We start from the raw sequence: 144,179 nt of genomic DNA, 5'->3' as shown, positions 1-144,179 counted from the left end.
TTTTGGGCTAGACTTTTTTGAGAATGCTTATTTTTCAATCTCGAAATTTTTAGTTGATTCAGATGTTTTGGAGTTGGACGTCAGTGATGGATCCTTATTTTGTTACTGGATGACTTTGATTGAGACTGAGATGTTTTGGAGCTTTTTTGAGAATGCTTATTATCTTCAATCTCGAACAAATTTTTATGTAATTCAGATGTATTGGAGTTGGAGGTCAGTGATGGTTCCTTATTTTTGTTACTGGATGACTTTGAATCAGACTCAAATGATCTGGATTTAGATGTTTGAGAGCGGGCCTTCTCTTTGGAAATGGTTGAATTGGAATGATACTCAGATATTGTAGAGCTTGTTTTTTGAGAACGCGTATACTCTTCAACTCCGACTAACTTTGAATGAGAGCCACATGTTTTGGAGGTAGATTTTAGTGATCGCTCCTTATCCTTTTTATTGGATGACTTTGATTGAGACTGAGATATTTTGGAGCTAGATTTTTGAGAATACTTATTATCTTCAATCTCGAACAAATTTTTATGTAATTCAGATGTTTTGGAGTTGGACGTCAGTGATGGTTCCTTATCCTTGTTAGTGGATGACTTTGAATCAGACTCAAATGATGTGGATTTACATTTTTGAGAGCGCTCCTTCTCTTTGGTAATGGTTGAATTGGAATGAGACTCAGATGGTGTAGATCTTGATTTTTGAGAGCATTCTATATCCTTGGTTCTGGATGACTTAGTCTCATATATTTTGGAACTAGACTTTTGAGAACGGTCATAATCTTCAATCTTGACTAACTTTGAATGAGATGTGATTTTTGTGGAGCCACATTTTTGTATCTGATCCTTAGCTTTGGGATTGGATGACTTGGAATGAGACCCAGATGTTGTGGAGCTCAATTTTTCAGATCGCTCATTATCTTCAATCTCGAATAACTTTGAATGAGTTGTAGATGTTTTGGAGCTAGATTTGTGGAATTGCACGTTATCTTTGGTACTGGATGACTTTGAATGAGACTCAGATGGTATGGCCTTAGATTTGTGTGAGTGATCTTTTTCTTTGGTACTTGAGGACTTTGAATGTGAGTCGGATTTTATTGCATTATTTTTACTAACGTTATTCCTAGCATCACAAACTGAGTTAGATGATGGTTTTTTAGAGGATTTTAACTTCTTAAATGTGGTATTTTGATTCTATATATATTCAAAATACAATTAATTAGAGAGAAAATAATCATTTTAACTAATATTATGATTATTCAAGACTTACCAAAATATCACCTAAAAAGTTAGAGTCTTCGATAATCTTCCTTTTTAGAAACTGAGATGAATTCTATAAAATAAAAATAAAAACAGATATTATAATATATTAATGAGTTTTAAATTAGAACCACAAATGAAATAATTCAATTCAACATACCTTTGCAACCTTAGACATATTTATTTATGTGTGAGTGAGTAGATATGATAATTTTATTATCAGATAATAATATGTAATCAATTTTCTTGAACGAGGTCCAGTTGTGAACTTTTCACTTCCAATGATGGAAATATAATAAATTATAGGTGTCAAAAAGGAAAAAGGTCACCTTCCTTTTAATTTATATATCGCTTCAAATTTGCGCGTACGTAGGTCAAGCGCGCCAAAAACAAGTGCACTCCTTTCCCTAATAAATCCCCCTATGTTATATTTTATCTTATTTTATTCGAAAGTCTTGGAATTTTATTGGTTATTGTAAATTCAATAGGACGCTGATTATAAAGGGAGGGCCTCCACGTATGAAATCATTGCAATTTGTCAAGAATACCTAAGAATCAATCACAATGGAGTGTTAAATACATTACTATTAATTAAAAGATTAATAATAAGGTTGCTTTTTTCCAAAATTTTCACTCGATTAATTTAACAAACTAATCGATATGTTAGAAATTTTTTCAATTTATATAATTATATAGGTCATTACAACAGATATTTGCACGATGAAGCGGATTTTACTCAAAATTACTTTGTGGTAATGTTGATAGTCGACCAGCTCATAAGGATAATTCTGGATCCGAAACTCAATACAACTCTGAGTATAAGGATGTAGGAATTGGCATTTTGATGAATGTTTGATGAATGATATATCGTTAACAAAAGTAATAATAGGCTCTATCTTCAAAAACGTCTGCATGGGACCCATTTATAATTCAGGTGCTGGAAATGCTTGTGCTCCGGAAGATCCCAACCAAAAATGCCAAATACCTCAAGGTGAATAGGAGAGTCGTGAGCAAGGGTGCATAAGAATAGCAAAGTAATAACAAAGACTATGATTATGTGAGTCTACACCCCTTGTAAGAAATCTATTGAGCACGATTCGCATGTGAGCTGGATTACTTGGTTACAAAATCAAAAGTAGAAAAGTGATAAACATCTTTTTACGACAGCAACAAAGGATAAGAGTTTGTCTTGAGTTAAGCTTCTTTTAAATGTGTACAAGATAATGAGGCCTCCCAGCTTTACCCATCTGAATCCTACGGATTATTGTGTCTAGAAACAGATCAAGGGAGCTGCCTGCAACAAACCTCACGGTCTATGAGATATATGGAGTTTGCATCAAGGCTGCATTGGCTGACTTGTCAAAAAACTGCATCTGTAAGGTTTATGCAGCCTTAAAAAAAGGGGAAAGGACGTCATTGAAGCTCAGGGAGGCCATATTGAATAAGAAATATCAATATCAGTTGCAATTCACTGGAAATAAACTTAATTTTATTCTCAATGTCTTCCAGAACGAGTTTTTAATCGAGTTTGAAAAACAATCATTAGTGTAGACTTAAATATGACGCATGGAGTATATTATAGGGGCAGCCCCCAACAGAATAAATCATTTAGTCAAGGGTTTTTTAGCTAGTTTTAATATTCTTTGATTGTAGCGTTTTTGTAGATCTAAATTTGTCCAAATGTTTAACGCTTTTGTTGAAATAAAATTGATTTCATCTTGGTAAGTACCAATGTAGGTACTTGCCCCTGAAATCCATTTTGTATTAATATATATCAATAAATGAGGGTTATACGCGGTTCTTGTTTTTTTTTTGGTTAAAATTGATGTTTCCTTTCAATTTATAAATCAAGATATGTAATGCGTATTATTATAAAACGCATTAAATGGCTTTTTTCTGTTGGAATAATGATGGAACTTTGCTCTTGCCTCAAATCAGGCTTGTTTGTCAATCCCATAGTATTGTCCAATATGAATAATCCATCATGTCTGATCATAACTAATCCTAGGGTGGGCTTCGGAGTTGGTACATAAAATTCCCGATTCCGACTTCAGTATTTTGAATGTCCCCAACTGTGACTACAATACACATTATTATTTTTAAATAAAATGTTTTATAGGCAATTATAATTTATCAATTGTTCATACATTCATAAGTTTCGGGAAATTACTTATGTTTGCGTAACCAAAGAAGGACAATAGACACAACTTCTATCTGATGACTATTCACAAGGCTAAGTATTGGACTAGCATGGCTAGAGGCTATGCTCTACCCAATATAATAATTTAGAGTCTAGAAGTGGTGGGGAACTGTGATTGCAATGGCTATAGAGCACGTTTGAAAATTGTAAAGTAAACTTATAAATTAGTTCACCTAAAAAGTTCCATAAATTAATAGTACTTAGTACCTATAATTTATAACCATTCAGAAAATAACTTTACGAATACTCAATAAGAGCCTTAGATCATAAATAAGTATTTTTCCTAGGATAGGCCGTTATCTGTCTTTTATATTATCTACAACAGCTGAATGGATGCAGTTACTAAGTCTTTTCTGCTGCTCATCATAACATTTTTCACAGAGACAATAAGTCTAAAGGAGGATTTGTGTGGCTAGAATTTATTATTATAGGCTCTAGCTATCATTTATTATTTTCTTCGTTTTTATATTATTCAATCGTAGCTCAGAGCGTTACCTCGCTAACACAAAAATACCATAGCAGACAGTCAGTTCTTATCTAACAGTCGTTTGATTAAATTGATGTGAGCGCTTTTGTAAAATGGATAACATTGAGTATCGCTCTGTTGGCATAGCTTAGGTGCAATAAATATTAGTTGTGGCCCGATTAATTACTATAGATGAAACTTTGATCCACCATTATATGCCCGAAACAAAAATAAAGTCCAAACATTAGACCGCAAAGATTTTTGTTAAATGAAGAGGCAATCAACTTCGTGAACTATTATTTTGCAGAAAAAACAGAGAGTACTATTTGGACAGGTTGGTGAGATGGAAGAATCCCTGGGAGAAGTGTGTAGAGTTACAGGGAAACCTTAGAAAGAATGTCTTTGAAAGGTCGGAAACTTTTATCTTTGAAAGGTCAGAAACAGTTGAATATTTGACTTTCAGACTACCCTCGTACATAACATGTGTAATTCATTTTAAAAAAAAGAGATGATAATCAGTGACGAGTACGAGTGTAGGTATATTTAACCTTTAGTTGTTCTAATTTAAAAGTAATTGACTTTTTAGAAGGAATTTACCAACGCTTGTCATTGTATAAAACCGTCTAATATATTAATGAGGGAACATCGATGTATAAAGTTGTTGCTAGTTTATCAAAAACAGAGAGTATCACTCATAATTTGTGTGTGAGTTACAAATGTAAGTACTCAGAGTAGAATTAAGGATCGATACTGTACTTTTAATGATAATTAGTAGGGTATTAATCAAATATAAAAGTCAATTATGGGTCTTCAGAATGCTCTTAAAGGGTCGGAAAATAATGACACTATAACTCTTGAAAAGCTGGAGGTTTTTGAGTTCAAAAGCTACTTGTATTTTTTAAAATCAATAAAAAAGGAACAAAGTTTTATGGCGCATCGAATTTAAAAAAATCGCCATTACAAACATAACAACGCAAACTTAATACGAAATAAGGTGTATGCATCTACAGCTAATTGTTTATAAAATAGTTGTTAATTTTGTTTATTTTAGTATCTTTGTTAACTAATTCAGTTTAAAATTTAATTTGGAAAACTGAATATAAATTTAAAAAGAACCGAATTTACTTCTTTTTAAATATTAAATACTTGATTGAATTTTACACTATAAACTCAAGTAACATCATAAAGAAATAATAATACATTTAAATCCTTAGTTATAATTAAGTGTGACCAACACATGTGTGGCTCAATTTTTTGCATACTTGTAGTTTTTATTTTTTTGGACATATCTGTAGTAATTGTTCTTACACGTATACCAATTTTGGAAGCTCTTATCACGACTTTCTTTGTAACTTTCCCCTCTACAGACTCATTGACTGAATCTGAGCAAATCTGAAATAACTAACAACTTGCTTCCATCAACTTGTATTTCCAGCAAGTATATTGATAAGAATATGTCTCGCATATTCACCTGTGTGCTCAGGAAGAGTAACCTGCCACATTAGACAGTCTAGCCGTTGATAGACTTTTTGATGACCATTTCATCCATCAATAGTACACATTTTTTGTATTTTTTACTCAAGGTCGTTAATTTAAACGTCAAAAAACACCATTCCAAATACAGCTTTCAAATTAAATACTTTCATTTTTCCTTCGTAGTGTCTATGGTCAAGCAGAGATTCAAACTTTGACTAACCACAAGTAAATCTGAAAGGTGTAACTAATCATTACAAATTCATAAGAAACTAATTCTTATGTCATATAATTCTTTCTTTCTATTTGTCGTTAACATTCATTTTGGTGTTTCTTTAACTGTTGGACTGGACAAAGTAATTCTAGAGTTCTTTCCTTTTTTGGACAAACATCTTAATTGATGTTCATTGAAGAACTCTTCAATTTATGATTAGCGACAAAACTGCCCCTAAATAATGAATATCTTCAAAGTAAATATCATTCAGATATACCACCTTTTATGCTATCTTTCTTTGTTTATTTTTTTAGTTGACATTTTTGAAGCCTTGTTTTTGGCAAGTTTCGCTTGAAAATGCTGTATTTCTGCAGATAAAGATTTATATCCCGCTACTAAAGTAATCTAATTAGAGCGTGGTAGGTTTGTTAAAACTTTAATCTCAAGGGTTTTTAGATAAAAATGTCTGATGAGAGTAGGGTTTGAACTTTGTGATCAAATTAATCTTTTTTATTTGATGTCACATGAGTTTTAGCGTACAAATGTTCTAATATTAGAATTCTTAGCTTCCTTTGAAGTCCATCTGCATCATTCGTTTATCGGGAGCAATGTTTTTTAAATCTTAGAATGTTCAAATAAAGTAGAAATCACATTTTGTATCAAACACCACTATCCTTCAGGAAACTGCCTTTGAAACATTGATTTCTCAAAGTGATCCTAAAGGTAATAATTGAATTATGAATAATTAGAATATAGAGCCCATTGACATCCTTATAAAACAAAAGCCCATTTATTTAAATTGCACATCTCTCACATTATAAAAAATAGTTGATTTTATTAATTGCCAAAATCTTGAGTCTTTCTCACGTTTCATGGCATTGATCCACAACTTCCTTCGATTGATGTCTTTTGTAAAATTAAATATTTTCATGAACGATTACTTGTTACTCGAAGTTGACCTATTATTGCGATACACTGCACTACAAGTTACCATTATGAAAAATATATTGGAATCCATAAGTATTGCCTAATTAGGATAAATAATCAAATCAAGCCAACAAAGTATGCAGTACATAAATGACTATGTTCTAATAGGAATAAAAGTGGGTTCTTTTTGGTTAAGGAATCAGTAAAAATGTAACCGTAATCTGGATTCTATTTTATTAAGGACCGAACTTTGGGTAAAATGAGTACCCGTCTAATTTTGGGTTTCGAAAGTTCATATACTCGAATAGTTGCATTAAAAGATCCGAACCAACTCAGTACCATTGCGTTCCGTTCTCAACCATTCCGTATGTAGATCCCTCCAAATTAACACTACAAAAGGATAATCATTATATCATGAGTAAGTTATCTATGGTGAAGAGTATCATTACCGATGGGCTTGCCATAAGACTCATTGCTCTAACAATGGGAGGAGAAAATAACTTTAGAGTGGAGGCATGATGCACCTGTCCAACCATCGAAATTCCCAAGTTCCGAGTAATACTTGTATTTCTTGGAGAAATGTCTCGAAACCTGATTGGAATTTTGGGCTACCAGTTGACTGGCATGAGTAGAAATTTTAATTTCTTTACTCTTGAAACTTTTTGTTAAACAAAAACTCAAATTTTAATATTTCTTTTAGGAAAACAATTTATGAAAGATTTATATTATTAATAAACTCTTCGCACTTCAGAAAGTCATAAATTTAAAAGGTACATCCAAAAACTTGATTATTATCGCTATTTGCCTCCAGGGGAAACGAATGTACCATGAATTAATTTTGGTTACTTCCTTCTTTTTGTTTGATAGCTAGCATATCAAACTATATTTCATTTGCATATTAATTGTATAATGACTCATCAGTTTTGAATATTTTGTAAGCTACTAAATTCTTCTACATTTGAAAAAAACCAACACTTTAATCCTTGATAGCTTCTTTTTTTAAGAAAAAATGATCTGTTAATCAAACATATGTTGGTGTATACTTATATTGAAACATCTGGAGCGTGTCTCAGTCCATCATGAAACGTGTTGTTATACGTCAAGGAGACGGTAAGTTTTTCACCAGTTGAAGGCCAACTACCCAAAAGGCAATTACGTTAACATCATTTCCTGATTCAAAGGTCTCATTATCATTATTAAAAATCTAAAGGACGACAAAAAAGAGCCTTAAGAGGAAACCTAAAAGCCGAACGGTAAATAACACCCTCAAAAGTGATGTGATGACAAGTTGGCGAAATTCTTGGTCTGCACAGGATTTTGAAATTTTTTGAAAAAAATTCATATATATTATATTTCAAATGTCATTTTTTTTGGATACAAATTTCAAAAATCTATAGCTAAATAGATAGGAAAATTGAGTACTGTTAAAGTTTGAAACTACTTCATAACCCACATTCTGAACAATGGGGTTGTTATATTTTATGGGGTTCAAAATTACATTTATTTGCGTATAATGAGTTCAAAAATAATTATAAAAAGGTAAAAAATACAATAATTTTAATGTCATTTATAAAAGTGTACAACAAAAACACGCACGTAAATTTATATTCATGCAAAAATACATATTATGATTTATTATGATTTATAGGTAATGTAATTATTTGGCTATTTGAAAAAAGGTACAATTTTTGTTGGTAGACAAAAGCGGAAACATCAGATAAAGTGCCTCGTTTTAGTGTTTCCCTACTCTTCGAATAATATCCCACTTTGAGCTTCAAATGCTGAGTTAGGGATCCTTTTCTGTTACTTCTCCCTGCCCCTTGTCAACAATTGCATTTGCAAATTCACGCAATAATAAACTGAAAATGTTAATAAAAAGTCCATACCACCTGTGTTCGTCTTTCCTGAAAAAATTTAGAGGTCATAACCCTTGTTCTCACTCAGTCACTATCTGAACATGAGGAGGATTCAGATGAGGAAGAAGAGGACGATGAGTCGTCGTCATCTGATGACGAATCGTCATCCGAACTGTCTGATAAAGAAGGTTCATGCTTTGGGCTTGGTGGAAGCTCGGTTATCATTTCAGGAAGGGATTGAATCCGTGGAACAATCACTTCTTCATATTCTATCATTTCATCTTCAGAGTCACTCAGAGTTTCCAATTGCGAACATACTATAGCATTTTGTTCGTCGCACCTTTCTTTGAGAGGACCTTTAGAGGAGGATTTGTTTGAAGGAATTTGAATTGTGAAGAAATACTCGGGCTTCAACAATTTCAGCTCTTCCTTTTTTATAGGTGGAAGGATCTTAGCAAGGACTTCTGGAGTTTTTTGGGGCTTTTGAGAGGGAACAAAAGAAGAGCTCAAGGGCTTATATTTGTTCTTCCCAGAGGGTCGAATGGTATTGTGAGATTCCATGAACGGGATCAATTTCTTCGGTATTGATGATGAAAAAGGATAGCTTGCTCGCTTTGATACAGACTCAGGGTTTACTGGAGCTTCTATTTTTGGCTCTTGATTAAAATTAATGTTTTCTTTAACATTTGGTTTTGTAATGGATTCAGGAACAAAAGGCTTAGAGAATGAAGATGATGACTTTTTGGCCTGAGATGGTCTATCCCCACAATTTGAAATGCTATGAGAAGTATTCTTCAACTGATGAGATGAGCTGGAACGATGTAAGACTTGAGGTTGATGGGCAGGCTCTTGATTTGCTTGCTGTTTGAAAGAAGCTTGAGGTAGTACGAATGAAGAATGCCTATTCAACTGATGTGATGACGCAGAGGGATTCAGGGGCTGTGATTTAGGACCCAACTCTTGTTCCACAAGGTCATTAGATGAACGTTGCACTGCAGGAGGTATATTATTGCTTTTTAATTGATTTGAGGAAAAGGGTCGGCAAGGATATGGTCCAAGATGTTGTGTTGATGAATTCTCTAACTGATGTGAAGAAACAGATCGAGTCAATTTGTGTGACGATGATTGGGAATGGACTAATGTGTATGATTCAGTATTAAAACCATAATTCAATGATTTTTCTGGTTCAGTTATATTTTTTATTTGATGAGATGATCCCATGCAAGAAAATGGGGTTTTGATGAAGGTTCCATAGTTTTAGTTATATCTGTTGTCTTGTTTAAAGTTGATGAAGAATAATTCATTGCATTCATGTTGCTAATGTGTTTCTTATATTCCGCATCACTTCTATCAACTGGAAATTGAGTCACGGAAGATAATTTTTCTTCACTTAAGGATGGCTTAACTACAGTTTTTATTTGAGACGTGTTCAATTTTAACTTAAGAGGAGTTACTTTAGGTTCATTCGCTTTGGACAACTCTGTTTTATCTGTAATGGAAGAAACTGCACTTTCCACAATTTTAGGTTCCAAATCTTCCGATAAGTAGTTTGGAGTATTGGATCGGGTAGAACCCTTACCAGAATCAGTACTGGAATAATTTGGAGACTTCTTGGATCTATATAAAAGCAAAAGTGCTTCTTCCCTCTGAAGATTTTCGTATTTTTTGGTGACTTCATCAAGTTTAGCCTTATGTTCTTTGGTCATCTCAGTATGAATAGCATCATTAGATTCATCTACAACTTTAAAATAATCTTCTCCTGTTGAAATTCTTCTGATTTTGTTTGGAGGATCAACAAATTTTGAGGTATGATTGACTTCAGAATTGACTAACTCGTGGGTGTTACACTTGGGATATATTCGACTGTGTTCCTTTCTTGAGGAAGTGTCTCTTTTAGACTCAAAATCCTCACTTTCCTTTGAATGAGAATCAATACTCAAACGACGACGTTTTTCATTTCTAATATTAGAATCTGATGAGGGTCTTGACTGAGGGTCCCTTTTCCGATCTGATCCACAATAATTATTTTTGATTTTGTCCTTGGAGGGTGAACACCTTCCGGAGCTTGATTTACGAAGGGACTTGTCAAAGGACTGAGAATGCTGCTTCAACTCAGTCTCTGATTTAAAAACTTCGGAATTATGTTTTTGAGAACAAACCTTATCCTTGGTTTTGGATGACTTGGAACGAGACCCATATGTTGTAAAGCTAGATTTTTGGGAGCAGTCATGATCTTCAATCTCGAATAACTTTAAATGAGATTCTGATGTTTTGGATCTAGATTTTTGTGATATATCCTTATCTTTGTTACTGGATAAACTGGATTGAGACTCAGATGTTGTGGAGTAATGTTTTTGAGAAAGCTCTATTTCCTTGGTTCGGAATGATTTTGACGTATTTTTTTTTGTACTAGACTTTTGAAAGAGCTCATTATCTTCAATCTCAAACAAATAGGAATGAGATTCAGATTTTTTTGTTTTATATTTTAGTGACAGCTCCTTATCCTTTTTAATGGATGACTTTGAATAAGATTCAGTTTTTTTGGAGCTAGATTTTTGAGAGTGTTCCTTTTCTTCGCTAATTGACGATATTGAATTATACTCAGATTTTGCAGAGTTATCATTGGATGATTTAGACTCATAAGTCTTCCAGCTAGACTTTTCAAAAGGCACTTCATCTTCCATCTCAATCAACTTTATACGAGATTCCAATGTTTTGGAGCTAGATTTTTGTGATTGCTCCTTATACTTGTTACTGGATGACTTGGAATTAGACTCAGATATTGTAGAGCTGCACTTTAGGGGACGCTCATTAGCATCAATCTCGAACAACTTTGTATGTAATTCAGATGTTTTGGAGCTATATTTAAGAGATGTCCCCTTACCCTTGTTACTGGATGACTTTGAATAGGATTCAGATGATGTTGAATTAGATTTCTGAGAGCGTTGTATATCTTTGGTTCGGGATGAAATAGACTCATATGTCCTCGAGCTAGACTTTTCAATGTGTACATTATCTTTTATCTCAAACAACTTTGAATGAGATGTAGATGTTTTAGAGGTAGATTTTAGTGATCGCTCCTGATCTTTGTTACGGGATGACTTTGAAAGAGACTGAGATGTTGTGGAGCTAGATGTTTGAAAACTCTTGTTATCTTCAATGTCAAATAACTCTCTTTGTAATTTAGATGATTTGGAGTTAGATTTTAGTAATCGTTCCTTATCTTTTTTACTAGAAGACTTTGATTGAGACTGAGATATTTTGGGGCTATATTTTGAGAATGCTTATTATCTTCAATCTCGAACAAATTTTTAGTTGATTCAGATGTTTTGGAGTTGGACGTCAGTGATGGATCCTTATATTTGTTACTGGATGACTTTGATTGAGACTGAGATGTTTTGGAGCTAGATTTTTGTGAATGCTTATTATCTTCAATCTCGAACAAATTTTTATGTAATTCAGATGTATTGGAGTTGGAGGTCAGTGATGGTTCCTTATTTTTGTTACTGGATGACTTTGAATCAGACTCAAATGATCTGGATTTAGATGTTTGAGAGCGGGCCTTCTCTTTGGAAATGGTTGAATTGGAATGATACTCAGATATTGTAGAGCTTGTTTTTTGAGAAGGCTTATACTCTTCAACTCCGACTAACTTTGAATGAGAGCCACATGTTTTGGAGGTAGATTTTAGTGATCGCTTCTTATCCTTTTTATTGGATGACTTTGATTGAGACTGAGATATTTTGGAGCTAGATTTTTGAGAATACTTATTATCTTCAATCTCGAACAAATTTGTATGTAATTCAGATGTTTTGGAGTTGGACGTCAGTGATGGTTCCTTATCCTTGTTAGTGGATGACTTTGAATCAGACTCAAATGATGTGGATTTACATTTTTGAGAGCGCTCCTTCTCTTTGGTAATGGCTGAATTGGAATGAGACTCAGATGGTGTATATCTTGATTTTTGAGAGCATTCTATATCCTTGGTTCTGGATGACTTAGTCCCATATATTTTGGAACTAGACTTTTGAGAACGGTCATAATCTTCAATCTTGACTAACTTTGAATGAGATGTAATTTTTGTGGAGCCAGATTTTTGTATCTGATCCTTAGCTTTGAGATTGGATGACTTGGAATGAGACCCAGATGTTGTGGAGCTCAATTTTTCAGATCGCTCATTATCTTCAATCTCGAATAACTTTGAATTAGTTGTAGATGTTTTGGAGCTAGATTTGTGGAATTGCACCATATCTTTGGTACTGGATGACTTTGAATGAGACTCAGATGGTATGGCCTTAGATTTGTGTGAGTGCTCTTTTTCTTTGGTACTTGAGGACTTTGAATGTGAGTCGGATTTTATTGCATTATTTTTACTAACGTTATTCTTAGGATCACAAACTGAGTTAGATGATGGTTTTTTAGAGGATTTTAACTTCTTAAATGTGGTATTTTGATTCTATATATATTCAAAATACAATTAATTAGAGAGAAAATAATCATTTTAACTAATATTATGATTATTCAAGACTTACCAAAATATCACCTAAAAAGTTAGAGTCTTCGATAATCTTCCTTTTTAGAGACTGAGATGAATTCTATAAAATAAAAATAAAAACAGATATTATATTATATTAATGAGCTTTAAATTAGAACTACAAATGAAATAATTCAATTCAACATACCTTTGCAACCTTAGACATATTTATTTATGTGTGAGTGAGTAGATATGATAATTTTATTATCAGATAATAATATGAAATCAATTTTCTTGAACGAGGTCCAGTTGTGAACTTTTCACTTCCAATGATGGAAATATAATAAATTATAGGTGTCAAAAAGGAAAAAGGTCACCTTCCTTTTAATTTATATATCGCTTCAAATTTGCGCGTACGTAGGTCAAGCGCGCCAAAAACAAGTGCACTCCTTTCCCTCATAAATCCCCCTATGTTATATTTTATCTTATTTTATTCGAAAGTCTTGGAATTTTATTGGTTATTGTAAATTCAATAGGACGCTGATTATGAAAGGAGGGCCTCTACGTATGAAATCATTGCAATTTGTCAAGAATACCTAATAATAAATCACAATGGAGTGTTACATACATTACTATTAATTAAAAGATTAATAATAAGGCTGCTTTTTTTTACAAAATTTTCACCCGATTAATTTAACAAACAAATCGATACGTTAGAATTTTTTTCTATTTATATAATTATATAGGTCATTACAACAGATATTTGCACGATGAAACGGATTTTACCTCCATGTATATGATAAAATTTATTTAACTTACTAAAAGCTTTTGAATTATGTATTATACTTGCCCTATCATTGCTTTGGCGGGATATACTGTTTATTTAAGATTCATTTAATTACTTAAAACTCGTAACTTAAATCTACTGTCAATAATATTACATACCTAAATTTTAGTAAAATCCATTTTCTCATGAGAGTTTCTCATGTACACTGGCAACAAAAAGTTTGGAAAAAAAAAAATTCAAGTTTTACTTTTTTTTCTAAGTACTTATGACTTTATCATCAGGTAATACAGGAGTTAGGCTATTAAAATGAAGAAAATTAAGGTTCAAAATTGGTAAAAACATACATTTATTTGTAAAAAATCAAAGTATTTTTGTTTAAATTTTAGCTTCATCAAGAAATCTTCCCTTTGCCCTATAACTTCTTAACTGCTTTTGTTGTTAGTTTTTCAGGATACGTACATAGGTGTTATATAATTCCAAGAATTCTTCAAAATGTTCCACTAAATTGAGGGGCACTTTTGTGGAACTTTTCTGTCATAGTGTTCCCGCAATAGCTCTATCGGGTTCAATTGAGAAGCTTGAGCTGGTCATTGTATAAGATGTGAGAGGCTTCTTTCTTTTCCAATAAGTTTTTAAAGAGCTTAAATCTATGTTTTGGGTCATTGCCTTGTTGAAAAACAAACACCCCCTCCAATTAATCTCTGATCTCAATTATGAAATTATGGCATTTTGTATTAATTCATAAGAAATAAATATTGTTTCTTATTATAAGGAATTCGAACCGTTTTTTTACCGGTGTACTTTAGCTGAGGGAAAAGAGGAAGAAGGAACGCAAATTTGAATGAACATAGGAAGTGTTGCATTTGGGACGACTTTAATTTTAAATGTTCTTAGTCTTTTATTCAAGAAGTTGTTACACTTTTGAACATATACCGTGATTATTTGTAATAATTTATTTCTTGTTAATAACTTTTTGGCTTAAAATGTTTAAATGAAATAGGATGCGACTTGGAACGATCATCATCAGAATTCCTTTGACTTATCTCTGGTAAGAAATATAAAATATTCCAGTTCTAATATTTTGCAGCTAAGTCAACGTACCTTTTTTCAGCTTTTTTATTTATCATATCTCAAGACGGATTAAGATCAGGTCCGACCGTAGGCCTAAGCTTCTAGTGGCCATTGGATAACGTAACAGAGACGTTTTGGAGTATACTGCAAGAGATTTTATATATTAATATATGGGTCGTGATTGGAAAAAACTCTATAAGCCTATCAAAGAGAGGAAGGCAAGGGCTTTTACGATATCAACCTGAATTATTCATTCATTCACGACTAATACTAAGATTTTGAAATATATTCCACAGGATAGTTATTGGTTTCAACTAGATTGAGCACCTCATTTCTTTTACAATCGTGGAAGTACCCACCTACTATGAGTAAACATTGATTTTTATATTATATAGGGATGTAATTAATATGATGGAGATACAATAGTCAAGTTCGAACCAATAATATAAAAACATACGAAGGCAGTAAATATGTCTTCTGGTAAAATCTACTCGGGACAAAATGACCATTCACAGAAAACTTTGTTCTGTTCTTAATTATTTCAAAATAGACAAATAGCTTAGGCAATCAAAAACCTCCAACTTTTCAAGAGTTATAGTGTCATTATTTTCCGACCCTCTATGAGCATTCAGAAAATCCATAGTTGACTTTAATATTTGATTAGTACCCTACTAATTATCATTAAAAGTACAATATCGATCCTTAATTCTACTCTGAGTACTTACATTTGTAACTCACACACAAATTATCATTGCTACTCTCTGTTTTTGACAAACTAGCAACAACTTTATACATCCATGTTCTCTCAACAATATACATATTAAATGGTTTTATACAATGACAAGCGTAGGTAAATTCCTTGTATAAAGTCGAGTACTTTGGAATAATAACAACTAAAGGTTCCACGTAAAATGTACCTACACTCGTAGTTGTGTGAACAAATTAATAAATGTATTAATTTATTGTATATGTTTGGTTAAAATGGATGTTCCCTATAAATGTTTGGATCAAAATACGTAATGCGCATTACTATAAAAAATATTAAATGGTCGTTTTCTGTTGGTATAAGCATATCCCAAAAAATCAATGCATACGTTCCATCAAAATATTGCAATCTAAGACTGATTTCTTAATCACCCTCAGTCTTTTTTTGCCAAAGGACAGATACGTCGGTCCTACAGTGCTAGCTATCTTTTTATTTTCTTGACTCCTACCTCACGTCCTTACCTTTATTGTATCACCCAACCTTATATGCAAAAAGAAACAGAAAAAAGTCCTGATATCATCTGCTAGTTAGACAAATAAGTCAATCATTCCAACTGATATTTATCTCTTAGGTATTCGCAGGTAATGTTTCTTAATGTAAAAAAAAATATTAAATGGTCGTTTTCTTTTGAATTAATGATGTAATTATGGCTTAAAATGCAAAGGGGTGGTCATCAAGGCGTCATGGGTTTACTTGTTAAAAGACTACATCTGTGTGAGGTTTTATGGCCTCTCTCAATTACCTCAAAATTGAATATGCCAATCATCTCCTCTGTTACCCCATTTGTCCTAATGCCTTCAGCTTAGAGTTCTCCCCTTGTATTAGCCAGTCTCCATTAAATTTGTCTTCCTTGATCCTGTCAAATTATACTCAAATAATTCATTTATGTGAGCATTTGCTTTTTTAAAATTTGAGGTATTGCCAGAATAAAATTTAAGTAGTTTTCTGCAATGTCCTACAAACCGTCTAAAGGCTTCTAAGAAGTCAAATGCTGAAGAAGATCTAGCAATTTCTACATGAATTGCTCTAGTATCGAAACATGTAAACAAAACAAGCCAATTTTTTCTTGAAACTTTGTGTGTACGTTTTTTGATTAATTTAGTCTTTTTAAATTACTCTTTTTCTGATATCTCGTTAATACAGTTGTGAAAACAAATTAGAGGACTTATGTAGTCGACTCCCACATTAGAACATGGAATTTGATTATTTATTCTAATAGTTTGGGAGTGGAGCCATTTTAGGTGATTTGTATATGAGATATCTACATCGCAGTGTTTAGCACGACCTCACGACTGACTTAACATAGGCTAAATTAATGATAAATATTGAAAAAAGGAGATTTTAAAAATTAAGACAAAGTACTTACATATTGCACATTAATAAAAATTGTAGGTGCTAATATCGTGTTAAAATTTATGTACTTTGCATAAACAAATTTAATAAAAATCTTTCATCATACTAGATAACTAAATGCATTACCGTCCATTATACCTTTTATTTGATCCATTACAATTTATTTGTGATTTTGAAGGCTATACTGACATAAATTTTTTCTAGTGAATGGTGCAATTAAACGAAGTAACGGACTGAAAAAAAAATTTAAAGTAAATAAACGATATTTTAGCAACCATCAAAGATAATAATTATATTTATACCTATAATCGAGAAAAAAAGATTTAGTAATCTGTGGAATAAATAGCCAAAAAGCTACCTTTTATAGACAATAAGAAAATGAATACCGTTCATATTTTTTCCAGTTGATAGTTCATTTTTTCCCCATTTCGTCGTTCAAACAATGAACGGAAAGAGTGACCGCTGTTCGTTTTTCCATTCAATGTCCAAGCTTACTATTCTAGCAATATACTTATGTAGTCTTGATTGGAGTATTAACTCAGTGATTAGAGGTAGCATGTTACGTCCTCATAATTAAAGTTTATTTAGGGTGCTTCTTTTATTTTTCTGATCTGGCATTGATACGTTGATTACAATTATGTATTTTTTTTTTTAGCTCTATCAGGTTTAAGCATAAAAGGCTACTAAGTACATAGGTTGAGTGATTTGTATTTTGCCGAAGTTCCGTAGGAATTTTCTCTACATTTCCATTTATAATGAAATCTTTATAAGCTTAATCTACTATGAGAAGATTATCTTTTTTATGGGATATCCTCTATTGAAGTTATCCGTCATTTATCTACCTTTTGTATCTTTGTTTTTCCATGGCAGTTCGACATACAAACACTTTTGAATTTCGTTATGTATAGCCCATTATAGCTGTGTCGTACATTTGTTCCTCTGTTTGGAAATTCATTGCTGTTTTGATTCGTGAGAATACTTAGAATTTATTTTTGATATTGAACCCCCCTACCTGTTGTTCTTCTCATTACCCACCCTAATTGTGTTTTGTTTGCTGATGGAATCAATATCTCCGGAGAAACTCCTTGATCCGTTTGCATCAATTTTGAAATATGAGGGTTCTCACACAAGGATATGCAACGATCTTTCTACTTTTATAGGATATCCTTCTGTAAATGTGATTCCTTTTAAGAGATTATGGCAATTTGGGTTGATAAGCATAGGTTGCAATGGATCACCATTATCTTTAATAGTTGTTCTAGTTATTTCTTTTGACACAAACCTATGATCAATACTCATTAAATAGAATACTACTCCTGATTCCTCTAAAGTAATGTTTGGACCACTCGCTAAATTCATTTTTAAAATAAGAATTTTTTTGTTGATCCCTCGTCGTTTATAAAATATATATATTGGCCATTTTATTATTTATATGAATTTTTTTTGGCTATCATATCGTAATACAAACTAATAGCTACGCTTTTAATAGAATATTACGAAGTAATACTATAATAATCTAACGAATAAAATAAAATGTAGATTTAGATCTTACAAAATAGATTTTAAAAATAGTGAAGAAATAATATATGACAATGAAAGTTTGGAAATACATAAGAGATAAATAGTTATTGGTGTAATTGACTTATTTGCTTAACTACCAGATCATTTCAGGCCTTTTTTCGGTTTCTTTTCAGAAGAAAGGTTGCGTGATACAATAAAGGGAACTATTTGTTTACGTTATGAAAAGAATAAAAGTCTGTATTATTTAATATTGTTTTTGTATGCAATACAATGAGGACAATTTGTCGTACAGTAATATAATTAGTAATAATTATTAAATATTTCATCCATATTATAAATTATAAATCCAAATAATAATTTCTTGTTCTGCCATGAATTCAGTTAAGCACAGGATAGATATATCTCTACCGATGAGATCTAAATAATTATTAATAATAAAGTAAATGTCAAAATCATAAAATTAGACAAGAAATCTACTAATAAAAAAAATGTTGGAATTAAATCCATCGTAAAGATTTAGAACAAAAGCTAATTATGTAGTTATGTCTGGCGATATTACTCCTTATTAAGGGCATCAAAAAAGATTTCTCCCCGTTATTTATGCTTGTATAACAACATACTATTATCATGAAGGATACACATAATTGCTAATTATAATACTACACCCAATGCAACTATCCCTGTTGTTGTGACCATTTAAGCAGTTGTTTTTTCCTTTTATGAGTTTTCTAAACACCATTTCTTGGGGCTTATCAACTATAGCTAATCCTTAAATGATAAAAAAGTAATACTTATTCACTATGTAATATTGGAAAACCTAAAGATCATACCCAAGTCTTTAAGTGAAGAAAATAATGCCAGCCAAACTAGTTGTGAACCACCCAAAGCTACTTTTCCCGTTGTAGTGATAATTTAAGCCCTTGTTTTTGCTATTTAATGAGTTGTGTATCATAATTCTTCATAATTTTAGCTAAAATATAATCATATTTTATGATTCAATTTAAAAAAAAAATGAATACTTACTTTTAGATGGTACAAAATTCAGAGTTCCATTTCGTAACTTGGTGTGGATGACTCTAAACAGGCTGAAAATTATCTTAACTTCAAAATTTACAATGGAAGTATTTCTATAAATGACATCATTACCAACATCCTCCATTAATTAATGATGGTTCCTCGGGAAGGGAAGAATATACCCGTGTATTTCTCCATAAATCTTTTGAACGTAGGATGACTAGCAATGGATAAGGTTATATTAAATGCAATAAACATCTTTATGAGATCAAAGTTAAACTCTGACTTGATGTATTCATCTTTAACTTGACTTTATAGATGAATATCCATACTCTTGTTATGAAATGAGAATAATGAGTGGCGTGTAATTCTAGACAGGGGACTAAAGGCACATTTATATCGATAAATCTGACAAGCCATCTGTTTCTCATCCGGTAAGTATTTTCCACATTCCTGGGCCTCCATTTTCAGAAATCCAGACAGAAGGCGACGTTATTTTAGACATTTTATTCAGTTCTCTATCTACTATCAGCATCTAATATTATATTAATATTGAATAATAAAGGCGGGAATGATAACGTTCTTGATTGATAGAAGAAGATGTATATTTTTTAATTAATGATACCATAACTATTTCTTCTCTTCTCCTCGTACGCTTTTGTATTCTTACCAAAATTATCACCCTTAGACGTAATATAAAGGGAAGAGGGAAGGTTTTGTTGATGTAAATATGATCCACTCTAGGCGTGTATGTAATAATTAATACGTATTATTAGATATGTGTACTTTTAATTAAATTGTTTATGCTGCTTTATTATTTTGGGGATTGAAAATTTAAATTTAATTTCTAGAGTATGATGCAAATAGTTTCTTGAAGTTGGATTTATAATATTTAGAGATACCGGCTCCGAATCTGCAGGTATTTTAAAATTTGCTACTCTAAATCATAGATAAATATACATATTCTCTCTGTTCCAAACCGACTCCGTGAGAAAAAAGAGAATTAGCAGCACGAGTAATGGAAGTTACCCCTGCGTAACGAATCCAGTTTGCAATCTTTCCTGATTTTTTTTAAACTCCCCATGTTCTTTATAGTACTGATCGACAGTTCTAAGGCGTTACATCTTTCCACTTAATTGTGCTTTGTATATTCATATAATCAAAGTACCACATTTAAGAAGTTAAAATCCTCTAAAAACCATTATTTACCTCAGTTTGTGATGCTAAGAATAAAGTTACTAAAAATAACGCAATAAAATCCGACTCACATTCAAAGTCCTCAAGTACCAAAGAAAAAGAGCACTCACACAAATCTAAGGCCATACCATCTGAGTCTCATTCAAAGTCAACCAGTACCAAAGATAAGGTTCAATTCCAAAAATCTAGCCCCAAAACATCTACAACTTATTCAAATTAATTCGAGATTGAAGATAAGGGATCTCTGAAATCTAGCTATACAACATCTGGGTCTCCTTCAATGTCATCCAGTAACCAAGTTAAGAGGAAATATCTGCAATCTAGCTCCAAAAAGTCTGAATTAAATTCAAATTTGTTTGAAATTGAAGATAATGTGCAATTTGAAAAGTCTGGGTCAAAGACTTATGAGTTTAAGTCATCATGCACCAAAGATAGTTCTACAACATCTGAGTCTCATTCCAAGTCATCCATTTACAAAGATAAGAAGAGTTCTTAGAAATATAACTCCACATTATATGAGTTTTCTCACTTAAAGTCATCCAGTAACAAGTATACGACCAATTAATGAAATCTAACTCCAAAACATCTAAATTACATTCAAATTTGTTCCAGATTGAAGATAATGAGTGCCCTCAAAAGGCTAGCTCTACATGATCTGAGTTTCATTCCGTCTCATCCAGTAACAAGAATAAGGAACGATCCCAAACACATAACTCGAAAACATCTGAATTTCATTCAAAATTATTCGAGTTTGAAGATAATGAGCTCTCTCAAAAATCAAGCTCCATAACATCAGCGTCTCAATACAATTAATCCAGTAACAAGGGTAAGAAGAAATCACCAAAATCTAGCTCCAAAACATATGAGTCTGATTCTAAGGCGTTTACCCTCCAAGGACAAAATCAAAAACAGTTATCGTAAATCAGATTGGAGGAAGAATCTAGATTCATATAAGTGTAGTATTAAAAGTAAAAATGACTCCTGTAATTTTTCTAATGAACTAGTTAAGTAAGAGCCTCTTCAGATTCTAATAATATATATGAAAGACGTCGTCGTTCAAGCATTGATTCTTATTCAAAGGAAAGTAAAAAATTAGGATCTGAAGGAGACAATACCTCAGGAAAGGAAAACAATGGTATACATACCTAATGTAGCACCCAAGAGTTAGTTAATTGTGAATACAAGGATACCTCAAAAAATTGTTTATTCTCCAAATATAATTATAAAATTCAACGGAGAAAGATTATTTTAAATATATTGATAAGTTTGCTAGTGATTCATACAATGATGCATTTCATACTGAGATGAACATAGAACCAAAGGCTAAACTGGATGAAGTTTCCAAAAATACGAAAATCTTCAAAGGGAAGAAACACTTTTGCTTTTATATCAATCCAAAACGTTTCCAAATTATTCCAGTACTGATTCTGGTAAGGGTTCTACCCGATCCAATACTCTAAACTACTTATAGGAAGATTTGGAATCGAAAATTGTGGATAGTTCAGTTTCTTCAATTCAAGATAAAACAGAGTTGTCCAAAGTGATTGAACTTAAAGTGACTCCACTTAATTTAAAATTGAACACATCTCAAATAAAAACTGTAATCAAGTCATCCTTAAGTGAAGCAAAATTACCACTAACGACTCAATTTTCAGTTGATAGAAGTGATGTGGAATATAAGAAACACATTAGCAAATTGAACGAAATGAATCATTTACTTTAAACAAGACCACATATATTCCTAAAAAAAACAATGTTCATCCAAACACCGATTTTCTTGCTGTAGACCATTTCATCAAATCAAAAAAATAACGGCACCAGTACCTCAAAGTTCATCAAATTATGGTGTAAATCATGAATCAAGCCATTCCCAGTCATTGTTAAACAAATTGACTCGACCCGTTCCTTCAAATCAGTTTAAGAGTTCATCAACTCAACACCTTGGACCATATCCGAACACATTGAGACGATCTCTATCATTGAATCAATTAAAGAACAATAATATACCACCTACAGTACAACGTTAACCTAATTACGACATGGAACGAGAATTGGGTCCTAACCCACAATTCCTGAATTGCACTACATCATCACAGGAGTTGAAAAGGGGCTCCATCTTCTTTCAACCAACAATCAAATCGTGAGTCTGCTTAGCGAAATCTTCTGTTCCTGCAACAGATATAAAAATAAATGCTAAAGAAATCATTAAAATGAATCAACAGCCAAAACCGGAAGCTATAGAGAAGCCTGAGGTCGTATCAAAGCTAGCGAACTATCCTGTTTCATCATCAATACCGAAGAAGCTAATCCCGTTCATCGAACCTAACCATACCACTGTACCCTCTGGAAAGAACAAATATAAGCCTTTGAGCTCATCTTTTGTTCCCTCTCAAAAGCCCCAAAAAATCTCCAGAAGTCCTGGCTAAGATCCTTCCAACTATAAAAAATGAAGAACTAAAATTGTTGAAGCCCGAGTATTTCTTCACAATTCAAATCCCTTCCAACAAATCCTCCTGTGGAGTTCCTCTCAAAGAAAGAATCAACGGACAAAACGCTATTGTATTTTCGCGAGTGGAAACTCTGAGTGACTCTGAAGATGAAATGATAGAATATGAAAAAGTGATTGTTCCGCGGATTGAACCCCTTCCTGAAATGATAACAGAGCTTCCACCAAGCCCAAAGCATGAATCTTCTTAATCTGAGAGTTCGGATGACGATTCGTCATCAAATGATGACTCAAGTATAATTTATTTCTTCACGCAAAAATGAAGTTGGATAGTTTTGAGGAGTAGGGAAACATGTGTATCTTATTTATAGACAGCTTCTCCGATATTTCTGTTGATGTATAGGGACAAAAATCTTCACTTTGCAACTTTTAATAGTAAAATAATTACATTACCTATAAATTTTAATATGTACTCGTGCATAAATATTAATTTACGTGTGTATTTTAGTTGTAAACTATTATGAATTGCTTTAAAATTATTGTATCTTTTACCGTTTTTTTCTTATTAATTTTTTTAATTTGTATTGATGTTATTTTTGTTTTTATACTTATTAAATACAAATCAACTTTTTAAAAGGTAAACTTGCTTGAATGGTCATTCTCTTTATTTTTCAACTCATTTTACATAATAAAGAACAAGAATTTTGATTAACACAAAATATAACAACACTATTCCCCACAATTGGGATTATGAAATCATTTCAAAATTTGAGGAAAAGGACGCATCTGAAAAAGACTTTTAAATTGAGAGTAAATAATTAATTAAATAGATACTAAAATAAAATACTTTTAATGTGACTCACATGAAATCATTTTTTCTTAACTGCAACTTAATTAAAACTGACTGCCTTCTAATTTATTGTGCTAATTATCCCTTTAATATCCCATCAGATAACTACGTTATTGTTTGTTAAAACGTTGATTTTTTAGGTCGGTAGGATTATACTAAAATTATTCAAAAAAAGGATTAGGTATAATAATTTACTCGAATTAATAATACAAAATCTACCTCTAAATTAAGAAATATATCGCCTTTCATTTTGTCCTCATTGAAGATACATCCAATATTTATAAATGAAAACAATTTCAAATGATTATTAGAGTAGAACGCAACCTCCCGGGTTTAAAAAAAAATTCCTACTAAAACACCTACTAAAACTCTAGCTCCAAAACATATGAGTCAAGCTATAAGCATTTCTTTAAGTGTAGTCTTAAGTATGACGCTTGGGGTACGTTGCTTTTCTTTTAAAGGTGTGAGATGTTAACGGCGTGATTCAAAATAATCAACGGTATTAGGCCCTTTAAACACTGAATACTTCGGCTATAATATAATATGATGCTGCATGTTCGTCACGTGGATAAACAAGTTTGTTTTTTTCCAAATATGTATATAAAACGTGTACATCCTATCTACGATAATATACTGTTATAGTACGTATATGTAGTTGTAGGAGGATTCGCCTTGAACATGTTTGCCTGCTACGTATTCGTATTGTGACGGGGTCACCTTGAGCCGTTTTCGCCTTGAGGTATTTTCGCCTTGCGACTTTTTTGCCTTGGATAATAATAGAGGTAATACCACTTCTTCTTAGTTATATATTTGTTTTGAATTTTTACCGTTGTATTCTAGCTTTGAGAAATTAAAAACAAAAAGGTTAACAAGCTAGACTATCACAATTCTTCAAACCTTAATTATATATTATGATCAGTTATCACTCTATTGACCTTCAAAACATATAAAATGAGTAATTGTGATGTTGTAGAAGGTATTAAGATAGGGAGTCAGAAACCCCTTTCCATTGTATAATACAATAAATTGTGATATATTTAACCTTTATTTCTATACAAAAATAAAGCCGTATTGATTCATTTTAAGTAAATCAATCAATATTAACAATTTATAAAATAAAAAACTTGGGGCATGATTCAGAATAATTTATTGGTTCCATTTTATTTATATTCAACTCTCAATTTATAGGAGAAAGATGGTATAAAAAGCAGTTGTCAACTTCATGAGAGTTTTCTTAACATAAACATTAAGGGCCTTTGAAATTGTATTTCATGATGATTTGTCTAAGGAGTCATTTAACACATTTATGGACTTATTTTGGTTAAATATAGTTTGCTATTCACATCAAATCTTCAGACATATACAACATGTCAAAAAATCCTTCTGTTAGTTCAATAATACTCGGAGCAAGGACTTTTCACAATTCTGTATGAATTGATTGGAAAGTTGGCTAAGAAGTATCTAGAAGTAGATCTCTAGGATTTATTGCGCAATGGAGGATCTTGTTCCATAATTATTGACTAAAAAGTTGACTCTGATAAGTAATTATCCTCTTTGAAGACTAATCCTTGGATCCCCTTACGAAAGATTATCAATTGTCTTTTTCAAGTATTCATGACTATAACAATCCTAAGTTAAATTATTTAAGATATAATTTAAATTAAAAAAAAATGAATGGAACTTTAAAAAAAAAATGAATGGAACTTTAAAAAAAAACAAAGCAGAGAGTATATTTGTTAATCCACTCAATAAATACTTCTATTTCGGCCATTGTCCCACTCAGTTTTCGTTACCATACATAATCTAAAAGAACATGTACCAAAATGAAAAAGTTTATCAAACCCTTGATTTAATACTTATGTTATGACAAAAAAAAACATTGGCATGAAGAAGTTTATATGAAATACCGTGTCCTTACCTAAGAAAACTTTTGTTGATATTTTAAAGATGCTCATAAATATAATTCAGTAGAGCCCACAAAAATATACTTCTATACTTAAAAAAAGCCAAGTAGTTTTATAAAAAAATTGTCTGTTTGTTAGCGTTTTAATAACTTTATATAGTTGAGTAATTGCAATTGTTGCACAAAATAGCAAATACAGAAGGGAAAAAGCTCACTAATGATACATATAACAATGATATTATGAAAAATAATAATTTGGAATAATTATAAATATAGAGACTGGATTCGAGTACTTTAACTCAATAAAACATCTAACTTAATACAATAATAATTAAAAAGGATTTGGATGCTGTATCTGCAATCCATCTAAAAATATAAAATACTAGAAATCAAAGGAGATATCTTATAGTGAGATAATTAATATTATACGTAATTACTAAAAATCCCCAGTTTTGGTCTTTCGTTTAGTGGAACGCCTTTTTTTTCTTATTTCTCCAAGCTGGAATACAACGATACAAATTCAATACAAATATTTAACGAAAAAGAAATAGTTATGACCTCTATTATTATCCGAGGCAAAAAAGTCTCAAGGCGAAAGCGTCGCAAGGCAAAAAAGTCTCAAGGCAAAAGCGTCGCAAGGTAAAACAGTACATGGCGAAAATACCTTAAGGCGAAAGCGTCTCAAGGCAAATACATACAAGGCAAAAACGTAAAAGGGTAAAAATGTTTAAGGGGAATCTTCCTGACATGCGTGTATGTATTTTTGTTAGCTAATTAGCAAATATTCTGAGTCTGTGCATAATAAAATAATGCGGGGCCATCCTAGTATACAATAAATATAATTTATTCTTCAAGAAAAAGTTATAAAATAAATATTCTCTATGCAGTAGAATGGCTTGAAATTTTATTAATTCTTAATTTTTGACAAGCTGCCTTTAATTAAAATCTGTTCCCATGTATAAAAACATGATCTGTGAAGTTTCAGTCCCATAGAAAAATATTACCAGTTTCAAAAACAATTGAAATCATGAACTTTCATATCGATATTCCCCTTAAAAATATGATTTGGAAGCATAAAAATTCAAATATGACCCTTGACCATGGATAATCATAAAAAATTTAGTATGTTGTATCAAATTATATGAAACACAGATTTTAAATATCTCGTATATGTAAAATAATTATATGAATATTTAGAAAAGTGGAGCCTCTCAAAATACACTTTTAGCTTTGAAGCATGTTTCGAGTAATTTTTTAATATAATATATTCAGCTTTGTTGATAATCGTTTAAAAATAACTTATGAACAATAAAGAATGAAAGAATTCAAAAAAGTGAATGATAAGCTATGAACGACAAAAAATACTTTTAAGTGACAAGACACACGTGACGTACTCTTGCCTTTGTTTCTAGTCTGCTACTATAATATTAGTGAAACCCGGCTTGTGAACAGAAAGCAAAATTGAACGGCGTTCCATGAACGGAACGATTTTTTTTTTTTTTTTTGAACGTTGAACGCTAAAAGTAAGATTTTAGTGTTCCGTTCCAATAGTAGTTAAAAAAATACAAACAGCAAAGTTGATGTTTTTTACTTTTTTAAATATGATTTATGATTTGAAGCGCTGATAAAGCCAAGACGAACGCTTGTAAGACATAATTTGTGGAAGTGGCTCAGGAGGGGGAGGGAGCTGAGGGGACTCTTTTTGAAGGCTCTTAAAGAAAGCTAAAACCAAGCAAAAACAGTTTTTGTTGATTAAACAAAACGATGTATCTTGGATGGAAAATCCTTGCATCGTTAAAGTGTTGCCATGCCGTCTCTAAACCAGCGCGGGAAGTATTGTTTTGATGATGACTTGGGAGTTGTTGAGTAAAGTAATTCGAAATTATTATAGAGGTTTTGAAGGGATGTCATTTTTATGCTGTAAATCGTTGGTTAAACGGATTAAGCAGGCCTGACCTAGAATGCTTTTAATCAAACATAATATTAAACTTTCAATTAACATACGCCTATAACGTATTAATGATATCATTATTTTCTACAACCTTAGCCGAAACATCTCAAAAATAATATCTACAAAGAAATAGTGAATACTTCAAATCAAGACACATAATTTATTAAAAAATTGATGGATGGTCAAATCTGCGCATTTCTCTGATAGTCCGTCACTAAGGGCTATAATCGACTATAACAACGCACCTTAGCAAGTTAAAGAGATAATAATTACATCAATGCATTGCTGAGCTTTCAACTTATAGATTTTTGTTCTGTAACCCAAAATGTTTTCTGAATATCCTGTCACTGATTATGGATGTGCCCAAATGTTACAAATTAAAATTTGAATAAATACAGTTGTGCACGTCTAAAACTGAACACTCCTTTAAATTTTAGACCATGCAAATATTCGTGATTTTATTGAGTTGAAACGGATTTATACTTCGAGGCAAGGGTCTTGACTAGTTATAAACAAAAATCCAGCAAAATCTAAATAGCAACAGATAAACAACAGCCGATAATATGGAGAGACGTCGAGTCCCCATTTCGGAACTTTCCGCGCGGAGAAAAACTCCCACTGAAATTGCCGAGGTTCTGAACTGCAGCCACACCACCGTTTACAGCGTGGAAGCCAAAGGAACTCCTGAGGCGACCACAAGATGTAAGTCAAGGCCTCGAAGGTCGGGCAAAATGGTTGCTGCCGAGAAAAAGTCTGCCGTGGACAAGAGAGGCAAGATCACCGTTAGCGGCCTCTCCAGGGAGTTCAACGTCAGCAGAAGGACCATGGACCGGCTAGTTAAGAAAGATCTTGGCCTTAAAGCATTTAAAAAAAACACAGACACTATGACGTCACTAAAAAAAGCCTGATGGAAGTCAGTCGTACACGCGTTATAGTATAACCTTGTATTTCTATTAACCTTGAACGACACAATGAATAAACGAAAAACCGACAGATCCATAGATCTGATAATTAATAAGATCAAGAACGATTTAAGAGTTGAGGTTCATAAGTAGGTTTTGAATCTGCTTGTAGTTTGAAAGAAGATTGAGGTGGTACAGATGTTGAATTCCTATTCAGCTGATGTGGTGACATAGGGGGATTCAGAAATCGTGGTTTAAGGCTAATTCTCGTTCCATTTGGCGATAAGAGGAACATAGGATAGAGAGGGTATATTATTGTTCATTAATTGACTCAGTGATACAAATCGGCTCAATGCATTTGTATTTGATACACAGTGTTATGTTGATGTGAATTAAGTCTTTGACTGATATGATGAAAATGATCGAGTCAATGAGGGATGATTTGTAGGAGCTTGTTATTATCAATTTAATTATTGGAGAACTGGTAGTTTAGTCAATGGTAGATAGAGAAATTTTCTTTGTTTCTGTCTGTCTGTTCATGACATGAGACTCGCGTTTCAGTTGATGGAAGGTGGAGGCAAAGAGGATCTTCTATGTAAAGCGTTAAACCCAGTAGCGCATCGAGCACCGTTAGTCGGAGGAAAAAGTATGGTTAATATTTATGTAAAAATAGAACTGAGTCAAATTTCCAAAAGTTTCAAGGAAAGGTTCGCTTTCTTTTAATTTCCCATTCCCAAAAATCAGTACAGCACTTGACTCATTTACGAGATAACAGGAAATGATTCTCCAAAATGCTTGAAATAATCAAACCTCTAGCGGAGAAAAAAAGTAAATTTTGACCAGTTTATTTTTTTCGCTAATAATGACGTTAGCCTTCGATGAGCTACTTGGTTTAATACTTTACTTCTTTGTAACGATGACTGGAATGCCTTTTTCAAGCACCAATTGTTTATTACATTTACAATAAGATACATTTTCACTTCTATCAACTGAAGATTGTGTCGTTTTTCAAGCAATCTTTTTTTTAGAAGAGAGGTTTAATTTTAGGTGCGTGACATTTTAAATTTAAAAGAGGCCACTCTAGGTTCAATAACTCTGCTATAAACTTGAAGTAAAGAAACTAAAGAATCCAGAATTTTCGATTCTAAATCTTAGGATATGTCGTTTGGAGTGTTGGATCGGGTAGAATCCTTACCAGAATCAGTACTTGAATTAGGAACATATTTATTAGGAACTTTGAAATTATCTTTTTCTGTTAAACTTCTTCTGATTTTGTTTGAAGGATTTTCAATTCTGGAGGTATTATTGAATTCACAACTAACTAATTCCTGGGTGTTACACTTGGCAATTACACATTTGTCCTCCTTTCCTGTGGCAGTGTTTCTTTTGGATCCTAATTTTTTATCTTCCTTGGAATGATAATCTATGCTTGAACGACGACGTTTTTCATTTCTGTTATTAGAATATGAAGAGAGTCTTGACTTGACCAGTTCATTTGTACTTTTAGAACTACACTTATAAGGAATCTAGATCTCTCTTCCGATTTGCTTCACAATAGTTATATCTGATTTTGTCCTGGGAGTGTGAACACCTTCTGAAGCTTGATCTATTACTGGAACTCAGTACCTGCTTGTCAAAGTACTGAAAATATTGCTTGAGCGCAGTCCCTGGTTTAATAACTTTGGAGCTATATTTTTGTGATCCCTCTTTATCCTTATTACTGTTTACCTAATAATGAGACTCATATGTTGTGGAACTAAATTTTTGAAAATGCTCATTATCTTCAATCTCAAACAACTTTGAATGCAGTTCAGATTTTTTTTTGGAGCTAGATTTCAGTGAAGGCTTATAACCTTTCTTATATCTCCTTATCCCTGTTACTGGATGACTTGGAACGAGACTCGTATGTTGTGGTATTAGATTTTTGTGATGGTTCATTACTTTCAATCTTGAATAACATTGAATGGGTGTCAGATGTTTTAGAGCTAGCATTTTGTGATTGTACCTTATCCTTGTGACTGGATGACTTAGAATGTGACTCAGATAATGTGGAATTAGATTTCTAGAAGCGCTCCATCTCCTTGGTAATGGATGACTTGGAACGAGACTCAGATGTTGTAGAGCTGAGTTATTATCATGAGCCTTTGTCGTCCAGAACCAAGGATTCTGGACGACAAAGGCTCATGAGTCTTCGAGCTAGATTTTTGAAAGTACACATTATCTTCAATTTCAAACAATTCTAAAATAAGATTAAGATGTTTTGGAGCTAAATTTGTGTGATTGCTCATTATCTTCAGTCTCGAATAATTTTAAATGGGGTGCAGACATTTTGGACATTGATTTTTGTGATTGATCCTTCTCTTTGTTACTGGATCCCCTGGAATGAGACTCATATGTTTTCCAGCTAGATTTATGGAAGCCTTCCTTATTTTTAATCTCAAATAACTTTGAATGAGAATAAGATGTTTTAGAGCTAAATTTTTGAATTCGCTCCATATCCTTGATAATGGTTGACTTGGAATGAGTCTCAGATATTTTGGATATAGATTTTTGTGATAACTTCTTATCCTTGTAACTAGATTACTTCCAATAAGGCTCAGATGCTGGGGCATAGATTTTTGAGATCGTTTGATATAATTGGTTTGGGATGACTTGGAATAAGACTCATTTAATATTGAGTTAGATTTCTGAGAGTGCTCCTTCTTTTCGACTTGGAATTAGACTCGGATGTTGTGGAGCTATATACTTGAGAGCGTTCTATATCCTTGGTTCTGAATGACTTGGATTGAGACTCAGATGTTATTGAGATTGATTTTTGAGAGAGCTCATTACTTTCAATGTTGAATAACTTTGAACAAGATTAAGATATTTTGGAGTTAAATTTCACTATATTTTTGAAGAGCTCATTATCTTGAATCTCCAATAAATTTGAATGAGATGTGGTAGTTTTGGAGCTAGATTAGAGTGATTGTTCCTTGTCCTTGGTACTGGATGAGTTGGAATTACACTCAGATGATTTGGAATTCGTTTTTTGGGAGCACTCAATATCTTCAATCTCGAACAACTTTGATTGATGTTCTGATATTTTGGAGTTAAATCTTAGTGATCACTCCTTATTCTTGTTACTGGATGGGTTGGAATGACACCCAGATGTTGTGGAGCTATATTTATGTGAGCTCTCTTTACCTTCTATCTCGAACATCTTTGAATGGGATTCAGATGTTTTGGAGCTTTATTTTTGGTATAGCTCCGAATCCTTGGTTCTGGATGACTTAGAAATAGATTTATATATTTTAGAGCCAGATTTTTGAGAACGGTTCTTGTTGACTTAGACTCATATATTTTAGATCTAGGTTTTTGAGAGATCTCATTATCTTCCATGTCGAATATATTTGAATTGGATTCAGATATCTTGTATGTTTATTTTTGTGATTGCTTCTTATCCTTTTGTCACTGGATGACTTGGAATGAAACTCATTACCAGGCCGTGCAAAATTATTTACCGATGATGTAAATATACTTTTTAAAGAGGTTTTGTGGCAACCAATCTGATTGTTTCGTATTTTCACTGTTAAAATAAACAAAAATCCTTCCTGTGAGAGCGTAACAACTTCCCCACGTGAGACCATGTCCAATCAGGAAACAAAGAGGATAGAAATTGCAGCCCTCCTCCGAGCGGGAGTGCCTCATAACAACATTAAGGAACAGGTTGGGGCCTCCTTGAAGACAAGCGCTTGGAGGCTGGGGGTGATCTCAAGCATTCCCCTGGGGCTGGCAGGAAGGCCACTGTCTCAACAAGGCAAGTAAAGGCAGTTTTCAAGAGGACTCCCAACAGGTCCATTGCCGACATGGCCAGAAAGATGGGAACGTCGAGATCAACTGTTTCAAGGGCATTGAAAAGGGCTGGAGGAAAGTCCCTGAGGCGTACTGAACGCCCTCTGCTAACTGAACGTCAGGGAGAAGTCAGACTTGAGCGTGCCAAGAAAATCTTGAATTATATCAAGAGCTCATCTGCACGCATCATCATTTTTTCAGATGAGAAAACTTTTACAGTCGATCCTGTTTTCAACAGACAAAATGACCGTGTTGTGAGCTTTGGAGATGTGCAAGATAAGCACCGCTATGTGGCAGCAACAAAGCACCCTGGTTCGGTAATGATGTTGTGTCTCGTGGCCTCCAACGGGAGGGCCATGAAGCCGGTATGGTTCCCCACTGGCTACTGATTAACAGCAGAGGATTATGTGAAGATTCTGACGTCCAAGGTCCTTCCGCGAATCAAATCCATAGTCAGCAACTCTCCTTGGGGTTTTCAACAAGATGGAGCACCCGTCCACACTTTTACAAGAAAGCTCAGGAGTGGCTCAAGGACAACATGAACTTTTGGCCCAAGTACTACTGGCCCCCTCAGAGCCCAGATCTGAACCCACTAGACTTCTCTATCTAGGCGCACGTGGAGACCAAGGCCTGCGCCTGACCAGTGTCATTGAGTCAAATGGTGGCTACATTGATTAAATTTGATCACAAACTATTTTATTATTCTAAAAATGTATGAATAAATTGTTTCTCAAGTCATTCGAAATTTCATTATTGTCCGCGATATGTTCTGAACAAAAATCGGTAAATAATTCTGCACGGCCCGGTATATTATGTTGCTTAATTTTTTATAGCGTTCTATATCCTTTGTTCCGAACAACTTAGAATCATATGCTGTGGAGCTAGAATTTTGAGAGATCTTCTTCTCTTTGGTACATGAGGATTTTATGGTGTTGATTTTATCAATGCTATTCTTAACGTCAGTAACTAAGATAAATGATGGTTTGTCAGAGGATTTTACCTTCTTAAATGCTGTACATTGGTTCTATAAATATACAAAGTTCACTTAATTTGAAATACTTGGACTATTTTAAATAATATTATGAACAATTATTCAAACTTACCAAAATGTCATCAAATAAAGTATCATCTTCGAGAATCTTCCTTTTTAGAGATTGATACGGATTCTTAAAATATAGAAATACCGATTTATGATATCATATTAATTAATGACCAAAGGAACCATTTGAATGTAATGAATTTTCCATTCTACATTTTTTTTTTATTATAAGGGTTTTTCTTCGATATACCTAAAATTAAAAAGATAAAAATAATATAATTATACCTTTAAAAATTTACTTGGTGATGTTTTACTTTGTTTTTTTATAACAAAAATGAAAGCAAAAATACTGTTTAGCTAACTAATAGATTTTTAATAATGTATAATACTTACTTATCATTGCATTGATTTACGGTATATTGCTAATCAAATACAGGAGGCCCCCAAATAACGCAGTTATAAACACGACAGATTTGGCATCAACCGGTGTTTGGAAATATTTCACCTTCCCCGTATAATACGTTTAGTTTGCTTGGAAGAGGTATAATAGTTAGAAGTATTTTGTGTGCTGTGGGATTTTTTTGCTATTAAAAAAAACTGGATCAAAGAATTTGCATGAAATTTTGTGTAAAAATGAAATTAAGTGCTCCAAAGTAGTTGGGATGTTGACAGTGACTACGAGTGAAACTGTTCTTAGTGAAAAAAATGTTTATAAGTGATACAAACTCTTCCAAGATGGCCGGGAAGATGCCAATCATGAGCCTACTTCTGGACACCCAGGCAAGGATTGAAGAAAGTTGTTTTTTGAAAATAGTCGAATGACTATGAACGAAGTTGCTGAGGATATTGACATATTGGTTGGCTCCTGCGATGGAATATTTTCGAATATTTTTTGGGGATTAGACGAGTGTTAGATAATTTTATTCCGAAACTACTTAATTTTAACAGAAAGAATCGTTGACATCGCTAATGAGCTGTTGAAAAACGTCAATGATGATCCTAATTTTCTCAAAAGGCCCATAACTGGTGACGAATAGGTTAACAAATCTTTAAAATTCATTTATATGTTCTTTTTTTAATGTACTAACATTAAAAAAATCAAAAAATTTAGCATACCAAATATAAATTGTCTGGGAAATTTGAAAAGTAACTTTACTTTTTTAACACACCTCGTGTACTGAGGTAAACATTAATTTTTGTTGTTGATGAGTAGTTTGTTCAGATTATACCTATATATGCATATAATATAATGGTATAATTTTGCATTTAGTGGAGAGACCTGTTAGTATATTATTTGATACATAGAATTATTTTAGAAGTATCTTGTTTGGCATGCATTATTTAAAATAATTTAAGAGGAATAAAATGTTTTTATTGCCTAACCAGTGTTATAAAAAAAAGGATAATAGTAAAAAGTGGATTTTGGAAAATAATTTCTCCCATTTTACCGATTTTAGTATTAAAAAAGTCCCCGTTTTTGTTAATTTTTCTTGTCCCCAAAAACTGCCATAAGCAGAAAATTTATTCATGTTTAAGGCCTCAAAACTTTGATTTGGATTTAGTTACAGATCCAAAATTTTACTTATAAGCTGGTCCACTGTCATAAATATCATATACTAAATTATAGTCAAATCCGTTTCCTCGTGACATATATTCTCATTCCCCATCTAAATTGAAATCAAAAACCTCCAACTTTTGAAGAGTTATAGTGTCATTATTTTCCGATCCTCTTAGAGCATTTAGAAGACCCATAGATGACTTTAATATTTGATTAGTACCCTACTAATTATGATTAAAAGTACAGTGTTGATCCTTAATTCTACTTTGAGTACTTATAGTTGTAACTCACTTACAAATTATCATTGCTACTCTCTGTTTTTCATAAACTAACAGCTACTTTATACATCGAAGTTATCTCAACAATAAATAAAACGGTTTTATACAATGACAAGCGTAGGTAAATTCCTACTATAAAGTCGAGTACTTTTAAATTAGAACAACTAAGGGTCCAACGTAAAATGTACCTACACTCGTAGTTGTGTGAACAACCCCTTTAACCCTTTTTACTTTTGTTGCACACCCTTTGTCTTTGTATGGATTTTTGAAATTTTTTTCAAAAAAATTTCATTTTTTGAGATGCTTTCTAGATTTTGAATTTTTTTCAAAAAATTAATATTGGAAATTTTTTTTATTTTTGGGGAACAGCTGTAGATTTTTGACAAAAAAATGGTGCATGGATTTTGAAATTATTTTCCCAAAAATCAATTCCATACAGGAACAAGAGGACAACAGTTCCGAAAAAGTACGGTAAATTGGTATTGATTTCATTCAAAGACTTTTGAAAGGCCAGAATATTCTATTTGTTCAGGAGATTAATCAAAAAGGACTCTTTTCAAGAAAAACTTAATGACATAATACATCGTAGAATTGAAAAGATGGAAGATAAAGGCCAAACCTGAGTAAATGACATTTCATTCCAAATAAGCCCCTCTAGGAAGATGAAATCAGATATACACTGGGAATTGACAATGAAAACGCTACTAATAATGGAATGGCAAGAACCGGCAGATGATAATGGAAAGTGTACGTGCCTAACTAAAACGTCAAATAAAATAGGCTTTGTGGAGTAAATTTTTAATGACTTATCAAATTTTAAAATAAGTGAAAGTTAAGGGCTGTATTCCTTGACATAATTTTCTCAAGATACAATTTCAACAATTTGGGTTCTTATCAAGGATATCTAATATATCCTTTAGTTAATTTTGAATTAATTCTTTCACAAATGTAATCTTATGTATGTTGATTATGAATCCAATATGTAACTTGAATAAACTTCTTAGTCATATATTTTCTTATGACCAAAAATATGTGCTTATTTTTTGTCCAAAATTTAATTTAATTATAAATTATTTGGCTTTAGACTAATGATGAGCATGTATGTATTTGTACGTTTTATATATTTTGATAGCTCTTAATCTATTGGTTCTTTAATTACAATCTTATTATTTTGGCTCTATGTCTGCATAAAATGGTCGTATTTATTCCAAATGATTATAATTATCAATTCTCTGGTTCTAGGAGTAATGACCTATTTTTTATTGATATATCCTATTGCATATTTTAAATTAATTTAAAATAATAGTTAGGTCAATTGGTGTAATTCATTTATTATGTCATATAAGTAAATTAGTTAGTGTTTTTGTTTTGTTTTTAGTCATTAAGTACGTACGAGGGGGGTCTGGTATTTTTTGGTCATCAACGATAAGATGGCAGGACTCGTAAATAAAAGCTAGTAAATAAGTGTAAATAAAAGCAATCTAACAATTTTTTAACAGTGATTCTCTAAAGATTCATCCGTTTTGGACATTTAGTTGTTATGTAACAGTCGTTTGAGTGAGTTAAGGGAGTGTTTGCGTGAAAATGGACAAAATCGAGTCTCGAGCTGTAATTAAATATTTGTTTTTGAAAGTTAATACCTCTACGCTAATCAAAGATGAGTTGAATTTTATGTACTGGTACTTTGCACTATCATTTATTGCAGTGGCATTTTGGTGGAGCTAAATTGTACCTTCGTGAACAATTATTTAGCAAGAAAAAAACGCCCAGTACTATTTGGACGGGTTGCAGAGATAGAAAGTATCGCGGGGAGAAGTATATACAAATTACTAGGAGAAAAATAAGATTAAAAAAATTGAGAAATGTCTTTTATCTTTGTTAGCTTGGAAAATGTACGCTTTTTTATTTTTTTAAATCCGATTTGAATAAAATTTAGTAAATCAAATTAACTTTTATTTGAAATTTCAGATCTGTAACTCAATCCAGCTCTGAGTTCAGTACTTTTTTTAATGATGAATTAGATCAAAAATTGTCTGGAAGACCTTTACGTTTTGGACTGTAGTTCGTAAACAACTCATTTGATGGATTCATGAAATATATCATTTGATAGCTATTGAGTTATAAAAAAAAAGTATTACAACCATTTTAGTTATTCAATCATAAAAAAGTATGTCCATGGCCATATTTTTTTACCTTATAGTTAAATGTCTCAAACATCATATCCTCTGATATTAAAGTTGTAGCTCTATGCTCTTGAGAGATATGAGAGGACCTTTCTATTCCTATTTTTAGATTGGTTCAACTGTACTGAGCTTCATAGTTTTCCTCACTTAGGTCTCTCATTCCTTCCTCCTTACCTACGACCCAATATTTGAGTGCTTCCCCGAATCCCTCTCAGTGGTTTGACACACCACAGACAAGTGCCTATTCTTTTGACACATCCAAGATGGTTCTTCAAATATTTTTATTTTTATAATGCTTATTGTAATTAAAATTATATGAATTTAGAGATGTCAAGTATTTTTGAACAGATTATTTCATGAAGTATATTAAATTTAATTCCAATTTTAAAATGTAAAATATAAACTGCACTGGAGAAAATTGACCGTATTTTGTTCAAACTTCATGATGAAAAGTAACACAATATAATTTCGCGTAGTATTATTTATGACAAATATCTAAACATTTTGGGTTATTTCATCCCCCAGGGAGTACCTGCAAGTGTGAGTATTATTATTACAATATAGGAGAGGAGGGGGGGATAAATAGATCAGGGGCTCTTAAAATTTGGTGGAATACAGGGTAAATATTGGATGTATTGGTGGTTGTTTTTAAGGATCCAGGAGTACCCCCTAGTACCCCGTGTAACCCGAGGACTCGAAAATATAAATATTTTTTTGTAATAGGGGGTTCCTTAGATGTATAGGTGGTGGTTTTTTAGAAATCCCACATACCCCCGAGCCAATCCAAGGGTGGAGGGTATTCTACCCTATTTTAAGAGGCCCTAATTTATTTTCCCCCTCCTTACCAAGGAAATGGCATTACAATAATGTTACGCACACTTGAAACTATTTCTTTGGGGATGGAACAAACAAATATGTTTAGATATTCGTCATAAACAATTTTCTCCCGCGTAATTTTCTCTAGGGGAATCTTCCCGGGGCAATTTTCCTAGTAACATTTTGTGTCTATGTTAAAAACACACAAATGAGCATAGTTTAAAAAAACAAAAAACAACAGCATTATATTGATAAATTAATTAGTTGTAGATAATACAAAAACAATTAGCAAAAACTTCTGACCCTTATTAGGAGCTAGGACTATGCAACAGGTTGATAATTTAGTTTATCCGTATACAAAACAAGGGGTCCCTTTTCCCCAAACTTCTCCCAAAGATGAAGTCATTTTCTGATTACCTTATTGAGGGCTGTAGGAACCATTAGTGTGTCTGCAGGATTTTATTTTGGAGTGGGCTTTTATTTTTAGAAGAAACAAAATAATTGTTTGAAATATTTTTAGAGGTAAAATTTTTTGGAAGAGGATAAATTTGACCGAATGACACTTTTGAAATTAAAAAAAAATTGCGAGGCTTTTTACATTGAATTTTTTTTCTGAAAAGCAATAATTTATTTAGTTTTGACGCTACAACATTTAATTTTAAAGGGCCCTCAATCCCTCCAGCCCACGTTATTTAAACGTGCAGAGTAGAGAATATATAGGACTTCTAAATTGGTTAGTTCGATTTTTGTATTTTGAAGGAAATCACATCCCCAACCAATTACCCTTGGAGATCGATGTTTTAAACAAAGCCCTAGTTTGACGATATTTAGTTAATTATTAACGCCAAATGTATTTTTCAGATGCATCCTTTTCCTCAAATCTTGAAATGATTTCATAATCCCAATTGTGGGGAATAGTGTTGTTATATTTTGTGGGAATCAAAATTCTTGTTCTTTATTGTATAATGAGTTGAAAAATAAAGAGAATGACCATTCAAGCAAGTTTACCTTTTAAAAAGTTGATTTGTATTTAATAAGTATAAAAACAAAAATAACATTAATACAAATTAAAAAAATTAGTTAGAATAAAACGGTAAAAGATACAATAGTTTTAAAGCAATTCATAAAAGTTTACAACTAAAATACACACGTAAATTAATATTTATACAAGAGTACATATTATCATTTATAGTTCATGTAATTATTTGGCTATTTGAAAAAAGGTACAATTGTCAAAAGGAACAATTACTGTCCTGCACTACAACAGAAACATTCTTAAGATAAGGTGCCTCTATTTATGGGTTCCACATTATTCCCTACTCCTCAAAAAATATCCAACTTAAAGCATCAAATGATGCATTAGGAATCCTTTTCTGTTACTACTCGACGACAATTACATTTGCAAATCCACGCAAAAATGAACGAGAACAATTTAATAAAAATCCATACCACCTGTGTTTGTCTTTCCTGAAAATTAAAAAAGGATAGAGGTCAGAATCCTTGCTCTCACTCAGTCACTATCTGAACTTGAGGACGAGTCCGATGAGGAGCAACTAGATGATGATGAAGAAGAAGATGAGTCGTCATCTGAAGATGAATCATCATCCGAACTGTCTGATAAAGAGGGTTCATGCTTTGGGCTTGGTGGAAGCTCAGTTATCATTTCAGGAAGGGGTTCAATCCGCGGAACAATCACTTTTTCATATTCTATGATTTCATCTTCAGAGTCACTCAGAGTTTCCACTCGCGAAAATACTATAGAGTTTTGTTCGTTGCTTCTTTCTTTGAGAGGAACTCCAGAGGAGGATTTGTTGGAAGGGATTTGAATTGTGAAGAAATATTTGGGCTTCATCAATTTTATCTCTTCATTTTTCATAGGTGGAATGATCTTAGCAAGAACTTCTGGAGTTTTTTGGGGCTTTTGAGAGGGAACAAAAGAAGAGCTCAAGGGCTTATATTTGTTCTTTCCCGAGGGACGAATGGTATTGTGAGATTCCATGAACGGGATCAATTTCTTCGGTATTGATGATGAAAAAGGATAGCTTGCTCGCTTTGATACAACATAAGGATTTACTGGAGCTTCTATTTTTGACTCTTGATTAAAATTAATGTTTTCTTTAACATTTGGCCTTGTAATGGGTGCAAGAACAGATGGTTTAGAGAATGAAGATGCTGGATGTTTAGCCTGAGATGGTAAAGTTCCACTTTTTGAAATACTATTAGAAGTGTTCTTGAACTGATGGAATGAGTTTGCACGATTTAAGGGTTGAGGTTGAATAGCAGGGTCATGGTTTGCTTGCTGTTTGAAAGTAGATTGAAGTGGTATGGATGATGAGGAATGCCTATTCAACTGATGTGATGATGAAGAACGTTTTAGGGACTGTGGCTTAGGGGCCAATTCCCGTTCCAGGTGGTTATTAGATGTACGTTTAACTGCAGGAGGTATATTACTGCTTTTTAATTGATTTGATGATAAAGATCGATTCAATGTATTTAGATTTGGTCCGCGTTGGAGTGTTGATTTGGACACACTTTTTAACTGATGTGATGAAACGGATCGAGTCAATGATGGAAAATTTCCAGGGCCTTTGTTATTATCCATTTTACTATTCCAAGAACTTGTATTTAATGGCCCTTGGAGGAGTTCCTTTTTTCTGACAAAGGTCTTGCTAACTGATTCTTAACATGAGACACGCGTTTCATTTGATGGGAAGGTGGAGGCATAGATGATGAACTTCTATCAAACGGTGACTGGGAATTGTTCAATGGGCATGGTTCACGGTTTACACCATAATTTGATGTTCTTTGAGAAGCTGGTGCAATTATTTTTTTGATTTCAATGGATGGATTGGAGGGAGTCCATTGGAGTTTTGATGAAGATTCTCTATTCCTAGCAATATCAGCTGTCTTGGTAGATATTAATGAAGAATGTTTTTGAATCACTTGAGCTGATTGTATTTGGACAACCTCATTGGTGGTACGTTTTGGCAATGAACTTACTTTCTTTTCCAAGTAATTCACTTTTCCTAAAGGATTTTCATATTTTTCGAGAGTGGACCTGTCTAACGATCGATGAATCATTTGCTCCAACTCATAGGAATGGTACGGAACTTCATACCAAGGGGTTATTTGTTCTTTTAAATTAGAAGGGCCACCAGATGTAGGATGACGATTTTTCTTTAAACTCTTCAAGCACTTTTCTCCCAAGCTTAGGAGGGAAGCAAAGGATTTGCTAATGTGTTTCTTATATTCATTACAAGATTCATCATCAATTTTATTGATTGAAGATTGAGTTGTTATAGTAGGTTCATTCCCTTTAGATGAATTGATCATAGTTTTAATCTTAGGTGTATTCAATTTTAACTTAATAGGAGTCACTTTAGGTTCAATTACTTTTGAACACTCTGTTTTATCTTGAAGTAAAGAAACTGAAGAATCCACAATTTTAGGTTCCAAATCTTCCGATAAGTAGTTTGGAGTATTAGATCGGGTAGATCCCTTACCAGAATCAGTGCTTGAATTATTAGGAGACTTCTTGGATTTATACAGAAGCATAAGTGCCTCTTCCATTTTAAGTTTTTCGTATTTTTTGGTGACTTCATCAAGTTTAAACTTTTGTTCTTTACTCATATGAGTATCAAATGCATCAATGCATGAATCACCAGTAGATTTATCAGCAACAAAATAATCTTCCACTGATGAAATTCTTCTGATTTTTTTTGGAGGATTTACAATTCTGGAGATGTTATTGAATTCACAACTAACTAATTCTTGGGTGTTACACTTGGTATATACACGATTGTCTTCCTTTCCTGAGGCAGTATCTCTTTTAGATACTAATTTTTCACCTTCTTTTGAATTAGAATCAATGCTTGAACGACGACGCTTTAAATTTTTATTATTAGAATCTGAAGAGGGCCTTGACTTGACCGGTTCATTGGAAGAATTGCTTATGTGATCTGTACTTTTAAGACTACGCTTAGAGGACTCTGGATCCCTCTTCTGATCTGATCCAGGATAGTTATTTTTGATTTTTTCCTTGGAGAGTGAACGACTTCTAGAGCTTGATCGATGACGAGACCTCAATTCATGTTTATCTAATGACTGAGAATGCTGCTTCAACTCAGTCCCTGATTTAAAAACTTCGGCGGTAGATTTCTGACAATGTTCCTTATTCTTGGTTCTGGATGTCCGAGAATCAGACTCATATGATTTGGATTTTTGATTACCCTCTTTCTCTTCAATGTCGATAAACATCGTATTAGGTTCAGATATTGTAGGACTAGATTCTAGAGGACGTTTTCTATCCTTATTTCTGGATGACTTAGAATCAGAATCATATACTTTTGAGCTAGATTTTGTAGATTCTTCCTTAAATTGAGATACAGGTTTTGTGGAGCTAGATTTTCGAGAACTCTTCTTATCTTTGTTACTGGAGGACTTGGAATAGGATTCCGGTGTTGTGGAGCTAACTCTTTGAGAGAGCTTCTCATCTTCAATCTCGAATAAATTTGAATGAGATTCAGATGCTTTAGAGCTAGATTTTCGAGAACGATCTTTATCTTTGACAACAGATGACTTAGAAGGTAACTCGGATGTTATCGAGCTAGATTTTTGAGATTGTTCTATATCCTTGGTTCTGGAAGACTTCGACTCATATGTTTTTGAGCTAGATTTTTGAAAGTGAGCATTATCTTCAATTTCGAATAACTTTAAATGAGATTGAGATGTTGATGAGGTAGATTTTTGTGACCGTTCCCTATCTTTGATACTGGATGACTTGGTATGAGATTCAGATTGTATGGGTTTAGAATTGAGAGAGTGCTCTTTTTCTTTGGTACTTGAAGGCTTCGAATGAGATTCGAATATCATGGTTCTTGTTTTGTCAGCATTATTCTTTGCGTGACCAACTGAGGTAGATGATGGTTTCTTCGAGGACTTTACCTTCTTAAAAGTTGTACATTGATTCTATAAGCATAAAAAGCACAATTAACCAAAAATGAATACTTCATTTAAATAACTTTATGATTAATTGTTTAAGACTTACCAAAATATCACCCAAAAAGTTTGAATCTTCATGAATCTTCCTTTTTAGGGATTGAGATGAATTCTACAAGGATAAAAAGACAGAAATTATAGTAAATTAATGAATAAAAAATGCAAACATCAATGAAATAGATTAGTTCAACTTACATTTGCAACCTTAGACATGTTAATGGCTGAGTAAGTTAATATGATAATTTTATTGTCAGAGAATAAAATGAAATCAATTATTCTTGAATGAGGTCCAATTATGATCTTTTCACTTCCAATGATGGAAATATAATAAATTATAGGTGTCAAATAGGAAAGAGGTCACCTTCCTTTTAATTAAATTATCGCTTAAAATTTGCGCGCACATAGGTCAAGCGTCCCAAAAACAAGTGCACTCCTTCCTTTCAAAAAATTAATGCGCTTATTCTAATTTTATTTAAGTATTATTTTTTATTTATTCAAAAGCTTTTGAATTTTATTGGGTAAAAATAAGTGAATACGACGCTTATTACAAAGGGTGGCCCCCGCGTATGAAAGTTCTTCAATTTCTCAGGTCAATATCTGAGAAATTATTTAATCGATTAATTTCATAAACTATTCGAAACAATCAAATTTATATATACATTTATGTAATTCCAAGAGAAATTTTAATGATGAAACAGATTTGTTTTAATTTTGGTATGTGACGTTTTTGACAGTAGAAAAACTTAAAAAAAGAATTTGGAGACTCTAGCTCAATCCAACTCAGAGTTCTGGGTTTTTCAAAACTAAGAAATTAGCTTGTTCATGAATATTTGTTTAGTGATGCATCTTAAATCAAAACAATCAAAATGGAACGAAGTAGCTCACTGGACAACGTAGTCCAGAGAAATCATTCTCTTGAACTCCATGGTGTTGGATTTATGTCTGTGTTGTTCCTAGAGTAAAAAATATACTTAGTTTACGAGTATATGACCTTCAAAAACAACTCCTAGGTCAAATGGAACATTTGTAATAGTATAATATTTCATATACTTAATTACTACAACTCTATCTAACCAATTAAAGGAAGATAATATATATAAAAAAATCAATCATATGCATGTAATGTGGCGTTGCTATTTCCCCTTTTTCGGGAGTGGGCTTGAGTCCCCATAAAAGTTTCTTAAGTCCCCCCCCCCCAAAAAAAAAAAAAAAAAATTATCAAATCTTTTATGTGTTAATTTATAAGTCTGTTTTTGGTGCTATCACACATGGAATCCAAAATTGTGAAACAGATCAGTCTGAAATTTAGCTAGTAAGCATATAAAATCACAAAACCTATTCCTACGATATTTTTTATGGGGATCTACAAAGTCATTAAGAGCTTGTTGTTCACCGAAATAAAACCTTTTTTCCCCTCCTGTCAGTCTCTATATATATCCTTCTCTCTGTCTCTTCACTCTTCTCTTCTCTCCCTGTATCTTTCTAAATCCCTGTCTCTGTCTTTTTTCTTATACGCTCATTCTTTGTTTCTATTCCCCTCTATTCAATTCTAAAATGCGGGCACCCACTGTTAGTATATACATTAAATAAACTTATTTTATATATAAATAGTTATATAGCGGTTTTTATAATTTTTGGGCTAAGTCCCTCTCCCAATTAATGAAGGATTACAACAACAATTAATACATTAATAAAAACGCTATCCGTTACTTTAACAAAATATATGTTAAATTTTTTTATAATGAAAAGAAGCTTGATGGTCTTTCATTTTTTTATTTTTAGAATTTTAACCATCTAAACACCTCTGGGAGGGGAATTGCTAATGAATTAGAAGTAATGGTGTGATTTATAAAATCATAACTTGATTTAAATAGTTGGTTGGAAAATAAAGTTAATCAAACATAGTCTTTTATAGGTAAATGTTCGACCAAAACCTTTTCTTATTCAAAATAAATGAAATGCCGATATTAATAAATCATACAATTACTCATAATTATAGGGTGGACTAGGTCAATCCGGAATTTCTTTAAGGGCTAATCATGATACTTTTATAAGTATCATAAACGATTACTTCTGTTGCATTTGAAAGCCACACTAAATGTAAAATGATTATTCATAATGAAAGCCTTTGTTCTTAATCACGATCTGTACACGGCGCCTGAAAGCCTTGCATGCTCTTGATACCTCGTGCAGATTCAGGTCCTTCATTATATTGACGATGGAAGCCTTTAAGGCCTCAATTGAGGTATGATTATTCTTGCTGGCGATCGTCTCCACCCTGCTCCACAGGTCAAAATCACAGAGATTGATGTTCTGGCTGTTGGCTGGCCAATAGAATGGTGACCAAAAATCGGGCATATTTTGTCCTAATAACTTTTGGAAAATCTTGGCCTTATGATCAGGTGCTGAGTCTTACTGGAATGTATATAGCTTTTCATCAGTGACCTCATTCATCCATGGGAGGACCACGTCCTTGAAAACGTCCTTGTAGACCTCATTGGTCACATTCTGGCCCTTTTGGAAGAAGTGGGGGGTGCATAACTTGTCCCTCTGTGCTGATGACCGCCAGGACCATAACCAGATTCTTTGTTTTTATGACTGTTTGGATCTCATCAGGTTTCCATACAGGTCCATTTATCGGTTCTACGGTTATGCTTGCTGTCAATAGTAAATATTTTCTCGTCACAAAAAAACTGCACGTAATCACTTTTGCTCTTCATTTGGTTAATAAGAATCTTGCCTTTCCTCATTCTGTCTACCTTATTTTGCTCTGTTAGCAGATGCCTTGGGGCTTTGACCCTAGACAAGTAACCCAGGTCAATCCTGATGTCATTTTTGAGTTTCCCTTTGCTCATGTTGCAGTCCTAGCAATTGGCGTGTATGGATAAGTGCCAATTGATCGTTTCAAGCCTGCTATGAACCTTTTAGTCTGGATGTTGTATATTTGAAGAAGGAAATTGTCTCCTGTACAGCGAGCTTCGATGATGGAAATACTTCTTACTTTTTCCATGCTTGAACGACGAGATACTAAAAAAACATATTATTAAATTCGACAGCTAACATATTTGCCTTGTTGCAAGTATTAATTTTATAAAGTTATTCCGGATATAACTTGTCTACCCTGTACATTGCCTTTCCACACTTCAGTCGTTTTTTTTATAAATTTATATGTGTTTTGTTTATGTGGTTTAATATTTTTTAAACTGAAAGACCATTAACGTTGGAAAATTTCAGGTTGTGTCTTTTTTAGTAACAAAAATATGACTAGTTAACAATATAAGTTTTTTATGCCAACTGACGGCTTTTTATTTATGCATTATACTTGCCTGTCATTGCTTTGGTTTACAATATATTGATAATTAAATATTCATCAAGTTGTTAATTTATTCATTTTTAAGGCCTCAGAACTTGGACTGAGCTACAAATCCAAAATTCAATTTCAAAACTGTTTTACTCTCAAAAATATCACATACTAGCTTTCTATCTTTAAATGGTTAAAATTATAAAAAAACAACAACATCAATCTTAGAATATTTTAAGTGAAAAACTAAGGTGACATTTAGATTTTTAATAACATTTGATAGTTTTTTTTAATATTGATTTATACCAATAATCAAAAATTCATCAAAATCCTAATTTCTTCATATTTAAGTACTCAAACTTGGATTAAATTACAGATTCAAAATTTTATTTCTGATTAGGACAATAACATCAATGATACCAAATACCCATTTTAAGTAAAATCCTTTTCCTGGCCAATTGACAAATATATAGACATTCAGGCTCGTGAGCAGAACACAAAATTGATAGGCATTCCAGGAATGTACGTTCAATGAATGGAACGGATTCCTATTTTGAAAGCTGAATGTTGAACACTAAAGATCAGATTTTAGCGTTCCATTCCAATAGTGCTTAAAAAATTTAAGAAATCAAAGTTTATATTTTTTGTTAGTTTTTTAAATATGATTTCAAGGCAAATGAAGCAAAAACAACTTGGCAGACCTATTTTATGGCCGTGGCACAGATGGGCTGTTGAGTGGGGACTTTTTGAAGCCTTTTATCTTATATCAAAGTTTCTAGGACTCTACCTTAACTTTAACATATGAACTTGACCAGTTCAATAATTCTGAATCTTGGAGCCAAGGCTCATCATTTGGCCGTGAATGTAAGCATATGGGGTGCTTGAAAGAATAACTTATGATCTTGTGTGCTGTAAGGGCCGCAGTATAGTCTTGTTGGAACACATGGATTCCGTCTGAGTAGTTGGAATTCACCCAGGGTAAGACCACCTGGCGAACCAATACGAGGCCTTTCCCTTCCCCTATAATGCCACCCACGACTCCCAAACTCATCGCTGAGGCTGGTAACTTAGTTTGATTGACACGCAGAACTTCATCGACCGCGTAGGCTAGGTAATGGTCGTTCCTGGAGTTTCTCAACTTGACCAAAGTCCAGTTTTTCTTGTCTTGTTGCAGTGCTGGGAGTGAATCAAATGGCAATACTTACCCTTTTGGCCTCCATCTAGACAATGAAAGAACCGAGTTTAGTCAGTTGTACCTCATTTGATTGCTAATATTCACCAAATTATTTTGTTAAAAAATCTTGGAACCCAGTTCTCAAATTAGGCCTCCCTAACACCATCAAAGTGGAAGTCGCGATTTGCAACCGTAGAGTGTATATATGATTTACCTTATGATTTGAATGTGGAACAGAACACAGAATGGAAATAATGGCTGATCGATTAACGCTGAACGAAGATTTTTTATTTTTTTTTTTTTTTGCAATGAGTGTTAAAATAATGGAACGCATACGAGCATATATATATTGAAGTCAGGAATTGGCTTAAAAATATCAATCCTTGACTAATATTCTCATTCCTCTTCTAAATGATAGCTTTGTTTTCTTTTTATTCATTAAAACAAAACAAGTAGCTATTGAAATCAAAACCTCCAACTTTTGGAGGGTCATAACATGAAATATTTTCAAACCCTCCTAGAACATTCAGAAGAGACCCATAAATGTATTTGATAAGTACCCTACTAATTAATAATAACAGTACAATGTCGATCCTTAATTCCACTCTGAGTCATACAAAGACTTACACTTAAAATACACATAAGAGCTACTCTCTTTTTTTTACCAACTAGCAACTACTTTATACATGGATGTTCTCGAACAATAAATAAGACTGTTTCATACAATGAGTACCGCAGTTCAATTCCTTCAATAAAGACGAGTACTTTTAAATCACAACAACTAAAGGCTCAAAGTAAAATGTACCTACACTTGTAGTGAACAACCCCTTTAACCCTCTTATGGTCTTTACCTTTTTACGCATACCCGTTATCTTAAGAATCTAATTACATGTTTTCAAAAATATTTTATAAACTAACATGTATCTTTGAAGTTTGAGATAAATTATTATAAACATAATTAATTAACGAAATACAACCTAACTTTTCATCAAAAAGTTATAGTTAAAAATATGTTTATTTTATATCCAAAGTATTCGAATGTAAGACATAGAGCTCACTCAAGGGTTTAAAAATTATAAATACAATATTTTCTTTACTTACTTCATTCATCAATGTTTTTATGATGGACTACTAAGTGTTGTTTTTTGTTCTTATTTAAAGAAAAAGGAGAGCTTACGAGGTTTTGTTGACTCTTAAAATTTCCGCTTATCCGTCTCTCTAGAAAATCATGGCCTATAACATAATTCTATTGCTGTTGTTGGGCAGTAAAATACCAGATTTTAGTGGAGAAAACACTACAATTGGTTAATGTGAGTTGCATGGGTTTTATAATACACTCTGTTGAATCACATCTATCACAATTACCAAAGATAGTTTTACCCAAGCTTTGGAGTAAATGTCAAGAGTTCCGTGGTTGGTTTCCAACTTTTAAGGCAATTGTTGTTGTATACTAAACTAATTCAAAAACTAAATTGCCTTACCTTTCATCGTGTTTAAAGGTTCCTGCATTAAAAAGAATTATGGGTCTCTCCATGAAGGAAGACAATTATGAGGAATCAATTTCAATTCTAAAAAATACTAATGCAAGAGGACGGTTTGTGGTATTAAACTTAGTTATAAAGCTTGCTAAGCTTCTTTTTGCAAAGAATGATGGTAGTGAGTTGCATGGGATATATGATACTATTTATCAAGTTAAGGGACCTCTTGAAAGTAATGATGTACTTGTAGACGAAGAAAATGATCAAAGATTTGTTTTACCCATTTTAGAGGATAAGATTTCTGGGTCTTTAAGAGAAAATTCGGACAGATATGTTAACACTTTATCAATAGAGAATATTACTCTAGAGGACTTCCTAAAACATATTCCGTTATCCGCTAGAATTACAGAATCTAGGCCAATCAAAATAAACACATTGCAGGATTGTAGAAAAAGAAGGATGAACATCAAGATTATGTAAAAACAATTTCCTGTATGCATAAACTATCCAGGACAAATTCACAATTTTTCAAAGTGTAGTGTTTTCCGCACTAAAGGTTATATTGAAAGAATCAACTTAGTTAAAAGTTGCAGATTATGTTACAATTGCCTTACAATCGGAAATAGAATATTAAACTGTCATTCAAAAGAAAGATGTAGTGTAATAAATAAACAATGGTAAGTTATTCAATCTATTAAACATGCATCTCTGGGTGGGAGATCCACACTTATGTTTACTGCAAGTATTAATATAAGTTTTTAAAATGTTGAATATTCCTGTCTGTATTATCTTTGATGAAGGTTTCCAGATTAGTCTGATTTCTTCTCACTTAGTTCGTACATTGGGTGTAAGAGGAACCAGGACTAATCTCAATATATCAGGGGCTGCTAATAACGGCGTGCGTGTCTAAAACTGAACACTCTGAAATTTTTTAAAAATACTTAAATAATTCAGTAATTTTTAAAGTGGTCGACGAATTAATTTATTTAACATGAAAGATGAAAGTTTTAGACACATGTCTATTCAATATGGCCGCCCATGTTCTCCACTACCAACTCCAGCCTGGACCGGAACTTGCTGCATGACTTGTCGATGAAGCTCTGGTAGAGGTTGGATCAGACATTCTTGAGGGCAGACTTCAGCTGGTCCATGGACTTGTATTGGACTCCCGACAGCATCCCCTTTAAACACCCAAACATTGCGAAGTCAAGCAGTGAATAATCAGGCGAGTGAGGCGGCCAAGAATTCCGATCAAAGAAGGCTGGAGTCTCGATCTGAAGGTACTCTAGGATAAAGTTGCTAGTGTCGCAGCTGGCACCGTCTGCTGCCACCCCACCTGTCCCCGTTAGGAGCCCTGGCCCAAGGGAACACTTTGTCCTTCAAGTATTGGCAGTACGTCTCAGAGTTAAGCCTATCGTGGTCCTCCAAGAAGATGAGATCACATTTCTGGCCGTCGGACGCAAAAACAGCAAGGACCTGGAGGTTGGTGAAGTCCCGTTCCTTACCCACATGTACCACGTCATCATCCCTGGCACCGAGAGACTTTGCCACATAAAATCTGGTGTCGTTGGTCAATATCTCGCCTAGGCTGAAAGGCGTCTCATCACTGAACAAAACGACGACATTGGCTGGCTTTTTCTTAAGCTTGTTGAGAAGAATCTTTGACCTTGCGATGCGTTTTTCCCTGTCTACAGGTTTGAGGGAATTGAAGAAGGGTTCTCTTGTACAATTTCGTCCGACCTTCGAAGCCTTGACTTAGATCTTGTGGTCGCCTCAGGAGTCCCTTTGAGTACTACGCTGTAAACAGTGGTGCGGCTGCAGTTCAGAACCTTGGCTATTTCAGTGGGAGTTTCTCCCCGCGCGGAAAGTTCCAAAATCGCGACTCGACGTCTCTCCATATTATCGGCTGCTGTTTCACTGTTGCTATTTAGATTTTGCTGGAGGTTTGTTTATATTTACTCAAGACCTTTGCCTCGAAGTTTAAACCAGTTTCAAATCAATAAAATCACGAACATGTGCATGGTGTAAAATTTAAAGGAGTGTTCAGTTTTAGACGCACACACCTGTATAGAGTCCAAAGAATGTATATAATATTAACATCATTTTAATATTCAGTCGAATAATGAATTGATATGAAAAAAAAAGTATCCAATTTCAAGAGAGCAGTTTTATTTTTAATTTCATAATTTAGTCATCTGTCTAATTTTGAATTAGAAGATAATATGAAGATTGAAGGAAAACTTGATATACTTGTTGGTGCTCATATCATGTCCAGGTTTCTATTTAATGATTCCCTTTGTGTTGTAAAAATTGGTGAACCTTATGCTACAAGAACTAGATTGGGCTGGATTGTCGTGGGAAATATTGGTCATGAATATAATAGTTTACATTCCGTTGTGTCACAAATATATATTAATGAAGTAGATCCAGATATAATTGAATTTTGGAAAATGGGGAATATGGCTGTGGAACAAGAAAAGGAATTTTTTTTGAGTGAAAAAAGAGCTCAAGAATATTTTTTTTTCAACTGAAAAAGTTTGAACGACAGAAAAATACAAGAATCATTAACAAAAACGAAATTATTTACCTTTAGAAAGAAGCAGGGGTCAGACTCTACGTAAATTTAATCATTCTCAAGCTAATTTTAGCAAAAATCCAATTTCGCAGTAGAGTACAAAAAATGTTTTATTGAAGATTTAGGTTCTTGGGTTTACTGAACGATTATCAATAAAGCTTCAATATATTATATTACAAAATTACTCGAACCATGTAATTCCAATTTGAAAATCAGAATGATATACATTTTACATTATTTTACATATTTTCTTGGACTTCTATTAATAAAAACGTAAAATTACGACAAGAAGTTATTGAATAAGGTTATTAATAAATTAGTTTTTTAGCAATTTGTTTGTTTTTATAAATGAATTAATATTAATGAAATGACTTGGCAAAAGTGATTTACACTGCGAATGATTTACCCCAAAAATTTATGAAATTTGAATAATTATTCAATACTGCTCATCATTTAAAACTATCAAACAACACATTCGCAGCAATTGTTTTTATCCAATCCAATTATTCTGAGCTTCTTACATCTTAAAGCATAGGGAAAAAATGCAAAAACATATCAATATTCAAAAAGTATATTTTTGAATAGCTCTAATGTTTTATAGATAAAGGTTTATTTTCTAAAAAAATCATGTTTTAGAATCTGTATTTCACGTATTTGGAAAAAACAGACTAAAAGTTGTACAAGTAGTCGATGGTAACTTTTAGATTTTTACGCTTTCAAATGATATTTTAAGGAGAATATCAATATGCAAGTTCAGGATTTCAATTGCTTTTAGAACTATCTAAATATTTGTCTATAGGACTGAAACTTTGGTGAGCATATTTTATACCTAGGAACAGCTTTTCATTATTACCAGCCATTCAAAAATTAAAAGTAAAGTAAAATTTCAAAGCATTGCAATGGATAGCAATTATTAATTAAATAGATTTTACTCTTTCTGGACCAATATTTTATAATTATTATATATTTATTCAGTATTTAAAGGGCCTAACATACAGTCCCATCACCTGAATTATTTTGAATCACGCCGTTAACATCTCACACCTATAAAAAGCAACGTACCCCATGCGTCATACTTAAGACTACACTTAAAGAATTTAGTAGGAATTTGCAAAAAAAAAAAAAAATTGTTAAGTTGCCTTCTAGTCTAAAAATCATTTGCAACTGTTTTTATTTGTAATATTGGATGTATTTTCAAAAAGGACAAAATGAAAGGCAATATATTACTTAATTTAGAGATAGATTTTGTTTTATTAATTCGAGTAAATTATTATAATCCCTTTTTTTTAAATAATTTTATTATAATCCTAAAAAAATCAACGTTTTAACAAACAATAACGTAGTTATCTGATGGGATATTAAAGGGATAATTAGCACAATAAATTAGAATGCAGTCAGTTTTAGTTAAGTTGCAATTACGAAAAACTGGTTTCATGTGAGTCACATGAAAAGTATTTTATTTTAGTATCCATTTAATTAATTATTGACTCTCATGTTAAAAGTCTTTTTCAGATGCATCCTTTTCCTCAAATTTTGAAATGATTTCATAATCCTAATTGTGGGGAATAGTGTTGTTATATTTTGTGGGAATCAAAATTCTTGTTCTTTATTGTATAATGACTTGAAAAATAAAGAGAATGACCATTCAAGCAAGTTTACCTTTTAAAAAGTTGATTTGTATTTAATAAGTATAAAAACAAAAATAACATTAATACAAATTAAAAAAATTAGTTAGAATAAAACGGTAAAAGATACAATAGTTTTAAAGCAATTCATAAAAGTTTACAACTAAAATACACACGTAAATTAATATTTATGCAAGAGTACATATTATCATTTATAGTTCATGTAATTATTTGGCTATTTGAAAAAAGGTACAATTGTCAAAAGGAACAATTACTGTCCTGCACAACAACGGGCACATTCTTAAGATAAAGGTGCCTCTATTTATGGGCTCCACATGATTCCCTACTCCTCAAAAAATATCCAACTTAAAACATCAAATGATGCGTTAGAATCCTTTTCTGTTACTACTCCCTACCCATCGACGACAATTACATTTGCAAATCCACGCAAAAATGAACGGGAACAATTTAATAAAAATCCATACCACCTGTGTTTATCCTTCCTGAAAATGAAAAAAAAGTGAGCGTTCCGAACCCTTGGATTTGCTCAGTCACTATCTGAACTTGAGGACGAGTCAGATGAAGAACAACTAGAGCATGAACAAGATGAAGAACAAGAGGAAGACGAATCATCATCCGAACTGTCTGATAAAGAGGGTTCATGCTTTGGGCTTTGTGGAAGCTCAGTTATCATTTCAGGAAGGGGTTCAATCCGCGGAACAATCACTTCTTCATATTCTATCATTTCATCTTCAGAGTCACTCAGAGTTTCCACTCGCGAAAATACAATAGAGTTTTGTTCGTTGCTTCTTTCTTTGAGAGGAACTCTAGAGGAGGATTTGTTGGAAGGGATTTGAATTGTGAAGAAATATTTGGGCTTCATCAATTTTATCTCTTCATTTTTTATAGGTGGAAGGATCTTAGCAAGGACTTCTGGAGTTTTTTTGGGGCTTTTGAGAGGGAACAAAAGAAGAGCTCAAGGGCTTATATTTGTTCTTTCCCGAGGGAGGAATGGTATTGTGAGATTCCATGAACGGGATCAATTTCTTCGGTATTGATGATGAAAAAGGATAGCTTGCTCGCTTTGATACAACATAAGGATTTACTGGAGCTTCTATTTTTGACTCTTGATTAAAATTAATGTTTTCTTTAACATTTGGCCTTGTAATGGGTGCAAGAACAGATGGTTTAGAGAATGAAGATGCTGGATGTTTAGCCTGAGATGGTAAAGTTCCACTTTTTGAAATACTATTAGAAGTGTTCTTGAACTGATGGAAGGAGTTTGAACGATTTAAGGGTTGAGGTTGAATAGCAGGGGCACGGTTTGCTTGCTGTTTGAAAGTAGATTGAGGTGGTATGGATGATGAGGAATGCCTATTCAACTGATGTGATGATGAAGAACGTTTTAGGGACTGTGGCTTAGGGGCCAATTCCCGTTCCAGGTGGTTATTAGATGAACGTTTGACTGCAGGAGGTATATTATTGCTTTTTAATTGATTTGATGATAAAGATCGATTCAATGTATTTAGATTTGGTCCGCGTTGGAGTGTTGATTTGGACACACTTTTTAACTGATGTGATGAAACGGATCGAGTCAATGACGGAAAATTTCCAGGGCCTTTGTTATTATCCATTTTACTATTCCAAGAACTTGTATTTAATGGCCCTTGGAGGAGTTCCTTTTTTTCTGACAAAGGTCTTGCTAACTGATTCTTAACATGAGACACGCGTTTCATTTGATGGGAAGGTGGAGGCATAGATGATGAACTTCTATCAAACGGTGACTGGGAATTGTTCAATGGGCATGGTTCACGATTTAAACCATAATTTGATGTTCTTTGAGAAGCTGGTGCAATTATTTTTTTGATTTCAATGGATGGATTGGAGGGAGTCCATTGGAGTTTTGATGAAGATTCTCTATTCCTAGCAATATCAGCTGTCTTGGTAGATATTAATGAAGAATGTTTTTGAATCACTTGAGCTGATTGTATTTGGACAACCTCATTGGTGGTACGTTTTGGCAATGAACCTACTTTCTTTTCCAAGTAATTCACTTTTCCTAAAGGATTTTCATATTTTTCGAGAGTGGACTTCTCCAATGATCGATGAATCATTTGCTCCAACTCATAAGAATGGTACGGGACTTCATACCAAGGGGTTATTTGTTCTTTTAAATTAGAAGGGCCACCAGATGTAGAATGACGATTTTTCTTTAAACTCTTCAAACACTTTTCTCCTAAGCTTAGGAGAGAAGCAAAGGATTTGCTAATGTGTTTCTTATATTCATTATAAGATTCATCATCCATTTTATTGATTGAAGATTGATTCGTTATAGTAGGTTCATTCTCTTTAGATGAATTGATCATAGTTTTAATCTTAGGTGTATTCAATTTTAACTTAATAGGAGTCACTTTAGGTTCAATTACTTTTGAACACGCTGTTTTATCTTGAAGTGAAAAAACTGAACTATCCACAGTTTTAGTTTCCAAATCTTCTGATAAGTAGTTTGGAGTATTGGATCGAGTAGAACCCTTACCAGAATCAGTGCTTGAATAATTAGGAGACTTCTTGGATTTATACAGAAGCATAAGTGCCTCTTCCATTTTAAGTTTTTCGTACTTTTTGGATACTTCATCGATTTTAACTTTTTGGTCCTTGCTCCTATCACATGCAAACTATCATTGCTCCCTTTAGAGGAACAATCTTTTGAATTAGCAACAGATTTATTAGGAACTTTGAAGTTATCTTCTTCTGTTAAACTTCTTCTGATTTTTTTTGGAGGTTTTACAATTCTGGAGATATTATTGAATTCACAACTAACTAATTCTTGGGTGTTACACTTGGTATATACACGAGCGTCTTCCTTTCCTGAGGCACCGTCTCTTTTAGAGACAAATTTTTCACCTCCCTTTGAATTAGAATCAATGCTTGAACGACGACGTTTTTCATTTCTGTTATTAGAATCTGAAGAGGGCCTTGACTTTACCTGTTCATTGGAAGAATTGCTTATGTGATCTGTACTTTTAAGACTACGCTTAAAGGACTCTAGATCCCTCTTCTGATCTGATCCACGATAGTTATTTTTGATTTTTTCCTTGGAGAGTGAACGACTTTTAGAGCTTGATCGATGACAAGACCTCAATTCCTGTTTATCTAATGACTGAGAATGCTGCTTACACTCAGTCCCTGATTTAAAAACCACGGCGGTAGATTTCTGACAATGTTCCTTATTATTGGTTCTGGATGTCCGAGAATCAGACTCATCTGGTTTGGATTTTTGATTACTCTCTTTCTCTTCAATGTCGAGAAACATCGTATTAGGTTCAGATATTGTAGAACTAGATTCTAGAGGACGTTTTCTATCCTTATTTCTGGATGACTTAGAATCAGAATCATATACTTTTGAGCTAGATTTTGTAGATTCTTCCTTAAATTGAGATACAGGTTTTGTGGAGCTAGATTTTCGAGAACTCTTCTTATCTTTGTTACTGGAGGACTTCGAATAATATTCCGGTGTTGTGGAGCTAACTCTTTGAGAGAGCTCCTCATCTTCAATCTCGAATAAATTTGAATGAGATTTAGATGCTTTAGAGCTAGATTTTCGAGAACGATCTTTATCTTTGACAACAGATGACTTAGAAGGTAACTCAGAGGTTATCGAGGTAGATTTTTGAGATTGTTCTATATCCTTGGTTCTGGAAGACTTCGACTCATATGTTTTTGAGCTAGATTTTTGAAAGTGAGCATTATCTTCAATTTCGAATAACTTTAAATGAGATTGAGATGTTGATGAGGTAGATTTTTGTGACCGTTCCCTATCTTTGATACTGGATGACTTGGTATGAGACTCAGATTGTATGGGTTTAGAATTGAGAGAGTGCTCTTTTTCTTTGGTACTTGAAGGCTTCGAATGAGATTCGAATATCATGGTTCTTGTTTTGTCAGCATTATTCTTTGCGTGACCAACTGAGGTAGATGATGGTTTCTTCGAGGACTTTACCTTCTTAAAAGTTGTACACTGATTCTATAAGCATAAAAAACACAATTAACCAAAAATAAATACTTCATTTAAATAACTTTATGATTAATTGTTTAAGACTTACCAAAATATCACCCAAAAAGTTTGAATCTTCTTGAATCTTCCTTTTTAGGGATTGAGATGAATTCTACAAGGATAAAAAGACAGAAATTATAGTATATTAATGAATAAAAATGCAAACATCAATGAAATAGTTTAGTTCAACTTACCTTTGCAACCTTAGACATGTTAATGGCTGAGTGAGTTGATATGATAATTTTATTGTCAGAGAATAATATGAAATCTATTATTCTTGAATGAGGTCCAGTTATGATCTTTTCACTTCCATCGATGGAAATATAATAAATAGGTGTCAAATAGGAAAGAGGTCACCTTCCTTTTAATTAAATTATCCCTTAAAATTTGCACGCACACAGGTCAAGCGCCCCAAAAAAACAAGTGCACTCCTTTTAAAATTGATGCGCCTATGTTAATTTTATTTAATGGTTATTTTTTATTTATTCAAAAGCCTTTGTATTTTATTGGGTATTAATAAGTGAATACGATGCTTACAAAGGAAGCACCTCCACGTTTGGAAGCACTGCAATTTGTCAGGAATATCTAAAAATCAATCACAATAAAGTGTGAAATAGATTTATTTTTTATTTTTTCTACTTAAAATAAGATGATTATTCTTAACAACTTTAAATCTAAAAACAAAAACGAAAGACATAAGATGGTAGAAGTCGGATCTGCTTTTACTTACGTTGTTTCAGATCCAAATCTTTGTCATTAATTAACTAATAATTACCAGAGTTATTTCGAACCTACATAGGGACATATATAGAAGATCAATCGTCAAACAAGGATCAAAGCTTCATCAAAGATCCTTTAGTTTTCTTTCGTTCTTTGTAGGATTCACTAAAACAATATAACAAGTCAATGATATGATTTTTTCTTATAAAAAAATAAATTGTATATTTATAATATAGATTTTGTTTCTGGTTCAGTGAAAAAGGTTCAAATCGTAAATTTTTAAATGATTATAAAGCGATGGGACATCATGTTGAGGGCCCTAAAGTTGATATAGTTATAAAATATAATAAATAAACCTTCAAAAAACATTATCTAATAGCTATAAGAGTACCAAAAATAAATATTTGGTGCGTCAACAAAAAAACAATCTAGAAGAAAAATCGGAAGAAGGAGAGAATCCCAAAATATATATATTTTAGTGCTTCCTAAGATATTAAGAGCCTGTTTTGGACCAAAATAAAATCTCCTTATCTCTTTCTATATTTATTTCTGTCTCTTCTCCCACTGTATCTTTTTACATCCCTCTCTCTGCCTATTTTCCTCTACATTTATTCTTTGTTTCTATTCTCTTTTATCCAGTCCTGCAACGCGGGCACCCTCTGCTAATATATACATAAAATAAACCTATTTACCAAATTAATAATATAACGATGTTGATAGTTTTTGAGACTAAGCCCCCTCTCCTCAAATGATGAAAGCTAGCAACGCCCTTGCATACAGTTCAATATTTTATGAACATATTTTAGTCAATTATAGGCTTATTATTCAAATTTGTGGAATGAGTTAAGACACTCCAGAATTTTAGCATTAGCTTAGTACATTAATTTAGTTTAAGAGACTTTTATTGGACGTAATATGAACCCTTTCAAATGAAATTGTACATGGCCAATGTAAGAGGTCAAAGGTCAGAGTGACACAAACCGTCAAAAATGAATAATCGACCATAACTTAAGAACAAATGGAGATATATAACTTATCATTCAATTTGATTTTAGCAGGAAGTTTTGCACTCAACCAAGAGTCCATTCCCTTTCTTTTATTGTGACAATCATTTTTGGCAACTCCAAAGAGTTAATAAGAATGATTTATCGATATCAATTAACAATAATTCGTGTAAGAATAAAAAATGTGATCCACACACTTTTTTGAGATAAATCATACTAGCTTGTTTTTGTGTTGACAGGCCACATTTCTGCTCAAAATTTGTGTTAGGTTGACGATTTAAAAAAACACATTGCTAACTAACCTATTAAAATTATCATTTGTTTTCTATAAAATGTTAATTAATAATAATTAGCAATAAAGAATATAGTTTTATAAAGTAAAATAAATATCAATAACAACGAACAATTAGTTATTCGAAGTAAAATACGTTTTGGGTACATTGTATAAGTTTGGACACACGTCAAACTTTCTCTTTCTATCTCGAAATTGAAGACAAGGGCGGCAAATCGTTGAAATTCAAATATTGCAACCTTTTAATAATAAGAAAATAACTTTGCAAAGCGAAGAATATATTAATGGAGTAGGAGGGAATATCTACTCAATCGATCACAATTGCTCACGTAGGATTCGACAATCATTAGAGTTTCTACGGTATATTTCGATTCATATATGTTTATAATAACTTTCTGTTTCAGGGGTTCATGGATTGAAAGACATAGAAGTTCCTCTCCATGATACCTATTACGTTCAACCTGTAATTATACTCTAATAATTCATAGTAGATACAAGAAAAAGTCGTAGTGCTTTGTTTAATGAGATGTGATCTCCTCGGCTCTCATCCGTCATACCAGATCGACTCCGAGTGGCCCCCCCCCCTAGGAATACTTCATAGCGAGACATTCCATTTACTTTCATGATCCTCCAAAGTGTGCTAATTGTCCCCGAATATCTCCTAAAAGTATAGACCCCTCTGCTCTAACTCCAATAATATATTCTTTACTTTAATTTCATTATCTGATTATGAGACTCAGAACTATATATATATATGTATATTTGTAAACTTAGAAAGACTGTTCACACTCTGTTGATAATAATAAAAAACTGTATTGAGCGTTTTCACTGACGTGATAAATTGCATCAAAATTGAAGGAGACGTCAACTTGGGGGTGGATATTTTGACTACAATAAAGGAAGAATTTTCAAATAAATTTGGGAAAAAATCATCAAACGCCTTTGAGAATACAAAAAGACTTAACATCTGCATGGAATACTACTTGATGTCAATAATAAACAGGGATATTTGTGAACTAAATCAAGGCTATATGTTCTTAAAATCCTTAAAAACGGCTAAATTGAACAATTATGGACAACAAAAGTAGAATAATTAGAGAAAAATATCTTACTCTTTCTATTGCAATAGTTAATTTTTATCTAAAATACAGAAATAAGATTGAATAGCGTTCTAATAACATTTTTTTGATAGATTTTAGCACTTGATATATAATAAAACTAGGCAATAGAGCTATAGATTTTTAATAAACAGTAAGACTTAAGTCCTTTTATGGAATTTGTCCCATTTGGTCATGATCCAATAGTTCATTATATTTCTAAATATTAAGGAAAGAAGGGGGTTTATTCTTTTAAAAATTGGTTGTTTAGGGCCACAAAATGGCCGACATCAAAAATGCTGACGTCAAGTGAAAATGCACCATCGATGATCAATAAACAATTACACAATTTCATCAAAATTACAAATAAATTAGTGCAAACATAAACAAATTATATAAATATTTATTCCCATCATCGCAGTTCTTCAATCCAAGAGGCGTTTACTCATTTTAAAAGAGGGTATTTAAATGCTTGAACTTGTAATTTCAATGTGAGAGCTAAACAAAATTTTCCAAGCAATAATGTTTCTGGATAGGAGGGTTTCAAAATTTTCATAGTAATTTAATTGAACCACAAAAGTGATATAAATACTTAGGAAATTAAAGTCAATACGCATATTAAATCAATGTGTCTCTGTGAATCGTGAAGGAATTTTCCAAAGCTCAGCTATATCAAGATTCTCAAAAAGAGATGCAGGTAGCAAGACAATGAGACTAAGTATTTTTCTATTTTACTGTATTTAAACAATTAACTGTCAAAGAGGCCACCCTTGGCTCCATCATAGCCTTAATCCTAGGCCTTAAAACCTTATAGGTCTTCTTCACGCACTCTTCTGACGTGTCAGCCCAATACTTCCCCACTGCAGCTTTTATGGCATCCATATTGTCATGTGTGTGACAGGCCTTCTTCTCGATGGCATCCTAGATCCCATTCTCAAGAGGATTGCAGTCTGGTAAGGACGGAGGTCACATTTACCAGGGCGAGAAATTTGCCAAGTCATCTTGTGTGTTCTTTTGGCCTTGTGGCTTCCAGGCTTCCTTTCAAGGCTTTTCTTGTCGTTCTTCAGCTTTTTAAACTAGATAATAAGACCCTTGTTGCAGGCGACGAGGGAGGAGATCTAGCCATAAGTCATTTCCTGTCAAGAAGTGGTAACACAAGATTTCTTTTGGCATAGATATCACCTGTCCTTAGTCTGATGAAGATATTTGTTGTTGTTTTTTTTAAATCGATCAATATTATTTAGCAAGTCAATAAAATTTTGCGTTCATAGATATACAGAGATACTTCGCTCCATCGTTTTTAAAACTGTGTCGTAATCACGGTTTTACTATTTAGGGCTGATTGGAGTGACTATGACTAGTGTTGTGTAGGTCCTTATTTATTCAGTCTAGTCCAGTCTTAGGACTGTCAGTCCTTGGTATATTGAAATATAGTGATGTCAATGATTTCATAAGTTAAATAAGATATAGGTATTAAGTCCTTCCAAAAAAATATTCATACTTTCAATATAATGTAATATAATACGAATATTTTATATATTTATATAATTTATTCTATCATATAATGGAATAATACCCTCAATGCCGTCACAAGGGATGGAGTTTACCTTATTTAAGGACCGACAAGTGGGACTAGAATGAACCAAGGTCCCTAAAGACCGAAACAACACTAACTATGACTCACCATCAATAATATCGATAAATACTGCTACTTAAAAAAAAAAAATATTGGGATCACAGACCTTCTTGGTCCTCCAGTGATGACGGCCCCCTGTTAAACAGATGTAATTGAATTATTAGTACTCTATAATTTGCTTACACTTGCTTCGTAGTTTTATGATCCTTTGATGTCGTAGTAATAGATTATTTCTCGATTTATTTGCCGTTTCCTTCAAAGTCCCTTAAATTCGATCGTTATATGTGTTTATGCTCTTCATTTGTTGGCTATATTTAGTAAATGAACCTCTTCATTTCATTAGTCTATTAAAAAATGATATATAACTATATTCTTGAGTATTTATAAATCCATTTATATCAATTTGAATTGGCAGAAGTTGTAGAATTTCCTTAGAGATAATAAGTTATTTGCAATATTTGCTTATATACTTCTTACTTTTATATATTTGATCTGTTTTCTAAAAGTTCGTATGCTCTTATTTCCGATTTAAATAAAAACAGTATTTTTGCTATGAATTCCATGACAATAGTCTCCATATTTTCAAATTAATGCGATTGAATTGTTACAAATAAATAGATTGTCCAGAAATTGGGTTCATTTCCTGTTATTATTTTATCGTGTTTTTATTTGAAAATATATCGGATATAAGGATTCAATGCTAATGATTTTATTCCAACATCAATTTGTATTCATTCGCCGACGAATCATGTCATAACTGCTGGTTGTAATAAATAAATTTTTGAACAAAAGAGAGTATCCTTAGATTAAATTTTTCATCAAACAAGACCCCTTGAAGAATAACTCTCTAATGATATATTCGTATGTTTAATCTCTAGCATCAAATATATATTTTTTTAAACATTTACGTGTCTTATATTCAAATTTGAGTTACACGTGTAGAGGATGATGGAACTATTGTAGCTAATGATGTTATTGACATACTCATTTAATGAAAGAAAAAAACAGGTCCTACATGAAGGAGTTTTGATTTGAAAATCAGTAAAATATTGAAACAAAATGGCTTTTCATGTTGTTGCTTTAAAATTATTGAGTTGAATCGAGATACAGGATTTTTATATTTGTAAGTATTGTAGATTAAAAGTATATCTTTTTAAGATTATATCAACAACATTGCACTAAGTTGCCTCACGTTATGAGTATATTAGTTCTAATGTATGTCGCAAGTATACCATTGGTACCGGGTATTACGCACATATATTTTTATTTATTTCTATATTTTTATCACTTAAATCACATTTTAGTATATCAAGTGTCTAATATATTATTATCAAATATACTTTCAGAGGTCATTTATGACAAATAAAAAAAATACATATTTATCATTTTGGATAACAAAAAGGGTTTTTTAATTTCTTAAAAATATAACATTTTAGGATCGATGTAATTAAAATGGACGCCCGTTTTGAAATTATTATACTAATTGAACTTTTTTTTTTCTCATCCCCAATTTTAGACCATTTTCCTAAACGGATTATTTTAACACGTAGTTTTTGAAATACAGCAGTTTGAAATTTTTATCTATTTTTGGGATTGTTATGTGACATGCATATATCAAACTTTATGCAAATTTTGGAAACACAAGAAAAAACAAAATACCTAAGTGATATATTAAAAGCGTTGTGAATGTGTCTTTTTTTTGTATATATTTTGGCTGGATTGTCACGATACAGCAACCAAGAATAGTCTGTGATCGTGCTTTCATTCCAAAATCCTTGGTAGCGATTCTCCATTGTGCGAAAATATAGGTGAAACCACTCTTCTTGTTCGTTACTCACTGCACCAAGGGGTTCGGAGAATACGAGAAGTGAAATTTCAAATAAATCCGGTACTCAAGTTCTTTGTAAGCATCAAGCAAGTTCTTGAGTCTATCTTTATACGAAGGTACATTGTAGTTTCCGAGGAAATTTTCACATATCCATTTGAAAGACACCCAAGCCTTCAATTGTAGTGGACGTAAGGCTTTTTGAAATTCAGTGTCATTCAAAACCTTCCATATTTGTGGTCCAACAAAAAATCCCTCCTTCAATTTTTCTGCACCTATCTTTTTTTTCGAGAGGTATTGGAACATTTCAGAATTGGCTTTTACAACATTCTTTGTGAAACCAAGTTTAATGTGGAGAGGTGGTCTTTTTTTTTTCTGGAGATCCACTATAGGGACAGATTGGACAGTGCTTTTCCCTCGGACATATATAGACCTATGGTGCAAGTCACTTCTGGTGTTATGTTCCATAGTGGCAAGACTATCTCAGATACTAGGAAAAACAAAAAAATTGTAAATCCTGATTACTTACCCATAAGCATTTATAACTTTGAGATATCCCATATTTTCCACTGATTAATTAATATTTAATTGCTTCTAAAAGTTTTTCCTTATTGTCATATGTCTCTTAAATGAACAGAATGAGAAATTGGAACGGATGGAATTTTATTACCATTATATAGAAAAACGATATGTTTTATATTATACTGCATTTCGAAGAATAACAAGGTCTACAAATTTTGAGACTCGCAGATCCATTTTTTATTTAAAAAAAATCATTTAAACATCAGGAAGGTTTATCAAAATTATTGATTTACCACAAATAAATAAGGAAACCTATAAAAAAACAAAATTAGCTTCACCTTAAACTCTGCACGTGCTAGAAGAAATATAAAGACAGATTTGGAATCACCATCAAAAATGCTGTAACATACATACATCCAAATTATTTCTGATGAAAATTCTATGTTGACCTGTGTAATTAATTTATCTGAATAAAATATGGAAAGGATTTTTACGTTATATTTGATATGTGGTCGGAATGTTTGCATCCCTAGAAAGGGTCACTGAATCAAATTGGACCACTGGATGCCAATTAAGATTTATACAATATTAGCAAGTGGCATTGAAGAACAAGTAAAGCACATTTTAAATTCGAATATTGACATCCTTAGGTACTCTCTTCAAATATAAGTACCGAGTGGAAACTTGAAACTTACACACTTGGAAAGAAAAAAGAAAATAGCCTCCCATTCTTTAATTATACATTGAACAAAAATCTTTATTCATCCTTTTCTGATATATAGCCAATGTCAAATTGATTCATTCTATTCGGCTGCCATTGGCCACGCACATGGCGACAAACCTCTTTCAAAAAGAGTTGCAAGTATTGTTAATAAAGTTCGGGTCCACGGCAGCCCACTCCTCGTCGCCCGAGACTGCATGGCTTGAACGCTTGGGTGACGAATACTACAAGCCCTCCTCTCGATGTGCGGACCGAAAGAAAAGTTGAGGAGATTGACATCTGGAATGGATAATGGCCACATTCTCTTGTCCAAGACACTTATGTTGTTACCTAAGAAGGTCTGAGTAATTTTGGCAGTTTGAAAGACGATGTTGCCGTCGGGAATTTTTTTCCCTGTACCCAGGGAGCAGTTTGACCTTGAAAACGTCGATTTACATGGCTGCCGTGAGCCGAAAAACCTCTGGGGACCAGATCAGATGCGCAACAATGCCGTTGGAGGCATACTGTGTGTTCGGTGGTGATCATCGTTCGAAGATCCTCTTTGATTTTCCCAAATGCTGACATACGGTCATTACTGCGATTGTATACCTCTGTTGGAGCGTTACCTATGCAAAGAAGAGTTGATGCCTTAAGCCTAGAATCTTGCTGCAATTACCTTTCTCGTTTTTTCTAAAAATAAATAAAAAAGCAATAGGTGCTTTAGATATATGGCTACCTATACAATTAAAGACAGGTATCATTTCCTCACACATAACCACTTAAATAAATATAAAACAAGTGTTTAAGTTTTAAGTTTCCACCTGTGCCACTTTGTTCCGAAAATCAAATTTTTGGGGGTCTACATAGTAAAGTCAGCTAATGATGACATGCAAAATTACATTTGGTTCATCCTACAGGTGAGCCAGAGGATTGAATCATATGGAGTCTATCATTTTACTTATGTACAGTGGAGAAAATAAGTATTTGATCCCTTGCCGATTTTGTAATTTTGCTCATCGACAAAGAGAGGAACCGACTGTCTTTTCAATAGTAGTGTTATTTTAACAGTGATACATTATATAAACAAAAAAAAGTGGAAGAAAAAAACAGAATATAAACCACAAAACAGCATCCTTTACCTTCTAGTACGGCGGTAAAAACATTTGGTTCAAAGGTGTAACTCTGCAAAGGGGAGAGGACGACTTCACAGCATCAAAATGAGGATGTACGATGTCATATACTCTGGAAATCCTTTAATCAGGGTAGGGCAATAAAATTAGTCGTGTAATGGATCTTCAAGTACGTCAATAGCTAAAAACATAAGGCCAAATCAACAAAGTAGGAACAGTACACATGCATTTAAATAATCAGTGAAATATAAAATTAGCTGGGAGAAAACCTAGACTACGAGGTTTGTTATTTATTATGGAAGAATATCGATATCCAAATAGCAATATAAGACCGATATCAGTATCGATACCTAAGGGGAAATATCGATATTGGGAGTGAAGCAATGGTTTGCATATACGAGGGTCGTTTGAAAAGTCCATCCAAAGTCCAAGAGATGGCAGTACAGCCGTGCATCTAGGTTATGTTTAGTTATTAGCATCTCTTGAGAGAACACAAACCAACTTTCAGCAGATCAGTCTATTTCTTTCTGTTTGGCATTTGTTTAAATCGAGGAAGTGGAGTGATTTAAAAAAAAATAGACGAAAAATAATTTCGTGTGTTGATTAAACATTACTTTATAAAAGGCAAAAATCCTCATTAGACTAAAAATAATCTTGGTAAACATCATGGGCCCGCTGCACCTTCGATTAGAACATTTTATATGTGCTTTCAAAAAAATTCGGAGTGGCCCTATGGGCACAAGTGACGCTGAACGATCTGGACGTCCTATTGAGGTGACTACTCCAGAAATCATTGATACAATCCATGATATGGTGATGTTTGACAGAAGAGAGAATGTGCTTGAGATTGCTAGTGCTGTAATCATCTGGAGTTGGAACCCTATTTCCATTAATTTTGCTGGCACAACTGATGAGGTGTGAGCTGGTGCATATAGGACATTAAAAACCTCTAACGAAAAACGCTCAGAACTTTTTAAATAACCTAACATGTCATCAAATACATTAACTTTTGAAACAGAAAATCACTATAAATATACAGGACGAAATCCAACGATTGTCTAATCCTACGTGGAAACTTATTCGAGCAATTGTGATGTGATGTGATTCCACTCATTCTACTCCAATAATATATTTTTCGAGTAGCGAAGTTATTTTCTTATTATTAAAAGTTTGCAATAATTGAATTTCAATCATCCGCTGTCGCTGTCTCCAATTTCGAAATAGAAAGAGAGAGAATGGAGTTCAGGCAAACTTATACAATTCCCCCCAATTCATTAAGATTATGTACGAGCTTGAACAATCATGTAGATTGTAAATTCTGAGCGTTGAAAAAACAGACAAAATGATAAGCTATACACTGAACGAAGAATTGTCTATATACATATTTTCGAAATTTATTCAAAATCAAAAAAGTGATGGGAAAAATAAGTAATCGGTGAAAAAAAAAATGGATTTCCAATGGAATATTGTATTCGTAGATGAAATAAATTTTGTAGAAATTTGTCTAAAAAATTCGTTTGCATATAAATTAACATAAGAAAATAACTTTTTTTAATCTAAGGTCAATTTGCAATAAGATATGCCACAAAACGATGCATTTTGGAACCAAAATTTTAGTCTCTAACACTCATTAAGAGTATTTTTAGTTTCCGGAATATTTTATTAGATAATTTTATGAATATTAACAAAAATGAACCAGTTTTTGAGTGTTATTTTTTCAACTACATTTTTTGCCATAACTTTTTCGCTTTTGCATGTACAAAAAAACAACGACTTTGTAGCATTTGGTTCCTCTTTACAATTCCAAGAAATATTATTGACTACTTTTTTTTACAAATTCAATGCAAATTTTTTTTTGCAATTTTCTTCGCAAATTTATATTTGGCATTTTTACAACAAAAAACAAAAACAAACAAAAAAATGGACTTCTCACTTAGATTATTTTTTGTATGCATATATGTCGGTATGTCATTTGAAGTTTATAACCAAATATATATTCTTTAAAATGCATAATTATGCATATTATTGTCATGCTCCCCCGCGCCGAAGGGGACTAACATTAAGATCAAATAATATTGACCATTGTCAATGTGTTTTCCCGCTCCCTCTTTGGCCTGAGTAACACCGGGTAACCCTTTTCTATTAACTTTTAAGTGTGAGTCAAGGTACTACAATTAAATTACCATAAACTAATGAACCAAAATATTACGATTGTATCAATTTATTAAAGTTGGATTCGTGTTAAAATTATTGGGTTTGGTCGACTTCAAGATTTCGATGATTGAAGTCGAGTCAAGTTCGAGTTAGGCGATAATATCCATATTTTAGTTTCTAAAATTGGGTACGAGTTTGCTATCAAAAAATAATTCCAAGATCGAAGGGACACGAAATATGTATGATGTTCTTAAATAAAACATAACGTTTATGACATAAAAATATTCCGTGGCCCTTGGCCTGAGCCGTTAAAACTATCAGTTATACACTGTAAAAGTATTGCGAGCCTTAAAACTATTTATAACATGTATAATAGTTATAATTTGTAGGTCATAGCAGCATTCATTTTTAAATTTGGCGCCATCAGTATCCTTTATGTTGACTAGTTATTTATAAATTTTATTTTGCAGGAATAATTTGATATTCCTAGATATAAAAAATATAAGGAAGTGGACACTTGATTACTACATACTCATATAAATATTTCGAGTTTCCCTGGTTAATACTCAAACTAAGTAGAGTTTTTAAAAAGATAATTTGGGCGATTGCGACTAATTTACAGAAAAAAAAATCGTCTTTACCTATGTCGAGTATTTTTGAGTTCGATTAATACTCGAATCCAAATTTATAATATCTAGTTATACATCAAAATTACTCTTTTCAAATTAAGTAAAACATATTTTTGTACTACAATTTTTTTAATTTGTAAATAAATATGTACAGCCCACTCTGTATGAGTTCTATGTTGTACAACCTTTATGCAGAATATATAAGTAACAAATTAGTCAAATGTAGAAAATTGTAGCTCATAAGTGAATCAAATCAATTGTTATTATTAAATACAATGAAAACCTAGTTAATAAATATTAATTTTAATCATTGAACCAAATGATGTATCGGGTGTTTCATTGAAATCTGAACACTTACTAATTCAATAATTAATGAAGGTTGAGTGACTGAAATTAACTCATATTTCGATATATTTTTTAAGAAACCCCATTTAGATATATAAAACAAAACAAACCTGAGCTCTCTAGCTTAAGTACAAGTCGAGAAAATGGCACTTGAACGTGATCGAAGAATTTCCATTCGTGTACTCCTCGACGCTGGGCGTCTCCAGGACACCGTCTACACCGTTACCTAGTCCAAACCGTCGGAGAGGAATACGGGCAATGTCAAAAAGGCAAACCTTGATCCGGATTAGATAAAGTAAATAGCCTCAGGCCAATCCCCTCAAGTCTATGAGGGACCATGCAAGAGATCTCTGAGTTTCGCCCCAGATTGTCCAGAGAGCTATCTATCAAAAAAGTGCATGAAAAGAGCCTTGTAAGGGTGGAGATAAACTTTTGATACCAGTAATGACAGAAACCCATCTCCTCCGTTGCAAGACTCTTTTTTTGACACTTTTACCCCCTCCCCTCCCTATAGCCCTAAAGCCAACCCCCTCGACTACAACTTTTGGGGCGCATGTAGAGAAGAAGACCTGAAGTGCCCGTCAGCCAAACGCCAAGGCCCTCAAAGCAACTGTCCGCACTACTGTTACGATATGACAGAAGACTACCACTCCCTGGAAACCGTCATTGACGCTAAGGGCGGGTAGATTAATGATTAAGAGATCTCAGCCACACATCTATTTATAGTATTCATTTTGTTAAAATTCTATTATTATTTAATATATTATATCTTTTTGAAGTTTAAAATTCAAGTGTTCAGATTTTAATGGACCACTCGGTATAACCTGTATAATACTGGCATTATTTTTTGAAACTAAAAAGCGTTTATATTTAATTTACAGTAGAGGACCAACCGTCCTCCTTTCTCCAGGAATGTCCTCTTTTTACATCTTGTCCGGATACTTTTTATAAATTCATGAAATGTCCAATTTTTGTGGATCAAAATAAAATTGAGATGGAAGTAGAAATTACTTTCAAAGAAAGGCAAAATCAAATCGATGTTGTCACTTTAAGAATTTAAAATATGGTAACCTTTATTTATATTGATTTTAGTGGGTTCAAATAATTAATAAAATGAATAAATGAAAAGCTTCACTTACCCCAATCTATCCTTAAAATCTATGACAATAACTTGTAGTTAATCAAAACTCAATCCCAACTATTAAGCCTTTACTCTTTGCAAAAACATAATCTAATATTAAGTGCTTATGAATCAAATCAAAAGAACATTCAAATATTTTTGGAAATAGATAAGTATTACACTTGAATATCATGGCAAATCACTGGATCGAATGAAGGATGAGGATTGATGAAGGAAAACACACAGCAAAGAACACGAAAAGGAAAGGAAAAAGAATCATCCGGTTATGGATTTCAGTTATTTATAAACATAATATCAAAATATATAAGATCTCAATCATACAACTCAGAACCTTTGGGAACTTTTGAGAGTTCAATTCCATATAGAAAATTGGAGTTCGTTTAGGAATATATACAGTGAGATAATTAGTTATCAAGTTGATTCCAAGACCACGTCAGAATTTGAAAGACGGTTATGAGTTATTTGGAACGCAAATAACTTAAGAACTATTTATCCTATAGTGCTGTAATTGGTACCATCTGATTTTCCGTCATTAAAGAGTTCCAAATTGGTCTAGATTGGATAATTGTACCCAACTCTGGTACCCTTTATATAAGATTAGGTTTTTTCCTTATGAAGTAAAATGGATACGGTCGTTTTTACTGCATAAGGTCATATAAATGCAAATATTAACAAGTAAGAGTTGAAAATGTATAAAATGTTGGAAATACTAACACATTCAAATGGTACCACAGAGCCTAATACAGTTTTGAAAAATTTTCATTAAGCGACTCTTCCTTGAAAAAGTGCAAAATGGAAACCTAGGCCAGATAATGCAAACATTTTTATGTTCAAAACTATAAATATTAAAAAGATCTACTGATGCTAAAACAATAGTTCGACTGTTAAGTCAATATTAATAACTCTTGGATCGTTTATACAAGATTACTATTTTCCTTTACGAAGTAAACTGTTTGTTCTTTGGGAGAATTGAGGTAGTTATTGAGGCCCATGTAGATTATACTGAAAATGATTATGCAATTACCATATATGCTATTAAATATATTAAAAAATCGTAACAATTCATTTGTTCAGGATTTGGACGAGATTAATAATTGTAGTACACGACCCTGTACTTTTTTTAAATGATATCATTTAATAATTGGAGATATTTAAGAAATTCTACTATCATAAACGTCTCCAAATTTGTTTCCATTGTGTGATAAATTGAATGTTTAATTATCTTTTTAAGGACATAATCTTTTATAAAAAAGAAAAATTATAATAAATTATATAATTTTACCAATTAATTATAATTTTTCTTACGTAAACGGAATCTAAGAAACATTATAACTCACGAAACCTCCTATATTATATCATGATAGTATTTTAGCCATATTTTGGAGATAATACTTGGGGTAAGGATAGGTCGTTATTGTTCATTTTTGGTTAAAAAAATGTTGAATGCTTCTATTGAGTTTTGTATCAAAATATGTTATGTTTATTACTATAAAAATTATGAATGGTTGTTTTCTGTTAGAATAATGATGGAAATTTTAAACTAAACGTAGAAGCGATAAGCTCTGGTATATTTTGATCTAAATCTCAGCTGATAACGAACATCGACGTAGCATTATCCACGACCATTGAGATAAAAAACATCTCTACGTCCACGACTAACGAGACTAAAAGGGGAAGACGTGTCGTGTATCTCAATCAAGAATGTTTTTTCTCATCTCTAAACTCTGATTCGCCTAAAACTCTATATATCTAAAATTCTGTATATGGGATATTTTAATCTCCAGCGCAGTTCATTGTTATCGCGTCTATTTAACATCTATTAAAAATTAATTCAATGTATCTTATTATAATGGGAATGTATGTTGCCTTTAATTAATTGAATGAGTGGGAAACCTAGACATTAACTTCAGGTTCTACACCTTCAAGAAGGGTTTTGTTTCTGAAGGACAAAATTCGGAGCAATTTATGGATTAGCGCTCCTAGGTGTCCCAGTTGAATTCTTCTTCATGACCTTTATACTAAAAAATAATCTTGATAATACAAAAATATACCGTGTATTTTCTGGTCAGCTGTCACTTTATCTGCTTCTTTTCTCCTTATCAATGTTCTGAATGTTGATTAGTTGAACTACAATGACCTTCTTTCTAGCTGTGAGCAATTATCATTAAATAATAGTTCCATAGTTTGGAAAATTGATCAGCTACCAAATTATTTTTGTTCTTTTTTCTGTTTCTGTTCGGAGGAAAAGACTTGTTATACAATAAAGGTAATAGCATGCTCCCTACATCATTTTATCTGAGGAGATTTCGAATAATGGGCAAAAACATGTCGGTCATACTTCCATCATTATTCTAAAACAAAACAACCATTAATGATATCCGTGTTAAAGGCACTCAGATGACTTATTTTATTTTTCTTTTCTCTTTTAAATGATTTAAATTTTTGTATTTGATTTTTTTTACTGTTTTTAATTGTTCTACAATGGTTTAATTTCAAATATGATATATCGATATATGCTCTTAAATTTGTTTCATAAATTATAACCCAATGTTATGTGTATAAAAATGATATTATAGTGACAAAAATTACATATTTTGGTTTAAAAAATCAAAAGAAACATCAATTTTAAACCAAAAATAAACTTAATTTATGTCTATTTGAAGGCTAAATATCCTTGAATAAGTAGTTTTAGGGCAAAAGTCCTAGTGTCAACGTTCTCATGAGTCAATGACTAGGCCTGGGATTACTAGGAAGCACTAGAAGAAGGGTAGAGCGATACTTATCGCATTATTTATTACCGAATTAAGATCCTTGTTAATATTAGGGATGTCCAGTACTTTTATATCAGGACATTTTGCCTTAAAACCATTCTGCCTCAAGGATATTTTGCCTTAAATATTAATAAATGTAGTTAATATGTCGATATTGTTTATTTTTATTCCAATTTGATATTTTCCTTTGAATTTTATAATGTTTATTACAATAAAGTACATTAAATGTTTGATCTTTCTAAATGTCTTAAAAGCCGAGAAAATTCCATCTGAACGTGACCAACGAATTTTGGTCCGTACATTTTTGGACACTGGGAAGAAACCAACAGAGATTGCATTGATACAATGGGTCCAAACCAACTATCCAGATATGAACATGGTGTTCCAGCAGGATGGTGCACTGCACACACGTCCAAAAAGGCCCCGAAGTGGTTGGAGGAGAACTTGCCTTTCTGGCCAAAGAAAATGTGGCCCTCTACTCACCAGATACCAACCCATTGGACTTCACTTTTGGGTGCGTGTTGAGTCCAAGGCCTGCACCGTCCATCACTCAAGTATCAACAACTTCAAGGATGTAATAAACCAGAACTGGGATGTTATGTCTGAGGACTACATCTACAATGGGTGCAAGGACTTCCATGGCCACCTGGAAGCCATCATTGCTGCCAAGGGGGCTACATCGATGATTAGGATAGCTAAGAAATCATATTAGTTATTTTATTTTATTTACACAGCCTATTACAACTGGTTGCTAAAATATTCTTGATAAATTTCTAGATTGAAAATGTAAAGATATTTTCGCCACATCCGGTACATACATTCGGAATCTCACTATGTAATGAATTAAAATCAGAGATAAAATAGGCAATAAAATTAGTATTAAAAAAATGCAAAAAGATAACAACATGACAAAGATTCGAATAGAAGAAATGTTAATCCCTTGTCCGTTTCCATTAATTATAATTAGACATCTAAAACAACCATGTTCAGATTAGTGGAAACATATATTAGTTTGATTTTGCATCGGAAATAACGCTAAGTAGGTAATTATAATTAGTAATTGGAAGAAAAAAATCCATAAATCATTTTTTTTAAATAATATTTTAGGACAAAAAAGCATATAAGTCTGAAGTTAAAATAGTAAAAGTTTATATTTTTGGAACAAAGGAACCATAAAATGGTCTCCTCGTCCTTTCACGATTCTATTTCAATGATGTGTTTTAAAAGTAGTCTAGTATATTTGACGTCGTAACTTCGCTAACACAAAAATAAACAGTGCATTTTGATATCACCGACCAATTTTTCTGTATTAGGGTTTAAATCGTATACATTTTGGGTATTTAAAAAAAACCGAAAATCGACATGATAAACATGTAAGTTAAAATTTATTGTGGTTTACCGTAGACATACATGTAAAAGAGTATTTATAAAAAAATAATAAGTTAAAGAATACGATCACAAATTTGGGTATTTGTGTTACTAGAGCAGATTATGTATTGAAATTGTTATCTACAATGACCTTCAGTTTTAAACATTTCATAACTTTTAGAACACAAACTTCTATATTTTCTTCTTGCATTAATTGATATTTTTCATACGAGAGTGCAGGACATCTGTTTATAAGATGGTCTGCACTCTGTGATTCCTCCATACAGGCATTGAATGTTCCATTTACTCAGGTTGGAGAGAAATGGCCCGTTACCTGTGTACGCTTGTGCTAGAAGTTTTATCTTCTCACGTCCAAGTTTGACACTCTTTGGCTTTGGCTCTTTCAGCATGGTATGTACATGTTTCATACTTTGTCTTTTTTCCACCGCTTCCACCAGAATTTGTAGAAGAAACCACGTATCACCCACTTAAAGAAGCTTTTAGGCACTCCAGCCAACTTTCGGTTTTCATTCTTAGTACCTTTTTTTTTTTTGATAAGTAATCTGCAAATTTATTTCCTGTCATATCATTATGACCTTTGCACCATTCAATAAATATATAGTTTTCTCACTTTTTCCACTGTTCAATATTTATTTGTACTTTTTGACTTCATGACTTGGAGTACGGGGATTGAGGATAGTAGCAATTGCTGATTGAGTATATGATGGAATTATAAACTTTCTTAACAGTCTCTCTTGCTTGAGAAGAGCTCTTACTGATTGTGCCATGTCCAATATTTCTACTTGGAAGACCGATGGCTCTTTGTTCAACGAGGTCGAGGATTGGTAAATGAACAATGGACATATCACCTCGAGTGATAGCCCATCCAGCACCTGCATTGCCTTGTTCATCTATGGAGATGTGTGATGGTAATTGTGACTATTTACAGAGTGTTTTGGAGGAAATCTTCTTAGCTGTCAGAAGTTTCATTTGATTAGTTGTGAGATGAAGAATAAACAGAAATCACACTCCATATCAGGCAAGGACATGGGCAGAAGTTACCCCGTTTTCAATCCTCAATTTTACTCAGAGTCCAACAGGGAATCTACATTTATAGCCAGCGATGCATAAAACATGTCCTGTCGGTATGTACAAGTACAAGAAACCTAAAATGAACGTGACAATCCTAAAAATTTGAAGGCTGTTGGAGAAGAGCAGCTTAGCTGCCATGACGTTTTATTTGAGCAGCTGCACGTTAGCGGAAGGAAGTAATCTTAAATCCCAATATGTATATGGCAAATACATTTAAGCTGGAATTACTTCGATGTCGATACTCAATTCTAATCCGATTCCCACCAGGATTACACTTATACACCTCCAGCAACTCATCATTGTTTTCTCCTTCTTTAATGAGCACACCTACTAGTTATTACTTAATAATGAGATATTCAGTCTTCAAGAGTTAAATAATAATAATAGCAACTTTGGAAAATATTTTTTTTCTTCAAATTTTAACTCTCCAGGACATATTTTATACCATCCTGTTTATCACTCCCCAACAAATCCCACGTGTTACTCTCTGTCTTTACACTACAGGGTGACCCATAAGTCCCAAGAAAACTTCAACAGCAAAGAAAGGACACAAATATTTATTTTTCAAGACATCTTTTTACGCCAATTGATTTAACTTAAAACTTCCTTCATTAAGAGTGCCAGTTCATTTCACATGTCCTCCGTTTGCAGCGACTGCAGCACTCAGACTCTCCGGCACTGCTTCCCCTGCTGTACGGATGGATTCCTCCGACAAGTTGTCCCATGCGAATAGTATGGTGGCCTTCAAGTCGTCGACGCCGCAGTAGGAAGTCACAATAGCCCCCTCTCCAGAATGGACTACATGGAGAAATCCATTAGGATGAGATTTGGGGAGGAAGGGGACACATGTACTTGCACACAAAAGTGCTCAAAAGTTGTTTGGTATGACTCTTGAAAATACTTTGCACTATGTGAAAGTGCTCCGTCCTGCTGGAAGCAATACGATCCATCCCAGTGAAGTTGTTCCTTAATCCAGAGAAGTACTTCGGACAGTAACATTTCCAGATATCCACCTTAATTGACCCTCACACCCTCGAGAAGGAAGATAAAGTTCGCGTCTTCATCCCGTTCAGAGGAATCTTCTCGATGCTCCGACCCAATACCCGGTCATTGTGGCTGTTGTAGGCCAGCTCCAAGTTGAAGATCTTATTGTTGGTTTAAACGATTGAAACGTGCGTACCAGAATTGAGGAATTTCAGAAGCACCTTGCCAATTGTGGTCTTACTCGGGAAGCTGCCACTTTTTTAGACTTCATTCTCAGGTCCTCCCCGATCACCCAACCAATGATTTCTCTAGACACACCAGCCTAATAGACCATCTTTCTTATGGAGTACTTCTTTTTGCGGTCAATCTTCGACCTCGTTCTCTCGATCAATTATCAGGCAACAATTCCTTGGACTATCATCAACACTCCTGATATCCTTGTACCGCTTGATCGTTTAGTGTAATGTTAACTTGGACCCATTGAGGTCTTTCAGGGCCTTGGTAATGGTTCTACAGCTCTTCCCTTCCAAATGAAAATAATGAAGTAACGCTTCAGGTACATAATGTCATCATTAGAACACTTTTTAGAAAAAAGTGTGAACCCAGATGGAGGTTGTATAAATCATAAGCAATAAACAGAATTAAAATATATAAATTTGTCTAGGAGAAATATTAAGTTGAAGTTGATGTACTCTCCTGAACAATGAAAGAATAATGATTACAGCATTATAAATTTAAAAAAGAAAGGCTGTTCACGTTGATAGCATCAACAAAATCCGTACTCTAATAATTGCAAAGGATTTACAACCCCATATATATAAGTTATGTATATTTTTGAATGTATACATTTATGTACGACGAATTATCCATTTCGTTTAATCCGTAAATCATATTTTTTCATGACGACAAGAGTATCCAATACTAATGAATTAATAAATATTCAAATGAATGCAAAATTAAATATATTTTCAGTCTAGGAGGCATGGAAAAGATATAATTATGTACACATACAGATTAAATATCTTATTGAGCAAATAAATAGATTTATAGTTTAAAAAATAATAATAATACATGAATTAAATTAAATTTGGCACATGTGAAATTATAAATACAAATTAGGGATCTCTTATAATTTTTAATTTACATAATCGATAATATCTAACAAAAGTACATTATATTTTGTTGAGGTTCAAAGATATTAAACAGCATAAATATATATTATAAAAGCTGATAGCTAAAATAATGCGTTTAAAGCATTAGGGAAATATCATAATCACGATATGACGATTAACTTTTCCTTTTCAACCATTTTTAATTACTTTTCTTTCCGCTTGGAACTTCTTTGAGCATATATATATATACATGTATATTATAATATTAATCATCGATAGAGCCACTCTACAGAAAGTTTATTATCCACTTTTATTAGATTATTGTATTTTGATTTAATGTAAATTACTAATTATTGTTTTCACAATGAAGTAATGAGAAAAAAAAAACATGTTGGAGCATTGATTCAAGCCGTGGTTTGATAATATGATTATGAATGAAGAGCGTCATCTGAGGTAGGAATCACTTTTGTGAAATGGAGGAATCATGATTATACATTAAGGGGTTTCTTTTTCATTTTTTTTCAAATTTCGATTAAGGATAGTTTGGAAAAGTTGTCAATTGACAAGAAAATGACCTATGCAAAATTGAATTACCCTACAATGTCATCTTTAGGTAGCAATTCGAGTCCAAAGTTAGAAAAAAAGAGACAAAACTTTTTTATTTCGTCAAAAAAGATTAAAGTAAAGCCTTAAGCATTATTTTGCATTTATTAATTATTGTTGACAATATTCTAACCTATAAAAAGTATTTATAAGGTTTTTTTCTAAAGCTGTCCTATGTAGGAAAAAAAGTGTGTAGTATAGAAAAAATTTAATCTTTCATTTCTGAAAATGTAAAAAAATTATGCGTGCTATAATCATCAATTTTTTTTAACTTTTTCTGCTCTATAGAAAAATTTAAAAAAAAATATATTAAATAATTTTTATAGATTAGAAATATGTCTATCAAAAATATTTTATCCAAAATAACTAAAAATGTCTTCTTATTGTCTATGTTGACTAAGTAAAGAGATTTTGTCTCCTTTCTAACTTTGAACGAGATGCGCGACCTAATAATGACCTAAAAGGACAATGCAATTTTGCATGGTTAATTCCCATACTTTATCTCAACTTTTCCGCGCTATCAGTATTCGAAATTCGAACAAAGTTGACAAACAAACCCCTCTATTTTACATATTATGCTTTACTTTTGAATAATTAATTAATTATTTTGATTGCCTACTACTTAAAAAAACTAGAGTAAATGCCGATTGTTCTTATATTCATAAGTAAATATAGATAGCCAGCGCCATCTATACTCACATATACAAATATAAAAGCTCAAAGGTAGCCCTTAATTACGTATTAGGGGATTCATTCCTATTATACCATGACGGCCCTTTCATCATTTCTAAGTAGTTTTGGGGTAGTGGGGACGGACTGACTCGACATAACGGCGGCAATTTGTCTCTTCTCCTCAAACTTTGCCTTGTCCCGTCTTTTCACACTCCTTACAGTCACGGGTTTTTGATTATTTTGCGAAGAGGCATGTATGGGCGGAGGGAGAGGGCCTCCTGTGAAATTTCGGGGATCGATGATGTAAGGGTAGTAGGCCACAGTAGCCTTTCCATTGGTAGACTCTGAGCGAGAAACCTTACCTGAAGATCCTCTCCGGTCCTCTCCTTCAAGAGCCCTCTGTTTCCTCCGACTCTTTACTTCTTGATAACGTCTCACACATGCAACAAGGACAATGATGGCTGAGAGTATGCAGAAGGTAAGAGCCACAGAAAGAGTCACAATAAGATAAATTTTGCATTCGGATTCTGTGATGGGTATGTTGTTAAAGGATGTCGTAGTTTGGGGGGAGTCCCCTATTGAGTTATACTCGGGCATTCGGATCTTGAGTTGTACGTTTTCTTCCCAACCCTGAGTCTTTCCGGATGTTTCATTTCCGACACTTCGACGCTTGCGACCATAGCCTGGCTCCTTATCCTCCCCACATCGTATCTATAAAAACAAAAGAAAGAATATAGGATTATGAGTTCGTCATACGGGACTTTTATTTATGATTTAAACGATTAAGTGTATGTTTACTGAGTTTTTGAAAAGTCTTGCAATGTTAATAAAGGGAAAATCTAAGAGGTTTTGTAGGCCTTTTTTTTTTTTTGTAAATATTTAGTTAGAACTTTTTGGCGCCATAGTTTTATATGCAAGGGCAGCTCTTTAGGGCAAAAACCCGTACCGTCAGCCATTTGAAAGTCTGGAGGTTCAGAAAATAAGTTTCTCTCTCGGAATTTAATTTTCCCAGAATTTACCAGGGTTTATATATCTATTACTTTGCCGGTTAATAACAGGATCAACAGTGAAGGTTCTTTCATCAATGAAGAAAATGACCCTATTCTCATAATGCTTAAGATCATTCAGGATGCGTTTTAGCACAGAAGAAGAGTGTATTTTTTTAGCTGACAAAGTAGAGGTCATTTCGAAAGACTAACAGGCTTACCACCATCTATTTTTACGGTTCTTTGCAATGTGAACATGGTAATGACCTTTTCCTTGGCCAGCCTAGTCATTATAATTACTGGATTGCTTACAAAGGCTTCCCCCTGGCAGCATCTGGCGCTATTTTGATTGGTTGAACACTTCCAGGGCTGTCTTCAATATTATCTGCAGCTCCATGTCGCTTCCTGAACCTCCAGACGGTCTGGTTGTTGATTGATAGCATATTCATGATGTTGGTGCGACCAAAACGGATTAAATCGGCAACTTCACTTTTAAACCTTTAGCGTAAAAAGATGTTTATACAAAAAGAGACAACGAAACCTCTTAAATTTTCATTTGAACAACATTCCATGACTTTTTGAACACGTACATGCTATGCATATAGGCTTGTTACGGGAACACATTTTTCTGTGTGATTAATTTCCCCATAAATTATTGGGATAAGCGATAATATTGCCATTTTTATATTATTTTGAGCTTATATAACGCTAATAGCATAATAATGCAAGTACACTCTTTCGAAGATCAATAAACTTTTATTTTTAAAGAACATTGAAACTGAACGTTCATCTGGAAGACATTTAAAATATCCAGAATTAATTAAAAAGCATAAAAAAAATATTTATATAAAATTGTTTCAACCAAAAATCCTCTTGGATAAAGACCAAAGACAACCAAAACAATGAATCCAATTTAGACACTACATAAAAATAATGTAAACCATATTGCATTTCAATCAATAATAAGCATTAGGATCAGACATACAGGCAAGCATGCCAATTAGGAACTTTGTGCAAAAAAGTGCAACCTAACATTAAAAAACATGACTGAAAGCGGATGCCTCAACCGGTCATATGCCAATCTGTAGCTTTTTTAGTCCTGGAGATTCTGAGAAAGAAATAGCACTACCGAATTAAAATCCTTTGATATCCAGTTACGTTGAAGCGTGCGAATGGAATTTATTGCAGCGAGAAAAAATATTATTGCTCATTTTAATTTATCGTGCAATTAATCAATTTATTGCATATAGCAACAGGCCTATATGTATATTTAAGTCCTATTTAACTACATGTATAAATAATTCTATACAAACAAATTAGGGGAAAACTTTCGTATACAATAAAACTTACCGGCGAACAGTCAATCTCCTCCACACAAGCTATAATTTTGGCAGTGATCATAATTGCATCCCCACTCTCCATTTCCTATGCAAAAAAGATAGATTAAAAGTGTACAATTATTAGGTATGAATCCATAGTGACAAGTAATTAACCCGGAACATTACCTGGAACATAAACACCCTAAAGTCAAAGTTGTTTATCAACCCATTCTCCGTGTCTCTCCAGGGATTGAAAGGTGCTAACGCAGAGTAGGATGGATTTCGACAACCATTTGGAAACACGAGTGGTGCAATATCTTTTGGCTCATTTAGAGGTACACCCTCGTGAACTCGATGAACAACGACGTCAGTTATTTTAGCAAAGGTCCAACCTATTAATACAGAAATTGTTATGGGGTTATTTGATTTGTAAGATTTCATCCTTTTTTACCGTCCCCTGCCCGAACGATAGATCTCAATTGAATATTTTCTCCTAATTCAATTGTGGATCCTGATTTCACTCGACTTGCAAAGAGATCCGTTCCGGGTAGCTTACGAAACAGTCCAATTTCACTCAAAAACTCTTGACCCCCACCTAGGAAAACAGCTGGAGATCGTTGCTCAACACTAAATGAAAAAAAGAAGAAGAAAAAAAAGAGATGAATACAGAATCTCAATGAACTTGTCATAATTGTAGAGTTAAGGTGTTTGTAATATAAAAAAGAGCGCAAGGAGAAGACAGGAGCATTTTTAAAACAGTTGACACCAAAGATAGACGGCAATAATGTTTACATCAGGGGTAGAAGTGAAAATACGGGGACCAATTAAATAATCAACAAAAAAGAAGAAAGAGTATACACAACAACCGTTTTTCCTTTTACAATTTTTCATTAAAAACTTCTTTCCTCATAAGTTTCTAGGGCGTCGCTAGAAGGGTACGTTTGGAGGGGTGTAAGGACTGTTTAACGTCCGGCACGCCTTGTATGTAGATGCACGGGACTAGGTTTGCTGTAAAGCTCAATAGGATTTTAAACGATAATTATGATATAAAACACTATGAAGCTTAATATTGGCAAAAAAAAATTAGAATTTTTGATCTAAATTCTAATTCCTCCAAGTGTTTTAAAACATGAGACCATGTCAGATTTTGACTGGATAGAGGACGCCCTGGTGGCTATTTTTTGACCATAAAACCGTCCTTATTGAATTTATTTTTCAAATTATATTACTCAAATATGAATAGACCATTCCATTTCGCCCCCTGCCGTATCACCACCACCGTGGCGACACCCCTGCAAGTATCTATCCCTCTTACGCATTTTCCTGAAAGTTGACCACATTATTCCCTTCAATAGAACGATCCTGAGGTTTGCACTTGATATCAATAACTTCATCCTCTGGCATTTTAAGCCCAGAGATGAGAGGAAATCGAACCGTCACACAAAGCCAGTCAAATTCGCTTCCTTCTTGGCAGGACGAGACTCCACAATCTTCTATAGCCCCCAAATCTAGAGCATAAACTTCCTCTACATTCGTTTTGGTTATGAGACACACATCAGAGGATGCCTTAGGAGGCGTTTTGGCCTCAAGGACAGGGATTGATTTGAAGGATTCTGGGAGACGTAGAAAGGCAGTAAATGATTGGATATTAGAGGATTGAATACAATGGATCTCTATAAAAAGAAAAGAAAAAAAAAAATCAAAAATATTTCTAATTAAATAACAGTACATATATACGACATAAAAAAAATATTTATTTGATAAGTGGGCGTTGTATCCTTGAAGAAATTTAATTTTAATAAATATTTGTTTGTCATGATGGATTTTGGTTACAAAATATTTCAATAGGGAAGATGAGTGATCTTTTTGTTCCAAGTATTTGGTGCATTAGAATTAATAATTAAGTAGTAACGTCATTCACTTTATTGTATATCGCAACCAACTATACAGAAAGAAACAGAAAAAAGGACCGAAATCATTGTGTAGTGGGTCAAATAAGTCAGACATACCAACTGCTATTTATATTTTAAGCACTCCCCGACAGCTATCATTGTCATCATATTTTTCTACAATTTTTAAAATGAATAAAATATGTATATTTCATCATATTAAAATTATAAATAGTATTTTATTCGATACATTATTATGATATTGCAAAGTTATATTTTCTTAAAAGTGTAGCTATACATTAGTATTTGTATATGATGTGCAAAATTTCTTCATATAAATAATACGACAGCAAATCTAAAATAATAAAAAAAATACAATGTCTTTTATGGAGGCCCACAAGGTTGGGCCTAGGAGGCTGAAACTTTGCAAGGGTGCCTCTTTTGAACCTGGTCAGACTAAGACGGAGTTGCCGATTTGGGGGGCATATATTTGGGTGTTTTAAAAAGGTAATGGAGACTATATAGGGGGTGCTGAGTTATCAATCAAAAAGTGACTTGTATGTCAAAAACCAACTCTCCGAATAAAGACGCTTTCTAAATTTATTCAAAATCAAAAAACTAATAAGCAAAAAAGAAATGGATAAAAATTACACTTATGTTTTTTTTTGTTTTTTTTTAGGTGCGAATAATGGATTTCTAATGGAATATTGGATTCGTAGATACAACAAAGTTACTATAAATTTGTCTCGAGATTGGTTTAGAATTTATATTTTATTGAAATATCAGTCAATTTCTTAATATTTTTTCCCCTCTTTTTTTTCCGTCAAATATCATTTTTATATTTTTAAGAAGAAATGACATAAAACGATGGATTTTGGAAAGAAAGTATAAACCTTAAAACTACACAATAGCTTTTTTTTCAATTCACAGAACATTGCATTATATTATTATATGAAAATATTTGCAAAAATGAAGGAGTTATCGATTGTTATTTATCGACAACATTATTCTCCATAACTTTTTTTGGTTTTGCATATTCTTTTTTTTTTACCGTTTTTTCCATTAGATTCACGAATTTCAAATTGAAAATTTTGGGACAAAAATAAAAAAGGACATCTCATCTAGAAAACTTTTTCATACATGTATGTTGGTGTGTTATTTGAAGTATATAGCGCAATATTTTTTTTTCAATTCATAATAATACATTTCGTATAATATACAGGCGCTATATTATAATGCTTCTTCCGCATCGAAGGTATCTGAACATTAAAATAAAATATCATTGCCTATTGTCAATGTTATTAAATAATCCCTCCTTGGCCCAAGCAACACCGGGTAACCCTTTGCTAATATTTTAGAAAATGAAACTAATTCCAGTTTAGTTATCGAGTTTTTATTTGTTCGATGTATGAATATAAGTTAATTATTTCAATTTATAATATACAAAAGTATTTTTTCCCCTCATTTGCATAATTTGAAATTTACTAAATTTTTGAGCCCAAATAACTCCATGAATAATAATACTACAGAGGTAAAATTGATACTATCAGATTTGATGTTAAATGAAAACTCTAAAATAATACAATTTCCTCAAATCATATAATGGAAAGCGGGGTTATTCCGGAAATCCCAACTTTGTACATCCCAAAACTTAATAATAAATCAATTAATCATCCCCAATTTTGAAATGAAATATGTTGCTAATTAACTTTTGGATATTTTTGTATAAGATAACTGTTTCTCTACAACTTAGAAATGAAAAGTTATTTAAAGAGAAACAAAATATACTGGTAATTGAAATACCAAGGTTCGGTGTATTGGAAAATGTTGGGCGTCACCCATCAGAAATTGTTTTCAAAACTCTGCATAAAATTGCTTTAATTGTGTTCAAACATTATACAACAAAAATAAAAAATTTCTAATTTATAAAACCGGGGTTATTTCCTTTTCAAAAAAGGACGATATGATGTCGTACACTACATATATAACTTTAAAAAATGTGTTTGTCTAAAGACGGCCCTTTAAAAGTCTATAGAATTTTTCTTAACATGCCTTTTCCAATGAAAAGTTTTCTCATCCGTACCCAAAAATTATAAGACATTTTTGATTGCTTTATGGAAAGTGAAAAAAACATACATAATTAAATACTAACTTGATCTTGTGATCATAGTTAATTATAACTCATTCACGTCAGTGTGTATAGAGATACAACGTTTATTTAGGATTTTTATTTGTACACCATGATTAGGACAAGAAGATAATCAGTTTTTTTTTCTTTTTTTTTAATTATAGCAAGTTGTTTAAGTACATAATTACCTAGCCACAAAAAAAAAAAAAAAAACTTTCACAAAGAGATGACTCTAATGAAAATTGGGGCTAGACAGCGTTTATGTACATTGTTAATCATAAGCATTTTTAAGTGTGTGAGTTTTGTGGTTTTTTTATTTTCTAAAGCTGTTATCATTATTCTTTAATTCTTGAGGAGATCATATTCAAGTATGAAGTAATAATTAGTTTGTGTGCTCATGAAAGAAAACCAGTAATAATCAGGATTTGCTTGGGGTTTTTTTTGTTAGTTAAATATTCATCACTGCCCCCCATACATACATAAAATAAAATTGTACAAATATAAGGCAACGAACACGACCGTAGAGCGGGGTATTTCTGCTACTACAGAAGATTCTAAAACCTAGTTTACATCAAAATTTTGTTCAATAATATTTTTTATTTTTTTACAGTTCATAAATTTTAAAATACTTCGTTTTCTTCATTCATTGCTTGAGTTATCTCGTAAAATAGAGCGGGGCATCTATTGCTGAGATGGTCTGCACTTTGTAATTCTTCCATACATACATTACAGGTTGAGCTTGTGTCCTTCCACGAGCTTAGGTGGGCTAGAAAAGGGTCATGTCCAGTGTAGGCTTGTACAATGAGTCTCAATTTTTCTCTTCCAAGCTTGATACACTTCGACTTCGGCTTATTAAGCATAGTATGTGTATGTTAAATACTTTGATCTTTTGATCACACCAATATTGGAAGAAGAAATCACGAATTACCTTCTTTATGTAGCTTGGAGGCGTCCCAATAGTAAACGGGGTTTGGCTCTCAGCACCCTCTATTCACAAGATGGTCTGCAAATTCATTTCCTGTAATATTAGAATGTCTTTTACACCATTCTAGATGTATATTTTTCTCATTCGTTCCTTTGAAAATGGTTTCTTTACATTTTAAAACTTCTTAACTAGTAGTAAGTGGATTAAAGATATCAGCAATTGCTGATTGGGAGTCTGATCTGATTATTACATTGTTCAGTGTTTTTTCGTACTTGAGAAGAGCTTCAACACGTTGTGTTATGGCTAAATTTTCTGGGAGTTATAAGTGTAAGTCGAGTGGGATTTGTCTTAATTTTCTTCTTCTCACCGCTGCATGCAGCTGTTCTAAGTATTAAGTATAACCATAAGTATCTTCACGAATGAGTTATGAAGAGTAATTTTGAGGATTGGTTTAGGAGTTTTAAATACACGTCCCTATTGGACTCAGAGGAGAATTGAAGGTAATTCCCCTTATCCCTTTGCTTGACACGGAGTGGAATTGGTGTCTATTTACTTCATCTCACAGCTGCTTGTAGTTAATTTAATGAAATGGCATGACAGCTAAGGTGATCTTCTCTCAAACATACATTTAATTTTCAGGATGAATGTTCCTTTTCGCATTTTCTTCATAAGTATCTATATACTCCATCTTTTAAAATGATCTAAATGACTGGAAGTTTTCCTGATATTAATCTGGGAATGACACTTCAATTTTTTTTTTTTTTACATATCTAAATAGGTATAGGCTTATATTTATATTCGGTCCACCTTGTATTTATAATAATGTTTCAAAAAATAAAGAAAATTATAAATTGTCAATAAAAGAAATTCAATAGATGGCTATCATGAGGTTTATTATTTCAAAATGTTTTGAAACGATATCCCATAAGGATCCTCGATCAATTTCTTGACATTGGCCTTACACATAATGACTGAGTCATTATTTCAAATAGCCACGTACATATATACTCAAGTGGGAGTGAATACCAAGGAAATTACATGCTTGAATGATTCTGCCATTTTCTTAAATATCGTTGTACAAACAAAAATTAATTTCTCATGTAATTAATAGGTATTGTATGTAGATAGTGTTGTGTCAGGCCTATTTTATTCGGTACAGTCCAGTCTTATAGAACGGTATTATCAGTCATTTTGACTGGTCCATAAGACTGTCAGTACTAGAACTGATTAAAAAATAAAGTTGAGTGACACAATCAAGGAGCGATCTGTATAAGCTTTAGTACTGATATGCAGGAATGAACTGGACCGGACAGAGTGTACAGTGGACGAGACTGCAGTGTCCTGCCCTAAATAAGGACTGACTTAATACTATAACATGTAGGTAGGTGTAAATTTTAAGACTCTGTCCAAGATGGAATCGAATTTGTTGGACCGAATTAGTTCGGATCCGAATTTTAGTTCCAAAATATAACGGTCTCAGACCGGTCTAGAACTTTTAGAAAAAACCCCAACAATTCTAAGTATGTAACATTAAGGCAGTGACGTTTTGACTTTTTTTCAAAACTGATTCCCTGCAACAGCAATAGATCAGCACACAATAATAGCCGTACGGGGCTCGTATTCGAAAAACATTAAAGAATTTTGTATTTTTTCTTACACAATTTTATCAGCTGAATCCAATGAGCACACTTTCATAAGTATGGACCTCAGAGTTATCAAGATATTGAGGTCTAAATTAGTTCCGGATTTAAAATTCCTACGAGCTTTACTCGTTACTCGCCTGAATACTCATTACTTGCTTGAAAACTCGTTACTTGCTTGAATACTCGTTACTTGCTTGAATACTCGTTACTAGCTTGAATACTCGTTGCTTGCCCTAACACATTTTGCTCCCTAAAAAACTCTTGAGTCTAATAGATCAGATTTGTTAATGAATTATTGAAACTTGTCATTAAAAAATTTGTGTAGTTCTCTAGAGGTCTTTGTAATTGAATAGTATATCTTCATATAAAATGATCTTATAATAACAATATTACTAGTACAAGTAGAAGAACTAGAAGACATTTAATATAAGGTACAGATGCCCATAATTTTTTTTTTATATAATTTATAATCCACAGATTAATCTAAAAATTAGTTTAACATATTTGAATCGCGGTCATAAGCGTAATTCAACAGTTTATATAGTCAATAACTCAATATTTTATTATAGTCTGGTTATAACTTGTAACAAATATGTTTTAAGTGGCAGGGATGCATATTAATCATAATATATAGAAAAATAAAAGCTTTTAGATGACTCAGTAATTCCAAGCAATGTCGAGTACTCCCGCTAGTCTTAAAAAAAAAAAATCAAACAAAGATTATTTTTTAATAACGAACTGGGATTATGAGTACAATTTACAGAAAAATTAACAAATCTGTGGGACAACATAATTCTCAATTTTGCAAATAAGTCCTAAAAGATTTACATGTTACAAATTGCTCGAAAAAGAAGAAACAAAAAAGTATTCCAAGTTTTGACGAGTTCCAAGGCATAATCTGATTTTATGGTCCCGAGCCGAGTTTTTTATGTCTTTTTTATTTATTGAATTAATAAAACTCGAGTACCAATTTATTAGTGTTGGCTTGTGGCACATCACTAGTTAATAACATACATTTGAAATCCTTTCAAATGGTTGGTGTTTCTTGCTCAAATCACTTTAAAAGTAGGATTTGATTCAAACTTTACTAATTACTATACTCTTGTACATCTTTCATTTCATTAATTAAAGGAATAATCTCTTTAATTTGTACAAATTATACAGTACTCAATAGTGTTCTCCTAATTTGTTAGACTTAATATATTTTTTTATGAGTGGAAAAAAGGTAAATTACTTTGTTATTTTCTCTCTATGATAAATAATATTTAGTTCATCGTTATAATCCCTTACTCATGCAAAGACCAAGTTAGGAAATTCATGAGAAAAAAAGGTTTGGTAGTACATTTTTTGTAACTAGGGAATTATTATTAAACTTGCGGGACTTTCAATCCATCCATTAAAAAAAAAAAAACTTTGGGACACGGGGAATCGATCTTATATTATGAAAAAAAATCAACTTATTAGCGAAAAAACAAACTTGCCCTCCAGAGCCCAAGAATCTGGTCTGAGCAGAATGAAACATGGCCTTAAGTACGTAACTCAGAATTCTGAACAACTATTATTTTATGGCTAAGGGTTGTATCCTTCTCAGCTTGTGAAGTAAATACCCTGGTTATGCGTTTTTATTAGCAGACGGACGGACATATACGTAGCACATAATAATATATTATAAAAGAGATGCGTTGCGACGTTATTTTGATTAAATCACGCAACCTTTCATCTGATAAGAAACTGTAAAAAGTTTATTAATCGTTCGTTATGGTATTATTAGCTCCATAACGTATTTGAACGTAGGTTTTATTTTTGTCTCTATATGTTTGTTAGTCACAAGGATTACAAAAATAGTTACATATCAATTTTGAGGGGCTTGGTATACAAATTACATATGGTCATAGTATGAAGGACATTTCGACAAAGGCCGAAAAAGAATCTTTACTATATTAATATATGCGAATTTGTTTATTTGCAGAACGTACGGTTGGCATTGATGTTTCCGTACTTATTTAGGACTCAAGGCTACTTAGTCTCACTCCAATCAAATTCAGTTCAAAAAACTTTTAACGCTCGGTCCTTGATAACGAGACTAAACATTATTTCTTCTTTCTTTAATCAGTTCTAGTACTGACGATCCTAAGGACTGGTTTTAAGAAGTTAAAACTAGACTGAACTGTACCAAATAAATAAGGACGGATACAAGACTCATATTTGAGCCCAACTCTATGAAAAGATCTTGCCTGATATTATGCTTGTTCGTTAATCCATGAGTATTTTCCAATATGAACAATCAAGTTGAATGATAATTAATGGATAATGAAGAAGTTTTACCACTTTTTCCGGTAAAATTGGAGTCATGTTACTTTATTATTTAATTGATTTAAGGAAATACATTCGAACTATATTCGAACCACATGCACAAATCCTACTCATCATTTGAAATTGAGTCAAAAGATCATTCGGAGAAGAATACAAAAATAATTCCCACTCAAAAAGCTCTTGCACAGTAGAGTTATATAAATTCTTGTAAGTTTATGATACTACTACAAACATGTATCATGTGTGATCAGTCAACATAAAAACAATCTTGAACAAAAATCATGAAAAAGAGAAACCCCCAATTTAATATTTTACTTCAAATATATAAACATATAGCTCAATATTTAATAGATAGTGTATTTTGAGTTAATTATAGGCTTTGTAGTCAAGTTTGTGGGATGAGTTAAAATACCCAAAATTTGTAGCTATAGCTTAGAAACTATATTTGATTTAAGATACTTATATTGCCCCCAATATGGGGCCTTATTTTATTGTGGCCATCAATTTTGGCTACTTTAAGTGTAATTTGAATAATTTGAGGATATAAATATATTATAATTTGTTAAAAATGTAAATATAATCCACAATCCATTTGGAGACAAATCTATTTAGCTTGCTTGTCTTGACGAGCCACAAAATGCCTTTTTGTAAGAAAAAAATTAATATAAACATTCTTTCCAATATTTCATAGACATATTTGAGTCAATTATAGGCTTATTATTCAAATTACTGGGATGAGTTAAGATACCCAGTAATTTTAGCTATAATTTAGTCTCTTTATTTAACTTATTAGAATTATATTGGCCTCAATATGGCTTCTTTCAAATAAAATCTATATATTTATCATTTTTTTATTGTATAGATCAATTTTGACTACTTTAAGTACAATTTGTGCCACACCCAAAGGGGTATAAGAATCATTTGTCGATAAAAATGCCCAAAAATCGTCGTTGATGAAGTTAAATACAAATTACACTTAATTTGGAAAAAAATATTCTAGCTTGCTTTTGTTTTGACGGCCCACATATTATGCATGTATGTACATTTAAATATTCCTGATACTATATATGTAATTAAAAAAAAGATATCGATTCTTAATTGCATTGTATGTACATATATATAGTAAATTGTATTTTATTCAAATGACAGTTTTTCTTTCCAAGTAAAATTTTCTAGAAATTCAAAACCACAAATTATGACGTAAAATTAAGATATATGATTTTAAAAACACTTTGTGTAATATGTGTACTCGTTGATTATGTATGTGGCGAGTCAGTATGAAATCCATCATGATTATATGTAGAAATGTCAACTCAAAAATAAGATAGAATGATTTTTCTCCAGAATTGGAAATTTCACTTAGTTAAAGGAGGCAAAATTGATCGTCATTATAAAATAATGATAAATTGTATTTGTAAGGGGCCCTATTATAAGTCTCTCAAATCAAATAAGGGCCCTTGACTATATCTAACAATAATGTTTATTTTAAAACATCCCAACAAATTTGAATAATAAGTCAATAATTGACTCAAGTATCAAGTAAGTTTGTGGCAAACAAAAGCAAAGGTAGAATGATTATTAGACTACAAGGTAGAATCTCAATTTCTATCATCAAACTATACTTATTACACCTTTGGTTGTGTTGCAAATTGCACTCTTCAAGTAGCCAAAATTGATCATCACATTCAAAGAAATTAAAAATGGATAGATTTTGCATGGAAGGGGCCATTTCAGAGCCAATATAAGTATCTTAAATCAAATAAATCATTCATTCATCATCTTGCAAATTCAATAATTAAGAGCATAATTAAAAAGTTTTAAAAAGATTTGATACCTGATTCGTAGGGCATGTAGTAGATTTTTAGTAAAGTATGATGGCGAGTAAAACATTTATGTATCTAGTGTCTTTTAAATTTATTAATCAATTTTTTTATGCCAAGTACATAAATTTGTAATTCGACATTAGTACCCTTAATTTATATGACTACACAATATAAATGTACTTTTAATTTTTTTTCTCAATTGCAGGTATTTACAAGTAAAATCTTTTGCACAATATTGTATTATGTAATTCATGAAAATTTCATTCAATTTTCTTGATGTTTAAGAAAGTTGTGTTGTTTTATTGAAATATCATATTAGATCACATATTTTAGTGTAGGTTATAACATAAACAGAATGAAAAAAAAAAAAAGATGATGAAATTCCGATTATAAATTGATCATAACTTCCTTCATATTGTAGTTAGAGACATGAATTTGGTATCACAATGTTTTTTTTTACAAATATCTATTATATAAAACAGGTTTAACAGGAAAATAGTGAATTTGATTTTTTTTTTTTTGTAACATACCTAATTATATACTATTTTTTATTATTATTAAATACATGAAAAGCAGGCGGGAAATCATCATTTAGAGCGTGATGTTAACACCAAAATAATCTATTAAAGAAGGGAAAATAAGAAAATAAGAACGATTTCCTTTTTTATCTAAAGAATGTACTTTTTCTCTACGTTCTGCCCATACATGGGTATAATATAAAAATATCTTTATAAAAGATGTAGTTTTGTCTAATTTAATCAATCATCCTTCTTGCTCTGTCCGACAGATTTGACTAATAAAATAAAATTCAAGGATCCTGGTCCTCTCAAATTTTACGTGTATTTACATAATATGTAACTCCAAAGAAAATCCTTTTCGATTATGTACATACATGACTCCATTTCCGAGTCTCATCATTCACAAAGCAGTATATGTACATCATAGTGCTCCGTTTGTATACTGTTTGTATCTATCTACAGAAAAAAAAAAGTAAAGACGGAGATTTTCCCAAGAAGATCACCAAAAAATTATGAAAGTTTTAACAAAATGGGTCATTAAGATCTATTCTCCCCTTCAATCTTATACAATACCTACATTGCTACGTATCGAAAGAAAAAGGAGTCCCTTTTCTGAGGGATTCCAAGAAATTTGAGTCAAGATTGAATTTGAAAATGAGTTTTATCTCATATGCAATACTATTTTTTGTAATATAGTTGGAGCCTTTTTTATCTGTATTTCTTTCAAATCACACCTTTTTTTTTATCAAAGATGAATAAATATGTATAAATAAATAGATATACTCTCATCTAAATATAGTTTATAAGATAACTTCCTGAGATATACAAGAATCTTAGTAATCACTTGAGCCTTCATTTGATTTACGTGATGTATATTGGGCCGATATGGCTAGTACTGTTTTGGTCCTTATTTAAGACTGAAGACTGCAGTCCTGTCCAGTTGGGAACTGCATATCAGTCCTAGAGCTTACAAAATTAGGTTTGTCATGACGTCACTCAACTTCCTTCTCCTTTTTTTTATTCTCCTTTTTTTTTACGTATTGATCGGTTCTAGTGCAGACAGTCCAAAGGAAATATTGTACTTTTTTATAACCAAGGGCAGGGCCAAGGGCCTATCTAAAACCACCCTTGTTAACATTTGTATTGAGGATACGGACTTGCAAAATCATTTTTGAAAAAAAACAAAAACAATCAATTACAAATGTCCCTTCGGAACCAATCCCAACCGAATGTTGAGACCGGGAAATTTCTTTAAAAGACCAAATCAGCTCATCCACTAAAAATTATAAGGGTCTCAGATTCTGGGTAAAACTGATTTTTAGTGGATAAAAGTAATCTAATGAAACGTCATGATAGCTAATCTTCTCTCCTTCAAAACATTCTTCAAATGATAGGTTAAAAAAGTATGATAATGAAAGACACAGTCTGTTTTTGTAATTGGTAACTTGAATATATGATTTTTTAGTACCATCATTATACTTTTATTCTTGAAGAGAGTACATATAAGTATAAAGTAATCCCTTGTTCGTGATTGACACCGAGTAACACTAACGATTTGTTGTGGAGTTATAAATGTAAGTCCTTGTTTGACTCGGGGTATAATTGAGGATCAATATCGGAGTAATTCCTGCTTAGATCATTTCTAGATACGGCCTTGAATTTGTGTTTAATTCCTTCATCTCATAGCAGCTCACAGCTAATTCAATAAAACGTCATGACAGCTAGGTTGCTCTTCTCCTAAACATTCTTCAAATGGTCCGGGCGACCCTTTAAAATTTCAATTTCTCTTTTTTAAACATTAAAAAAGGTCATATTATTTTCAACTATGGTTATGACAGTCCCATTGGTAGCTGATATTAGGAAAGAAATCAATTTATATAATATGTAAATTATGCTGTTATCCTTATTCCTGAAGGGATCACAATAAGTATAAATTAATCTCTAGATTACTTCGAAATCTGAAATATTTAATTTTCGTGGTTCGAAACAACCGTAAAATAACGTGGTCCTATATAAGCAGAAATGAAAAAAAATATGATAATTGAAGATCTAAGTAACAACCTGAAAATATTAAATTTTCAGATTTTCCAAAGCTGTTATCATTATTCTTTATTATTAAAGTGAAAACATCTAAGTAAAAAGTAATCATTCGTTTCTGAAAGACGAAAGTAACCCTAAGGATTTCTCACCCTTAGTCCCTAATTTGTGAGGTCCACAGCCTTTCTACCCACCCCACGCAGACGTTCATCATATCATTGATATTTACGGACTGGGTTTTGTGTTTATTTCCTTCATATCATAGCTGCTCCCAGCGTATTTAATGAAACGTCATGACAGCTACGCTACTTTCCTTCAAATATTCTTCAAATTACACTTTATACATCGAAGGAAGGAATACTGATAATGGATTTAGAATATAGAAATTACTGCCAAGAACAACATTAAAACAGAAATACTTGCGATTAACAACCCTAACGATAGAAAATAAAAGTACGTACAAATTAACTTTTCAAACAATTAAACCTATTTGCAAATACACGGATACAAAGAATGAGGATGGGTATACCGTACTCGTGCAAAAATTGAATCTGCGGAATAATTATGATCATACGAGCCATTAATTAATTTTGAAGATTCATTCTGTTATTATTATTAATAATAGTATAGCTGCATATTTGCACATAAAAAGGCTTCCTCAAAACCATTATGACTTTTGATTTAAATCTCTTCCTTAATGTATAAGAGCCCCATCAACACAAAAACAGGCTAGGATGACATTAAAAGGAGAATAGACTACACATGTACCACTCTTGCTCTAAATATTATATTTTGTTTACACTTGGAATTTTAAATTTCAAGAAGATATCATTTATTAATTAATAAAAGAATTTCAACAAAATTAAGACTAAAAATAAATGTGTGTCTGAGATGTCTTTAATCATTCATGTAGCCTAAATGATGGCTTACAGGAGTTGAAGAAAGGCCGGGCACCCGTTGTGGATGTATCCCTCTGTCATGGCGTCCCAGTGCTGGCTGACAGTGACTTTGAGTGACTCGGTGTTTGGAAGACGGACACTTTAGGCCTTGGAATCAGGGCTGTAGGGGGGCCAAAAGTTTTAGAAAAGAGTTCCAGAGAACTCGAAAAAATCATTCAAAAGAGTCATGCAACGGAGAAACTTCGAGATCTCTTCTATGGGCCCACATGGGCTTAAGTGGATTGCCCTGGGCTGTACTGTTTAAGTCATCGGGATCCAGTTCGGCCTTTTTGACAGCCCCCTTCTTCTTCTCCAACAGTTTGGACTTTTCGACGGCGTAGACGGTGGTCTTAGAGACGCCCAACTGCTTTGAGTATGCGAATGTAAATTCGTCGATCACGTTCAAGTATCCTTTTCACGACTTGGGATTGTCCTCATACACAAGAACCCCAGAGCACCTTATGAAATAGGTCCTCAATGCCAAGAGGCTCTCATGTTCTGGTCTCACACCCCTGTATTCAAATATATTTTAACATGAGATGTTTCAAATGAATCTACACAACTTATAGGCATATGTATTTGTTCAAATATAACGGTTGATTCAAGTCCGTTTTACATATTATTATTATTATGCATTCTAAAATAGTTTTCCCATGAAACTTTTTTTAATGATCATTACAAAACCAACATTTGTGACTATTTATAGAGCTTCGTTCTTCCTCTACCCTCGCTCTCCTTCTCTCTACTAATGAATAAACTAACACTTTATACTGTTGTCTACATATGGATTAGAGTGTTTGCTATTTTGTCAAGTTGAGCCAATTCAAAATTATCATGGATCACGAGATGTGTTTAGGTGTTGGTAATTACCTCCTAATTTTTTTTTTTTTTGATGTGCCATCAAGAACCCTTACCCTCCATCCGGTCAAAGTTCCAGTATACCGGAAGAAGTACTTCAAAATGAGGTCAAATTAAAAAAAGAAAAAAATCTTATAATTATATGATTTTATTTTGTTAATAACTCTTTTTTCTACTTAATTATGTTGTCAATTTTGTAAGTTAAAGCTCCTGAATTAACTATTATAACATCACTCAAGATCAAAAATGAATAAAAACTTTCAAAAATCTGATTTCATGTATTAATTTACAGAGTAGTCAAAGATTTAAAAACTATGTAATATGTTTATACCCATTTGTATCTTGATCTTGAAAAAGTTTAATTATATAAATAGCTGAATAAATAGAAAATCTATAATTATTTATTTATATTTGTATGCCGTCAATAGTTACTCCATGAGTTTTTGACTTACAAAACCGACCGCATAATAGAGTCAAAAAACTTGGAAACAAATTAAAAAAATATATAAAATATTTTTTTCTTTTCTTATGCCTTAAAAGTAATAAAAAATATTTCATTTATTAATTTGACTTCATTTCGAAATACTTCCGGTACAATGGAATTTTGACCGGATGGTAATGTTTTTTGATGGCACCGAAAAAAAAATTAGGAGGTCATTAAAATCACCTAAACACATTTGGTGATCCAATATAATTTTGAATTTGGTCAAATTGACAAAATAGCGAACGCTCTACTATGCATGTATTACAATACAGGCAGCGTGAGAAATAGAGAAAATCACACTGTATGAAGAAGTTAGAAGAAAAAAAAAAGAAGCAAGTCCAATTAAAGAATGGCTCAACCTATTACACTATATACAACTACTTATTAGTGTTGAGACTCGGTTCAAGATCTAATTGTTCTTCAGTTGGGTGCTAATTTATTTTTTAAAAAGGGATTTTGACCGATATTTTGTACAGCCCGCGATCTTGTGTTGACGGGCATATATTATCTCAATCTCATAATAGAATTAGCCATATTTCAGTCCAGACTGCGATCTCAGACCGTAGACGGAAATGTAATGGATTTGAAAAAGTGGATCAATTTTTTTGTCTCAATATATAGACCAATTTTTCCCGTCTCAATCTATGGGCATTTTTTCTTCCCTGTCCTCATTTATGAACTGGATAGACGTGATTTATGAACTACTTTGTAGCAAGTACAAACAACATCTTTCGGAATATTTTGCATAGAAGGCTTCTATCAGGGAGTCTTTAGTAAGCTTGCAAATTCTATTGGCCTCTCTCTCGACTGTGGAATGTCAGGTGGTTAGGATATGGTGAAAAGGAAGGCCCAATAGTGCAGAAAACGCCTCCACGATCGCAGGCATTACATTTAACTTGGGTAATGAAGTCTTTAAATACCATACTCTTAATTTAACGACGTTAAATTTACTGCGACTTTAATTATAAATCACTCTTTAAACCACAACTACTTGAGAGGTTGCTACTCTCGGTTACAGTTACGCAAAAATCTGTCTCCCCACCCGGTATGTAAAACTAAAAGACACCAAAAATTAACTTGGATGTTATGACGTTTTGATGAATTCATAAAAGAATTATGGTAACAGCTTTATAAAATAATATAAAACACTATTCAGGTTGCAGAGGAGAAAATTTTTCTCTCACATTGTAGGACATATTTAATAGAAGACTATTTATGTAACACATTTAACTTCATATGACGTTACTTTACGCCAATGTATATAACATCAACAATTTATCCATATTATCAATTATAAACTGAATTTTAAATTATATCCATTCAAACTGAACTTTTTTAAAAGAAAAAGTCAGTTTGGTCTACTAAAAATCATAGCCATCCCAGGCCAGCTTAGGATTTTCAGACCGAAACAAAACACTTTGCAGTATACATAAATGAAATCAATTTTCCCTTCTCCCATGAATGTTATCTATACATGAAGCTGACATGCAAAGGCTCAAGAATGAGTGTGTATATATGTATTACATACATATAGAAAGAGGATTGAAGGGAACCTTTTACAAGTGGATAAATGAATGAACATAATAATTATAATTCAAGTTTAAGTTTTATGAATGCATGGCATGAAATCATTTCTCTAGTTTACATAGGTTTTTCTTATGTGCCACCTCTCCTCTAAAGTAATCGTACATATCCATTACATAAATCTAAAGATTGGATGTTTGTAAAGAAAAGACTAATAAGTGTAGCGATTAAAAAAATAAAAACAATTGATGCATGTGGTGTTTCTTCTTTTTTGATCATTCATTAATAGGTCGTGGGCGTGTTAACATCTCCCTTTAAAAGAAGAATTATAGCTGATCTTTGTTTTGTTTTAAATTGATTTAAAAATGTATAATGAAAAAAAATATGATTTTAAATATAATTATCATATTTTCCTTGTACTGGGTGATGCTATTTTAAATGAAGAAGGTTCTCCTCTTTATACCAGTAATTCATTTTCTCTCTCCAAAATCATATAATGGAAGTTAATAATAACAAGGGTCTTAATTCAAGTATACCATATATCTCGCTCCCGCCTTCTCCTCGCGCTCTTTCAAAAACTCCATCTTGAACTATTTGGTCTAGATGTTTCAAATTAAATACACGCAGGACACTCCCCCTATGAAAAATCATACACTTCTATAATATTCAACAACTTAAATATATAATAAAGGGGGATTCAAAAGGAGTGGGTTTTCCCAGAAGGGATTTTTTGACAGGCGCCCGCGAGTTCTGTCAAATTCATACGTTATTTTTACTCAGTATTATTTTACAATTCTTCATGGAAAGATATACACCACAACAACGTGTACAAATTGTTCAATTGTACTATGAAAATCAGCGTTCTGTGAAAGAAGTTTTTCGCTAATTATGCCAAACTTATGGTCCACATAGTCGACCTTTCAGAATCCACGATTCGCAGAATAATCGAAAAATTTGAAGGGGCAGCAACTTGCTGGGATGTCCCGTCGTCTAGTAGGCCAGGTACAGCTCGCAGCGTAGAAAATATTGCGCCCGTAGTCGAGAGTGTAGCCGAAGATCGTGAAAAATCGATTCACCATCGCTCTCAACAACTTGGCTTGTCGTATGCAACAACCTGGCGCATTTTAAAGACTTCAAATTGAAGCACATGGTCTCCACGATATTGTTGGTTCCAACAAGACGGTGTCACTTGCCACACAGCGCGCGTAACAATGGACTTATTGGGACATCATTTTGGTGAGCAATTAATTTCACGTTTTGGCCTGGTGAATTGGCCACCAAGATCGTGTGATACCACACCTTTGGACTTTTTTCTTTGGGGCTACGTAAAAGCAAAAGTCTATGTGGATAAACCAGCGACGATTGAAGCATTGGAAGCAAATATTGAGCGAGTTATTCGTGAGATTGCAGTCACAATGGTCGAACACGTCATCGAAAATTGGCGCGAAAGAATGGACTATTTATAGGACAGTTGCAGCCAACATATGAAGGGGATTATTTTCTAGAAATAATTGTAAAGGATTGTTTTTTCGGTTCATAATAAAGTTTTGACCATAATATAATATTTTATGTGTTTTATTTCTACAATTAAAAAACTGCTCGTTTTGAATCACCCTGTATATACTTCCTGTATACACCTTTTTGAAGTGATGAGGCTATACTGAGTGGTTCATTAAAATCTGATTAATTCGAATTTAATACTTCAACAAGATATATATGTATATATATATTTTGAGAGTGAATATTGTGATATATTTAGTCCGAGCATATAATTTTTACGTTATCGAAAATTCAAGCGAAAATAAGGGTACATATTTAGAATAAATTACATAACAGTATGATCAGAGTACTTAAGATATAACTAAAAAACAACAATGCGCATGCGTCAACATACAAAAGAATAGCAAACATAATTGAAAGGGGTTTTTCTTTCCTGTAGACTTTTTGGCTTTTCCAATATATTATAGCTACATGATACATATACTGCTTATATGACGTAGTATCAATCAACTCTCTGTGTGACGTCACGACGCAGGAAACCTTATCATTTATTTAATTGAGTAGTAACAAAGAAGAGCCTTCTCGAATCTCTTTGGTCTAGATAATTCCCTGGTTAGACGGTAAGCTTTATATGAACTCAGCGAGAGCCGTCCTATCTAAAAGCATCTAAAATGGAGATTGACCTCCTCGTGAGTTTATCCAGCGTTTGGAATCTAAGAACTGGTGACGTAGATAGACTAGTAAAACTTTAATCGTAACAGCTTCTCGTTTAAAGTGGTTTTTTGACTGGGAGAAGACATTACCAGTCACTCATCCATTCAGATTGGAGATATAACTTATTAATTAACAATAAAATTTCAACAAAATTAATAATAAAATAGATGTTTGTCTGAGCTCTCTTAATAATTAATGTAGATGTCCTTAGCGACAATGATGGCTTCCAATTGACAAAGGAAGGCCTGACACACATTGCGGATTAGTAATCTGCCATGGCGTCCCAGTGCTAGCTGATAGTGGCTTTGAGGGTCTGAGTGTTTGTATGACAGACACTGCAGGCCTTCCCCTCGACATGCACCTAAAATGTGGAGTCGAGGGGTTTGGTGTCAGGGCTGCAAGGGGGGAGGAAGTGTTGCTAAAAAAGAGTTCAAACAAACTAAAAAAATACAATTCAAACGAGTCTTGGAACGGAGGAGATGGGTTTATTTCATTGGTGGGATCAAAAGTTGCCTCTCCTCCCTCAGAAGGCTCATTCCACCCACTTTTTTGTTTGATAGCTCTACGGTGAGTGGTTTGAAATCCCGAGATATCTTACACGGGTGATCATGGGCTTGAGGGGATCGTCCTGGGCGGGTTTCTGTTACTCCTCCGGATCATGTTTGGCCTTTATGACATATCCCTTCTTCTTCTCCAACTTTTCGATCTTGCTGACGGCGTAGACAGTGGTCCTAAAGACGCCCAACTGCTTGGAGTGTGCGAATGGAAATTCGTCAATCATATTCAATTCTCATTTTCTCTACTTTCAGGTAAGTTAGAGAGCTCAGGCTTGTTTTGTTTTGTAATTAGTTGTTTATATATTAATATATCGAAATATGAACTATCTTCAATTACTCTGCCCTCATTTATGATTGAATTAGTAAGTGTTCAGTTTTCAATGGACCACCCGGTTTACTATATAGATTTATTTATAGTCGATATCTTGAGAATTTCACTTCCTATTTTGTTATTAACGTTCTTCTAATGCAGCTCTTCAGAGTTTCATCATTATGAATACTGAATATATATACATCAATATGAGATTTGGGAAGAATAACAGCATTAGACCAATTTAAAATAGATTTTATTTAATGAAGATTATATATACAGAGAGGGGGGAGGAATCAAAGATCATTAAGGTATACAGATTCTTAAATTCCTTGAATTTTGATTTATATCTAATGAAATATACTTACATACATATCTACATGTTGTGTATATTAGAAAAATATACATATAATGATAAATGCTTTTAATTTGGTAAGGATCATTAAATATGTGGTGTATCAATATAAAAACAATCTTGAACAAAAGTCAAGAAAAAGAGAAAATCTCAAATATGTTTTTTAATTCATATATACCTACATACAGCTCAATATTGCACAAACATATTTGAGGGAATTATAGGCTTTGTACTCAAATTTGTGGGATAATTTAAAATACACTAGAATTTAACTATAGCTTAGAAACATTAAAGGGTGTCCACGATAAATTGGAACTACTTTAAACTTCATCCAGATACATAATGTGGATATTCTGGGTTAAATCATACTAATATAAAAGGTTGCGTGAACAATACACTATAACTTCGACCACAATTGTTTTGACAACAAACAATAGTCATCATGGAACAAGCAAGGAGAGACGCCATCCTCGAATTGGCTCGTGCGGGACACAAGTCCTCTGCTATCTACAAGCTTCTTAACTATCCCAAGACCACGGTGTACCGGGTCTTCAATGCCTGGGAGGTTGAGGGGAAGGTCTGCCACAAGGCCCAAAACATGAGAATTGACCGAATCCGCACTCCCCGCTTCCTTGAAGGCATCTGGAAGTCCATCAAGGCTTCGCCAGGGACTTCCTTGTCCAGGTTGACCAAGAACCGTGGAGTGAGCAAGCAGCTGGTCTCCAAGGCCGTGAATGAGGACCTCGGGTACAGGTTATACCGAATGGCCAAACAACACATCCTCAAGGCATCCATGAAGACCACCAGGCTCACCAACGGTAAGCGTCTCCTCAATGACCTGAAAGAGCCATGGAGGAAGAATCATCTTCTTCTCCGACGAGAAGAACTGGACTGTCGACAGAAACTACAACGTCCAGAATGACAGGTGGCTTGCCAAGGAGAGGTACTGGTCTCGGTTCTTCAAATTCAACGGTCTCTGTTCCGGTGTTTGATCTCAATTCTTTTTTATACATGCTCAGTTTGATAAGGGGTACTTAAAACAAGGGAGGCCAATGGAAAATTCGGGCCCAGGAAATGATATTAGATACAAACAGGGCAGTAGATACCTTATACATAGAGTGTGTAGTGCCCCAAGTTCCAACAAGGGCCCAAAAACTCGTAAAATGGGGCCTTCTTTTAAAATGTATAAGTGTAGGGGGAGCTGGGCATAGTGAAGTTTGGGAAACCTACTCTTAAAAAATATTATAGTTATCATGTTAGAGGCCCCCGACAAGATTAGTAGTGGACCTAGATCGATAATCTACCCCACCCCTTACCCTCTTGTATGTACGCTGTCTGGTACCTAAAACAACTTTTCCAGATCCATAAGAAGCCCTTAGCTATTTGGAACTCAGATACAACTGTATCACCCTGGCGACGTAAAAAATCATTGGAAAACACTAAAATTGGACAATTTTTTTTAAGAAGATTGACTTATAGATTACAACTAATTAATTTTTTTATACAATGTATTTAATTTTCTTCATATATTCTATATAGGAACAAAAGCACAAGAACCGAGAGCGATAAGCAATATATAGCGGTCTACGTTCCAGTTTTGGTTAGACTTTGTTGTTTCCGTTTCTAGCGGTTCAAGAACCGGAGCCACTTGAAACGCTAGAACTGCAAGACCGCTAAGGGCACAACCTTGCTTATTTGATAGATGAGACTTAATTTCGTCCCCATATCGTCTTTCAAATTTGATATATCAATTTGTTATTCTTTTAATGTGATTATCAATTTTGCCTAATTTGAAGACAATTTGCAACACATCCAAAGGGTTAATATGAATAATTAATTTATTTATATAAACTAGCTATAACTCATCAAAAAATAAAAAAATTATATCCACACACAATTTTGAGTATAATAATTCCAGCTTGTTTTTTATGGAAGGGGCACATATGCACATAAATCTGTCTAAATCTATGTACATATATTGGATAATGATTAATGCTTTTAATTTGATAAGGATGATTAAATTTACATATTCATTTGGTGGTTGACAACTTTCTTTTTTTTAATGTTGTGTCGAAGGATTAGTTGGAAATACATAGATACGTCAAAGTTATTGCCATTGGCAGTAGATTATAATTAAAATCTTCAATCTACAGCAATGAACGTTAGCCATGGCAACTGATCGACACAAAGATGCAGTAATACTTTGAGAGTCGAGTGCCACAACATACGAATTTGTATTAAAATACGAACTGTTGCAGAGTTATCGCTTTTGGAATAAATTACTTTGACTTACAAACTTTGGTCCAGGAACAAATATAACTATTTTTTCAAGGTATTACCATTTACAGGCTCCTCCGTCTAAAATGCAACACATTTTGAAAATTACAAAAATTCTTATATTTAAAAAAATATCATCAAATTTGGAGACACATTACATTCTCAATCATATATAGCCTCCTTTTGACCTAATGACCAGCCCCATCCTGGACCAGAACTTTGCACAGTAGTTCTTTACAATTCTCTGCTCTAGATTGTTTCAAACAGTGATGATGGCTGCCTTCAGTTCGTCCTTTCTTGTGTATCTGAGTCCCGAAAGCTTCCCCATTGAGGTGCCAAAAATAACAAAGTCCAGGGAAAAACAGTCAGGGCTGTGAGAACGCCAAGAGTCTTGATTTTCAAGCTTGTCGAGGAACATTTTGCACCAGCTCTCCCACTTCACTTAATCCAAAAGCTTCAAAACCTGACGAGGAGTTCTCTTGTAGGGATTAAGGTTTAATTCTAGCTTCCCAAAGCGGCGCATGGTGGTCTGGTTACTGTCAAATTCACGTGCAAGGCCATTGCCTTTTACTTTCCGCCAATTCTCTTGACCTCTTTGTTCTTGATGTAGACCTTGTTGAAGCTTTTAGTGTGACTCTTGTGGTTACCTGCTACACAGTAGAGCGGTTACAGACCAACACTTTACAGATTTTGCATGGTGATTTTCCACCCACGGGTAGCTCCAGAAGTGCAGCTATGCGTTGCAGCATGTTTTTGGTTATGAGGCTATTATTTCTCCGCGGCTAGTAACTCTATAAATAGTTTGAATTATAATGTATGAGAACAGGGATCATCAACATTTTCCCAGTGATGCAACACTTGTTAAATATTTTTTCACCCAAGCATTTTTAGTTGAAAAAAAGGACGTAAAACACATATCAACACTGGTTTATTTTTCTTCCTTTTTTTAACTCTCTTTTCTCCCAATAGATGGAAAGAGAGTCAGATCCGAAATCTGTGGCCAGAATACTTTTGAATTGATCTTATTTTTAAATATATATTTTAACAAAATATTTAGTATCCCTTGGAGTGCTTCCAAGTAACCAAAACGCCACGCATACCCTTATTTGCGAACGACTATAATAGAAAATCACATAGGGAGGACAGCGCCATGTAATTAAAAATATTGTATGGGGTTTAATAATACAACTCCAGTCGACACAATAAAAATATGAAATCAACTCAGTTTTTTCTTCGAATCCGAGCTATAGAATAATCATCCCCTGTAGTTGATGGTTGGTCAATTTGTCACAACACTATTTTATTAAAATATTATTCTTGAGTTGTTATTAAGTAGGGTTGTAATAATTTCAAAAAACTAAAAATATTATATTAACAAGTTTGCCAAACACCATTATTTAATCGATACAATATCGTTCCACCCGCCTACATGCAAGTATATTCTCTTCCTCATCTGCTCTTCAGCTCAATTATAATTAATTAAGTACTAACATAAATAATTACATATGTATTATGTCATGGAATGATATTGAAAGACAGCTGTTCCTTTATCCGTACTATTAAGTCTACATATGAAAAGCTGTCTGTTCTACTGAATATATCATTATTCATAACCATGAAGAAAAATGTTATTTTTATGATATTTGGGGTAGAAAAAAAAGTCTGCCGAACACGGTAATTATTTATCAAGTTTTTATTGAAAATTATGGAAATTCTGATCGATTTCTATTTGGTTAAAAAAATAGTATATCCTGATATTTATGAATATTTTTGTAGTGGCTAAAAAATAGAAATAAAGCTCTTTTCAAATAGAAAATTTACTTGGGGCGTCCGCAGTTATATATTTATTTTTTTGAAGAAAAAAAATTCATAAAATTAAAAATTTTTACAGAAAATTTTAAAAATTAAATTTTGTAATTGTTTTTTTTTTTTTTTCAAAGTCAACTCTTTTCAAAAAGGTAAAAAAATTCAAAGATCCACAGCTTTTCAAAAAACATTAAAATTAAAATTTTAAATATACATTTTTTGGAGAAAAATTTCAAAACTCCACATCTATTCACAGACAAATAATTCTTTTGGAAAAACATTTGAAAAATTAAATTAAATTTCAAATATAAAATCTAAAAAAAAACAATTGTTCATTTTTTTGAAAAAAAAAAAAATTAAATATTAAATTTTCTTGTAAACACAAAAAAATATCCTTAATATGGGGGGCTACAGCACTCCAGCCTACCACCTGCAGACCCCCTCTACAGCATGTTTGAAATTTGTAAAGTAAACTTATAAATGAATTAACTTTCAAGTTTCATAATTAATAGTTCTTAATTCCTATAATTTAAAACCATTTAGAAAAAAACTTTACAAACTCTCAATGTAAATCTTAGATTATAAATAGTTTTTATCTATATAAACTATAATAATTTTTGTAGCCAAAGTCACAATTGGTACGATTTTGACGACTTTTGACTCCACCAAAAAAGGGACCGACTCTGACCACGTAGCCCTTTATTAAACGCACACAAAAATGATTTTATACACGTATCAGCATATATTATTAAATGTAAAGAAATATATTATTATGAAATATAACTGATTCAAGATTAGTGTTAATTTGTATTGATATTTTGAAAACTATTCTTATTTATTTTTTGGGATTTTTAGTGGGGGGGGGGAGATCTTAAATATTATTTCATTCTTAGTGGCTTCCCTGATTATTTAAAAGAGAGTAATATTTCGTGAAATGATGCAATGATTTATATATACCTTAGTAGACACATACCTATATCTATATGTATATATATACCATGAAAAATCAAAGTTTATAGGTACATACATACGTGAGGTCGTTGATTTTCTTTTGAAATGTAGTCAAATTTCCATAAGTCGACTCGAGTTTCATTCAAAATACGATTCTACTTCTGATTAAAAATGAATCAGTACATGTGAAAGGTTTTGATTTCAAAGTTCTCAATCCTCACTTTCACTATATCTGTAACATGAGGCCGGTTTTAGGGGTTCCAGGCCCGCTACTGATGATAGAAATATAGCATTTTTTTAAAACAGTTTTTGTCAAGTATTTAATAAAATATCATTAAAAATATTCAGTATCTATAAAAAGAGATCATTTATTTAGATTAAATTGTCCATACAAAAAAAAAAACAATAAAATTAACGGTAGGTCACGATATTGCTGGTTTTTATTAGATGTCCACGAACAGATGAACTTTGTATTAATAATATATAAAAAGAACATGGTAACTTTGGACAATTTAAAACTAAGCTTTCATGATGTTCTATTAGATCAGCTGCAAACAGCTGGAAATGAACACAAATCCCACTCTGAATATATAACAAGGATACATAGGCAGGAATTTCTCCAATGTCAATCCTCAATTCTAGTGCGTGTCCAACAACGACTTATAATTATAACTCTAAAGCAAACCCTCAGGGTTATTTTTGTCTTTCACACTCCAATGATTACTTTATACTTCGATGTTTTCTCTTCAATAATAAAAGAATAATTAAAACAGCTATGGAAAAAAAAACTTGTACGTCATTTTTCGGTTGTTTCAAAGCACAAAAGTTAAATATTTCACATTTTGAAGTGATTACTTTATACTTATTGTGATCTCTTCAGGAATAATGATAACAGCAATATTTACATATTATATAAATTGATTTCTTTCCTAATAGCAGCTGACAATTGTACTGCCATAACCATAGTTGAAAATAATATGACATTTTTTTAATGTTTAAATAAGAGAAATTGAAATTTTAGAGGGGCACCCTGACCATTTGAAGAATGTTTAGGAGAAGAGCAACCTAGCTGTCATGACGTTTTATTGAATTAGCTGTGAGCTGCTATGAGATGAAGGAATTAAACACAAATCCAACTCCGTCTCTAGTAATAGTAAAGAATTGTTACTTTCCATTTTTAATGATAACTCTCAGACATAGTTACTCAGTACTTAGATGTTATCTCCTCAAGAATGAAACAATAATAATAACGGCGTGCGTGGAAAACTACACTGGAGAAAATTGCTAGTGGAAGATTGCCCAAGAGAAAATTGTCATTTAGGAAAATTAGCCGTGTGAAAATTGCCTGTATTTTGTTATAACATCATGGCAGCGGTTTTTTTGGAATACTGACTGATGATCTCCGCTTCAAAAAGCGTGTGGGTACCCCCATGATGAATGATAACACTTTATAAATTCACTTAATATTGTTTGTGGCAAATATCTAAACATATTTGCTTGTTCCATCCTCCAAGAAAGTAACTTCAAGTGTGAATAGTTATCTATTTTCCGGTGTTTGTCAAACACTTAATGGAAAGTAATGAAAAATATTAATTTTCTTAAAAAAAAGTCGTCTGAACAGATAAATAGTCTAAATAAAAAAATAACGTCATTAAACTAATATTAACCAAAAACAATGATTCGAAGAACTTTTCTATAAAAAAAACAACAACTAAATAAGGTTTCTTTTTTCAAAAAAACAATGTAAATTTTAATTTAAAAAGATAAAGACAAGGGCTCTGCACATTTGCCTTCGGCACACTAACGTTAAAACCAGCGCTGTACAGTGACGACCTAGCAGGCGGGATGAAGGGGCTGATTTACACCTTAAACTAATGTTTCAAGAGATGAGCTATTATAAGGGGCGGGAAAAAATGATATTATTTACCTCTATTTAAATCTTATAGTTAAAAAAAGATCAAAATTATTTCAATGTAAATATGAAAGGATGGAATATTTCCCACAGCCCTTTCTGTGGAAGTTGAGGCAGGCCGCCATAGGCTCTTTCCGTCATACTTTTTAAGAGTCTAACAGGCCTTTATAAGAGTCCATTTTGACATCATCAAAAAGATTATAAAGAATGAAATCTTATAATCAAAGTGTTCAATCAAAGACCTTAATGCTTATATAACTTAATATAAATCTACTATTCACAAATGCAAGAAAATACTTTCCCTCGTACAACAAATACATATGTCGATAATAGGCAAAACAATCCAACTCTGATGCATTTAATGGTACAGAAATTGAGCAATTTAGGAGAGGGAGGCAAGTACCCATTAAGACCCAAGTACTTGCGAAATAAGCCAAAATAAGAAGGATTTATAGTCTAACGAATATATATATTTATAAAATATAATAAAAAATAGGTGAAATCCCATTTAACTCACAAAACAAAACAAAAAAAAGAACATTAACGGAATGACATGAAACGGATATTTAGTGCCTCTCACGAAAAACCTTTAATTTCCTCACACCCATATTCCCAGAACTCGAATACAAATACATACATTACGACATAAACATATAATATATTATGTATTTTGAAAGATATTCAGTCAAACTTCGGAGTACGAGGTAATGGGGGAGGGGGGCGAGTCTAGTCCTTAATCAAATGAAGAAAGACATTAAAAACGGATGCAACAGGGGTTGGTGGTTTTTTAGATGACCCCTCCTCCCATGGAGTTTCAGAGTCTGTAAAAATAGTATGTCACACGGAATATTTGTTGATGCTTGTGGTGGTTTCAAATAAGGAAAATAAATGAAGAAAAGTGTTTTATGGGTCCGTTATATTCGGTACACAGCACTATTGAAGAGCCTTTGTAAAGGGCTTTTTAGAAAAGGGATTTAGAAAGAAAAAAAAGATCAATAAAAAAAACATCATTCGATTGAAAAAAAAAAAAAAAATTATATATCAAAAAATCATTTATGATTTTTTTATTGGAAAGAATCCCAAAAGACCCATACTAATTTATATAAAAAGTCACATTATACAAGGGTAAAAAAAAAGAAGAGATGTAAGCCAGAAAATTGGGGGAACCCCCTTGTACTGCCCCTTAAGACACTGATGGCAAGGGCATTAATTTATACGAATAGTTAGTCAGAGAATGTTAAAATATCGCGTATTTTATTATCAATATTAATACAAATTTTTTACTTCATATCGATATATTAAAAAAAACTATACTGTAAAAATAAAATATCTATTGGAACATTATTCAAACTAAAAATTAGGAAAACGTCATGTACGTTATGTAACGTCAGCATTGTTGATGTGGGACATTTTAACGACCTAAAAAGGTCGAATTGATATAATAATAAAAACACTTTGCTGATTAATCGTAAGGAAAATAGTCAACTATTTAATGTGAAAATGGGATCAAATTGCAAATTGAACTCTGAAAGTTGTAAATATCATTGTCACATAAAAAGAAGGATAAATTTTATTAGAAAGGCAGGCGATATAAGACTATAAAATCAAAAGGAGGTTCAAAATTATAGCTGAAATTCTTGATTATCTTAACAAGAGATATATCTCCAGGAATATATATATATTTTTTTTTGAGGAAGAAGTGCTTGATTTTTGTATATATTTTTTTAAAAATAAATCCATAAAACCAATTTTTTGAAAAAAAAATCAAAAATCCACAGCTGCTGACAAAAAAATTGTTTTTTTGGAAATAATTTCAAAAGTTAAAAAAAAAAAATAAATTTAAAGAATTTAAATTTTAGGAATAAAAAATATCAAAAATCTATAGCTGATCAAAAAAAAAAAAATAAATTTTTTTTTGGAAAAAAAAAAAATTCAAAAATCCATAGCTATTGACTAAAAATTTGACAAATTAACTTTTTTGGAAATAATTTCAAAAGTCCACAGCTGTTCACTAAAAAATTTGAAAAAACTAAATTTCAAATATTTAATTATTATGAAAAAAAATTCAAAAATCAATAGCTCTTGAAAAAAATTAAATTTTGGGAAAAAAATTCAAAAATTCTATAGTAATTCAAAGAAAACTATTTTTTTGTAAAAAAAAATTCAAAAATCCAGTCATTTAAAGAAATTTTTTTTTTTTTGTAAGATAAAGTTTAAAAGTCCACAGCTGTTCACAGAAAAATTTGAGCAATAAAAGTTCAAATATTTAATTTTTAAGAATTTTTATTCAAAAAATTAAAGCTCTTAAAAAATTAAATTTTAAATAAAAATAAAATTCAAAAATTTTTAACTATTAGAAGAAAAATTTTTTTTTTTTTGAAATTTTTTGAAACAGTTAATTTTTTTCGAATTTTATTTTAAGAATTTTGTTGGAAAATTTGGATATTTAGGGGAGGGAGCTACTGCCCATTCAACTCATTCCCTGTGGGCGTGCCTCCTTAAGTCATCCCACAAATTTGAAGTCAAAGTCTATAAGTGACTAAAATACGTCAATGAAATATTGGGCTGAACAACAACAAAAAAAAACACTGGTTAAAATTTTTGAAAATTTATTTGACATATCACATTATCTGAATTAACTAGTTGATATCAAAGATAAATAATTAAAAAACCCTTCGCTTTTTGACATTTTTTGTGGACGTCTTTTTTCAAAAGTTTTGTCAACCTTTTTTTCGCTGCTTGCCAAATTGTACTTTTTTTTTTCTAAAAATTTTATAAATGGAAATCTAGAAAAAGATTCTCTTTGAAATTTTTTATCTCCAAAATTAAATATTAGTCAATTTGCAAATTTCATTTTCAATTTTTTTTTTCGGGTATGTTTCTATATATGAACTAAAAAAATGATTTTAATTATCGTCTTTTCTTGATTTTTGTTGTAGATTGATTTTATGTTCACATCCCAAATATGTAATATAAGATTTAAGCTTTTTGAAAGTGAAAAACTGCACATTTTTATGAAACTATATATTGTCAGTAAACATTTAAATCATGATAAATTTAAGGATCGCTCTAATGAACATTTTCATTGGAGAAATCAATTACAAATAAATAGTGAATGCATAATTTTTGCAAATCTTAACCCCCCTCCTTCTTCAAAAAGAAAAGAAAAGAAGAATTAAAACAAAATGGATACTCCCACTAGGAGAAAAAGAGAATTAAAAAGTGAAAAGGTAAGTTTTTTTATATATTTTTATGCATATCTGTTATCAGAAATATTCTTACCTGAGACTAAATCCCTTGGTGATCCTCCTCCAGTTTGCCTTGTTTCTCTTCTTTGATCAATGTATCTTCGACCATCCCGTCGCTCAGAGGAGGTTAAGCCAATCATTGTGAGGCATAGGATAATTACTTGTAATTTATTCATGGTTTTTTAAAAGTTTTTAATGCTCAGCAATGATTTGTTCACACACACACACAATAAAGGAAATCTACTTCTTCTTCTTCTTCTGGAGATGATGATTCATAAACTCATGTCACAACACTGGAAACAAAAGAAAAATTAAGTCATACGTATTACTTATCTGGGGTATTTATCTACCCCAAAGACTGAAATATCATTGTAAAATCTGGTGTGGATTATATTTTTGGCTCCACCTTCTATGTAAATGGGGCATGAGCGTAATTTATTAAAGCGACAGAGAGTAGCGCCGTCTGGCGGCAAAATAGTGCAACTCCCTGAATGATAATATTATTTATTAAAACATAGGAAAACATACTATTAATAATTTATTTATAATGCGCACCCAAGCTACACACTGTCACGCCACCTATCGGTTAATATGTTTTTTATAGTTTTGTCATCCTTTATTCATAAATTACATCGTATAATTTTTATAAATATTTTTTTCATGCATATATATTTTTAATTTTTATAGAAAATTCAAATTAATATATATCATATAATATGCAGGAGCTATATTATCATGCAGGTAAGAATACCCTAACACTCGTCTGAGCAACCCCAGAAAATCTTTTGGTAGTATTTTGTTCATTTAAAAATACCTTGCAAAATTTGAAATTGTTATATAATATTCTGTGGATGGTGTTGCTCATGGACAACGCACTCGGGAGAAATTATACTATCGAACTTAATGTGCGTAGGTTCGTGCCCAGGTGAGAAAGAAATTTACTTTATGTATATGGACTTGAAAGATTTCTAGATTTGTTGGAGTAATTGTCATACTATAATATTTACTTATACTGAACCGTTCATAAGTGAACTGGGACTTTCTGCACCCCAATTTTGATAAAATTGTTTAAAGTCTGTTTCAAAAACATTTTAATGTTAAAAGCAGCATTGATATTCCCCTCAAACATCTTTCAGAATAAATTTAACTCCATAATTGATAATATTATTTCATATATAATATAGGTATTTTACTCTCATAGAGGGCGCTATGAATTTTGAAGTAATAACCTGTTTAATATATTTATCTTGGGCACCCAATCCACAAACTGTACGTCACATTGAGAATAACACTGATTTTTTATTGATTTCTCTCATATTCAAAAGTTTGCTCAACCCTTCAAAGAGTTCAATAGAGTTAATGAATGTAATAGGTTAACTAAAAAGTTCAGAGCGTTTTTTTGCTTTATTTTCACAATTCAATAAAATTTGTTAGGTTTATCCCATCAAGATGGTTTCAAACGGTTTTTTTGTCAATTTTTAGTTTCCTTGGTAATTGAATAAGTGCTCAAATGCTGGTCCAACTCGACGAATTCCATTATTTTATCGACGTTTTCGACGTCCAAATTACCAGTGATACTGCAAAAATTTTCAAATTTTCTCTTTTTTTACCTACATTTTGGAACACTTTAACACACTACTGACTTAACACAACACCAACCCGTAAATGAAACCATAGTACCAAAAAAAGTATATTCGCTCAAATTTAGTATCTTGCAAAGAACTATTTTTCAATACAGTTTTTTGTTTAATAAATATTTATTCTGTCAAATTCTTTTAAATAGTTCCCCCTGCCCCCAAAATAATAATAATTCTACCAGCACCCTTGCTGACGTCACTATTACACAACTTTGTGCCCCAATTTCAAATACATTTGTGTACTACTGTGTATTGGGTGGCTAAACATCCCACAAGGAAGTACTTGTGTTAGGCTTCGAAGAACAGTAACGAAGGATTAAAAGAACTTTCCACCAAAGAAAATAACGAAAATACCTATTTAAAATAATAGTACATTAAATATTTTCTGCCTCTGAATAATTAAGTTATATATATAGGCAAGGTAGAAAATTAAGATTTCACTTATGTAACGTATTTTAAACGTATATACCTTCATATATACGCAGAGAGATACTTAAAAAAGATATACAACGTATTTTTAATTCTTGTCGTAAAAATGTAAATATTCAACTATGGACTGAATATTTATAATATAATAATAATATTAGTTTCATAGTCTTATGCAGGGATTTTCAAGCAGTACGCCGCAGTTTTGACCGAATTCAAGGGTAAGTTCATTTTCTGCCCCTGTAATATTTTTTTTTTTTAAATGAGGGACATACTGTTCAAGATGATTGTTTGTTGACTTATTCACTTATGTAGTTTCAGGTGAGTAGTCATCAAATCTATTTTTTGTTTTTGGTTATTAGTGGACTTATGATTTTTATAGTCAAAACGAACAAGAAAGAAATAAGAAAATTTTGAAAAATGAGCAGCCAAATATCAAAATTGTGCAATTTGTGTTAAAATAAAAATACAATTTTATAAGTATAATTTAAAACAATTAATGTTGATGTACATTTATTATTAATAAATTTTGCTATAATATATCGACAAAATAAGATTTTAGAAATATTTTCTGTCCTTCATTTTTGCCTTCCATGAGTATTGGTACATTTTAAACATACTAAAATACCGTTCAATGTCCATATTAGTAGTTCGAGCAAACTTAAAGTAGAGGAGATCATCAGGATTATTTTTAGATGGAGGTATGTCATCATTAACACCACTGTTATACGTCCAACCTTTTGCATAAATAGCTGATCCGTAATTCACAATTTTGGCGTTAATGTATTTATCCATTATTACTAGAATATCTTTGACTCCGAATACTTAATTTACTAGGGTACGGATATACATGGTATAATACCATAATTTATTTAAAAAAATGGTATGTATAATGAATAACCTAAAGTAATCGTACAGATACAAAACCAAAAACTTGCCAATCTCTGGCATTATTTGTTTTAAAAACATGTCAGGTTTTTACTCATTCGGTTGTAATTTCACAAACTGTGAATAGGAATTTTCTTAGACAGAGCTATAAAATATGTCCTATAAAGCGAGTGGTTAGGTTAACTAGCTTATAACTTGTTGATTAATCAAGAAGGATTTGAATGATAGTTCAAACCTTGACACCGTTGCTGTTTTTGGTATTAAATAGCTAAAAATTTAACTATTTAATGTCTTTTAATTTAAATCTTATTCAACATACAAATAAGCTTGAATACAAACCAAGAAAAGGAGAAAATCTCAATTTATTTTTAACTTCATAAATACCGTCCAATAATCCATATACATAATTTAGTTCATTATAAACTTTGACTTTGAATTTGTGGGATGAATTAAGATAGCAAAGAATTTTGACTATATTTTGGAAGCTTTATTTGATTTAAGATACTTACATTGGGGGTGGTTACATTTTTCTTTAAAAGATTCATTAATTTTTTCATAATTTTCTTTTTTAACTATTTATCAAATTCTGTTGTTTTTTTTTGTTTTTTTTGGCATGTATCTGTTAATGAGGTAATATTTCAACTCTCTCTCAAAATTGTTTGTTCCCTGAGTCCGTCCATTACTGCATTTGATCACCGTAGAGTAGGGTTGGATTTCCCCTAAGTTATACATATATAATATATTCCTTTAGGATATGTTTTCTGATATGATTGAGTGAATTTCAACTGCATAATTTCCCTGAGTACCTGTGACATAAAAGCTAACAACGCCCTTTTCATTTCACCTTTTTGGCAACCCCCTCTACACATAAAGAACATTTTATGAAGCCCCTCATTCACATTAATTGTTTTTTGTTTTGTTTTTTTGTCGTTAATTTTAAAATAAAAAATCACGTTACAGCTCATTGATTTTCCCAAATATTTTAATAAATTCTTTTATATTTAATTTCTATACGTAGTACTTGATATGTATAGACAAAAGATAAGCTTAAGATATCAGTTCAGGAATAAAAATGTTACATTTTTTAAATAGTAGTGAACATTCCAAGAATCTGGAACACAATTAAGGAGCTCCTTTTTACCACACACACACGCATAATGAATTGGGGGAAAGACCTGAGGGGTTGTCGTATCTACTTTTAAAAAACCATTATGTTTTAAAAGATATATTGATTGTAATCTTATTAATAGATATTACTCATAGAGTTAGTGTTGAGACTCGGTCCAAGACCGATTTATTTTGCGATTCGGTCTTAGGTACTTTTTTCTACGGGGATGTTTGTGTCCAGACCTTGATTTTGGACCAAAATTGAATCGTTTTTAGATCTAAATATACAGACCAATTTTTCTCCGTCTAAATATATGGACCAATTTTTTACCCATTTCTCATTTATGACTTGTACATATATGATTTATGAAAGATATTAAACTTAATAGGACGTTATTGTGACGAATAAGGCAAGACATCATCAACAATTCAACTATGGAATCGGTTTAGACTGAATTTTAAAGAAGAACAACCCAGATCGTTTGTTTAGTAAGATCGATGCAGACTGAATTTTTTTTTTTTGAGACCTGTTCAAACCAAACTTCTTTAAATGAACAAATTAGATCCATTCAATACAAATGATAACGGTCCCAGACCGGTCTAGGACTTTCAGACTATACCCAAACACCAATATTTACTAGACATGGATGATACCAAAAAAAAAAAAAAAACATTTATGAACACACACACTCGTGATTACATTTTATACTTAGGTCGACGTAGCTCAATATGCAACTTTCTCAGGAAAAATTATTCTCTTGAAATCAATTTGCGTAGGTTCGCGTGCCAGTCGTTTCTAGAGAAGGAAATATACTTGATACATATGGATATCAGAGACGATTCGTAGGTCGGATGGAGTAATTGTAATTCTATAATGTTTACTAATACTTAATCAGTACAACTCCATCGGACCAATTAAAGGAACATTTAAAAAAAAGAACAAATAATGATAACAACTTTAAACAATAAAAACACTGTTCTGTTTGCCAACAACAAAAATAATCACAGGCTCGAAAATATAAAGGATTTACATCCCTAGCTATTATATGTAGTCTAAAAAATTGGGATGTCGAATGGGTCCCTGGCTCCTAGGGTTCCGACTCCACTGTCATCAATAATTAATATATTTGATTGCCAGAATTTTAAATGAGACCGATCTAGGCCATTTTTTTTCCAAGACCGGTCCAAATTGAACTTCTTTAAACGACGAAATTAGTGATATAGTCAATCATGAGGATCACTGGGCCTGACCCGGATCCACCTGCAAACTCTGCCTATAACTTCCTCTTTGGAATCCTTCTAATAAATTAGGGAGTACATAGAGATGTATAAAATATGTCCTAGAATGCGATAGCGGCCTTTTCTAATTGGTAATCTGAACAGGCTTTTTTATTTTCCAAAGTTTCTATAATCAAGAATTGGTCTTTGGGACTGATCAAGCTCGAATATTTATTTGAGACAAGTCCTGACTGAACTTATATAAAAGACCGAATTAGTTTGGTCGACTAAGAATCATAACAATTCCAGACTGGTCTTGGATTTTCAGACCGGTAAACAACCCTAGTAGCAGTTAATCTACATATGTGTGTATAAATATTATGTTTTTTAACGAGTTTTTAAGAGGTTTAATCCCCTTGACTCACATGAAGTTCAACAAATTTATTTTTATAATTTCCTGGGAGTTATTTTCTTATAATCCTACAATGTTCCAACACCTTTCCGTATCGACTCTTCTGCTGTAGGGTGGGGTCAAATCCTCAGGGCATATCCATAGATACCTCTTTTTTTGATGATGCGTTTCCTTTTTCATTTTTATGAACATAGAGTGTACATCTTGATCACGAATTTCACATTATTTTGGGGGATGAAGGAAAATATATTATGTAGTGTTTGAATATGATTTGAATCTTTCCATGATCCTTTTGTTTACCTATTTTTGAGGGATATGCTAATTATAAGATATTATAGAATTTTAGAGGCAAGTAAGCTTTTTTCCCCTTGAGTCAAAGATCTCTTTAATATACAACTGCCTGGAATGGAAATTCGTCGATCACGTTCATGTGTCATTCTCTCGACTTGCACACAAGCTAAAGACCTCAAGTTGGTTTTACTTTTTAACTAATTGATTATGCTTTAATATATCGAAATATGAATTAATTTCAATCACTCAACCTTCATTAATTATTGAATTAGTAAAATAATCATATTCAACAATATGCGTGGTAGCTAACTTATTTTTTTTTTGTCAAAAATAGTTATACAGATTAAAATATGTAATAAAAAAATGTGGAAAAAACTGAAACGTGTATATTGACATTTTGGAAATGTTAAACACGGTAAATAATTCCTTAATTGTGCCCTTATTTATTACTTGCGGTAGTACCTGGACTTGCCCATATTAATTATGAGTTGAAAAACAGACAAACTTTATATAAACAGTATAGAACATAACTCAGTAACAGATGCCCAGTGTTACTTTCTGTTTTTCAAGAGCATACTCACACAATGTGACTCAATACTTATTCTGTTCTACTATAACTACTTGAAAATAACAAAAACAGTGTTTATGTTGCCAACAACCACCACGCTAAACAATGTTAATTTAATATGACATGATGACCAGGGAGTCCTTTAGTGTCTAAAGAGCTTCCTGGTTGAGTTTTAGCAACATACACTCTTTGCTAAACTGCATATAACATCACATATATATATTTTGTTATATCCAATACGTACGTCTCTTTTCCTTTTTTAATGTGATGAGATGAGCTATACGTGCTCCTTGTTAAAAATGAGTCCTTTTCAGACAATCAATCAAACAGACGTACACACGTTGCTTCTTTAGTATAAAGTATGCATAAAATAAAAAAATTGACTCATATGGGAAAAATTAATAATTTTAGAGTTCCATGACTATATCATGTTATAAAAAGATGGAATATTCAATGTGAGTATGTCAGTAAAAAGTTAATTATCATGTCAAGGATGAAATCCCTAATCCCTCAACACAAAAGGGGATTTTTACTTCAATAAAAGTATGCAAAATATGTCAAAACAATTCCAATAATTAATAAAACTTGTTTGTGCAATTTATTTAAATTGATACATTATTATTTAAATAACATATACTATTATGAATCAATAAGCTATTTACTATTTATGAATAATTATATTCAAGCCATTATTTAGTAAAGAAAATTTTAATAATATTTTGGGAATAATCAAAAAATTAAATGAATAAAAAAGTATAATTTTATATATAGCTGCCTGTCAGCACAAAAGCAAGCTTGAATGTAAAGTTGATAGATTTAAGTTACAATGGCCATATCGGAGCCAATATAAGTCTCTTAAATCAAATATATGTTCTAAATAAGGGGATAAACTCTTGGGTACATTAACTCAGCCCACAAATTTGAATAATACCTATAATTGACTAAAAATATTTCTATGAAAGAATGAGCTGTATGGTGTGTTGGATCGGTCTAAAAAAACTAAAATACTGCAGTTACATCAGTCTGATCCTAATAAAATTTGGCAATCCTTAGGACCGGTCCTTATCGGTCTTTTATAGTAGCTAAAAGAGTTAAAAAATCCCAATATCTTAAGAGTTTTGTTTGAAAAAGAATAACACCACCAGGTTTCACTTATTTTACGCCAAAGAAACTAATATGAAGCGTAAATAGTTAAGGTTTCATTTACAAAAGAGTGTCACTTTTTGACAAATTATCGTCAATTTCTATCAATAACTTATTCTTATTAAACCTAATTAATTAATGTGTCATAAATTTTATTCTTAAAGTTGTCAAAACGGATCATCACAATAAAATAAAGAGAAATGGATATATTTTTTGGTTAAAACGGGCTTTATCACGGACAATATAAGTCTCTTAAATCAAATAAAGGCTTTAAACTATAGATAAAACTCTTTGATAGCTTAAATCCTCCCACAAATTTGAATAATATGTAAGTCATTAACTGACTCAAATATGTCTATAAATTATTGTGTTTTTTTGCAGGAATGATTTTTTTTCAAAATTGAGAATGGATTACATTTGTATTCTTATACAAAGTATCGTTCCTTTCTATTAACAAATTATTCGGATTAACCCTTTGGGTGTCTTGCAAATTGCACTCTTAAAGTACTCAAGAGTATTTCTCTCATTTTATTTATTTTTGTTTATGATTGTTTTAATGTTGACGCACCACATTTTTCTATTTTAAGTAGACTTTCAATCTACTCATTCTTGCATTCAATAAATTTGGCAAATCATTATCCTACCATAGTATGTACATACCTACAGTCAAAAAGTGAAAATATTTTGTCCATTGCAAAAAAAAAAAAAGATAAAAAGGAAATAAAATTACGTCAAAACCTGTCCTGCTATACCCAACTTTCCAAGCAGATTCTATCACTCACCCCTTTAAGGTATTTAGAACACTCTGATAAATAATAAACCTCTCTTTACACGGCGTTATCTCATTAATAAAAAAGTATACAGATTAATTTGTTATGTGCTGTTTCTTCTCTGTTCCCATGTTCAGTCTTTTGGACCTAACAGATGGGGTTGATTCGTATTAGAACTTGTGGAACAGCTATGCATAATTCACAACGTTTATTGACTAATAATTCTATAGTCAGATAGATGAATTGGTTAACTTCTACCACATGATTAGGGGCCCTTTTGTATGAGTGCGACGTACTCAAGAAAAATAGTCACAAATCCGCTGTTAATTTGTTAACACAAGAATTTACATAGTAGTTTGTTGTTGACTCTCGATTTTTCTGCTTGGTTTCTCCTAATCATTGCTTCTGAACGTTGCTGAATAGTTTAATTCGAATTAGATCTTACTAAGCAGCATTGAAGAGCTATCAATAATTATTAAGTAAACATTCCCTTGTTTAGATTTTGTAAACAAACTACTACGAACTCAACTTAGTGGCCTTTTCCCGTTGTTTTTTTTAAAGGTTGAGAGATACAATATAGCTAAGATTTGTTCGGAAAGGATAGTTACAGACACAGCGTGTCTTCGCTAACACAAAAATATACAGTGTATTTTGTTACGAGTCAGTGGCGTGCACAGGATTATATTTGGGGGAGCTTAGTTTTTGGATTTTTTTTGAAAAAACAAAAAAAAAGTTGTGTAAAAAAATTTCAAATATAAAAATTTTCGAAAAAATTTAAAAAATCCTCAGTAACTCACAAAAAGCTCAATTTTTGTGGGTAAATTCAAAAACTCACAGCTACTTACAAATAAAGTTATTTATTTGAAACATTTTCAAAAAACCATGGCTACTTACTAAAAAAACCAATTTTTGGGATTTTTTTTTCTTCAAAAATTTAACTTCAAATATTAAATTTTTTGGAATTTTTTTTTTGAAAGTTTACAGCTGTTCACAAGAAATTAATTTTTCAGAAAAACATTTCAAAAATTCATAGCTATTTACAGAAAGTTAAATTTTGTGAAAAATAATTTGAAGAATTTTTTTTTTTTGGAAATTAGGATATTGGGAGGGGGGCTATAGCCCCTCCATCCCATTCCTGCGGACGTCCTTGTAAGTTGTTGATGTTTTTGTATTTTGAGCCTTTTTTCTATTTATTTTTGAACAAAAGGCTGTGTCACGGATACGGCGTTAATCCCCTAACACAAAATAGACAGCTTATTTTATTTTAAACTGTGGATATTTTTGTTTTATGTTATTTTATGAAAAGCTGTGAATTTTTGAAATTTTGTGTGAATTAGTATAGATTTTTGAATTTTTTTTCAAAAAATTTAATATTTGAAATTTTTTTTCGTGAATATCTGTGGATTTTTGAATTTTTTTTTGTGAATGGCTAAAATTTTTTTTTTTTTTGTGAATGGCTATAAATTTTTGATTCTTTTTTCCAAAATATTTAACATTTATAGTATCATTTTTTCAAATAATTTAATCTTTGAAAAAAATAATCAAAAAATGTCTTTTTGTAAATAGCATTGGATTTTTGAATTTTTTTTTCAAAAAATTTAATATTTAGATTTATTCTTCTTAAAATTGAACATTTAAAATTTTTTTCCCAAAAAAATTAATATTTGAAAAATTTAATTTTGTAATTTTTTTTCAAATATTTTGTAAATAGCTTATGAATCGTCCCATCACTAATAAAAAGGCCCGTGTCATTTAAATATCTTAGTACCTGTTGAATCGAAATTATTATATTAACAGCAGTAAGGAATAAGAGCACGTATTTGTGTCGAAACGCAGTGTGAATATGTGGCGAGCCTACACAATAAACCCTAAAACCCAAATAGCTACAAATATCCTCGAGTTGTTTATTTTTTAATACTCCATGTAAAGACTGTGGGAAAATTATGCATGCATTTGCAAGCCCGGCACTCAAGATTTTGTGATATTTTATCAGACTGCACCAGCTGGAATTACAGAAAAATATATAAAACCTTTAATTTAATTTTGTATCTCCTTAAAAATCCAAAGTGCTCCTTAGAAAAACATAAGCTATGGACTTTGCCTGATTAAGCTTTAAAAGCTTGATTGCTGAGAGAGCCTCTCAGAGTGGAAGAAATCAGAGCTATTTTGATGGACGCCGAAGCCCGATATTCTGCCTCCTACGTTCTTCATGGAACTATGTTGGGGACATATTACACTATTATTACTCATTGTCAAATAAAAAACTTAAAATTCATGCACAGTTTAATGCACAATTATAAGAAAATTAAAAGGTACTCCAGATCAACAGAATAATTATTGTTTTTAATTGTTGTGATCATTGTAGAAAAAACCCTTCAGTCAGAGCCTATTCCTCCTACCAAAGGCTCTGAGTTTGGGCTTACATACACCTAATTTAATTATAATAACTTCCAATACACAACTTTTTAGGGGGTACCCATTATTATCTATTATTAATAATAATCATAATCACTCTCATAGTAAAAGAATGGATCTCCTTATATGGAGACGCCATGCTTTAAATATTTATGAGGCTTCTCGGGTAGAGAGATTTATACATATGTATGTAGATACTCTACTAAGATATGTACATACATAGATGCATATGTGGCCCGTCAACTCAAAAGGAATCTATAAGAAAAAGCATGAATATAAGAGATCCTCTAATTTTTTTATTTATTTAAAACATTTATTGCTAAAAAAACATATATTCACTACCGGCACATGTTAAAATAACTTAAATTGTGGTGATTTGCTAAAGTTTGCCGGTTAGGTATCCTTCTGTTGTCCGTCCTGAACGTGTTCTAGGGATGGTTCATTGTTCAGCCAGCCCCCGACATCAGCATTCATTAAGAAACTAAGGAGCCTAAAGACGGAATGTCCTACAAAAGGTCGTAAATTGTCGAAAAGCTCGACTCAATTAAAAATTTAGTACATTTATAAACCAGATGAAGTGATTCTTCATCTCTTAAACCCCACCCACGAAGTAGTGGGGTAAATCCATGATGCCTAAGGTGATAGGGACAGCGTAGGAGACAATGTGCAGCCATAAACTGAACCAATGAGTTCAGTTTTCCTTTCAAAAAATCCAAAGGATGCTTCCACATCCCAAGTCTAACTCTTGGGAGCATCGCAATCCTTTGACTGCAATAGTCCAGGTTCTACCAAAGTTTCTGCCATTTCTCTATGCCTTCAATTTAAATATTTATCTTATAAATGTATAGAGATTCTTTATTGAATAAGTTATGGGCCTTTATTCCAATTCATGTTACAAATTGAGATATACAAGAATATAAAGTAGTTTCTGGCGTTCATTTAATTTATTTAACTTAATTTGAGCACCCCCATTCAAATATAACTTGTTTATTTTAATTGTATAAGGCATTTTTGGACTTTAATTGGAATTTGTGACATCTTCATAACATTATTTGGAATAACTTATGGATATTAATTTCGGTTAATTCATTGACAAATACCAATTCATCAGCATAAACACATCTTGTAAAAAGATTGGGACAAAGAGAAAATTCTACATATATTAGGTTTTTTTTTACTTTATATACTTAGAAGTCAATATTTCATAGACGTACTTGAGTCAATTATAGACAAGGTAGTCAAATTTGTGCAATGAGTTAATATAACCAAGAGTTTATTCTATAGTTTAAAATCTTTATTTGATTTGTAAGAAGGATATTGGCGACGATGTGGCCTCTTTCAAATACAATTTATCCATTTTTTTTTTTTTTTTAGTGTGATGATCAATTTTGACAACTTAAAGAGTGGAATTTATGACGCATCTAAAGGTTTAATATGTATAATTTGTGGATAGAAATGAACAATATTTTGACGAAGATGTATGCAATTTTAATGAACATTTTGACAACTTTAAGAGTGGAATTTACGACGCATCTAAAGGTTTAATATGTATAATTTGTGGATAGAAATGAACAATATTTTGACAAAGATGTACGCAATTTTAATGAATAATTAGTGAATATTTTAAATCAATGAATGTTCTATTTAATTGGTCATTAAAAGGGTCATCACTCTACAATACAAATACATTTTAGAGTCAATTATAGGCTAATTATTCTAATTTGTTGGATGAATTGAGATACTCAATAATTGGAACTAAAGTTTATAAGCTTTATTTAATTTTGATTGTTGAAATAAATCGATTCAATTCGCCCGTTTTGCTTAGCGACAATCAACTTTGACTACTATAAGTACGGAGCCTCCAAGTGGTTAAAGATGGTAATTTGGTGATAGAAACTGACAACAATTCGTTCGAGCATATAATTTGAATCCAGCCTCATTTTTGAGAAAAATCATTTTAGCTTCTTTTCTGCTGATAATTATTTATTTTTTCACTTCATATACCCATACTCTTAAATATTTCATAGACATATTTGAGTCAATTATAGTCTCTTTGCTCAAATTTATGGGGTGAATTAAGACACTTAATAGTTTGGTCTATAATTTATAACCTTTATTTGATTTGAGGGACTTATATTGTCCCCAATATGTTCAATTTTAAATAAATGGGACATTTAGTTCTTATTTCGTTGTGACGATGAATTTCGGCTTCTTTAAGAATACGGCCCACCCAAAGGGTTCATAAGAAATTATTTTGTTGATAGAAATGGAGGATAATTCGTCGAAAAGTACAAATGTACAATTATCCAGACATATTTCTCAGAAAAATGAATGTTTATATTAAGAAAATGTGCAAGTGGAGAGTCTTACCTTTGATCACCTCTTGCTCGATTCCTTTTGTTTATAGACTGTTTATATGACTCTTTACACTCTTATTTATTACAATATACGTAGACTCTACTCCCAAACTCAATCTTCTCCGTATCTCTCTCCTTACAAACATCAACTAAACACATATTAACGTGTCGAATATTCTATATAGTTTTTATGTTCCTCATCGCACTCTTGTATGGGATTTATTGTATTATTTTACCTTAGGAGCATGTATACAGCTTACATACCTTGATACATGTTACTTAGGTATATACAAGCCGTCCGTGGACCTTATAGGTTTTTTTTTTTTTTTTTTGGGGGGTTGAGGAAAGCGGAGGAAAATAAAAGAATATATATTATTATTGTAGTCGATTCGTTCTTTGGATTTCACTTTCCTTTTAACCCGGTCAAGAATGTACGTAATTTTATTTTTTCTTATTCTCATTCCCATCTAATTTTTTTTTGGGGTATCCTTCTTAAATTATCAGGGGCGTCAACAGAATTATATTTTGAGGGGGGTTTGGATTTTTTTTTTTTTTTTTTTTTTTTAAATCCAAAAACCATAGCTATTCAAAAAAAATTTCAAATGCTAAAATCAAAAAAAAATCTACAGCAATTCACAAAAAATTAAATTATATAGAAAAAGAATTGAAAAATCCATAGCGGTTGTCAAAAAATTAAATTTTTTGGGAAAAGCATTTTAAATATAAAATCTTTTGGGAAAAATATTTTTAACGCTAAATTTTACGGAAAATAAGTTCAAAAATCTACTTTTGTTCGCAAAAAAGACATTTTTGGGATTTTTTTTTATCATTCCATATTTTGGAAAAAAAACTCTAAAAAAAATTAAAAATATTAAATGTTTTGTAAACAAAAGTTCAAATGCTAAAATAAAATAAGTAAAAAAAATCTGCAACAATTCAGAAAAAATTAAATTATATAAAAAAAATTGAAAATCCATAGCGGTTGTCAAAAAATTTAATTGTTTGGAAAAAGTATTTTAAATATAAAATATTCTAGGAAAAATATTTTTAACGCTAAATTTTTCGGAAAAAGTGTTCAAAAATCTACTTTTGTTCACAAAAAAGACATTTTTGGGATTTTTTTTTTTTATCATTCCATATTTTGGAAAAAAAAAATCTAAAAAAACATTATAAATATTAAATGTTTAGGAAAAAACAGTCCAAAAATAAAACAACCCTACAAAAAAAAAATTTTTTTAGGAAAATTATTTCCAAAATTAAATTTCAAATATTACATTTTTTGAAAAAAAAAAATTACCCCTATTTTTTTGAATTTTTTTTAATCCTGAGCAAAAAAACAAGACCATTAATTCATTAATTAAACCTGTTCACCCCCTGCAGACGCCTCTGATTATTGAGATGTGAGTGACGGACAATTGCTTGAGGACAAAGAATATTCTCCCAAAAACTTGGATCCGTTTGTTCATCTTACCATATAGAAAAATACTGGAAAATTAAAAAAAAAAAAAAAAAAAAATGATATGGTCACTTTTATTTTTCTGAAAGAAACAATAGTAGTCCTTTTTTAAATATACAGAACACATGATATTAACGTTGTCTATTATTCCAATTCTTGATATATATATATATAAATAAATTGTTAATAACAAAATGATCACCAAGCCTTCAACAAGATTTTATTTATTCATGAACAATAGAATTTCAACAAAATTAATAATAAATATAATAGATGTGTGTCTAAGGTCTCTTAATCATTAATGTGGATGCCTTTAGCGGCTATGATGGATTTCAGGTGGCGGAGAAAGACCTTGTAACCCCCGCGGATGTATTCCTCTGTCAGGGCGTCATAGTACTTGCCCATTCGAGGGGCTTGGCATGAGGGCTGGAGGTGGGTGATAAGTGTCAAAAAAGAGTCTTACAACGGAGGGGATGTATTTTTTTCATTGCTGGCCTCTAAAATGGGCTCACCACACTCAGAAGGCGCCTTTAATTTCTACTTTTTTGATAGTTATCTGGACAGTCTACAATGAAATCCCGAGAAATCTTGTATGGCCCCTAGTGACTTGAAGCAATTGGCCTGGGCAGTTTTCTTTAACTCCTTCGGATCAAGTTTGCCCTTTTGACAGAGCCTTTCTTGCTCTCCAACGTTTCCGACTTATTGACGGCGTAGATGATGGTCCTGGAGACACCCAACTGCCTTAATGGAATTTCGTCGATCACGTTCAAGTGTCATTTTCTCCATTTGTAAATAAGATAAAGAGCTCAAGTTTGTTCTGTTTTGTAACAAATTGTTTATGCTTTAATATATCTGAATATGAACTAATTTCAATAACTCAAACTTCATTAACTATTGAATTAGTAAGTGTTCATATTAATAATATATAATAATGGGTTGTTCCAAAAAAAGTAATTTCGTATTTCTTTTATGGCCTTTTTTAATTAAGTATATTTTATTCATTATTGATCACACCGGATTATACGATAAACTTTTTTAAGGAGTGAGTATATATTACATACACTTTTTCGACAGTATTGTGCTTGTTTGGTTTGCTGTGAATTATTAGGCGTCGAGTATGGAGGTCTAAAAGGAAGAATTTCCCCATATTTACATTTTTACTACCTAAAATGGAAAAACGAGTCATTTCTGAAGTGGATTATCACTTCTGAGAGAAAATGAATCACTGACGTCAATGTCAAGGGACAGAGATCGTGGTTGAAACCCAACGAAGCGGCCCAGACCATGGCCAAGGCAAGATTGACTGTCAGGAAGTTGTTTCTGTATTTTTGGTTTAGATTGAGAGGTAATAATGTACGATGAGATGTCCCCTATGGCCAAACGCTCACAAAAGGGGCCAGCGGAGAAATGGAGATACATCGTGTTTCATCAAGAAGACACCATACTGTACACATCTTTGATGACACTCCAAAAGCTCCGTGAGCTCGGATGGGAAGCTCTTATTTATCCATTCTACAGTTCAGACCTGGTACAAAATGACTATCACCTGTTTTTGTATATGGTCTGCGTGAATCGGGCTACAAATTTGGTCTCATTAGAGTCTTGTAAAAATTGGTTGTCCAAGTTTTTTGACAATAAGAACTAAGGCTTCTATGAGAAGGGCATTATAAAGTTAGATTCTTGTTGGGAACAAGTTATCGAACAGAACATGACATATACGTCATTTAAATTGGATGATTTGAACACTTCTTTTAAAGTATTGAAATCAAGTGAAAAATACGAAATTACTTTTTTCCGAACCTATTATAAAAATATATAATAAATGATTGCAAAATTACAAATAAAGTCAAGAGGCTCTGTGGTTAACCAAAGATGGATTGATGATGATGCTCTCTGTAGTCGAAATATTCATGTTTTACTTATTTAATCCTTGAAATCCTGGACGTGTCTAATAAGTTATATCATCTGTCTATATTGATCTAAACGCATTGATAATATATTTTGAAAGTCATTGCAGAAATGGAATCGTTTTCCAGGTGAGTGTAAAAACCAGCCCTGAGATTATGATAAAACAAATATGTTCATCAAAAAACAGTTAAAGGTTATTTTATTTTCGGTTCGAGGACAACTTGCGGAAAATATTTTTCCCGAACAGACATTTTGCCGAAAAAATTATATTAAATATATTGCAATATACAATTATATATTTTAATTTAATATAAAATTTATGATGATAAATCAGTATGGTTCATATCAAATTTATGTTAAATAAATTTTATATAATAATATTTTTTTATTAATTTTATATAATAAATTAACATTTTATAATAAGGATATTATGCTTGTCCGTCAATCCATGAGTAGTTTTCAATATGAATAATCCGTCATGTCGAATAATAATTAATTGATAACGGAGAAGTGATTAAGACTTCCTCCATTCGAATTGCTGTTGTGTTATTTATTTTGTATTCTTTTAAATTACTACAACGGTAAAGATTCGAACTACATTCGAACCGCATACTACATACTGTGTCGTTTTTAATGAACATTAATTAGTATAATTACTAACCAAATATTTTTCGGTAAAAGAACACATATTAATTTACCTGTTCATTTATGCAATGTGAATTTCAGAGAGTCTTATATTGGCAACATTCCTTTTAGCAATTATTTATTTAGGCGAATTTTTTTAAGCATCGTTCATTTCAGCGACTTTTAATATAGTTAACGATACAAGAGGAATTGCTTCATTATTGAACGTTAGCACCTTGAAGAAATTTAGGAGGAGCAACTGAGGCTCTTATCGAATTTCGATTCAACTTTACAAGTTTCTTTAGATGGATGAATTTACAAAACTAAACGAGTGGGAAGGCATTCAAACACTTCAATCAATAGGTACTTGTAGAGTTAAGATCTTTAAAAAAGGATGTGCATCTTCCGATCATTTTCGTTGTCAAAGGTGACCTTTGATTCATGAGCCATTTTTGAGTTTGTTCAAAGATATATATTTCTTCTTTTCGGAAAAAGGCTTCAAGGGAGTTGGGGCGGATTCTGTTAGGTTTATTGAATAAAAAAAATATTCAGCATTCTTAAAGGGCACAATAAACTATAGATAGTCCCTTTAGTTGAGTGGTTCTCAAATTTGGGGTATGTGTACCCCTTGGGATACTCGGAGGCAGTTCATGAAGCATGAGTACTTGAAATTTTGAAAAAATAATCAAAATTGTAAATTCACTTAAATTTTCTGTGAATATCTGTTGATTTTTAAATTTTTCTCCAAAAAAATTTTATAATTCATTTTTTTGAGAACAGAATTGTGGATTTTGAATTTTTTTTTCAAAAAAGCTAAATTTTTTGAAAATAGAAATGAATTTTTGAAATTTTTTCCAAAAATTTTTATTTTTGTAAGCAGCTAAAGATTTTTGAAGTTTCTTTCCAAAAAAATTAATTGTTTGTTAAAACCTGAACATTTTGATAATTTTTTCCATAAAAATGCTTAATTTTTTGCCAATAAATATTGAATTTTGGAAAAAAAACTTCTAAAATTTAATTTTTTAAGCATAAATATGGAATTGTGAATTATTTTTTCAAAAAATTTAATTTTTTGAGAATATATATGTAATTTTTTTGAATACCTCAGGATTTTTGAAATTTGTTTCCAAAAATCTATTTTTTACGAATAACTGTGGATTTTTTTTTTTCTACAAAAACCTAACTTTTGAATTTTTTCCCAAAAATTTTGATTTTTGGATTTATTTTCAAAAAATATTCGAAGCCAAGGCCTCTTCCAAAATATAATCCTGTGAACAACCCTGTCATTGAATCTAAAAAAGCTTTGTATTGGATAGGGGGTACTTGGATTAAATATGCATTTTACAAGTGGCACATCACTAAAAAAAGCTTGAGAATCCCAGCTTTACTTATATGAAAAATATTGCTAAATTAAACTACTCGAAAAGAAGCTCTTTCAAATTATAAAATAAAATGTTATTCATAAACTATCGATTAATAAAATCTATTTAAATCTAATTTCATCACAATGAGTAATTACACATAAAACAGTTTTTTGCTTTAGTCATTCTTCTAAAAAAAATCCATCCCATCTAACCATAAAATATGAAACATTTACCTTCTTGTATTTTGAATGGGAGTCATTGGATTTTTCTTTTCAAAAGAAATGTACCCTAAATCTTAATCATATGGATATTTAATGGACTTTTAAATATGAGCTACTTCAATGTTTCAGCTCTATCAACCATATGTTTGAATAAAAATTTGCAAAAAATAGTTTTTTACTAAATGGTTTTGATTTTTTAGTAGAAGGTAACAAGACATTTTGTATCCCAATCATACACAATAGTGATGATCATCACTTGAACAAGTTCAGAAATGCTTTACATTCATGCCCTATTTTGAAAATGTTGGCATAGTTTAAACGACACAGGTACGTCCTTGGAATGAAAAATCCGTTGGAGGTAGACAATGTCTTTTATTAATACAAAAGAAAATGAGGTAAGGAATAGTTTTAGGGCCTAAATTAAGAATTGCCTCTCTTTATATTGGTATGTAAGAGTTCCTAATATAAAAGTTTGATATCATTTCTTTGAGAATATCAATAAGTATAAGTATGGTCCATATAACTTATTATTTCGTTATTAATGAAAAAAAAAAAATATAAATATATATGAAATAGTCGTGATGTATCAAGTGAGACGAGGGAATCCACAGCTGACTACTAACTTCATAGGGTATTTGTGTCTTAGCGAGGTAACGTAGTAAAAGATTTTCATACGGAAAGGAATCAATTATGAATTAATAAACACTCAATCCTTGCATTCGTGTCAAATAATTAATCATTTAATCTATTAAACTTGGAGTAACATGATCAGGGTATGGTTTATGTACATGATATGTCAATAATAAAAACTGACCCCTCTGCAAAATTATCAAACTCTATTTATACACTGCATGAAGGTGAGAATATTTGGCTTATTAATTAGTTAATTGATTGTCTACGTTCCACAGAAAGGGGATCGGTAATCTGCATGTGGGTTGCCTATGGATATGACTGTTCTATTTGAAGCCAACTGTGCTCAGATAAAAGGCGTGTCATATATTTTTTTATTGCATAATAATATTGTTAATAGTAGTCTTTAACTCCATCTCAATATGCGCTTAGGAATGAAATATTTTGTAGAACGCGAAGCATATCATTTATGCCACTCCTTTGATGAGAAATAAACATGAAATGTCATTCCCATAAAATGAACCTTTGGTATACGTCTTTATTTTCTGCCGTTGTCGGAACGTTGCCTGGTGGAACTTGACAAATGACTAATCTACAAATAACAGTAATAATCCATCTCTGCTATAAATATGAAGTAGTGCATTAATGGTGTTTGAGCATAATAAATATTATGGGCAAGGTGTTTAGACATGCAACATAAAAAGATTTATATAAATACTCAATTACTCTTTTTCTGTCATTATACCGTCAACTAAAAGAGGGTGTATCATGAAAGTATCTATATTTATTCTAAATAGATTCATTATCATTAAATGAATTCCTGATCATAGCGAACCCCTCATGATATCTGAGCACATACTAATTCAATAATTAATAAAGGTTGAGTGACTGAAATTAATTCATATTTCGCTAGAGATATTTCGATATTAAAGCATAAACCATTAGTTACAAAACAAGACCAACTGGAGCTCTCTAACTTACGTAAAAGTTGAGAAAATTATAGTTGAATGTGAGTGACAAATTTCCATTAGCACACTCTAAGTAGTTGGCTGTCTGCAGGACCACCGTCTAATCCGTCAGCAATTACAAAAAGTTGGGAAGGAAGAAGGGGTCTGGCAAAAAGGCTAAACTGGAGCCAACGGAGTTACAGAAAACAGATTAGGCTCATCCCCTAAAGTCCATGATGACTAATGTAAGAGATCTCGGGGTTGCAAACTAGACTGTCCAGAGAGCTATCAAAACAGTGGGTGGAAAGAACCTTCTGAGTTTGAGAGGCACCTTTTGACACCAGCAATGCTGAAGCTGTTCTGTTTATTCACAGTGGCATCAAGTATGAAAAATTATTCATCAGAAAAGAGCAAAACTTTGCCTTAATTTTTGTTGGCTTTCAGAAAATTTAAAATCTTCTTTACATTTTTTGGAATTGCTAATCTGAAGAATAAATTTTAGTTCGTTAGGAGTTATCATTATTATATAATTCCTAACTATTGAGCTTCCTCTTTTATATATATCCAAAACCTGATTAAGAACTCGTTTGCCCTTACAAAACCCTGCGGATTTGTTGCAGAGTTATAAATGTAAGTCTTTTCTGGAGTCAGAGTAGAATTGGGGACCGAAATTGGAGTAATTCTTGATAAAATCTTTGTCAATTTCCTTCTCCCCCTCCTTCTTTGTCACAGCTGATTGCTGACAACTCCTTTCCTCCAAAACATTTCTTAAATTGAGGTCTACCCTGTTGATTTTTCTTTTTTTATTAACATGCCCATTATGCATAGGATTCTCAACTCAGGTTATCTTGTATATTATTAAGCCAAGTTTGTTTCGTTTGTCGACGCCTAATTACTCAAGGCAATGCTGGGAATTACCGCCAGTATATACATATATAATTTATACTACAGGTGTGCGAGTCTAAAACTGAACACTCCTTTAAATTTTACGCCATGCAAATATTCGTGACTTTATTGAGTTGAAACCGGTTTATACTTTGAGGCAAGGGTCTTGACTAGTTATAAACAAAATTCCAGCAAAATCTAAAAAGAAACAGTGAAACAACAGCAGATAATATGGAGAGACGTCGAGTCACAATTTTGGAACTTTCCGCGCGGGGAAAAACTCCCACTGAAATTGCCAAGGTTCTGAACTGCAGCCACATCACCGTTTACAGTGTGGTAGCCGAAGGGTCTCCTGAGGTGACCACAAGATCTAAGCCAATGGCTTGAAGGTCGGACGAAATGGTTGCTGCCGTGAAAAAGTATGTCAAGGACAAGAGAGGCAAGGTCACCGTCAGCGGCCTCTCCAGAGAGTTCAACATCAGCAGAAGGGCCATGGACCGGCTAGTTAAGAAAGATCTTGGCCTTAAGGTATACATGAGAGTCCTTCGTCAACCCCTCAAGCCTGTAGACAAGGAAAAACTCCTCGCAAGGTCAATATTCTTCTCAACAAGCTTAAGAAAAAGCCAGCCGATTTCATCGTTTTGTTCAGTGATGAAATACCCTTCAGCCTAGGCGAGATGGTGGCCAACGACATCGGATTTTATCTGTCGAGATCTCTCAGTGCCAGGGATGATGATGTGGTGCATGTGAGTAAGGAACGGCACTTTGCCAACCTCCAGGTCCATAGGCTTAACTCTGTGACGTACTGACAATACTTGAAGGACAAAGTGTTCCCTTGTGCTAGGGCTACTTACGGGGGCAACAGGCCGGTGCCAGCTGGTACACTAGCAACTTTACCCAAGAGTTCCTTCAAATCGAAACTCCAGCCGTCTTCGATCGGAATTATTGTCCGCCTCACTCGCCTGAGTGTTCGCCGATTGACTTATCAGTGGTCGGGCATTTAAAGGAGATGCTATCGGGAGTCCAATACAAGTCCAAGGACCAGCTGAAGTCTGCCCTCAAGAATGCCTGTGCCAACTTTGACCAGAGTTTCATCGCCAAGTCATGCAGCAAGTTCTGGTCCAGGCTGGAGTTGGGAGTGGAGCACATGGGGGGCCATATTGAACAGACATGTGTCTAAAACTTTCAGCTTTCATGTTAAATAAATTAATTCGTCGACCAGTTCAAAAATTACTGAATTATTGAACTATTTTTAAAAATTTCAGAGTGTTCAGTTTTAGAGGCGAAAAAAAGTATAGATTCCTCCCCACCTACTTTCAATTATATATTCTTCACTTTGTCAAAGGTATATCCTTATTATTAAAAGGTTGCGAGGAACTATCTGCTGTCGCTGTTCTCCAAGTTAGAGATAGAAAGGGAAACTATAACGTACGTGTAAAATCCCGATCCTAATAATAATACACATTTTACTATTGATTATGGAGTTACATGTCTGTAACATTTGATAGTAAATGTTGGTATTTTTCACCCTTGTAACATTCAAGCACATTGTGGCGCCCATGTGAAGGACGTACGTCGTACATTTGTATTATTAAGTGGGTTTTTTGTACATTTTTTCACAATTTTTTTTATTTGCACTATATCAGTGGATGAAATTTACAATGCAAATAAAGATAAAATAGTAAATACAGAATACAATATGGAGAAATTATGTGATAATAGGCATAAGCTATTTAAGATGATGATTTTTTTTTAGTAACAGAATAAAATATAAAAATTGGCTTTGCGGGATTACCTATCAAAAAATAAATTATAGAGTAAATTCAAGGTGTTGGTAATATTTAAAGTAATTGATTGAATCCTTAGCACTCCTAGCGGACAAAAACGTATCCACGTAATCAAATAAATTTCATCAAAAAAGATCTAGCGGGCATCTACTTGGTTTTTAGCTTTTTGCCATTCTGGCAAAAGAACAATTATTGTAGCCCAATACATTGATGTTCCATATGTGAATAGTGGAAATTATTGTTCATTATTCGAATTTAAAAGCTATTTAGTTATTTACTTGTACGGGGTTTCTATTCTTTTAAGGATTCCGCATGCGGCTCTTACATTCTGATGCTGCAGCTCTGGAATGGGGTTCAGTAAAGAGTAAGATTTCCGTTCAGTGAATGATTGAAAAATGAGAGTTTCCGTCCCATCTTTTTGCGTAATAAGGAGTGGGATTTGTACAAAAAAAATGGGGAATGTCCAAAATTAGTTGGTATTTACTACTTAGCCAATTCTTTCAAATATGATATGAATTAAAAAGTCAGAAGTTCTTTGAAAATGTGTGGTTTTTTATTAATGTTGATGTTATTTAGAGTATGTTTCATTACAGTGCATTTGAGACTAATAAAGAACTATTTTCTACATGAAAGTATTTCCTCCTCTATTTCAACGCCTTCATAACGTAATCATTTCCCAAAGGAAAACATTGACTCTTCCATATCTACATAGTTACAAATTAAAATGTAGCAACATATATATTAGTGTTGGATTTCGGTCTCAAAATTCTAGATCGGTCTGTGGACGGTATAATTTTTAATGAACCGAACTAATTCAGTCTTTTCAAATACTTTGGTCTGAATCACAGCGTTACCTCACCAACACAAAAATATACTGTGTATTTTTGTTGTCAGCGGTCAATGTTTCTGTTCATTTTTACAAATGAAAATATTCTGAACGTTTTTGAGTGGTTGAATTAGAACCATCCCTTGTTAAACTCTGAACCCTTGTCAATCAATATTGAATAATAATTCCATAGTTGGGAAAAATTTACCTAGAATGGTCTAAATACCGACTGATTTCCCCTCTTTCTCCGCCGGTTTCTTTTTGTATGAAAAGTTGCGTGATACAAAGAAAGTCTATGCAATATATCTTTCCCAAACAAAAATTTGTTCTGAATTGGTCTCATTTAAAATTCGGTCTAGACGGATTTCATAGATAAATTGTCAATGACAGTAGTTATGTTTCAAAATGGCGACGATCGACCCCCAATGACATCATAAAGCTTTATATGTTGAATAAATCATGGTTGTGCAACTGTTAAATCAGACGCATAACGGAGAAAATTGTTTCATTGATAGATACCGAAAAAAAATTCTATATAGATATATTCAGCCTCTGTAAGGGTTATTGTGAGAAGGTAATTGCGGATGGTAGTCCTGATTGTCTTCTCGATGAGAGTGAGTTCCTTGATGTGCCTCTAAATACTGATGGTGGGGTCCTCGTCGACTTTGCTCTTCAGAGAGGCAAAGAAGGATGCATTATGCTTGGGATTATGACCACCACTTCTGAAGGAACAGTCTACACTCTACCCAGCCTTATTGAAAATCTGGATACGGACTATGGTGCGCAAGATGATCCCAACGATCTTTGAAATATAACTTGTTGTCCTTTGGCTTATTTTATACTAGTTTTTCATCGTATAACAAAGTTCAATACATGAATCGAGAGGTAAGAGTCTGGACCTTGAATCAGAAAGAAAATTAATCAGCTGATCAAATCATTGAAGGTGTAATATTCAAACAAATCTACTGGATAATTTTGCACGATTTGAAAATGATTAAACTTCGATCTGTGATCGCGGTACGGACCAAAACATTGTTCAAATCGTTTTTTTTTTAAAAATCCCTTAATACTCAACCGAACTCGAGAAAAATTTTGATCTTGAACCGAGTCTCAACACTAGTGGATATACATTTATAATATGTACAATAATTATGTTACATGGGTAGATATGTAAGGAACGTATTTGTAGAAACAAATAGTATTCATGACTTGAATTCTTGGCATGTCATGGAAAAAAGAAAAAGAAAGAAAATTCTGAAATCTGTATAAAAAAATCTTAAGTATACATATGTACATTGTATTTACATACATACATACAACCACACCATTTCCATGGAAAAAGAACCAACTCTACTATCAGTCAAGAAAATCTCATTTTTTGTTTTCCTTCAATTCTCCTTTTCCTATTGTTGTTTTTATACACCTCTCTGAGAAACCCCACGCAAGAGGCTTCCTTTTATCAGTATTTGCATTTTATATCAAAACCATGAGGGACGTACCAATGATCTGTCAAAAAATCCTGGCGATCATAGCTATTGTATTTAATGCTTGAAAGATATTAATTTATTTCTCTACATACAAAGGAGAAAATAAGTACTTGATCCCTTGCCGATTCCCCAAGTTTGACCAATGACAAAGAAAATAAACATATATGTCAGGGATTCTCAACAGACTGCATTTCATACGTCTTGCAAAAATTATTTAATAAAATAAAAATAAATGCATTTGTTGTTGCAAAAATTAGAATAAATTTTGGGATTTTGTGGCCAGACTGACATGTACTACTCAATAAACTATGGAAAGGGTCGTGAATCAATTGTCATGAGTGTTTTCTATCGATGCCCACACGTCATACTTCCTCTTTTTATCTCAAAATTGGAGACTGCAACAGCAGAAACTTGCAGATCAATTATCGCAACCTTTTAATGATCCTGAAAGTTTGAGCTTCTAACTCTCAGCGGTTCTCAAGATATTACATTTTTTTAAATCAGCCGTTTCAATAATCCTGTTGTAAATCATAAAATCCGTTCTTGAGGTACAATATTCCTACAATTTGGACCAGTGAAGCTAATTGATACGAGGAATCCATAAATTGTATTTACTTGGATGAAAAACTTTCCATTTTTCATATATGACACTAATTCTTTTTTTTTTTCGTCAAAACCTATTGTTAACATCCCTTCCTAAGTCCCTAAACTTCCTTTTCACCAAATATTCGTTTTTGGAAACAATTCCTTCTTACAAAATTAATACCTTCAATTTGGTTCAAAATTCGTAAAATACTAAGAGGTGGTTCCTCGGTTGGTTGGTTGGTGGTAGGGGTAATAAGAGGGCTGAATAGTTCCCTTCCAGTTTGGTACTTTTATTTTATATCTAAATCTCATCACTGATAACTTTGCTGCAATTTTGAAGAAAATCGAAAAGGTAGGGTGACATAAGTCTTTTTTTCTGGATGATTTGATGTGGATTAACCCAATAAGATGTATGTATTTGCAGGTCGTTAAAATCAAATCCGCGATTTTGTTATGAAACAGCTGTCTGATGGTGTTTTTTTCTTTTCTTTTTGAGACAGAAACGTAGTTATATTAACAAACTTTAATGAAGTTTGACGATGATGTCAACAGCTGCTCCATATATCAAGATGATTACATTTACAGAAGAAGTACAACGTATTTTTGTACACAATTACATGGAGTTTTCAAATCCGGAAGTCTCAAATGTGACTGGCGTCCTAATCTGTACCTTGGGTCTGGCAACAATGCTCAGCACTTTGTCATGTCTCAGACAAGTCGCTGAAATGACTGAAAAGGCACTGTTATGACTTCATAGGGAATGAAATATGGGCCCCAGCTCTCTGATTGGCTCTATCAAGGAGAAAATAACCAGTATGCAATGAAACTATCTATCTAGTCAACACCTTCTCCAAATCCCGGGTCTGGATCCAGTACCTGATTGATTATGGAGGGAGATACACCCAATATGCTCTTTTTCAAAATTTATATGTACAATTTAAAACAATTTTCATCGAAATCCCTCGAAAAATGTGGTCTGAGTGACTTTTTAAATATTTTTAAAAAAATGTGCGCCTATATGAACCTATAAAGAAAAAAAAAAGGATTTTCTACTTCGTTTGATTCTTGTTTAATATTGTTTTTATGTTGACGTATCATAGATGTACTAATAAGTTATAGCTTAATAAGAATTAAATTCCCGGAAATATTATTCTTATCCCCTCCTCGTTAAGTGCGTACATAATACATTCTACTAGTAGAAGCATATCAATTCATGAAAATAAAAACGTCTTAATTAGCGTTATAAAAATATGTACACTGAGATTGTTTATAATTAGATTAATTTAAAGAAAACCCTTGCATCAAGGTTAAGCAAGGGAATTATTAAGATGAAAGTATCCATTTTTAAGCCAAGCATGTAGATTGTACTAAAGACGAGAGGAGATGCGTATGTCTACATTAGGGGCGTATCGACGTAAGAAGTGATTTTTGTGGGACTCGACTCAAAGTTAATGAAAGGACGAATTGTCTTTGAAGTCCGTTTTTTCAAACGCACTTTTCTCTCTAATCAGTTATCACACTAAAAAAAATAGTACCAGATTCTGAAAGCTTGATTGATTATAATTTCTTTTATATATTAAAATCACCTCCAGCCTCTATTGCAGTTTCTATGCGAGGCTGAAAGTACGAGCAGGCCTTCACCACTTGATCTCTTGGTTTATCCAGGGATTCTTTCTTGATCTGACTGATAAGTTCGTCTTTGTTGTTGCCAAAGGATCGGTTGATTTGTCGTTCAATTGTACTTTATACAAAAAATAATCAATCAGATTCAGATCCGTCGAGTTTGGAGGCCAAAAGTCCGGCGAAATGAAGTCGTAAAATTGTACTGAACCCTTTTAAAGATATCTTTTTAGGTGTGGTAGGAAGACGAATCCTACTCACACTTGTAAGGCCACCCATGGGCACATATGTCGATCTAGGGCTTCCCTTTGGTCACTAGAAATTCCAGTTAGGCATCAGTGTTGACTCGTTGGCCTTGGGGGAACACGTGAGGAGGCATGTCAGGCGTCTGGACAAAGTCACTTCGACCTTGTAACTCACCATTTACCTCATAATTACATTCAAATGCCTCATATTTTCTCTTAACCTTGTGAACGAACGTCCCAGAGTTCGAGGATTTGATATGTTGTCGCTTCGAGCTCAGATTCCAAGGATGACTCCGGGGTTTTTCCAAATATATGGACAACTAATTTTTCAATTGATTCCATTTTTTCCCAAATGGTGCAAGTTTGAACAAGCTATCGAACTAAAAAATCCGCTTCCTAAGTGGCTGTGGTTGCTCAAGAGAGTACACCAAAGTAGACACACATATAGCTTGTGTACCTTGTACATAAATATTGTATATTTTCTTCTCTAGGAGCAATTGAGTATATAAAAAATAAACACACAAGGGGATTCCTGATATAGGCAACCACCCAGGGCCCCATTTGTTTAGGGCGATATGAGTGTCAGTAAAAAGAGTTTACATTCTTTTTCAGGTAAAATCAACTTCATTTTAAAACTTCCTACAATTTTTTTTTCTTAAATCAATGGAAATCCGAAATACTAACCTAAACAATAAAAGAAAGGGGCGCCAATAACGAAGTACATATAATTTATATCCACCATATTTTAAATCTTTTCACCCAGAAAGTATTTTCACGATGTCAATTTTGCAATTCTTTAGTAACATTTTTTAATATTATAAATTACTTTGTTTATTTTAAGTACTAATATGTTAAGAAATATATTTTTTAATATAAGAGATATTTCAGTTTCTAGAACTCAATATTGAAAATTTTCCGTTTAACACTAAAGATAGAAATCATCCTCATTTTTTCGGTTCCAGGTCAGTCCGGATCTTATATTCTAGTTAATTTCGGATCCCCAACAAAAATTAGATGGAAAATTGTATCGAATTTTATGAGCATTATACCACAAATTTGGACCTTTATAAAATTTTTACTGATTACTGATCCCAAAACCATAAATACGCCAATTTTGTTATTACCATTAGAACATAATTTATATTATAATCATTGTTTCTAATAGTATTGAATACACCTTTACCTATATGGTATATTCCGACCTGTCCTCCTAAAAGTAATATATAAAATAAATAAAATAAGTTCCTTAATATCTTTAATAGTGATTACTTAATACTTATTTATCCTTTTTTTGGGAATTTTGGGGAAAAAATACAAAAATTAAATTTTTTTGAAAATTTTTCAAAAATCCATAGCTATTCCAAAAAAAAAAAAAATTCTGTAAAAAAAAAAATTCAAAAATGAGATTTATTCAAAAAAATTTAATTTTTTGGAAAACTTAAATTCAAATGTTAAGTTTTTGGAAAACTAGAATCAAAATTCTATAGTTATTCAGAAAAAATTAAATTTAAAAAAAAAAAATATATCAAAATATATTCTTACATGTCACATTTTTTTAAATAAAAATATTAATAATCCACCGCTATTCATCAAAAATTTCAAAAACTCATAGCAATTTAGAAAAAATAAAATTTTTTGGAAATTTTTGTCTAATATTAAATTTTTTGCTTTGTGTTGCATAATTTGCCAGAATGAACTTTCTTTTAAGAAAATAAATCTTAAAAAAAAGTCAACTTTTTTCGAAAAAAAAAAAATTCCTCTTGACCAAATTTTTTTTTTTTTTTTTTTAAAGCAAAAATTCCTACATTTTTTGGGGGCGGGCGGGCTATAATCCCTCCACCAACACACGGCGGACGTCCCTGCTGAAAAAAAAAAAAGATCTTACACAAATTCTCAATACTAGTAGCTATTGAAGCATTCTTATTTTTTTCTCTTTTCCTAATTCATCGACTATATTCGATCCTTAACGACTCAAGTCGATACAACAATAATCTAAATAGATATAGAGCGTATATATATATACGTATATAACCTCTTCTTATACTAATGTCTTACTATCAAGCACTTTTGTTTTTGTTCAATTTAAGGCATTCTTGCAAATTATGTCATATCATAAAATATATATTTAAAATGTTCATTGAGAAAAATAAAATCAGGAACCATAATATTATTCTCTTTTTTGTGAAGATCCAATAACAATCAAAAAATGAAAATACAAATAAACATTGCTAAATTTAATCAATCAATAAACGAATAAAAAAAAATAGATCACGAGATATTTATTTGTTTTTTATTTATTGGCATAGAGTAGGGATACCCAATCTTTATATATAATGGGCCACATTGCCACTTGAAATATTTCCATTGGTCACAGACCCTAATTTATTAAATTTCAATCAAATGTATTCATAAAACAAAACTATGGAATACATATTTATTTCACATTTAAACCAAATATAAAAATTGGCAAATCTTATTTGTCAAGGCCAAATGGGGAGGATTATATTTTTTTATACATCATTATTTGATCGAATGACCTTTTTTTTAGAAAATAAATCTTTAAAAAAATATTTTTTTTAAATCTACTTTCTACTGTTTCTTAGAGCGATAATTTTTCAGAAATTCCTTTATTTGAATAGTAAATAGGATACAGCCCCTACAGACGATATCTTGCGGACGCACCTTTGTTAGACTCCCAGAAAATACAAGATGACGTCTATTATTTTTCATTTTTTTGTAGGTATTATACGCGTTTTGCAAAAAAAATTACTAGAAGTAAGATTTAGTATTGGGACGCACATAAAAAATAAGAGGGACATGGTTATACATCCCTGAGTGTGATTATGTTATGCCAGCATAGTTAAACCCGGCCATTTTGGCGTCTTAAACAACCCAGTTTTGTAACGATTAAAATCTTTATAAATTAATATGAAGGAAAATAGTGAACTATTACATGTCCAAATGGAACCATCAAATAAGAGGAATTAAACCTTACTGTCCATTGTAATGGAAAGAACTAGAGTTGGGACTCAGTAGAGTGTAAAACCTCCACCTAAATTCAAATTGAGTTATTTATCTCAATTTAATGCAAAGTTCTGGCCGATTAAATATGTATTTTTTACATTTCATGTTACTTTGACCTTGACCTCTCAAAAATTGAATGGCCTCTTAGTGTTACCATAAATCATATTCATATCAAGTTTGATCAAAATAGATCAGTAACTTTTGCCGTAATCCTGATGACTAACAAACAATCAAACAGGGACAAAAACCAAAAATTATAAGATATTTTTCTCTAATCATTCTATTTGTTATTGTACCAAGTTGTACACGTCGTTACTACAACCCTATATCCTCTAAATAAGATATTTATATATTATACAGGGTACGGTTTTACAATTAAGAATTTTTTTTTAAACTGGTTTTTCGTGGAAACCCATAGTCGTAGAGCTTTAAAACCCAGTTTATTAGATTTAGCATACAATTTTGTATAAGTTCTGTTAACAAAGCGTTGAAAATGTCTTCCGAGTACGACCGTTGTGCAGCAATCATTGTCGCCCTTCGTGCATGCCGTGTAAAAAGTCGCAAAGGAGTCGGGAGGGATGGGAACTCCGCTAAGGAAGATCGATTTGCGTACAAAATTGGCTTACGGACAATTTGGAGATGTTTTGATCTAAGGAAAGTGCTCCCCGGACTGCAAGCCTACGGACCATTTCGTATAGGGCGTCTTGGAGAGGGAGTCCAACAAGCGTGCTGATAACAATTTGTCTTCTCTGAGAGCCTCCATTATTGAGGCTGTGAACAATATGAATAAAGATCGCCTGATCCAGGCGTGCAGCAGCTTCCGTGCCAGGTTGGAAGCCATGGTTGAGGATGAGGGTGGTTGGATTAAATGATTAGGTTTATGGAGGGTCCCTACGTTTGTATATAAATGGATTTGTAAATATCTTTACTAATTTAAGAAATAAAAAGGTTTATGTCCTGGTCTCAAAAATTCTTAATTTTAAAAC

At 32.3% G+C, this 144,179-nt stretch overlaps 3 protein-coding genes across 7 annotated transcripts; all 3 read right to left on the bottom strand.

Annotated features, from left to right (window-relative positions):
* Nucleotides 1-39,334: 39,334 nt before the first annotated feature.
* On the bottom strand, nt 39,335-43,466 carry LOC121121636 (uncharacterized). The gene is made up of 2 exons (XM_040716603.2): nt 43,383-43,466; nt 39,335-43,303 (listed from the first exon to the last, which is right to left on the bottom strand). The coding sequence occupies exon 2, from the start codon at nt 43,205-43,207 to the stop codon at nt 40,961-40,963; it is 2,247 nt and encodes a 748-aa protein (XP_040572537.2). The 5' UTR covers nt 43,208-43,303; nt 43,383-43,466; the 3' UTR covers nt 39,335-40,960.
* Nucleotides 43,467-53,511: 10,045 nt separating this feature from the next.
* On the bottom strand, nt 53,512-70,970 carry LOC121121634 (uncharacterized). Of its 5 annotated transcripts, none has more exons than XM_071889948.1 (5): nt 70,734-70,970; nt 58,271-58,425; nt 57,735-58,214; nt 57,590-57,652; nt 53,512-57,510 (listed from the first exon to the last, which is right to left on the bottom strand). In XM_071889948.1, the coding sequence occupies exons 3-5, from the start codon at nt 57,750-57,752 to the stop codon at nt 55,909-55,911; spliced, it is 1,683 nt and encodes a 560-aa protein (XP_071746049.1). In that variant the 5' UTR covers nt 57,753-58,214; nt 58,271-58,425; nt 70,734-70,970; the 3' UTR covers nt 53,512-55,908. The 5 variants fall into 5 exon arrangements, with proteins under 5 accessions (XP_071746049.1, XP_071746051.1, XP_071746050.1 ...); XM_071889950.1 differs by having other exon boundaries at nt 57,735-57,989; nt 58,336-58,425; nt 70,734-70,961; XM_071889949.1 differs by having other exon boundaries at nt 57,735-57,989; nt 58,316-58,425; nt 70,734-70,923.
* A 6,925-nt stretch (nt 70,971-77,895) lies between these two features.
* On the bottom strand, nt 77,896-125,739 carry LOC121121901 (uncharacterized). The gene is made up of 7 exons (XM_040716891.2): nt 125,598-125,739; nt 112,387-112,645; nt 82,958-83,315; nt 82,094-82,269; nt 81,829-82,034; nt 81,674-81,748; nt 77,896-80,048 (listed from the first exon to the last, which is right to left on the bottom strand). The coding sequence occupies exons 2-7, from the start codon at nt 112,526-112,528 to the stop codon at nt 79,425-79,427; spliced, it is 1,581 nt and encodes a 526-aa protein (XP_040572825.1). The 5' UTR covers nt 112,529-112,645; nt 125,598-125,739; the 3' UTR covers nt 77,896-79,424.
* Between the last annotated feature and the right edge of the window lie 18,440 nt (nt 125,740-144,179).

This window comes from Lepeophtheirus salmonis, chromosome 7, assembly GCF_016086655.4.
Source record: "Lepeophtheirus salmonis chromosome 7, UVic_Lsal_1.4, whole genome shotgun sequence".
NCBI lineage: Eukaryota > Metazoa > Arthropoda > Copepoda > Siphonostomatoida > Caligidae > Lepeophtheirus > Lepeophtheirus salmonis.
The sequence above is the reverse complement of the archived record's forward strand: the minus strand, read 5'-3'. Positions and strand labels throughout refer to the sequence as shown.

Coding starts and splice junctions, on each gene's coding strand:
- LOC121121901 (XM_040716891.2), bottom strand. CDS start 112,528: ATGAATAAATTACAAGTAATTATCCTATGCCTCACAATGATTGGCTTA. Junction 82,035..82,093: donor TATCGTTCGGGCAGGGGACG/GTAAAAAAGGAT, acceptor CTGTATTAATAG/GTTGGACCTTTGCTAAAATA. Junction 80,049..81,673: donor AGGAGATTGACTGTTCGCCG/GTAAGTTTTATT, acceptor TTGTTTTTATAG/ATACGATGTGGGGAGGATAA.
- LOC121121636 (XM_040716603.2), bottom strand. CDS start 43,207: ATGATATTCGAATCTCATTCGAAGCCTTCAAGTACCAAAGAAAAAGAG.
- LOC121121634 (XM_071889947.1), bottom strand. CDS start 58,345: ATGTCCCTATGTAGGTTCGAAATAACTCTG. Junction 57,653..58,315: donor GTAGGTTCGAAATAACTCTG/GTAATTATTAGT, acceptor TTATCCTTGTAG/AATTCATCTCAATCCCTAAA. Junction 57,511..57,589: donor ACTTTTTGGGTGATATTTTG/GTAAGTCTTAAA, acceptor TTATGCTTATAG/AATCAGTGTACAACTTTTAA.